Source organism: Jaculus jaculus, chromosome 9, assembly GCF_020740685.1.
Source record: "Jaculus jaculus isolate mJacJac1 chromosome 9, mJacJac1.mat.Y.cur, whole genome shotgun sequence".
Classification (NCBI taxonomy): Eukaryota; Metazoa; Chordata; class Mammalia; order Rodentia; family Dipodidae; genus Jaculus; species Jaculus jaculus.
The window spans coordinates 80,948,431-81,092,609 of NC_059110.1; the positions used below are offsets into that span (position 1 = coordinate 80,948,431).

Below are 144,179 nucleotides of genomic sequence, written 5' to 3' on the forward strand. Positions count from 1 at the left end.
CAGGGTGGGAGAGAGTGTGGGAGAGAGAGATCGTGTTTATATAGGTGTGCTGATAGCTCTTACTGCCTGAAAGAAACTCCAGATGCATGTGGCATTTTGTTTGTCTGGCCTTATGTGATTACTAAGGAGTCAAAGCCAGGCCAGCAGGCTTGGCAAGTAAGCACCTTTAACCACTGATCCTTTTCTCCCTCAAGGTGGTCCCTGTAGTCCATGAAAGGTGCACATGAATTCCTTCTTGTGGCCAAGGAGGTCCTTCCCACTTTTAAATCATGTAATTTATCGGAAACATTATCTGAGAAAAATCTGTGCCATACTCTTTGCTAATGATCATTGATATTAATGTTTAGTACATCAGTTCTCACACTGCACACTGATTGGAAGTTATATTGCAAATGTGGGACTGAATCAAACAAATAACCTTATAGGGCCAAAATCCTTAAGGTGTGTGTGCTCTATACCCTTAATCATGTCAGCTAGGAAGTTGAGATTTAGGTTCTGAAATGTGTTCCAAGTCAGCCTGGGTCTTTGTCAGACCCTGCCCCCCCAAATGACAGAAGAAAGAGACAAAGACCCTATGAATCTGAAAGCATCAAAGGCAACAATAATCAATCCCCAAATACAACTTGAGAATGGTAAAGCCAACCAAGAATATGTAACCCATAACCTGTGCTGACATATAAAGAAAGATAAGCACTTGTAGAGCAGGCCTATCTACCTGATTTTATGTCAGTAGGCCTCATTATGTAGTGGTGTGGCTTAAAATGTCACCCATGCTGAGTGCCCAGCTTGATACCTCCGTATTATGTTATGATTCTGATCAGCTGTGTTAATTCCCAACTTGGGTTCAGCCTGGAACCTAGCATTCAGAATACCTAAGTCTATGGGAACACCTGAATTGAATAAGCACATACTACCCTGGCCTGCATAAACTGACAACTATAGATTATGTCAAATGGAATGCATTGATCCAGCTTCAAAAGTCCCCATAGTTTTTAATCTATCCCAATAATTTTCAAACATCCCATATTCCAGGATGTGTTAACTGAGTAAAAATACCAAAAACAAAAAAACAAAAAAACAAACCGTAATTCCACAGAATAAATATACAGACTGCAAAAGATTACATGGGCAAAGCAAAGAAATATTCAACCAAATCACGATTTATGCAAGGCATACTCCAAACTATGTAGCTCCAAGTCCAACAACTCCAACTGGTCACAGATCGCTGGAATTCCAATTCTGCCCCTCCAGCTAGGCTACACACAGTCATGTAAAACTTCATCCAGTGCTGGCAGCTCTCCTTGCCAGCCATCACATAGTCCTAGCGTTCCATTTGGGTATCCACTGCAAGCCAGGATTCATCATCATCCCATGGCTCCAGATAGGTAATTCAACAAAGTTGCTTTACACTACCCATGGCCATTTCCAAAATACAAAACCATGTTGAAATTCAGTGAGCTCTGTTTCCTGCACTTGTTATACTCTCTAATACCAGGTGAGTGGCTAGTTTGTGAAACCACGGAGGAATAAAGTTGACTTTAAAGGACAGGACAGTCCCTTAGAGCATTTATGCCCCTGAAGGTGTCTGCATTCTACTTGTGCCAAAATGCAGGTCAGAGGCCTAATTTGTGATTTCTTTCTTTTTTTTTTTTAATGTAACAGCAAGCCAAGTAGCCAAGTCAGAAACCCGCCCATGGTGCTGTACAGGAGCCAAGGCAATGCCTGGCACTATGGGCAGGTTCCTGGCTGGAGGGATGGGTGGGTAGAACCAGATCATCTCACCTCTCAGGACTGACTTCCCTCTTTTGATTTCTTTATAGCAATGGCAGATTCTCAGGACATGGATGCTAACCTGAGATTGGAAACATCCCTGGGATTGCCAACTGGAAGCCAGACATTCTGCCTGCCACAAACAGCAGAACTTGCCAAATCCTGCACATTAGAGAGAATGTCATCATCTGAGTTTGGGGACATGTCCAAATCTCCGGTTCAAAGCCCTTCTTGCTTCCTGACCTTGCCTCCAGTACCACATGCTAAACAAGCAGACAATGCGAGTTTGGATGTTATTAAAACCAAGATCTCACAACCTCTGGATACCTACCAGATTTCAAAAGATGAGCAAGAAGATCCTCTACTCCTGTTACAAATGCCCAATATCTGTGTCATCAGCCCCCCACTGAACTGGTGAGCCAAGGGAACACTCCTGGTTCCCAAAATGGCAACTTGGGAGAGAACAGCCAAAGTCTCAAGGACCACTGGGCACTGGAGGGAGGGTTGGAAACTAGCAGAGGTTCTGGAGACCAGAGAATTTTAGGGGAAGATGTGTGGCTTCCCCAGTCCGTAAGCCCTCTGGCAGATACTGACTCTCTAGCACCAACTACCACCAAAATTATAGGAAGCACAGAGGTGAGTGAGGTGCAGAGAAGCACCACTGTCATGGAGGGCCTTCTAGGCCTAGTGAGAAAGGAAAAGGAGAAAGTGTCTGACTTAATGGACGAAGCTTCAAGGCCAAATTGCAGCACCAGGACCCAGAGGGCCAGGCAGAGGGAGAGGAGCAAGAGGTGCTTGTTGGCAGTGCTACAGCCAGTGACAGGGCTCCCGACATCACAGCCAAGCATTCCCTCCACAGAGCTCAGAAAGCCGCATCCAGCAGGCCCTAAAAAGTTCAGGTCCCAGGCCACGAAACGACCAGAAGGCCCAGAGCAAACAAGTCCAAGATATGTGAAGAGCAAAAGCAAGCAGGGGGCAAAGCAAAGGCAGCAGAAACACTGGCCATTCCCAGGGCCAAGAGGAGGAAGGGCCATCCACCTGAGCTCTGCCAAGAGTTTTGAAAAAGCCTCACAGCTCCCTGGGCATGCACATGCTGGATGGAGTCAGTGCAGGTCTTCCACATCCTGGGGAAGAAGAGAGAGCAGAAACATGGCTCTCTTCCTGCTGGGCTCTGGGCAATACACGCAGCACCAAAGAGCTCAAACCTACCCCAGCCCTACAATCAGGGTTACGGATCCCATGCCAGGAGACAGGGACTGAGCAAACCCAAGGCAAAGGCCAGAAACCAGAGGGCAGTGTTGGCACAGAGCGGCGTTCTCCCTCCCAGTGTGAGCTGCCCCCACCTGGGAAGGTCAAGTTAGTGCCTTTGCCCTTTCTTAGCATGGACAAGCCCCAAGCTCGCCTTGCTCCTAGGAGACCACACTCCCTGGCTTCACACAGGGCTCCGGCACCTGACCCTGCCAGGCCTCCATCGAACCCTGCTCAGCCGCCTGCAGTCAAGCCATCATAATCAGCTCCTGGCAACACAACTTTCACTGCTGGGCCAGTTTCCAGCAGTCTCCCCAGACCAGGCTTCAACCACCCTGCCCAGCGTGGGTTCTCTCTGTCTGCTGCCTGTAGGCCAGCACCCTACAAGGTCTCATCCTGCACTTCTCTGCACAAGGAGCCGTTTCCACCGCACCGACCAAGGTCCACTCACCTCCCAACGCAAGCATCCAGTATCTCCTGGAGGACCTCTGCCACCAGCCAATACCATGGAGGAAAGTGTATTATATGAAGACAAACTCAAATATCTATTTAACAGTTAAACATAATAAAATTTTCATAAAAGAGGGCAAGCCACATATCTGTACTATAATTATTAAGTATCCTGAAATTTTTCCTTTAATATATGATATCATACATAACAATACATGGTGGTTATATTTTGCCTGGAAAGATTTCTATGAGGTGAAAGGAACCAGGCTATATAGAGTCACACAAACAAAACAACAATAACACAAGAAACACAAACAAAATTGTGTTGTTTGCCAGTAAAAGGGAGCAAGCATTGATAATCAAGTTAAGTCTGTCTCAGAAGGAAAGATACCAAGTCTTGGCTCCTATTCAGTTGCCAGAATTTACATAGACACAGAAAGTTATATATGCATGCTTGATAAAAAGTCAGAGAGAAATTGTTCACGTAACAAATGGAAATTCACAGGAAGAAGACTGGAAAAGAGGGTTCATTGTAGGAGGGGATACAATCAATTTACCAAATATTCTTTTAAAAAAAATTTACTGATAAAACAATATTTTTTTTCCTTTTTTATTATATTTTACTTTTTTATTAATTAGTTGTGTACTCAGTGCATACAGGAAAGTTGGTACCATTGTTAGCCACCTCCGTGTCCTACCCTTTCCCTCTGGCCCCTCCTTGTTGAGCTATATAAGTATATATTGTGGAGTTAACCCTCATTTGAATGTGAGCAGGGAGGAGAGAAATGATGGTACCAACATATGATGTTTCCATACAAACTTTCTACTTAATAAAAAGTTTGAAATCTAAGTTACAAATAAAAAAGAGGGCTAGAGGGCTGGAGAAATGGCTTAGCGGTTAAGTGTTTACCTGTGAAGCCTAAGGACCCTGGTTCGAGGCTCGTTTCCCCAGGACCCACGTTAGCCAGATGCACAAGAGGGCGCACGTGTCTGGAGTTCGTTTGCAGTGGCTGGAAGCCCTGGCGCACCCATTCCCTCTCTATCCGTCTTTCTCTCCCTCTCTCTCTCTGTCACTTTCAAATAAATAAAAATGAACAAAAAAATTTAAAAAAAAAAGAGGGCTAGATAGATGGCTTAACAATTAAGGCACATGCCTATAAAACCAGCTCACACAGAAGTCTGTACATCTGCAGCTAGGATCCACATTCGAGAGAATTGTTTTCTGGGCCTGGGTTACCTCACTTGGTATAATCCTCTCCACATCCATCCATTTCCCTGAAAAATGCATTTTTCTCTACAACTGAATAGAACTGTACTGTGTAAATGTACCACATTTTTATTATCCAATCACCTGTTGACGTACATCTAGGCTGGTGCCATTTCCTAGCTATTGTGAAGAGAGTGGCAATAAACATGGTTTTGCAAGTATCTCTAAGGTAGTGAAAAGAGTCCTTAGAATATATGCCTAGGAATGCTGTAGCTGGATCAAGTATCCCAAGTTACGAAAGATAACAACTGTCAACCAAGATTACTTTGTCCTGCAAAACTATCTATCCAAATTGATGGAGAAATAAGGACATTCCACAACAAAAACAGGCTAGAGGAATTTATGACAATTAATCCAGCTCTACAGAAAATAATTCAAAGGATCCCTCATGCTGAAGAGAAAGCAAAACGAACACATGAGCAATTAGAAAAAAGGAAACCATACTCAAAATAGCAGCTAAAACAATTGAGTAAAGGGAAAACAGAAAGCACTCCAAAACAAGAAGAATGGAGAGAATAAATGCATATGTTTCAATAACTCTTAATTTCAATGGCCTCAATGAACCAACCAAAAGACACAGGCTTGCAGACTGTATTAAAAGGCGGGATCCTACCATTTGGTGCCCCCAAGAAACTCAGTTTTCAATAAAAGATAGAGTTAGGGTGAAAGGTTGGAAATCTGTATTTCAAGGAAATGGGCATAGGAAACAAGCAGGGGTTGCTATCCTAATACCTGACAGGATAGACTTCAAAACAACATTAGTGAGGAAAAATAAAGAAGATCATTTCATAATGATTAAAGGAACACTCCAACAAGAGGACATTATAATCCTAAACATATATGCACGTAACATGGGGGGTCTCCTAACATCATCAAACAAACACCGTTAGACTTAAGGTCACACATAACATCAAACACAATTGTAGTGGGAGACTTCAATACCCCACTGTCATCAGTTGACAGGTCATCCAGCAAAAAGTAAACAGACACCTGGATTAAATGATGTCATGGAACAAACAGACCTAACCGATATCTACAGAATATCACTATCCAAATGCTGCAGAATATACATTTTTCACAGCAGCACATGGAATATTCTCTAAAATAAACCACATATTATGATACAAAGCAAATCTCAACAAATACAGGAAAATTGAAATAATCCCTTCTACTCTTATCTGACCACAATGAGGTTAAACTGCAAATCAGCAACAAGAAAAACTACAGAGCATACAGATTGAATGATGAATGTGTCATGGAAGAAATCAAAGAAAGGAAATCAATAAATTCATAGAGTCAAATAATGATGAGAATACAACATACCAAAACCTTTGGGACACAATGAAGGCAATCCCAAGACAGAAACTTATAGTTCTAACTGCCTATATTAAGAAAGTAGAGAGATTTCCGGTCAAGATGGCATCTGCCACACCTCCCTAGAAAGGAAAGGAAAGGCATTAAGGGTTCACTGGGTCTTTTGGAGAGATCAATCTCTAGTAGATCAACAGTGGGAGGGCACTAAGGGGAAAAATGGAATTGGCTGATTCCCTCATTCTCGGGTAGCCCGCCAGTCCCCAAATCCCCAAGTAGCTTCCCAAGACATAGTCCCAGCCTCAGGATACTCCTGCACTTACTGCAGGAAAGGGGACCCAGGCCAGCATAGTCTCATTTGCCTCACTATGCAGGAGTGATCGCCCTGCTACCTCTACCCATGCATGACCTCGGGCCAGCTCCACCCACCAGCCCACATGAGCTCAGGCTTGATTGGTCCATCTGCCCACTGCACATGTGCACAAGCTTAGGCCCGTGCCACCCATAGGCCTGTGTGAGATTACCATGTTCTGCCCATATTCCCACTTGCTTCTCCAGTCACAGGTCCACACACAAGCTCAGGCCCATGCCACCTGCCCACATGTGAACTCAGGATCACTCTGCCTGTCTTCCTGCACCAGCTCAGACCCAAACCCCCATCTGCCCACTGCACACAAGCTCAGGTCGCACCAGACGCATGCCCATCTGCCTGCCATGTGCAAGGTCAGGCCACTCCTACCGCCCACCCATACAGAAGTTCAGGCCCATATCACCTACACACGTGTGACATCAGGCCAGCTCTACCCATCTGCCACACAAGATCAGGCCACCTTCTCCCATCCACCCCTGTGAGCTCAGGCCCAATTTCCCCCCCATTTGCCCATCACATGTGTTCAAGCTCAGGCTGATCCAACTAGCCATGCATGAGCTCAGGACCACTCTGCCCACCCACCATGTGTGTGCTTGGGATAGCTCTGCACATCTGCTTGCCCGCATGTGAGATCAGGCATGCTCCCCCAAGAGGCAACACTTCCCCTACCCATCAAGACCACAGTCCTACTCTCTGCCCATTCACTGTGATGGGCAGACCACAGCACAAAAGAAATAACATGAAAAATCAAATGCAAGTAAATCATTTTAAGATTTACCAGTCCTATAGTGAATGTCTAATCAAAACATAGAAGAGACATTAAGATCAGAACACAAAAATGAAGCTATGAGCAATGCAACCCTGACCAAACTACTGGTGGAACTTACAGAAAAGCAACAAAGGAACAATAATTGTGTGAATGTTGCCATCACTAGACTAGACCTAATAGATGAGAAAATGGAAGAAGTTCAAAGATAGTTAAGAAATAAGGAGAGGACCTCAAAAATCAGCTAGTGGTGCTAAATGAAGACATAAAGAAATGCAAGGATGAATTCCAAGAAGCATCAAGAAAATCAGAAAATGATGAGAAAAGGGAAGCTGACAGAGAGATGGAAACTATATATAGAAAAGTAGCAGAAAATGCAAACCTAGGTGAGCAAGCCTAAAATTCTTTAGAAGCTCTCAAGAATACAGTCAGCCATGTGGAGGATAGAAACTCAGATCTTGGAGACAAGACAGAAGAAACAGTTTGAGAGTTCAAATGTTTCAGTAAGTTCAGAATTTTCTGTGAACAGAACAAGAGGGAATTGTGGGATACCCTTAAATATCCTAACATCCATATCATGGGAATACCAGATGGGGAAGAAATTCAGACCAGAGGCATGGAGAACTTATTTAACAAAATTAAGAAAAAAAACTTTCCCACTCTTTCAAAAGAAAGGTCCATCAAGATACAAGAAGCTAACAGAACTCCAACAGATTGAACCAAAGGAGAAATTCTCCAAGACATACTGTCATTAAGATGCTAAATGTTGACACCAAAGAGAAAATCCTAAAACCAGCTAGTGAAAAAAACACATCACTTTAAAGGGAACCCCATCAAATTTACTTTAGACTTCTCAAGGGAAAACCTGAAAGCCAGAAGGGCCTGGAATGTAACACTGTAAAGTCTAAGAACATATGGCTTCCAACCCAAACTGCTTTACCAGCAAAAGTATCCCTCTTAATACATGGTGAAAGAAAAACTTTCCATGACAAAACTCACCTTTAAAATTATATGAACACAAAACCAAACCTACAGAGAATATTTCAGGAAATTTTCCACACAGAAGAATCCAATAATCAACCTCAAATGCCTAAAAGAAGCAGATCACAATAACAAAACTCAGAAGGCACAAAAGACTTGAAAGTACATGAAAACACCAAACTACATATACCAACACAATATGGCAGGGATCAAATCAAGCCTCACAGTCATTACCCTTAATATTAATGGCCTTAATTCACCCATCAAGAGACACAAGCTAACAGGGTGTTTCAGAAAGTTAGACCCCACAATCTGTTGTCTACAAGAAACCCACCTCACCACCAAAGACAGACACCTCCTCAGGGTGAAAGGATGGAAAACGATATTCCAAGAAAATGGGAAAAAGAAACAACCAGACATAGCTAGACTAATATCAGATAAACTACACTTCAAACCAAAAATAATCAAAGAAGGCCACTTCACATTATGAAGGGCTCAATCCATCAAAAGGATATCACAATCACAAATTTTTAAGCACTATACACAGGAGCACCACAGTTCATAAAACCTACTTGACAATAAAACAGAGATAACCACCAACACCATCATAGCTGGGGACTTCAATATACCATTATCAATAATAGATCATCCAAACAGAAACTCAACAAGGAAGTAAGAGAGCTCAACAAAACCATACAACACTAAGACCTAATGAACATCTACAGAATATTCCATCCCAAATTCACAAACTACACATTCTTCTCACCAGCCCATGGAACATTCTCTGAAATAGATCATATACAGGGTCACAAAGCCTGCCTCCATATATTTAGGAAGATTGACATAATTCCCTGCATGATATCAGATCACAATGCTATATTGCTAGAAATTAACAAAAGATCCATCAAGAATTCCATCAGCTCCTGGAAACAGATCAGCACACTTTTAAACAATAAATGGGTAGTGGATGAAATAAATAAAAATTGTAAACTTTCTAAAAATGAATAGCGATGAGAACACATCATACCAAAACTTATGAGACACAATGAAGGTGGTCCTTGGGAAAATTCATAGCACTAAATGTCTTCATAACAAAGAGAGATCCCAAATCAATAACCTAGCCATCCACCCAAAGGTACTGGAAAAGCATAAAGAATCCAATCCAAAAAACTCTAGAAGGAAAGATATAATTAAGACCAGAGCAGAATTAATAAATTGGAAACTAAGAAAACGATTAGGAAAATTGATGAAACAATGAGCTGGTTCTTTGAAAAAATAAACAAAATTGACAAACCCCTGGCAAATTTGATCAAGCAAAAAATAAAAGAAAGAAAGAAAAAGAGAGAGACGCTCCAAATTAACAAAATTAGAAACAAAAAGGGGGAGATCACAACAGACATAACTGAAATTGGGAGAATCATTATAACTTATTTCAAAAACCTCTACTCCACAAAACTGGATAATATGGAAGAAACGGATAAATTCCTGGACACATACCATCTACCAAAGCTAAACTCCGAGCAGATTAATCTGCTAAAAAAATCTCTCACACTTATTGAGATTCAAAAGTTAATAGAAAAAAAAAAAAAAAAAAAAACTCCCCCACAAAGAAAAGTCCCAGACCACATGGCTTCTCAGCTGAATTCAATCAAACCTTCATGGAAGAACTCAAACCAATTTTTCTCAAAATGTGCCACACTATTGGAAAACAAGGAAAACTCTCCACTCCTTTTATGAAGCTATTATCACACTAATTCCAAAACCAGACAGAGATGCCACAAAAAAATAAAACTACTAGCCTATTTCCCTGATGAACTTAGCTGCAAAGATCCTGAACAAAATCGTCTCAAACCAAATCCAACAACACATCAAAAGCACTATCCACCTTGATCAAGCCAGCTTGTAGTTTCATGGGTTAAAGGGAGTAAGGGGAAATACCCTTCCAGAACTTTTCACATCCCAGCCAAATGAGTTATGTGGGTCCACATATCTGGGCCACATGGAGGCCCCGAAATCCTGAAGGCAACCTGGAAGACTTCCCAAAAGGAGTCAGCCTCCCTCTAGAGGAGCTGAATCCCTTAACTTTCAGAAGAGCCCATAATCTACGAAATTGTGATTTCTTTTGCTGGAAGACAATATTAAAGTAAAGTAGGAAAAAGAGAAAAATAGCTTCCATCTGATGGAAGAAAGAGAAATAGGGGATTTTTGCCAACACCCAACAGGCTGTTGGGGTCCAGGCAGAGGACAGGTGGGCTTCAGTCAATACCAAAGAGTGGCCTTGACCAAGAGACTTCAGTTGTCAGTTCATCATGTCTGCTCCCACACGATGGTGGAAACTGAAAAGGAAGGAGGAGAAACAGAAACCTGCCAGCCCTCAAAAACGTGTAGACTAGGCCACATGGGCCAATATCTCCCAGTCCCTCTGGGAGAGCACTTACCTACCCTGTCAGTCTCATAATATCTCTGTTCAGGTGCCAGCTGTGGGTTCCTGTGTCCTCTGAGACCTGACAATGGTCCCCAAAGGTGCCCAGGCAAATAGGGTAGGTGAGTGCATGATGAGAGAAACAAGTCAGAACCAGATCCAAAAATGAGCCCACTCTCCATTATCAAGCTACCACCAATTGTGGGCTATAAGAGGGCCTACACCTATTAAATTCTCTGTAAAAAATAATGGTTATCCAATTTATCTGGTGCTAACTTTACTCTCTGTTGGAGAATCTGCTTCACTTTTTCAGATATATGCAGATCCTAAAAAGAGAACTACCCCATCAAACCTCAAAAGGGCCCCAGCTGAAACTAAGAATAATTGGCAAAACAAGCAAGGGTGCTGTTTTCTTGGTGAACCTGGTATCAGCACAAGGATGAAGGAGATTGACACAGAGAACAATCAACTCCTACCAAATCAGATATCCAGAAACACAGAGGCTCCCAAGACCTCATCACTGAAGCAGACCTAAAATGAACCCAACATGGCTCAGGGGAATTTGTGGAAGAGGGGGCAGTAATAATATAAGACATTACCTCCTACCCATAACTGAAGGCTAACCCCACAAATGCATGACCCATATACCCCAACAAGGATGGGTCAGGGTGTGGGGAAGGACAGGGAGGAGGCTAACAATGGTACCAACTTGACTATATTCACTGAGTACAAAACTAATTTAAAAAAAAAATTTAAGAAATTAGAGAGTTCACAAGTAAATAATTTGATGCTTCACTTGAAGGCCTTGGAAAAAGAACAACACCAAACCAAAAATCAGTAGATGGGAAGAAAATATAAGAAGTAGGGCAGAAAGAAATTTTAAAGATCCAAAGAATCAATTAAACAAAGAGTTGGTTCTTTGAAAAAATAAACAAGATTTATAATCCCTTAGGAAATCTACCAGAAGAGAGAAAAGACAAAAATTAATAAAATCTGAGATGAAAAATGCACCAAAATTAAATCAAGATGAGATAAACCATTTAAATAGACTATAATCAGTGCAGAGATCCAAGAAAGTATAAAAACTCTCTCAACTAAAAAAAAAAGAAAGAAAAAAAAAAAAAGAAATACATGCCCAGATGATGGATTCACTGGTGAAATTTACCAGACCTTCATGGAAGAACTAACACCACTGCTTCTCAAACTTTTCTATAAAATAGGAAAAGAAGGAAGGAATTCTACTGAACTGCTGTTATGAAGCCAGCATCACCCTCATAGCCAAACAAGAGAAAGAACAAATAAAAAAAAAAAATACGGACCAGTCTCACTCATGAACATAGATGCAAAAATTCTGAACAAAATACTGGCAAACAGAATACATCAGAAATATTATTCACCCTAACAAGGTTGGCTTTATCTCAGGGATGCAGGGAGGGTTCAACATACACAAATCAATAAATGTAATACATCATATAAATGGTCTGAATGAAAAAAATCACATGATCATCTCAATAGATGCATTCAACAAAATCCAACATCCCTTCATGATAAAAATATTACAGAAACAAGGGATAGAAGGAACATATCTCAATATAATAAAGGCTATAACAAACCTATAGCCAACATAATATTAAATGGGGAAAAATTTGAAGCTTTCCCACTAAATTCAGGAAGAAGACAAGGGTGTCCACTGTCCCCACTTTTATTTAATATAGCACTGGAAGTCTTAGCTATAGCAATAAAAGAGACACTCATAAAAATGATACAAATTGGAAAGGAAGAGATCAAATTATCATTATTTGCAGATGATATGATTCTATACATAAAAGACCCTAAAGACTACCAGCAAATTGTTAACACTGATAAACACTATTAGGAACATAGCAGGATACAAAATCAACACACAAAAGTCAGTGGCTTTCCTATATACTAACAGTAAACATGAAGAGGATGAAATCGGGGAATCTCTACCATTTACAATTGCCTCAAAAAAATAATAAAGTACCTCATAATAAACATAACTAAGAAAGTGAAGGATCTCTACAATGAGAATTTTAAAACACTCAAGTGAGAAATGGCAGAAGATACTAGGAAATGGAAAGACAACCCATGTTCTTGGATTGGAAGAATCAATATTGTGAAAATGTCAATCTTACCAAAAGCAATATATATATTTAATGCAATCCCCATTAAAATTTCAATGGCATTCTCCACAGAAATAGAAAAAAACAGTCCTAAAATTTATTTGGAAGCACAAACAACCTCAAATAGCCAAAACAATCTTGAGCAACAAAAATAAGGTTGATGATATCACCATACCCAATTTTAAGCTATATTACAAATCCATAGTTACAAAAACAGCATGGTATTGGCACACAGACAGACATGTAGATAAGTGGAACAGAATAGAGGACCCAGATGTTAATCCAGGCAGCAAGAGCCATCTCATTTTTGACAAAAAAAAAAAAATGCCAAAAATATTCATTGGAAAAGAGAGAGCCTCTTCAACAAGTGGTGCTGGAAAACTGGATATCAGGGACTTCCAGCCAAGATGGCAACCACCTAGCTGCACTTCAAATACCGGGGAAAGAAAAGCAAGACATTAAGGATTCACTGGGTCTTTTAGGGGAGAGCAATCTCACATAGATTGCCAATGGAAGGGCACAGAAGGGGGAAAAACAGGGAATTGTGGATCCCCTTGTGGGCAGGTAGCCCACCCCTCCCCCCAAGTAGCCATTGTATCCATGGTGCCGCCACATGCCAATCGATCCCTGCAGGTAGAAGCTTAGGCTGTTCCACCCACTCGCCCACTTGCTGCTCTGGCCACCACACGTGCAGCAGGTCCAGGCAAAAACAGGGAATCATTGATTCCCTCTGGGTAGCCCACCCCTCCCCCCAAGTAGCAACCTTATCCACAACGCCCCTTACACCAATCAATCCCTGCATGTGGAAGCTTAGACTGCTCTGGCCACTCACTCACTTACTGCTCCTGCCACTGCATGTTCAGCAAGTCCAGGCCCACAGCAACTGCCACACAAGCTCAGACTGTGTCTGTCACTTGCACCAGCTCAGGTGCCATCCTCTACCTGTCTGCCACACTGGCCGTTCACCATTGTCTTGTGGCAGGGGAGTGCAAGCTGTTTCTGGGTCACAATGCTCCCACACCAGAGTTTGGGCTGCTTCAGTGCTTAGTGCCTCAGTGTGCATCCTAGCTTGATCGCAGGCAGCTTTGGTGCATTGCTGCTTGAGAGATAGGCAACTTTGGCACCCCAGCCAGGCAGTAGATCAGGCAGCTTTGGCAAGGGAGAGCCAAAGCCCAGGCTACTTGGCAACTGCCCCAGGCTGCATCAATTCCCATTGTTCTTGAGCCCAGGCTGGTCCACCCAATTACATGCCCATACACTGTCATGGGCAGACCACAGCACAAAAGAAATAGCAGGAAAAATCAAATTCAAGAAAATCCAGTTATATCACCCAGTTCTAAAATGAACATATGTAATCAAAACATAAAAGAGTTATAAGGATCAGAACACCAAAATGAAGCTATGAGCAATGCAACCCTGACAAATCTATTGGTAGAACTTACAGAAAAGCAATAAAAGGACTGATAACTGTGTGGATGCTACCATCACTAATCCAGACCTAATAAATAAGAAAATGGAAGCAGTTCAAAGACAGTTAAAAGATTTAGGGAGAGTGAAAAAAAAGAAGACCTCAAAAACCAGCTCTTGGGCTGGAGAGATGGCTTAGCAGTTAAGCGCTTGCCTGTGAAGCCTAAGGACCCTGGTTCGAGGCTCGGTTCCCCAGGTCCCACGTTAGCCAGATGCACAAGGGGGTGCATGCATCTGGAGTTCGTTTGCAGAGGCTGGAAGCCCTGGCGCGCCCATTCTCTCTCCCTCTATCTGTCTTTCTCTCTGTGTCTGTCGCTCTCAAATAAATAAATTTTAAAAAATTTAAAAAAATAAAAAATAAAAATAAATTTTAAAAAACCAGCTCTCCATAATAAATGAAGACATAAAAAAATGCAAGGATGAATTCCAAGAATCATCAGCAAAATCAGAAAATGATGTGAAAAGGGAGCGTGACAGAGGGATGGAAATTATACATAGAAAAGTAGCAGAAAATGCAAACCTAATTGAACAAGTCCAAAACTCTCTAGAAGCTCTCAAGAATACAGTCAGCCATGTGGCGGATAGAAACTGTTATCTAGAAGAAAAGATGAAAGAAACAGTTTGAGAGTTCAAAAATTTCACTAAGTTCAAAAGTTTCTGTGAACGGAACATGAGGGAATTGTGGGATACACTTAAACATCCTAATGTCAGGATCACTGGAATACCAGAAGGAGAAGAAATTCAGACCAAAGGCATGGAGAACTTATTTAACAAAATAATTGAAGAAAACTTCCCCAGTCCCTTAAAAGAAAGGCCCATCAAGATACAAGAAGCTAACACAACTCCAAACAGACTGGACCAAAGGAGAAACTCTCCAAGACATATTGTCATTAAGACTCTAAACACTGACACCAAAGAGAAAATCCTAAAAGCAGCTAGGGAAAACAACACATCACTTTAAAGGTAACCCTATCAGATTTACTTTAGACTTCTCAAGAGAAAACCTGAAAGCCAGAAGGGCCTGGAATGGAACACTGCAAAGTCTAAGAACCTATGGCTTCCAACCCAAACTACTCTACCCAGCAAAACTATCCTGCATAATAGTGAAAGAAAAACTTTCCATGACAAAACTCAGCTATACTATTATATGAACAAAAAAACACAACTATAGAGAGTATTTCAGGAAATTCTCCACAGAGTAGAAACAAATAATCAAACTCAAATGCCTACAAAAATCAGATCACAATAACCAAACTCAGAGTAGGCACAAAAAACATCAAAGTCCACTAAAACACCAACCTACATATGCCATCACAATATGGCAGGGATCAAATCAAGCCTCACAGTCATTACCCTAAACATTAATGGCCTTAATTCACCCATCAAAAGACATAAGCTAACAGAATGGATCACAAAATTAGACACCTCAATCTGTTGCAAACCACAGACACCACCTCAGGGTGAAAGGGTGGAAAACAATATTCCAAGCAAATGGGAATAAGAAAAAAGTAGGTGTAGCTATATTGTTATTGGAAAAATAGTCATCAAACCAAAAATAATCAAAAAAGACAAAGAGGGTCACTTCCTACTTATCAAGGGAATGATCCATCAAGAGGATATTACAACCATAAATCTGTATGCATCAAACACAGGGGCACCACAGTTCATAAAACAAAACCTATCTGACAATGAAACAGAAATAACCACCAACACCATCATAGCTGGGGACTTCAATATACCATTATCACTAATAGATCATCCAAACAGAAACTCAACAGGGAAATAAGAGAGCTCAACAAAACCATAGATCACTTAGACCTAATGGACATCTACAGAACTTTCCATCCCAAATCCACAGACTACACATTCTTCTCAGCAGCCCATGGAACATTCTCTAAAATAGACCATATACTGGGTCACAAAGTCTGCCTCCACATATTTAGGATAATTGACATAATTCCCTACATGGTATCAGATCACAATGCTATATTGCTAGAAATCAACAACAAAAGTCCCACCAAGAATTCCAAGGGCACCTGGAAACTGAACAGCACACTTTTAAACAATAAATGGATAGTGGATGAAATAAAAAATGAAATTGTAAAATTTCTAGAATTGAATTACAGTGAGACCACATCATACCAAAACTTATGGGAAACAATGAAGGCAGTCCTCAGGGGAAAATTCATAGCACTCAATGCCTTCATAAAAAAGACAGAAAGAACCCAAATCAGTAGCCTAACCATCCATGCAAAGTCACTGGAAAAGCAAGAAAAATCCAACCCAAAGAGCTCTAGAAGGAAAGAAATAATTAAAATCAGAGCAGAAATTAATGAATTGGAAACCAAGGAAACAATTAAGACAATTGACAAAACAAAGAGCTGGTTCTCTGAAAAAAATAAACAACACTGACAAACCCCTGGCCAACTTGAACAAGAAAAAAAACAGACCCAGTTACAGTTACACCCTTACTGGGCATCTCCCCTAAAACCTTCAAACCACAGGCCAGAAAGATTTGTTCAACCATGTTTGTAGCAGTGCAATTTGTAATAGCTAACAGCTAGAAACAACCCAGATGTCCATCACCAGAAAAATGGATAACTAAGATGTGGTATATCTACACAATGTAATTCTATACAGCAATAAGAAAAAATGACACAAATAAACTTGAGGAAAAATGGTTGAACCTGGAACAAATCATTCTCAGTGAACTTACCCAATCACAGAAAGAAAATCACCACATAGTCTCACTCACCTACAGCACCTAACCTGAATCTACCCAAGATGCTTTACATACCCAGCAAGCATCTCGTGGACTAGAAAATTGGATGGGTGGAGAGGGAAGAGAGGGCACCAGAGGGGTAGGAAACACAAATCTAGACCCAAACAGCAATTCTACTTCCTAAAAGGCAGATCAAATGGCTGAACCTTCACCAGGCCCTTACAGAGAACACCTGAACCACAAGACACTGGAGAGGGTATGATGAAGACTACCCTTAATCTTCTAGGGCTTCCCCCTTCCCTCTCCCTCCCTTCCACTCCCTCCCCCCTCTCTCCTCTCTAACTCTTATATATTAGTTATCTTTTTCCTCCTTTTCTTAGTGGGCACTGACCTGTAACTCCCAGTACCAGCATGTGGCTATAGTCCACAATGAGCTTTTGATCAGAGAGACCTACAAAGTTTCCTAAAAGAAAGACAGATTTCTGTCAGAGTACTTGTTGAGCCACCAAAGGTTAGTGGTAAGACCCTACTGCTGAAGACACCTTATGTGGTCGGCATGTAAAATGGAATGGCATGGCTGGAAGCTGGAAGAGAGACAGTCCCCAGACCGTCAGCGTGTCTAGTGCCAGAAGGTGCTACATGGGCAACTGGGGGAAAATTACCAATATCTGTCCAAGCAACTCATGGTCTAACCTACTTAGCAGCAAATAACCTGTTGTGATGCCCACACAAGTGCAATAGTGGCATACAGCCATGGTAGGGAACCAACTGCTCTTGATTTAGCTAACTGATCCCCTCAGTGGTATGAGACCGATAGCTGGAGCTAGGAAACAAGTCAGAACCATATCCAAACATAAGTCCACTCTCCATTATCAAGCTACCATCAATTATGGGCTACAAGAGGGCCTAAACCTATTAAATTCTCTATGAAAAAAAGTAAGGGTTATCTCATTTGTCCTGGTGCTAACTTACTCTCTGTTGCAGAAGTTTCTTCTCTTTTCAGATAGATGTAGATCCTAAGGAGAGAGCCACCCCATCATACCTCAAAAGGGCCCCCGCTGAAATTAAGAAAAATTGGAGAAACAAGCAAGGGTGCTGTTTTCCTGGTGAACCAGGTACCAGCACAAGGGGAAAGGAGATCATCACAGAGAAAAATCAACTCCTACCAAATCAGAGAGCCAGAGACCCAGAGGCCCCCAACACCTCCTCATTTATGCAGACCAAAAATGAACCCAACATGGCTCAGGGAAATTTTACGGAAGAGGGGGCAGAAAGAATGTTAGAGCCATATGTTGGGTCATGGTATGCAGAGACATTTATCCTACCCCTAACTGTGGGCTAACTCCAAAATGCGTGACCCATATACGTCAACAAGGAGGGGCCAAGGGGAGGGGTATGTCACAGATGAGCCTAATAATGGTACCAAACTGACTGTATTTGCTGAATACAAAACTAATTAATAAAAAATTTTAAAAAATAGAAAAGAAAATGTTGACCATGGATCTGAAAAAAAAAGAAAAGAAAAGAAAAGAAAATTTGGATATCTATATATAGAAGTAGAGCCTTGTCTTTCTCCATACACAAGAATCAAGTCCAAGTGGACCAGGGACCTTAATATCAAACCTGAAACTCTTGAAATTTATCAAGGAAAAGGTAGGGGAAACCCATCAACATATTGGCATAGGCAATGACTTTCTGAATATAATAACCCCAGTTGCTCAGGAAATAAAACCACTAATCAACCCCTGGGATCTCATGAAATTACAAAGCTTTTGTACAGCAAAGGACACTGAGTAGAGCAAAGAAACAACCTACAGAATGGGAGAAAATCTGTGCCAGCTACACATCTGACAGAGGATTAATATCTTGAATATACAAAGAACTCAAAAAACAGAACAATAAGCTATCAAACAACCTAATTTAAAAAATGGACTATGGAACTAAAAAGAGAGCTCTCATCAAAAGAAATACAGATGGCATATAAACATCTAAAAAGGTGTTCTACATCCTTAGCCATTAGGAAAATGCAAATGAAATCTATTTTAAGATTTCATCTCCTTTCAGAATGGCTACCATCAAGAAAACAAATGACAATAAATGTTGGAGAGTATGTGGAAAAAGGGGAAAATTTCTAAACTGTTGGTGGGAATGGAATATGGAACAGCCATTGTGGAAATCATTGTGGATATTCTTGAGATAGCTAAAAATTGAACGTAGACTCTTTTGAAGGGGCCTGAAAGATCAAGGATTGTCCAGTTTTTCAAAGTCTGCTTTATTCTCCCTGGATTAACAAATTGGCACCTACTTGGTACTGTGGAGTATAAGTAATGCAGGAAAGAGGGGGTCATTGAGTTTTCAACATGGTCTTGTGTTTTGGAAATGACAATGGGCAGTGTGAAACAGGATTGCTAGATGACTGCATGGAGACCCAGTGGAGCCATGAGGATGAATTGTAGATTGCAGTGGAGTCCCAGTGGAGATGCATAGACCACCAGATGGCTGCTGAGGACAGCTACTGGCCCCAGATGAAGTTTTCCAGGATAATGAGTAGTCTAGCTGGAAGGGTGGAATTGGAACTACAGAGACTTATTGCTGGTTAGAATGACTGGACTTGGAGATTTGTCACTGGCTGGAGTTGGTCTTGGAACCACTGAGTTTGATGTTTCCTCTGTTTAAATCTTGTATTGGCTGAATATTTCTTTGCTAGGCCCAGTGCCACCTTTGCATTATGAGTGTTTATTCGGTGCCATTATAGGGTTTTTGATATTATGGCTCAGTTAAAAGACTTTGGGTTAACATCATTAGGATTGATAAAAACTATAGGGACTTTTAAAGTTGGACTGAATGCATTGCATTTTACAGCATGGATGGTTATCAGTTTATGGCAGCCAGGTAAAGAATGTGGTGGTTTGATTCAGGTGTCCCCCATAAACTTAGGTATTCTGAATGCTAGTCTTCCCAGCTGATGGCAATTGGAAATTACAGCCTCCTGGAGGCAGTGTGTTGTTGGGGGGCGGGTGTATGGGTGTTATAATCAGTTTTCCCTTGCCAATGTTTGGCACACTTTCCTGTTCTTGTTGTCCACCTTATGTTGGCCAGGAAGTGATGTGCACCCTCTGCTTATGTCATCATTTTCCTCTGTCATCATGGAGCTTCTCCTCGAATCTGTAAGCCACAGTAAACCCCCCCCCTTTTTTTTTTTTACCAAAAGCTGTTCTTGGTCAGGTGATTTCTGCCAGCAATGCTAACTTGACTGCAACATTTTGTTATCATGCATGCAATATTTTCAGAGTGAACATTGAAAATTCTATTGCATCTTAAGATGAATGAAAAGAGCACCCAAAACAAGACATTTTTGAATTAGAACTTTTTCTGTTCATCTAGGCAAAGTGACACATTTATTGAAACACAGCACTTGGTATGCTGATTGAAGATGATTGCCATGACTTTGAGACCAGCATGCTGTAATGAGTGCATTTCAGTCCATTCTGGATGTTTTTTTGAGGTAGGGTCTTGCTGTAGCCCAGGCTGACCTGGAATTCACTATGTAGTCTCAGACTGGCCTTGAACTCACAGGCATCCTCCTATCCAGGGTACTGTTATGTCGCTTAAGCTAGCTTCAAACTTGCAAATCTCCTATATCATCCCCCAAACATCTTTGGTTCATGGGAACACCTTCACACATAGCTTGACTTTGAACAAGTACCTGACCAGTGCACAAACCCAGCAAACAATATCAGGGTAACACAGCAAAATGCACTGAATGTGAACATACGGGTACCTGTAATTTGTACATAGAAATGTATTACAGAAACTGGTATGATGCAGGACCTGAAGCAGCAGCACTGGAAGTTCTGAAGGGGAGGATTGCTGGAGTCCAGGAGTTTGAGGCCAAACTCAGCCACATAGTGAGACCATCAGCAAACAAACCAACCAACCAGCAAGCATGCAAACAAAACCCAGCATGGTGCCTAGTGAAGAGTTCACTAGCATCAAGTTTTTCCATCATTGTGCTTGTTCATATTTCTCTGAACATTACCACCATGTAACAGATACTGACACTGCTAGGAGGGTATAATAACTGATTAATATCCAGATAATATTTCTGCACAAAGCCAACAGAAAGAACACTTACAGGAGATGGTGAAATTTTCACTCTCAAAATCTAGTTTGTCAACCCATGTCTACTCTACACTAAGGGAAACTGTCATCCCAAAGCCTTATTAAACCATTATCATTATAAGTTATCATTACAAGATATTTTTAAGTTTGCCTTTCTTTCTTTTTTTCTTTTCTTTCTTTCTTTCTTTCTTTCTTTTGAGCTGAGATTTGAACTCACCACTTGTATGTGTTAAGCCTGCAGTCTGCCACTGAGCTCCACCCAAGCCAGGTCAGAATATCTCTATGAAGAACTATATAAACTGGTTTTAGGTAAGAATTACTGACTGACTGAGTATGAACTCTGTAAGTATGTATTCTGCATGAGGAAGAAAACTATTGCAAAGACAAAAAATCAGCCTAGTCATGACTGGTACTTAACCTCAGTCAAAATGTTATGGCTGGAAAGGTCATAGGCCCTGTGAGGAGAACCTAATACTATGGCTAAATGGACATTATATTGAACTGCTTTCTAAATATTTAGCTGTATGCCTATACATTAGTGTGCTCTCAGGTTTAATCAAAGAAGCATCTTTTTGCAGTGGGCAAGGGTTAATACAGAGACTCATAACTAGCCAAAATACCAAGAATAAGTGACTGTTGAGTTCTCATTGCTAAATGGGACACCTGTATCACCCCCTCACATATGCAGAGAACACTGTGGAAGAGTGGGTGGAAGGAATGTAAGAGCCAGTGGGAGGGGGGAATTGCTTTCTTCTGAGCATGACAAGGACTTTGCACTTACAGCAGCCATGGTTACCTGCACAAGTTGTGGACAAGATTGGGCCTATCAACATTCCATCTTGGATGGGGGAGTGGCTCATGAGACCACACCCCTCCCTGAGGAGCTATTGTCAGTTAATGATTACTGGTGGAGGGAGAGTCACATTTGCCAGTGATGTAGCCATTGATAAGTTGTCCATTATCCAGTAAATAACTCCTTGTCCAACTCATGCCAGCAACCCAATTAATCTCAGTGGGTCACACACAAGAAAAGACATGAAAGTAGGAGGGGTACTTGTTGGGGAAAAGGAGTTTAGTATCAGTATGAGGGGAATAATAGAGGGTAATGGGATGTGAACATGTTCAAACTACCATATATGCATGTAGGAAATTGTCAAAGTGTGCAAACATGTATTAATGAATTAAAGTGAAAAGAGTAAACGATATTATGATTACATAAATCACATTACAGAAGCAATATATGTGATTGAAATGATATACTTTATAAACAAAAATTGTTGGTATTAAGCCAATCACATCCAAACCAAAAATTAGTCTAAATCTCAAAATTAATTTTCCTTATTTATACTCTACAAATTATTCAAATAAGGCACATTTCATTTATTTCAATATCAATCATTTCCTCACCATCCCTTGCTCTACAATACCCTTTTCATCTCTCATTTCTTCTTGCCCCATCCCTTTTTTTCCTTTATGCAGCCAGTGGAAATTTAAATACATTTAAATACATATATATTTTACTGACAACTTTTATACTTACAGACAACAAGCCATGGTATTTCCCTCCCCCACTTGAATTTTTGATATGAAGACACTTCACTGCTAAATAGTTCAGTATTCAGAAGTTCTAATGGAATTAAGCAGAGGTGAGAGGATAAACCTAAGTTGAAGGCCAGTCTGGAACTACAGAGTGAGTTCCAGGTCAGTCTGGCTTAGAGTGAAACTCTACATCCAAAAAAAAAAAAAAAAAAAAAAAATCTCTTGGTCTAGAGAGGTGGCTTAGCAGTTAAAGCACTTACATGCAAAACCTAAGGACCCAGGTTCCATTCCCTATGTAAACTAGATGCACATTGTGGTACATCCATCTAGAGTTTGTTTGCAGGAGCTAGAAACCTTGGTGCACTTATTATCTCTCTCTCTTTCTCTCCTTCTCTCTCTCCCTCTTCTTCTCCCTCTCTCTCTTAAATAAATAAGTAAATTTTTTTTTAAATCCCCAGTAAATGCACTCTTTAATATCTCATCTGGTAGAATGGAAGTCTGTAGATTGAGCAGAATATCCAATAAACATGAACACTCCTGGGGTTGTGGAGAAAGCTTAGTGAGTGAAATGTTTGCTGTGCAAGCAAGAGGACCTAAATTGAATCCCCAGAACCGTAACTGGGATTTCTGCCAACAACCTAAAGAACTACTCACTCAAGTTATCTTGAAGAGTAAAATGAGTCTGTTGAGGATTACTAATTGAGTTCTGAATGGCCATGGCTTACCAAGGTCCTAGTTTATATGGCTGTATCAGCAGCAGGATGATGCAAACACAGACTCTAAGTACTACCTGTTGTCACAGCAGTCCAAGTAACTACAGGCTTAGACAACAAAAGGCACAGACAAAATAAGGCTGAGGAAGTTATGCATAATCCATCTTTGTCTGAATCAGGGAGTCTGCTCATCGCATAAACACCATCTAACCATAGGATGAATGGTTTGGTTCACTACACTCTGCCACATATAACAGCTAAATGAACGTGTTGCAAATGGAGTTATCCCAGGAAGGATTTAGAGGACTAGGCTCATTAAACTACCTGTTATTCCTTCAGCTGTTCTACATATTGAAAAGTACTGAAATATTTCACTGTGGCAGAAAATTGGGTGGTTGGAATAAAGAGGTCTAGAATAATACTCAAATATCAATATGAGTATACAATCCAATAAATATATTTAATCCTGATTGTTACCATAATAGAAGATAATTTTCTTCTTGCAAAAGACTCTTGCCAGGGCTGCCTTCATGTCTCTGTTCCTCAGGCTATAGATGAAGGGGTTCAGCATGGGAGTCACCACTGTGTACATCATAGACATAACAGTCTCCTTCATTGTAGAATTAGTAGCTGATGGGCATAAGTAGAGACCAATAACTGTCCCATAGAACAGTGACACCACAGACAGGTGGGAACCACAAGTAGAGAAGGCTTTATGGATGCCATGAGCAGAAGGAACCTTGAGAATGGAGGAGACAATCTGAGCATAGGACACAATAATGAGAACAAATGGAATGACAAGAATAATGCCTCCCATGACAAATATCACCAATTTGTTAATGTGAGTATCAGAGCAGGACAGCTTGAGCAGGGCAGACATGTCACAGAAAAAGTGGGGAATCACATTGTCTGCACAGAAAGACAATCTGGCCATGAGCAGAGTGTGCAACATGGCATGAAATGTGGTTAACAGCCAAGATATCACCACCAGACACACACAGCGCTTGGGGCTCATGATGCTGGTGTAATGTAGGGGGAAGCAGATGGCCACATAGCGGTCATAGGCCATAGCCACAAGCAGGAAGCTCTCAAGGTCTGCAAAGAACAGGAAGAAGTACATTTGCATCAAGCATCCTGCATAGGAGATGGATGGTACTTGGCTCTGCATGTTCTGCAGAAGTTTGGGCATCGTGACAGAGGAAAAGCAAAGGTCAGAGAAGGACAAGTTGCTGAGGAGAGAATACATGGGCATGTGGAGACGGGAGTCCAGATGAATGAGGACGATGATGAGGAAGTTCCCCAGCATGGTGGTGAGGTACATGGTCAGGAATAGAACATAGAACAGGAGTTGGTGCTCTGGAGGGATGGGCAGGCCCAAGAGGAGGAACTGTGAGATGATGGTTTGATTCTGTCCTGTCATGCTCGGTCTCCAGGATCTTTAGGAGAAAATAATAGTGTCCCTGAAGTATAAAAACAAAAATGAACATATTTCTATGATCTATTATCTGTCACAGTTCTGCAATGATTTTATCTCAATTCATACTGGAAATTCAACAACCTGCAATCAGAAATATGGCCCAACTGAATCCTAGCCTTCTGTCTGACTTACTCTTTTTCACTTCTCATTAGATGTAACAGTGTTGACTCTTCCCTCCCATCCAAATCATGCTCTAAATTTCCTGGTACTTCAACTCTGCTGATGGTTTTATAGTCATTTGTCCTCAGCAACTACTATTTATTTATTTATTAACTGTATCTACCATGTCACTGTTTCCCGAGGCATTTTCCTAAACACTGTTCCATTATAAATCTATAGACACAGCCCTGATGGTGCTCCCATGGCATCAATTACCATCTAAACCTCATGAGCAACCCTCCCTGTCACCTGCAGTACCATCACTGACTGCTCACTGATCATCTCCCCATGAAAGTACCAGCACCATAGTCAACTCAGCTGGCGTGCATGAAACTCATGGCTCATGCTGCCTTTGTCCTAGTCCACTTCTCCAGTGCCTCATGTCAGGCTCAAGTCAGCTATCTGTTTTTTTCTCATAGTTGCTTCCTTCCCTTCAGCATCTCATCTTGGACCTCCTAAAGATCTACACTGTATTCTCTTTCTTATTCTCTTTCCTTATTCCTGTCTCTCCTCTTGCCTATTTCCTCTCTCCCTTTGTTTCTTTCTGTCTTCTTGTTTTATGGAGAGTAGCCCAAACTGGCGTCAAAGTCACCATCCTTCCGCTTCCACCTTCCGAGTGCTGTGTATGGCACCACGCTCACTTTACATTCTCTTTCTGATTGACCCATGCATACTTGCCCCAGTTTCCAAAATCTGAACTAGGTTGCTACTGTGTCTTGTCTAGACAGTTAGAATAGAAGAGCTTACCGTTTCACCTCCCTGATCCTATGCTCACCCTGCTGCAATCTCCTCATACTGCCTCCATGCTCTTCCTGGCTTCAGTCTCTTCTTTCTGTGGCTGTCTAGGATGAAATTCTGATCAACATTATCATGCTTCATGACTGCTCATTACTCTTAAAATTAATTTAAAATCTTTGAGGACAAGAAGGCAAAACATGCCTCATGAGCTGCATCTTGGCTCTCTCTACAATGCTATCTGACCCCCACAATGAGTCATGTCCTACACAGCAGTGTTTCATCGTCACAATTTCTTTACTCCCGCCTTCCACCTTGGCTGTTCCTCCTGCCTAGCCATATCTTCCCTCTTCTCCTGCTTCATATGATCTACCCTCAGTTAGCTTTCATGTATATTACATGTGACTTTCCCAGCTAAACCTTCTGTGTTTCCCTAGACCAGCTGAGACCTGCTGCTATGTTCTTCCAGGGTCCATCACACATCCCACAGCACTCAATACCCTTGATCAGTGGTTTATAACTTACCTCCCACTAGACTGGAAAGTGTTAAGGAAAACTCATGTGTGCCTTCATTCTGTAACAGGGTCAACACCTGGCATGGCACCTGGACAGGACCAGTGGCTCATGAGTATCTGTTTGCTGCCCCTCAGACTGAAACATAATTCTTTCAATTCTAAAGGCTGAAAACAACCATCTAAGAATCACAGCTATGAAATTTTCCCAGGACTCCCTAGTTTGAACCAAACTTTATTACACTTTGATTTATGACACTTTAGTATTGAATTTCTAAGTGCAACTTCAGGCCGCACCACTCTTTTTTCTAAATACACAACCAGAAAATCTGCAATATGTTGATATCATGCTGATATTTTTGTTTTTGTTTGTAGACATCCAGACATAGCATGCTGGAGTTACGATAAGGAAAAGCATCAGTGAAACTGTATAGACCCAAGACAGATCTTGAAGACCTCAGTGTGCTGCTTTCCTAAGAAATGAGTAAGACCATATGTGGCATCCAGATACTATTATGCATTACAGATTAATACCATGTTTCCCCAATACCTGCAGAGACTGACTGAGGTCTCTTGGTCTCCACAATGAACACCAATAACCTCACTGAAGACCCTCAGCAGAATTGGGGAGGGGCAGGGGTGTCAAGTGTGCAAATTTTTAATAAAAAGTCAATAAAATCTTTAAGAAGGATTCAGCTGCTACTGATCAAGGATATAAGTTTCAGCCATTCCTTCTCATCTTCCTCACTTGGTATATGTACAATTCTCAGTCTAGACTGCACATAAAATCATGAAGCACAGAGCTTTGGGCCTGAGATAAAGCTCAATGATAAGGTCCTTTCCTAGCATGGACAAGTACCTGGTTCCAATCCCCAGTACTAAATAAATGAAGAACAAATAAGTAGCTTCTAAAAATTAACATGTGAAGTACTTGATGACCCTGCTAAATCCTAACTTTGACTCAGGTAGTCTTGATGTAAGAAAAAAATTCTACATGTTGTTAAAAGTTCAAGTTTCACTTTCAGTGATACAAACTCTGCAGACCCACGGAGCACCCATAGAGTAGTGAGATGACACATACATTGTTAAGTAAACAAATCTGAGCCATCCACTAACAAAGGTGATACTAACTTCTTGGAGCCAGTCCACAGTATTTTTGAAGCTCCTTGATAAATTCAGTTATACAGTCAAGGGTTAAAACCCTCTGTATCAAATGTCTACTTCACAGAGATAATATCATGTTGAAATAATTTAATTTTGTGAGAATAAATTTTATGCTAATATTAGAGAATCCACTCATTAATAGAAAGATTGCAAATGGTAAAATTTAACCAGAAGATTTGTACATTATGAAAAGTCTGAGGAGAGAGAAATAGAAAAAGAAGAAAGATGTCATACCTGGGAAAATATCCTGAGTAACATTATGCAAGCTAGGAAAACACGACCCTCAGATATGAAGGACACTAAGACACCAGTACATTCATCCTTCTGCTAAGTTACTCAGGGGGTCTCAGGATAACTCCAACACCCTGATCCAAAGCCCTCTTCCCTTTATTAATTATAGACATAGACAGGAACAGTCTCTGTAGTCATCATCTGTGTCAGTACCACCCCTGCTTGCATTTTCATTCTATGCATTCCTAGGCTGAGGGGATCTGTGTCCCAGAGGAATGCAAATCCTGGAGGAACTTGTTAAGAACAAACAATTATTTAGGACCTGTCTGCAACCAACTCTCTCAGACACCTGGAGCTCTGACTAATGACAGTGTCTGATCTCACTTGACTACACTCCTGGTTATGGTGGGAGCTGAGGAATGCTGATACTTACACATTGCCTGTTTGCAAAATCACACATAGCCCTGTGTCAGTGGAGCTTGCATTGGTGGAGGTGATAAAGAATGGCTTGAGTCATAAAAGGCACCAAAACCAAAGTGTGAATGCTTTCAACTATTTTTAAATTTCTACAAGAGAGGTCATCAGCTGTTTTGAAGCAGAGTGCCACCATGAAAGACACATGCTTGAGAACATCCCATGATGCAGTCTCTGACTATAAACCACAGAATCAGGCCATGTAAGGATAAACATGCTGCTAATAAGAGTTGATCTTTTATGAATTTGTTCCATTCTTCCTCAAGTTGAGATAGAAAAGAAAATTCAGAATCCCACCCTATTGACTTACTTTCATCTCCTTACATCTCTAGGAAAGCCTAGCCAGCACACATCACCAACATCACAACCATTCTCTGAATCAGAATGTGCCTGAATATCCCCTAATGCCATGCTCTTCCTGTCTCTGCAAATTGATCACTTAGAAGTCATAGAAGACATCTTCCACTTCTTCCTCCAGGCTCCCCTGCAATAAAAATAAAAATAAAAATTCATTCCCTGGGAAGCTATTTCTTCATTTGTTTTTCAGTTATTTGGCTAGTATAATTTGCATTAATTTTTTTTTGTGGGGCTGGAGGGATGGCTTAGCAGTTAAGGAATTTGCCTGCAAAGCCTAAAGACTCAGGTGCAGTTCCCCAGTACCCACATAAAGCCATATGCACAAGGTGGCACATGTGTCTGGAGTTCATTTGTAGTGTATAGAGGCCCTGGCATGCCTATTCTCTCTCTCTCTCTCTCTCAATATCTCTATCTCTCTCTGTCTCTCTCTCTACATCTCTCTCTCCCCCTCTCATTCTAAAATGAATGAATGAATAAATGAAATATTTTAAAAAACACAAAATTTAGTTTTGCACATGAAAATATTAAGTGGTGCCCAAAGAATTCCCCAAGGAGTCAGACGCAGTGCTCCCTCCTCCTGCTGAGTACAGCAGCCCAGTTTCTCCCTGGATATCAGTCTCAAACCCCTCAGGCAGAATGACACCACTGTTCTTTGTGCATTACTTCACTAAGAACCAAAACCAGCTGTGTGGGAGGCTTAGCTTCCATTTCAGTGAAACCATTATTACATTCCCAGGGAGAATAATAGACCCATTAAGAGCTGCATATTTTTAGGACACCATTGTAGGTCCGACACACTCATTTCTTGCCACTGTGAACAAACTTCAGATGCATGTGTCACTTTTATGTATCTGGTTTCTGGAGAATTGAACCTGGGCCAGACTTTGTAGGAAAGCACCTTTAACCACTTATCCATCTCCCTAGACCCTGACAGACTCATTTCTTACTCCATCTATGGCTACAAGAGCCAGTTCTGCATTGATGCCAACTAGCCTTAATAGATGCAACTTGATAGTAGTTCACCTCAATCTTTCTGCACATGCTCCTTGATTTTTACTCTAGGACTTCTCTGACTTGACAAAAGATAATAATGAAAATCTCCTTAACACTCAAAGAAATATTAAAATCCATGGCCCACTTTACATTACTCACTTTGGACAGTGAGAGGGCTAGATCCGAGTTCCATTTTGGTTTGCTTTGCTGGAGAGGACGCAGACTATTGGGTTGTCTTTGCACTCTTCTCAAATAGCAATTGATGGCATAAGAGTCAATCTAGCCCAGCATGATAGCTCACACCTGTTACTCTAGTAGTCTGTAGGTAGAGTCAGGAGGATGGTAAGTTTGAGGCCAGTCTAGTCTAAAGAGTAAGACCCTATCTTTAAAGGGGAGGCTAGGGATAGAGGGAGGTAGTTCTATGGTTGAGTGCATTTCTAGTATGCATAAGTCTCTGAGTTGATCCACAGCACCATAAATATATTTCTATACTAAGATATTCTGTATTCTATGATACAAATTCTGTGTTTTTGCTAGTTTCCCACCTTCCTAATCATTGTCATACAATAGTAATCCTGAACCCCAGAGGACTTGACTCCTCCTACTTAGTTCTTCTCTTTCAAAACTGATTTTGATTTTGCCTTTTTTGGTCTTCACACATCATGTAATAGTCACATCAATTTGTACACAAAAGTTTGGGTTAGGGCTATGGTTGTAATCTTGTTGAATTTCAAGATTCTCTGAAGAGTCTGTACCAGAGTGAGACTCTACCTTGAAAATCCAATAGAAAAAAAAATTGTGGGTCATCACAATCCCCATGGGGATAACCTGCATCCCCAATGAGGAGGGGCCCTTTGGAGTGGGGCAGAGATGAGGGGAATGATGGTACCAACATGTGCCAGTTACATACTGAGTATGTCCATAACTAATAAAAATGTGGGTCATGATCAAGAGAATAGACATAAGAATACTCAGAACAGGGCTGGAGAGATGGCTTAGCAGTTAAGCGCTTGCCTGTGAAGCCTAAGGACCCTGGTTCGAGGCTCGGTTCCCCAGGTCCCACGTTAGCCAGATGCACAAGGGGGCGCAGGCGTCTGGAGTTCGTTTGCAGAGGCTGGAAGCCCTGGTGTGCCCATTCTCTCTCTCCCCCTCTATCTGTCTTTCTCTCTGTGTCTGTCGCTCTCAAATAAATAAATAAAAAATTTAAAAAAAAAGAATATTCAGAACAGAAGAAGGTGCTTATATAAGAAAGCATGATGTAAAAATCCCCAGTAAAGTTATGTATGTCCAAGTACAGGAGACATACATAACCCCAAAAGCACATGACCAGAAAAGAAGCTCTCCACATCACATTACACTTAAATGCCAAAAGCACAAGAGCAAATTATGTTGAAAGGAACAAATGAAATAGCTAACTCACTTAAAAAGGCAAACCCATCAAAATAATACTAAATATCTCATCAGAAAAACTAAAAGTAATTATATTATATTAATTTCAGTCCTGGAGTCAAAAATTAACAGCCATCATTACTACATCCAGACACTTTTTAAAAATATTTGTTAAATATTTTATTTATTTATTTGAAAGAGAGAGACAAAGAGACAGATACAAAGAGAGAGGGAATGGGTGCTCCAGGGCCTTCAGCCACTGCAAATGCACTCCAGATGCATGTGCCACCTTGTGCATCTGGCTTATGTGGGATCTGGGAAATCGAACCTGGATCCTTAGGCTTTGCAGGCAAATGCTTTAACCATTAAGCCATTCCTCCAGCCCAATATATCCAGCAAATTTAACACTTTAGGGCTGGAGAGATGGCTTAGTGGTTAAGCGCTGGCCTGTGAAGCCTAAGGACCCCGGTTCGAGGCTCGGTTCCCCAGGTCCCACGTTAGCCAGATGCACAAGGGGGCGCACGCGTCTGGAGTTCATTTGCAGTGGCTGGAGGCCCTGGCGCGCCCATTCTCTCTGTCTCCCTCTATCTGTCTTTCTCTCTGAGTCTGTCGCTCTCAAATAAATAAATAAATAAAAATTTAAAAAAATTTAACACTTTAAGATGAATATAAAATGAAGACCTTCTAATATAAGCACAGCTAGAACAATGCTTGAACACTATACCAGCTCTGCAGAAGATTCTTAAAGTAATTCTAAGAAGAAGCATTACAAACACAGGTTCTTAGGAAAGAATAGACTTCACAAGAAAAAAGGAATAAATAAGAATTAGGAAAAATTATGAGACAATCAAGCATCAAACCCTGGGAATTAGAAAAGTCCTCAAGTAGATAAAGAATATAGAAAAGAGCAAACACGGGCTGGAGAGATGGCTTAGCAGGTAAGTGCTTGCCTGTGAAGCCTAAGGACCCTGGTTCGAGGCTCGATTCCCCAGGACCCACATTAGCCAGATGCACAAGGGGGCACACACATCTGGAGTTCATTTGCAGTGGCTGGAGGCCCTGGTGCACCCATTCTATCTCTCTATCTGTCTCTTTCTCTCTCTGTCGCTCTCAAATAAATAAATAAAAATAAACAAAAAAAATTTTAAAGAGCAAACATGGAAATGGACACATTTATAGGAATCAGCAAATGCCTGTCAAAAATAACCATAGATAGCTGGGCATGGTAGCGCACGCCTTTATCCCAGCACTCGGGAGGCAGAGGTAGGAGGATTGCCGTGAGTTCGAGGCCACCCTGAGACTCCATGGTAAATTCCAGGTCAGCCTGGGCTAGAGTGAGACCCTACCTCGAAAAACCAAAATAAATAAATAAATAAGTAACCATAGATACAAATGATTATACCTCCTCAATTAAAACACACCAATAGAGCCGGGGATGGCAGAGGTAGAAGGATCACCATGAGTTTGAATACGTACATAACGAATCCCAGGTCAGCCCTGACTACAGTGAAACCCTACCCCAAGAAAGAACAACAATAAAAAAGAAACCAACAGGATGGTAAGATGGCTAGATGGTTCAGAAGTTAATCATGATTCCTGTACCAACAGACGGCCTGGGAGGCAGGGACCTGAGACTCTCAGAGGTCAAAATGGAAGAGAATATCCAACATTCCACTGTGGCCACTGCAGGTGACATTCTGGAAAACCACAAAGGCATATACATGCTCCTATGCCACACCACACACAAAGACACAGACTACCTGATCAGGTTATACGAGATCCAGTTATTTGTTGTCTGTAAAGTGCACACCTCAGAGACAAAGATATGCTAAGGCTAAAGAGGATGAAAGTGGCCTGCCAAGCAAATGGAACCCCTTAAGTAAGAAGCAGTATCTACAGTCTATCCAAAAGGCAGACACTAGTCAAAACTAGTCATAGCAGTAAAGAAAGTCCCTAAAATAAGTGGAAAATACCACAAAAAGATATAACTGTGAATATATGTGTGGACTGAGCATTGATGCACCTAATTCATATATACTACTGGGCATAAGGAAATAGTTCTAAGTACAATAATAGAGGGAGATTTCAATGCATTATATTTTATCTCTGGTGAGGGAGTAATGTACTACTTTCATCAACAGGTAAATCATACAGACTAAAACATCAACCAAGAAACGTCAGAGTTAAATGAAATTTATGTAATGGGCCTAACAAGTATTTATAGAAGACTTCATCCAACACCTGCAGGGTACATAGTTACATCATGTTACATAGAATTATGACCTTGTTGTTGTCTTCATTTGGAGAGTAAGCATGACATGTGGTTTGATGTCAACTTGACAAGGGGTGGACTTGTGAAGATTAAGTTTTGTTGTCAATTTAATCAGATTAGGAGTCAGATAAAAGGCAGACATGTTAGGCAGGTTTGTGAGATTTCCAGGAAGTATTAACTGAGAGACAAAATCCTTCTTCCAGAGTGAGTAGCCCTTTCAGTGGTGGACTATATTGGTTAGTCTTTAAAGATTTTTTTTCTTTTAATATTACTACACCATCATTAAATATGTATTGTGAAGAGATTAATAATGTATCAAAGACTTTACTCAAGTCCATTAAATAAACACTATTCAAGAACAAACTGCAAACCAAAAAAAGAAAAAGAAAAAAAAAATAGCTCCAAGAGAGTGCAGAGCCTTCTGCCTGGCTGCCCACTCTACTCATTAGTGTGCATCTCTCTGCCTCGTTGCCACTGTCTTTATACATTGAAAAACAGTTTTATTGGCCTTCCAACATGGACTGAAGACCAGAAGCTTTCTAGGAATCTTCCAGGCCTTCAATGTCAGATTGGGATTGCTAAAATACCCAGCCTCATAGACTGGGCAACTCCTGGGTTCTGACTCTCCAGCCTGCAACTATTGGACTTCCCAGTCTGTATCCTATAAGCTAATATCATAAATTCCCTTTACAATACATATTTATTCTATCAGTTATGTCCCTGTACAGAACCCGAACTAATACAACTGCCAACAAACCTGAAATGTGAAATGCAAAATTATCATAAAATACTTGCGGTAACCTCCCCTGAGACTATGTCTGTGAAAGAAGTTAAATTTGAAAATCACTGTCCTAAATAGTTTCTTACCCCCACACTTTCCAAAGATAAGAATACCTTGCTGTGAAATGTATCTGTTCTAGAACTTGTATGTTCCTTCTATGGTCTCCAGTTCCAGGTCTCCAAAGAATGGCTCATTTCTTTTTGTGATAAAAATGTACCTATAGATTTAAAAACTTACAAATTTTCCTTTAGTTAAATGAAAGTGAAAATACAATTTACAAAATCTGTAGAACAAAGAAAAAGAAGCTCTAAGAAGCTATGAGTGCCTACATCATGAGATCAGGAGGGCTGGAGGAATGGCTTAGTGGTTAAGGCATTTGCCTGTGAACCCAAAGGACCTAAGTTCTGGAAAATGGAATGTGAAAGGAATGGGATGCTCCCTCTGTGCAATGTAGGTGTTTACTGTTACCTAAGGAATGGGATGATCCCTCTGTGCAATGTACCATGACCTCCCTGTATCTCTTTGATTCTAAGTATCTTTGTGATTACATAGCATAGAATGTTTCTTGCCTCAGTTCCATGTATGTGACCTATGTAACCTTGCAGCTTCTTGTAATAGCCCCCACTTGTTTAACAGTATGCAACTTTTGTGGATTAACTCCCAATCCTGTTTTTACTATAAACATCATGTACTAGTTCCAATAAAAGCTGACACTCTGAACAGTTCAGGGATGCATCTTGAGATCCCAATCCTTTAATGCAGACGTTATGCACCGGCTTTCTTCTTTTCCTTTCTTTTTACCCAATAAAACTTTGCCTCACATCCATGAGTCGATGGTCTTACTTTGTGTGACACCAGACCCCATAATAGTTCAATTCCTCAGGACCCATATAAGCCATATGCTCAAGGTGGCACATGTGTTTGGAGTCCATATGCAGCAGAGGAAGGCCCTGGCATGCCCATTCTCTCTATCTGCCTCTCTCCTCCTCTCTCTCTTTCTCTCTCTCTCTCTCTCTCTCTCTCTCTCTCTCTCTCTCTCTCTCCCTCCATCCCTCCCTCCCTCCCTCCCTCCCTCTTCCTCTCCCTTTCCCTCTCAAATAAATAAAATAATAAAAGTTATTTTAAAAAAGATCAAGTGAATGTAAAAAAAAATAACAGTGATCCACCTCAAGGTCTCAGAAAGCAAGAATAAGTCAAATCCAAAATCAGTAATTGGAAAGAAATAATGGAGACCAGAGCTAAAATTAGTGGAATAGAAACAGAAAAATAACACAAAGACACATTCCAGCCAAAATAGCTACATGAAAACAAGTGACAAGAAATGCTGTTGAGGTATGGGGAAAGAGGAACCCTTATTCACTGTTGGTGGGAGTGTAAACTAGTGCAGCCCTTATGAAAATCAGTGTGTAATTTCCTCAAAAAGCTAAAACTAAAATTACCATATGACATAGTTATACCACTCCTGACCATGCACACCCTACTACAGAGATACTTGCTCAGCCATGTTTACTGCTAGTCTATTCACAATAACAAAGAAATAGAATCAGCCTAGAAGTTCATCAGTTAATGAATAAGTAATCAAAATGTGGTGTATATGCATGATGGAATTTTGTTCCATTGGCAAAAATTTTCTAATTCTCCTTGGAGAAAAATAAAATTATGAAAATTTCAGAAAATTCAATGGAAATGGAAAAGATGACTGAGGTAACACAGCCTCAAAAGGATAAACAACATATGTTCTCTGTCATATGTGTATCATAGCTTTGAATTTTTTGATTTGCATATTTAAGTCAGAGGGAATATCTGTAGAGACCAGAAAGCTAAAAAGAGGCCATAAAGGGGGGGGGGGGATAAAAACATAAGAATATTTCTTAACCAAAAGGAATGTGTGGTGATTTGAATAGAATAGATGGTTGTTTGTTTGTAGTTTGCAACTGCAGACACCTGGCTGGAGGCAGTATCACTGGGTGAATCTTATGGTGTGGTGGTGGGTTTCAGATTTCAATCTAAAGATATGCAAAGTGTGCCTATCTGGAGTTCCTGAAGTGTGCTGTGGCTTTTGGCTTTTTAGCTCTCTCTGTCTGCTTGGGCTTGTGAAGGCATGCCAGCTTCTTCTGCCATTATGGAATTTCCCCTGGATCTGTAAGCTTCAACAAATATCCCTTCCTCCATAACTGTACCTGGTCTGGAAGTTCATCTCAGTGAACCTGAAGCTCTCTGCTACAGAATGTCAAAATACTACTAACTATAGAAAGGGAAGGAGAAAACACATGAAACCAATAAAATAAAAAGTAAAGAAAAGAAAAATATTACCCAATAATGTAAAAATTTGTAAACAACATTAGGTGAATGTATAAATGGAAATGTTGCAGCCAGATTCACACTGCTAGCAGAAATCTGACCAAGAGTAGCTTGTGTGTGGGCGGGGGGGTGGTGAGGGGAATTTATTTTGGCTCACAGAGTCCAGGGGAAGCTTCATCAGGGCAGGGAGAAAGGATGGTATGAGCAGAGGGTGGACATCAACCTCCTGGCCAACAACAGATGGACCATAGCAATAGAAGAGTGTGCCAAACACTGTCACGGGAAAACTGGCTATAATTACTCATAAGCCCACCCCCAATAATACACTGCCTCCAAGAGGCATTTATTCCCAAATCTCCACCAGCTGGGAACCCGACATTTAGAACACCTAAGTAGGGGACACCTGAATCAAACCACCACAGGGAATAACAAATAAAAACATAATTTTTAAATATAATAAAGTAAAAACACTTTCAGTACTAAAAGAAAAAAGTAAGGAATCACAACCGTTGAAAAAGATGAAGCATTGGCACATCTGCATCCTGGAAAATTGGATACCGCACTGCATGGAGTTGGGGGAGTGTCCCTTCCACTTGTGCACTCTCGTCACATTAGAGTCTGGTGCCTGCTGTCTGAATTCACTCTGCCAGCTTTCCTTTTGTGTGTGCCAGGGACCTCTGCTGGCCACACTTAGCTTTGCAATCTGTATCCTGGACAGGTTTTCCATGTCTTCTGAGACCTTCCAGGTAAAGTAGACTGGGGCTACTAGTGTTTTAGCCAAAGCCTGCCTCCCAGGCACATTGGGAGTATGGGAAGCATCCGCACACTGAGATTGGCACAGAGGACCAGTTCATGTGCTTCAAGACCTCCTGAGTATAAATCACTCTGCTAGGGGGAGGCAGCTGTGGGTATCAAACACATTTATAGTTTCAGAGTTCTCCTGCATTACAGTGTGCACTGATAGTGGCTCCAGAGGTGAATGCATGCATTGTACATGGGCTCCAGGAATATTATCAGTTGTTGAGATCTGCTCCTGGCTGTCCAGGCCAGAGATGCCTTTCCCTAGGCACTTCCCTCCCCAAGGGAGCCTTTAGCCACATTTCTGTCCCACCATATGCCTGGGTCTCCCCTCACCCTGAGCTGTGGAAGGCCAGTGAGGCTCCCTGACCCATGGTTGCTACCTGATCTCAGGCCCTGGAGGAACCCCTGTCTCTCCAAAGTCTGCAAATACATCCGACGCTTATCAGGACTGTGTCCTTGTCCTAGTGTTTGGACCGCCCATCTGGCTTCCCTTTTGGATGTGGCTTCAGCTTGCCTTTTCCTACCCAGGAGCTGTGTAGCTCAGTCTGTTTGTCCTCTTTCTCTGTGTTACCCATTTCTTTCCTGTCTACTTTTCAGATACCCTTCCACTTCCTTTGTGGAGTTCTAAAGTTCTTATCTTTCTGTCCTTGGAATAGTCTATTTTTTCCTATTGTGACTGTCCACAGGCTTACATAGAAGCAACTTCTGCCCCACCACATTACCTCCTTCCTGTGTTCTTTAATTCACTTGCTAGTATTCTAATGAGACAGGTATCACCTCTGCCTTCCATGTCATTTTCCCTCTCCTCACTGTTTGACTCTGTGTTTGGGTCCCAGAAAGGACCTTTTTTGTTCAGTGGGACCTGAATTCCCTTCTCCTTTCAGCCCTCAATAGTAAATCACATGACACAATTTATTTCCTCTTTTTTGTTGTTTTTGAGGTAGGGTCTCACTCTAGCCCAGGCTGACCTGGAATTCACTATGTAGTCTCAAATGAAGCTTGAACTCAGCCATCCTCTTACCTACCCTCCCAGTTACTGCAATTAAAGGTGTGGGCCATCAATCCCTGGCAAAATGAGAGAGAATGAGCATACCATGACCTCTAGCTTCTGCAACTCAGATGCATGCACTACTTTGTGCATATAGCTTTCCATGGGTACTGGGGAATCAAACTCAGGTTGTTAGGCTTTGCAGTCAACCTCCTTAATTGCTGAGCAATCTCTCCATCCCTCATCTTTTTTTTTTTTTTGTTCATTTTTTATTTATTTATTTGAGAGCGACAGACACAGAGAGAAAGACAGAGGGAGAGGTAGAGAATGGGCACTCCAGGGCTTCCAGCCTCTGCAAACGAACTCCAGACACATGCGCCCCCTTGTGCATCTGGCTAACGTGGGACCTGGGGAACCGAGCCTTGAACCGGGGTCCTTAGGCTTCACAGGCAAGCGCTTATTTGCTAAGCCATCTCTCCAGCCCCCTCATCTTCTTTTTTACCTAACTTTTGCCAAGTCAGAGATTAACAAGGAAGACATTACTATGAGAGCATCACATGGCTTTTGGGTAATTTTGTTCTCCGAAGTTGCCCTACAACCCTAGCAAAAACAACTGGTATTTCAGAGTTCTCAGTTTATGAAGTTCCCAGCAGTGGGCAGAAGCAAGACCTGACAAGAACCATGTGGCCCTGAAGAAATCATTTCTCGGTGCCTCTCAATGCTGAATCCAAGCTGAATTTTGGGAAGGAAATGTACATAGGAGCAGTGCATGTCACTTCTAGGTTTGCTCCATAGAATTCTTGCATGTGATCCTCTCTCTACCTGCTGTTTCTCCAAGTGGATGTTAACATCTGAGGAGACTTCAGAAAACATGTGTGGAGGATGACAGTGCCTCCATCTGGCTGAGGATAGGAAACATACCTTCTGTGCACTCATGTCAGTTGTTTTAAAAAAAAAAAATCACAATATACCATGATCATGATCCCCTTCCACCACCCTCTCTTCCCCTTTCCCTGCCTCCCTCCACTGAACCCCTTCTTTCCAAATAACCTCTCTTCTATTTTGATGTCATCATTTTTCCATCCTGTTATGCAGGTCTTGTGTAGATAGCATTAGCCACTATGATGTGCCAATTGGTTTTTATATGGGTAGAAAAGACTATTGTACCATACCACTAAGATCCGAAGACTTATCTTCTATAGAAAATGTGTGATTTAAGCAACACATGGAAAACATAAAATGTCAGGAACTGAAATATTCAGTGATTAAATATTGCCCAAACAATAAATGCATTTTGAAAATCAAATACATACAAACACCCACAAACAGACATGCACATTGATAACTACACAGAAGATAATGAGAAGGAAGAAATGGAATGCAGAACAATACACAAGTGTAGACAAATAACAGAGTTCAATTTTGTGTTTCATAAGCATTTAGCAAAAATGTCTACTGAAAAATGAGGATAAAAATTGAAAAACTAAAGAATGTACTTCAGTAATACAGAGATCACTGCTATGAAGGAGAAGAATGAAATAAAAAAAATTTAGATGCAATCACTTAGATGGGATAAGGAAACAAATGGACCAAGGTAGAGAACATAGACAATGCATACATACACAGAGCCATAGGACAGATAACCTGTTTTATCTTTCTGTTTATTTTTGAGGGTGTGTGTGTGTGTGTGTGTGTGTACATGCATGCAGGTGTTTGTGTGCCCTGTGTGCATGCATGCAGAGGCCAGAGGAAGATGTCAAGTATGCTCCTCTATCATTCTTGCACGATATTTCTCTGAGACAGACTCTCAATGAACTTCAAGATCCTTGTTGTTCACTTAGCCTGACTGACCACAGTGCCCAATGAATCCTCCTGTCTCTCACCCCACATCAACACTGGGGCTACAGGCATGTGCAACCATGCCTAGCTTTTTACATGGGTGCTGGGGTCAAGTTATGATCCTGATGCTTGGGCAGCACTTTTATCCACCAAGCCATCTCCCCAGTACAAATGATACTCTTTAACATAACAATAGCATTTCCTTTTCATGAAATCATCACAAGTACAGACTGAGATTACAGGTATTAAACATATTATGGGAGGCTAGAGAGGTGGTTTCGTGGTTACGGCACTTGTCTACAAAGGCTAAGGATGCAGTTTTAATTCCCTAGAACCACCCACATAAGCCAGATACAAATGATGGTACATGCACCTTGAGTGCATTTGCGGTGGCTAGAGGCCCTGGTATACCATTCTCTCTCTCTCTATTTCTATCTCTATCCCTATCTCTCTCCCTTCTCCCTCTTTCACTATAATAATAAATTAAAAACTTAAAAACATTTTATGTTAAAACATTTGTTGAAAGTACACCACATAGTCAACATGGATGTGGATATGTAAAGTGAAATGTACTTTGAGGAATTCAAAGCTTTAATTCAAATTTGCTTTCCTGAAATATCTTTTTAAGGTTATTGATAAATTCTGAATTATCAATGAGGGCAAAGCGATCATTAAAGAGTGAGGTCAATCAGAAGAAACTGGCTTCCCCTTCCTTGGGCTCTAAAAGCTGTTTCCTCAAAGAAATATCTCCTAAGTCCAACAGAAATTGAACAACAACAGAAATATAAACCTTAAGAAAATATCACCTGAAAAAAAGACAGTGAAGACCTAAAAACAAGGACAAGGTAATAAAGAAAAAGAGGAAGAATGGCATGAACATTTTCTCAGAAAAAAATACAGAACTTTTACTCAACAATGAAAAGTCCAGTTTAAATAAGAAACAGGAGACAAATGCTTGGAACAAAGTATTTTCATGAATGAACACAGTGTATGTTTTTTAAAAATACTAACTATAAATTATTATTTCAATGGCGAAAGACAACTTTTAATTAAAAGATTTTTTATTGGTTTTTCGAGATAGGATTTCACTGTACTCCAGACTAACCTGAAATTCACTATGTAGTCTCAGGGTGGCCTTGGACTACCAACAATCCTCCTACCTCTTTTAATACATCCCAAGTGCTGGTATTAAAGGCGTATGCCACCACACCCAGCTTAAAAGATTTTTTTAATTAAAAGATTTCACATTATGCCTTCGTGTGTCACCTAAAATTAACATATTGAAAAACCCTACAGGCATATTACAAAACTCCTTCCTTTATCAGGTAGACATTTCTACTTCAACTGTCTTAGGTACTGGATATTATATGCTTCATTTGAACAAAAATTTCCCTAGTGAAAAACAAGGTCCATAATACTGTTGTTGCAGAGTGTGCAACAAGTCACAGAATGTAGTCAGCACCCAGGACAGAACCACCAGATACACAGCTTGGGGCTCATGCTGGTGTAGCGCAGGGGAAAGCATATGGCCATATAATGGCAATAGGCCATGGCCACCAGAACGAAGGTCTCAAGGTCTGCAAAAACCAAGAAGTACATTTGTGTCAGGCAGCCTGCATAGTGGATGGGTGGTACTTGTCTCCACATGGTCTGCAGTAGTTTGGGCATTGTGACAGGGCCAGAGAAGGACAAGTTGCTGAGGAGAGAATACATGGGTGTGTGGAGATGAGAGTCTAGTTGAATTAGGACAATGATGAGGTTTCCCAACACGGGGTTATGGTACATGGCCAGGAACAGGGCATAGAACAGGCGATGGTGCTCTGGTGGGATGGGAAAGCCCAGGAGGAGGAACTCTGAGATGACAGGTTCCCTTTTGTCATGCTCTGTCTTCAGCATCTTTAAGAGAAAATAATAGGGTCTCTTAAAGGTACAAATGAAAATGGACATATTTTCATGATATATTGTCTGCTATATTTTGCCTTACACACATTACCTGAAAAAATAAATCTTTTCAATAAAAGTATGCTACATGACCTAAATCTAAGCTACCTGTCAGACATTTTGACATCTCATTAGATATGGCAATATTGAATCTTGCTGTCTAAAACACATTTATTGGTTTAGCTATGGCATACCAGGTCTCCTGATGATCATTCCATAATCATTCACTCTACATAACTAGTTTTTTTTTTCTCTAAACATCTTTTATATCACTATTTCCTTGGTACTAAATACACCTCCCATAATTCCACAGACATAAACCTGAAAAAGTTTGCCTATTCCTGAGGCACTGATTGCCATCTAAACCTCATTGACAAACCTCTATGGCCTTCAGTATACTACATCAGCAGTTTACTGATTATCTCCCCACGGATATGTCAGGACCACCATCAACTAAAAAGATCCCAAATGGCATGCATGGCTCTTTTCCTAACCAGCTGATCCAGGTTATCATGTCAGTCAAAGGCATCCAGGCTCAGTAAGAAACTTGTTTTCACACTTCCATTCATTTCTCTCACCACCACCATCTAATCCAGCAAGTTCTATAGATTCTGCCACTTCATTTCTAATTCATTTACATCTACCCCACTGTCATAATATGAACCACTGGCTGTCTTACTGATGGATTGAAAAGTTTGTTAGTTCATTTCCCTGAAAACATGCTCACCCTGTTTCACCCTTTTCACATGGTGATGGTTTGAGCTGAAAAATCTGATCTGATCATCTTTCTTCTGCTAAAAGCTTCATGGGTACCCATTGTTCTCAGACAAAAACAAAATTCCATTTAAGGACACAAAAGAAAAAAGGATCTTCCACTTATCCTGCCCTACCTCCATAATCCCATCTGACCCAGAATCTCTTACATCCCACTCTCCAGCCACACTGGACTTAAAGGTCACATCTTGACTCCAGCCCTTAACATTTGCTGTTCCCTCAGCTCCCATTTTACCAGCCTTACCCTTTGGATACATCATATGTGGCTTGGCCACCTAAATAGTCCAATCCCCTCTAACTGATACTTGCTACCATGTTCCCACTGCATCCTGCACTCTTCCCATGACACTCTGTTATCTAGTCACTACTTTGTATCTGACTTGACACTAGATTGTACACTCCATGCTGCAAAGGCCAGATATGCCTTCACTTAGCAGTAGGGGGCAGCACCTGACATGGTGCCTGGACGTGACCAATGTCATGGATATTTATTGGCTGTGCTTCAGGCTGAGACAGATTCCTACCAAGTCCTGCCAAGACTTTCCAGCTTGACCCCATGTAGGTTTTGATACGGTGCTACTGAATCTCAGGTGAAACTTCAGACCCATGGGAAATACTATCCTGACCACCCACACAGCTATTGCAAATGGGCTACCAGAGAGTATGATGTTGTGAACACATTAACATTTTTTTTTCCTTCAGTTGCCATCCACATGTTACAGTGATACTGGGTAATTTAGGAAGAAAGGAATAAGTAAAAGTAATTTGTACTTCTGAGACTACTCCAATATGTCCCCACACATCCAGGTGCATCAGAAAAAACTAAGGAGGCTAAAGTGGGCTGTTAAGTTACATGGGGACTTCCTCCCCTAAAGAGATGTAATGGAATCCAATTTGGCAGTGCTATTTAATCTAGTCTCATTAATGGTTTTTATGCTTGGATATAATTGGCTACTGCTACAGTTAGAAACACCATCAGTCAAATTTCATACACCCAACATCTCAGAATATTGCTTCCCTGGGAAAAGATTGGGACACACCATTGGCATCAAGACTCTTATCAAAATCATGAAGCACGGGACATCACTTGTAGGCAGTGCCACTGATCAGCATAAGATTCAGTGGTCCATAATGGTGTCTCTTCTCTCCCTCATCCAGTACACATGGAATTCTCAGTCTGAACTGCACAGAGGAATGTCAAAAGACAGGACTTTTAAATTTTTAATTAGAAATTAAACACCTGGTTACTCAGCTGAATGCTGATTTTGATGAGTAAGGCTGTGTGAGCCTGGATCTGTACATTTTACAAGGTAAATGTCACATTTGGTGAGCTAACTGCTGCTCTGTGGAGCACACTTTGATGTGTATAATCACACAATTTGTTTTGTGAAGTACAGATTTCTGTGCTGTACCCCAATAAATGTGATTATAATCTCTTCAAGAGAATGTATCTAAAGTTTCCAAAGCTCCTTGGATAATTCAGTATACAGATAATAACCTTTGTATGAAATACCTACTTCACAGACATATTATGTTGAAATGGTACAGACTTGTGAAAATACATTGCATAGTAAGTGATAATTCTACCATTAATAAAATTAGCAAAGTTTAATCAGAATATATTTACGATGTGGGAAAGGCCTTAGGAGGCAGAGAAATGGAAAAGAGGAAAGCTGTATCTGAAAAATGTCCTGCAGAATATTATACAACTTGAGAGATCAGGATGGAGAATCAAGTTGAAAGGATACTAAGACACCATTATTAACCCTACTGCTAACTTGCCCAGAATATCTCATGATGGCTCCAGGGCCCTGGTCCAAGATGTTGCTCTCCTTTATTCATTACAGGTGTGCCTCTGTAGCTATCACCTGTCTCGGGACCAACCCTGCTCACATTTCTCAGTCTACAAATCACTGGCTCTAAGGAGACCTGCATCCCAGGAGAGTCTAGATCCTGGAGGAACTCGTTAAAGAAAAGGTAATTATTCAAAACCTCTCTAAGACAAATTATTTTGGAGTCCTGAAGTAGTGACTGATTATAGTCACTGATCACACTTGATTATTCTTTGGGAGGTGGGAGGGGGACTGTGGGGATAAAGAGAGACTCCTTGATAGATGCTTATCCGCTGCCTATCTCAGGAATCAGCAACAACCCTGTGTGGCTGGAGCCTTCATTTGGGGAGAGGAAAAAGAGTGGTTGAGAAACTATAAAAGTAAACAGAGAGAAAACTCTGAAGGATTTAAAATATTTTTGGAATGGAAAAGTTTAGGCTTTGTTCTGTGGAGAAGAAGCTATTAGTGAACGTTGAGTTGAATACCACCATGGAACAGACATGTTATGGAAATATTAATATTTTAACTCCTTCCTCCACACATACAATTATGTTCCTTTGTATCACTTCAACTACACTCAACCTTTCTTCCTTAGGAACCTGAATCTTCAATGACATTGCCTTTATTGGGTTGTTATAATTGTTCTCACTTAGCAACACCAAAAGCAAAGATAAACTCCACAGGAAACATGGTCTTTTCTTTCCTTGTTGTGTAAAGAAAGGCAATTTTCCATTTTCTACTGTTAACTCTGATTGAATTACCTCAGGTGTTATAGTAACCCCTTGTTTTCTGTTGGTTCAGTGGCATAAAGAACCCTAAGTTACTGACTGACAGTCTCAACTTACACTTCAAACATCCACTGAAATACTCTTCCAGAAATACATTTTTCCTTCTTTATTGATAATTTGTGCATATATAATGTATATTTTTAATTTTTATTATATATATCTGTATATACATAGACAAACAGGTTATACTCTTTATCTCCATGCCCAGCTCCCATCACCCTGGGGGCCATCCTCAGTGGAGTTACGGTACTCACTGTTGGGCATGAAAGACTCAGTTAATCTCTGTGGCATAGCAGAAGGAACCGTTTCTCATGTTATTCCCATCCACTCTGAGGCTCTTAGAATCTTTCCACCCCCTCTTTCAAAATGTTCCCTGAGCCATTGCAGGCCTGTTGGCATTCTGAATTTGTGTTGAGTTCTTTGTAGCCTCTGTATTTCTGCTTAGCTAGTTTTCTTTAAGTGTTTTATTGTTTTATAGACTTACTAGAGAAAGAGGCATATAAAGTGAGAACGGGTGTGCCAGGGCCTCTAGCCACTGCAAATGAACTCCAATTGCAGGTGCCACCTTGTGCGTCTGGTTTACATGGGTAATGGGGAATCAAACATGGGTCCTTTGGCTTCACAGGCAAGCACCTTAACCACTAAGCCATCTCGCTAGTCTTTTGACAGGTTTTGATCGATCACTGTGTCAGCCACCATCACCCTGGGGCTGGTTTTCAGACTATCAGTAAGAGCAGTATTCATGTCACGTCTTACTCTGCAATTTCTCCTGGGCCCTGGCAAATGAGGTGGAGGTGGCAAGTGTTGTGGTGGGCAGTTGGCTATCTTCTTATCAATGGTTCTTGGCTCTCCTCTGTTTTCTCTGCCACTTGTAAGTTGAAACAGATTCTCCAACTAAGTGAGAGCAACTTGGGTTAAAGGGAGTATGCAAAGTTGCTTGAGATATTTTTTGGTATTCAAGTCCACTGTTGTACTCCAGAACAGTGAGGGGCTTCTTTCTGAAGTCTGAGTTTCCTGACTTGATTTCCAGTGCCAGATATGAGCTCTCCCACTGAGTGGGCCTCCTGTCCAACCAGAGAACAGTTAGTTGCCTGCATAGTCTGTATGCCAAGCTTGCATGTGTGTACTTGTCCAGTTGATTGGTTTAGTAGTCTGCAGAGTCCCCTGATTATTCATGCTGTTGGTGACCATAGTCCTCCAGCAGCTCCCATAGGGCTCTGAAGTACTATGAGGGCTAGCTAGGGGGAGTGAGTATCCCTTTCAGTTCCAGCATGGTGTTCCAAAATCCTGTCACTGCAGTTTGTGGTGACTTCAGCAATAGGATCTTACCTTTTAGTTCTGACAGGTAATCAAGTGTTTTGGCAATGGTCTACATTGTTTTGAGGACCTTGCCTGTCTCCTTGGCCAATATCTCACTCTGGGGAGGAACCCAGTTCTGGGCTTAGGCTTTACCAGTGAGAGCCCGTGATTTCAAGGTTAATCTATTGCTACCTCCTGTCTGGGATGTTCCTCTTCTCATTTTTTTGGTGGTTATATCTTATAAAATGGTAGTCAGAATGAGGGTTTCTATGTAACTGATTCATGATGTCTTAAATTTTGTGTAATTCACTCCCCATCTTCCCTGCCCCCTCTCCTAACCTATCAAGTAACACCTCTCTCAATATTTCTTCTCTCTACTGGTCTAATTCTAGCTTTATGCCTATATTCCTGGTGCTTACTACCATTTGCACTCATGTTCAGTTAATCCCAGTTAGGACTTGTAGATGAGAGAATTAGTGTGGCATTTGTCTTCCTGAGCCTGTGTGACCTTGCTTAGCATGTATTTTTTTTCAAGCCCTTCATTTCCTGCAGACGTGATTAATTCACTTTTGCTTACTACTGAGAATTCCATTGTGTACATGAACCACATCTTCATTAACTATGCATTTGTTTATGGATATTCTGGCTGATTCCAGTTCCCAGCTATTGGGAAAACAGCAGCAACAAAAACGGTTGAGCAAATGTTTCTGTGGTAGAGTCTTTAGAGTATATGCCCAGAACAAGTGTAGCTCGATCTAGTGGTGGTTCTATTTTCAGCCTTTTGAGGAGTCCCCATGCTATTTTCCATAGTGGCTATACAAGTTTGCAATCCCACCAGCAGTAGAGGAGGGTCCCTTTTTCCCCACACCCCCACAGCATGTGCTATCATTTAATTTTTTTTCATCTTCTTTTTATTTTACAGAGAGAGAGACACACACAGCGGGAGAGAGAGAAAGAGAGAAATAATTGGCACACTAGGGTCTCAGCCACTGAAATCAAACTCCAGATGATTGTGCCACTTAGTGGGAAACCTTGCACTTGCCTCACCTTTGCAGTCTGGCTTGAAGGAGGGACCCTGAAGAGAGGTGTGAAAGGGAGCAGCAGGACTTCCAGCCAAGATGGCAAATGCCTAGCTGCACTGCAAATTCTGGGGAAAGAAAGGCAAGACATTAAGGGTTTTCTGGGTCTTCTTGTCAGTGGGAAGGCACGGGGTGGTGGAGACAGGGAATCGCGGAGGATCCCCTCAGGGGCCAGTAGAGCACCCCTCCCACCAAATATCAAATAGCTGCTGTGTCCCACTGCCGCAGCCGCCAGGCCCCGCTGCACCCCACCTCCATGGATGACACACTACGATTGCGCCCCAATCATGCACCGATCAAGCGCCGATCATCCCTGCATGCAGAAGCTTAAACTGCTCTGCACATTTGCCCACATTACTGCTCCTGCCGCTGCACATTCAGCGAGCCCAGTCCCACAGCAACTACCACACAAGCCCAGACTGTTTCTCTCACTGGTGCCAGCTCAGGTGCCATCCCCTACCTGCCTGCCATGCCAGCCATCCCCCATTCTCCTGTGGCGGGGGAGGACAGACTGTTTCCGGGTCCCAGTGTTCCCAGTCAGGGTTTGGGCTGCTTTGGGGCTTGGTACTCAGTCCCCCTCCAAGCTTGAACACAGGCAGCTTTGGCACATACCGCTTGAGAATTCAGGCAACACTGGCCCCCCTCTCAGGCAGAAGATAGGCAGCTTTGGCAAGTGGGAGCCAAAGCCCAGGCTGCTTGGCAACTGCCCCAGGCTGCCTCAGATTCCCATTGCGCTAGAGCCTAGGATGATCCACCCACCTACCTGCCCATATGCTGTCATGGGCAGACCACAGTACAAAACAAATAACATGAAAAATCAAATGCAAGAAAATCCAGTTAGATCACCCAGCCCTACAATGAATACATCCAACCAAAACAAAGGAGAGTCAATAGGATCAGAACATCAAATTGAAGCTGTTAGCAATGCAACCCTGTCCAACCTACTGGTAGAACTTGCAGGAAAGCAACGAAGGACCAATAATCGTGTGGATGTTACCATCACTAAGCTAGAATAAATTGGTAAGACATTGGAATGAGTTCAAAGAGAGTTAATAGTTTTGAGGGAGAGTGACAAAAAAAGAAGACCTTAAAAATCAGCTGGCCATACTAAATGAAGACATAAAGAAATGCAAGGATGAATTCAAAGAATCATCAAGAAAATCTGAAAATGATGTGTAAAAGAGCTTGCCAGAGCAATGGAAATGATACATAGAAAAGTAGTAGAAAATGCAAACTTAAATGAATAAGTCCAAAACTCTCTAGAGGCTCTCAAGAATAGAGTCAATGAAGTGGAGGATAGAAACTCTGCTCTGGAAGACAAGAGGAAGAAATAGTTTGAGAGTTCAAAAATTTCAGTAAGTACAAAAGTTCCTGTGAACAGAACATGAGGGAATTGTGGGATACACTTAAACATCCTAATATCAGAATCATTGGAATACCAGAAGAAGAAGAATTTCAGACCAAAGTCATGAAGAACTTATTTAACAAAATAATTGAAGAAAACTTCCCCAGTCTCTTTAAAGAAAGGCAGAGCAAGATACAAGATACCAACAGAACTCCAAACAGACTGGACCAAAGGAGAAACTCTCCAAGACATATTATCATTAAGACTCTAAACATTGACACCAAAGAGAAAATCCTAAAAGCAGCTGGGGAAAAACAGCACACCACTTTCAAAGGTACCCCATCAGAATTACCTAGGACTTCTCAATGGAAACCCTGAAAACTAGAAGGGCCTGGAATGAAACTCTCCAAAGTCTAAGAACCTATGGCTTCCAACCCAAACTACTCTACCCAGTAAAAGTATCCCTCATAATAGATGGTGAAAGAAAAACTTTCCATGACAAAACTCAGCTATACAATTATATGAACACAAAACCAAACCTACAGAGTATTTCAGGAAATTCTCCTCAGAAAAGAAACAAATAACCACACTCAAATGCCTACAAGAAGCAGAACAGAATAAGCAAAGTCAGAGTAGGCCCAAAATATTCGAAGCCCATGAAAACACCAACACACATCTACCATCACAATATGGCAGGGATCAAATCAAATCTCACAGTCATTACCCTAAATATTAATGGCCTTAATTCACCCATCAAGAGACACAAGCTAACAGGATGGACCAAAAATTAGAACCCTCAATCTGTTGTCTTCAAGAAACCCACCTCACCATAAAGACAGACACCTCCTCAGGGTGAAAGGGTGGAAAACAATATTCCAAGCAAATGGGAATAAGAAATAAGCAGGTATAGCTATGTTAATATCAGATAAAATAGACTTCAAACCAAAAATATTAAAAAAATACAAAGAAGGCTATTTCCAACTTATCAAGGGAATGATCCATCAAGAGGATATTACAATCATAAATCTGTATGCACCAAGCACAAGGGCACCACAGTTCATAAAACAAAACCTACTTGACAATAAAACAGAAATAACCACCCACACCATCATAGCTGGGGACTTCAACACACCATTATCAGTAATAGACAGATCAACCAAACAGAAACTCAACAGGGAAGTAAGAGAGCTCAACAAAACCATAAATCACTTAGACCTAACGGACCTCTACAGAACTTTCCATCCCAAACCCACAGACTACACATTCTTCTCAGCAGCCCATGGAACATTCTCTAAAATAGACCACATACTGGGTCACAAAGACTGCCTCCACAAATTTAGGAAAATTGACATAATTCCTTGTATGATATCAGATCACAATGTTGTATTGCTAGAAATCAACAACAAAAGTCCCACCAAGAATTCCAATGGCACCTGGAAACTGAACAGCACACTTTTAAACAATAAATGGATAGTGGATGAAATAAAAAATGAAATGGCAAAATTCCTGGAATTGAATGACAATGAGAGCACATCATACCAAATCTTATGGGACACAACGAAGGTGGTCCTAAGGAAAAATTCATAGCACTGAATGCCATCATAAAAAAAGACAGAAAGATCCCAAATCAACAACCAAACCATCCCCCTAAAGACACTGGAAAAACAAGAAAAATCCAACCCAAAGAGCTCCAGAAGGAAAGAAATAAGTAAAGTCAGGCAGAAATTAATGAATTGGAAACCAAGGAAACAATTAAGACAATTGACAAAACAAAGAGCTGGTTCTTTGAAAAAAAAAAAAAAAACAAGATTGACAAAGCCCTGGCCAATTTGATCAAGCAAAAAAAGGAGAGGCTCCAAGTTAAATAATTCAAAATGAAAAAGGAGAGATCACAACACACATAAGTGAAATTGGGAGAATCATTAGAGCTTATTTCAAAAACCTCTACTCTACAAAACTGGAAAATGTGGAGATGGATAAATTCCTGGACACATACCATCTATCAAAGCTAAACTCAGAGCAGATTAATCACCTCAATGAACCCATCACACTCATGGAGATTGAAAAAGTAATTTAAAAAAAATAACCTCCCCAAAAAGAAGAGTCCAGGACCAGATAGCTTCTCAGATGAATTATATCAAACCTTCATGGAAGAACTCAAACCAATCTTCCTTAAACTGTGCCACACAATTGAAGAACAGGGAAAGCTACCCAACTCCTTTTATGAAGCTAGTATCACCCTAATTCCAAAACGAGGCAGAGATGCCACAAGAAAAGAAAACTACCAGCCTATTTCCCTAATGAACTTAGATGCAAAGATCCTGAACAAAATCCTCACAAACCAAATCCAACAACACATCAAAAGCATCATCCACCTTGACCAAGTTGGATTCATCCCAGGAACACAAGGGTGGTTCAACATACGGAAATCTGTCAATGTAATACACCACATAAACAAGGTTAAACATAAAAAACACATGATCATTTCAATAGATGCAGAAAAGGCCTTTGACAAGATACAACATCACTTCATGATCAAATCATTGGAGAGAATTGGCATAGTTCGTACATATCTTAATATAATAAAGGCAATATACAAAGCTCCGAAGGCCCAAATAATACTTAATGGAGAGAGACTGGAGTAATTCCCATTAAGATCAGGAACAAGACAGGGTTGTCCTCTCTCACCTCTGCTTTTCAATATAGTACTGGAAGTACTAGCTCAAGCAATAAGACAGAAAAGGCCTTTGACAAGATACAACATCACTTCATAATCAAATCATTGCAGACAATTGACATAGTAGGTTCATATCTTAACATAAAAAGGCAATATACAAAGCTCCAAAGGCCCAAGTAATACTTAATGGAGAGAGACTGGAGGAATTCCCATTATGATCAGGAATAAGACAGGGTTGTCCTCTCTCATCTCTGCTTTTTAATATAGTACTGGAATTCCTAGCTCAAGCAATAAGACAGGAGAAGGAAATAAAAGGGATACAATTTGGAAAGGAAGAACTTAAGTTAGCTCTATTCGCTGATGACATGATTGTATATGTAAGAGACCCGAGAGACTCCATCCCAAAACTCCTGAAGGTGATTAACTCCTATAGCAAAGTAGCAGGATACAAAATCAATGCACAAAAATTGGTAGCATTTCTGTATGCAAATGACAAAGATACAGAGAAAGAAATAAGGGACATAGTCCCATTTTCAATATCAAAAAAGATAAAATAAAATACCTTGGGATAACATTAACCAAGGAAGCAAAAGATCAATACAACGAAAACATAAAAACACTCAAAAAAGAAATTGAGGAGGACTTGAGAAGATGGAAAGACCTCCCATGCTCCTGGATAGGCAGAATTAACATTGTGAAGATGACAATCCTACCAAAGGCAATATATAGATTTAATGCAATTCCAATTAAAATCCCTACAAGTGTTCTTCACAGAGATAGAAAAAATGATCTAAAATTTCATATGGAAAGGCAGAAAACCTCGCATATTCAAACATATCCTCAGCAAAAGAAATACCTCTGGTGACATCACCATACCTGATCTAAAGCTATATTACAAAGCCATAGTAATAAAAACAGCATGGTACTGACATAAAAACAGGAGTATAGACCAATGGAATAGACTTGAGGACCCGGACATTGGCTCAAGCAACTATAGCTGCTTGATATTTGACAAAGGCCCAAACAATATAGGCTGGAAAAAAGACAGAATCTTCAACAAATAGTGCTGGACAAACTGAAGAACCACATGCAGAAAACTGAAACTTGATCCACACATTTCACCATGCACTACACTCAAGTCCAAACGGATCAAGACCTCACTATTAGACCAGAAACTCGAATACTACTGGAAGAAAATTTAGGAAGTACTTTCCATGATATAGGAATGGAAAAAGGCTTCCTGAACAAAACCCCAGTAGCTCACAAACTTAAGCAGTCACTCAACCAATGGGATCACCTGAAGCTGAAGTGTTTCTTTACAGACAAGCATACAATAAGCAAAGCCAATAGAATACCCACAGAATGGGAGAAAATATTTGTGGTTTATCCAACTGATAGAGGCCTAATCTCTAGTATCTACAAAGAACTCAAAAATCTAAACAGTAAGAAGTCAAACTACAGCGACTTGATATTTGACAAAGATCTTAACAATATAGGCTGGTAAAAAGACATCTTCAACAAATGGGACTGGACAAACTGGATAACCATATGCAGGAATTGAAACTTGATCCACACATCTCTCCATGTACAATACTCAAGTCCAAATGGATCAAAGACCTCAATATAAGACCAGATACTTGGCTACTCCTCAAAGAAAATATAGGAGGAATTATCCATGATATAGGAATGGAAAAGATTTACTGATGAAAACCCCAGTAGCACAGGATCTTAAACAATCTCTCAACCAATGGAATCACATGAACCTGAAAAGTTTCTTCTCAGACAAACATACAATAAACAAAGCCAATAGATTACCCACAGAATGGGTGAAAATATTTGCTGAATATCCAACTGAAAGAGACCTAATCTCTAGCATCTACAAAGAACTCAAAAACTTAAACAATAAAAAGTTAAACAACCCACTCACAAAATGGGGCAAAGAACTGGACAGGCAGATCTTGGAGAAAGAAATACAAGTGGCAAACACGCTCTTAAAAAAAATGTTCATCATCCCTAACCATCAGGGAAATGTAAATTAAAACAACCATGAGATTCCACCTTACCCCAGTAACGATAGCAAATACTTGACAATCAAATGAAAATAAATGCTGGCAAGGATATGGATAAATAGGAACCCTCATCCACTGTTGGTGGGAATGTAACATGGTACAACCATTTTGGAAAGCAATGTGGAGACTCCTAAAAAAAGCTGACTATAGAGTTAGCAACAGATCCAGTATTTCCCTTACTGGGCACATACCCTAAAAGGTCCAGAGAGATTTGCTCAACCATGTTTATAGCAGCTCATTTCCTAATAATTAAGAGCTGGAATCAACCCAGATGTCCATCATTAGATGAATGGATTACTAAGATGTGGTATATCTACATAATTGAATTCTACACAGCAGTAAGGAAAAATGGCACAATGAAATTGGAAGAAAAAATGGTCAAACCTGGAACAGATCATGTTCAGTAAACTCACCCCATCTCAGAAAGATAATTGCCGCATAGTCTCACTTATCTACAGTTCCTAACCTGAATCTACCAAAGATGCTGACATACCTAGCAAGCATCTCAAGGACCAGACAAATTGGACCCAAATGGCAATGGTACCATAAAATTCTACATCCTAAAAGATAGACCAAATGGTTCAACCTTAACCAGGCCCTTAGAAGGAACAAATGAATCGCAAGGCCCTGGATAAGGTACGATGAAGACTGACCATAATCTTCTCCTGTTTCTGTCTCTCTCTCTCTCTCCCCCACCTCCTCTCTCTCATCTCCCTATCTCTTCCATAATACTTAGCTTTTTCTTCCCTCTCTTCTTGAGCACTGACCTGTAACTCCCAGTACCAGCAGGTGGCTACCATCCACAATAAGCTCTTGATCAGAGAGACCTACAATGTTTCCCAAAAGAAGATAGATTTCTTCCAGGGTACTTGATGACCCACCTAAGGCTATGGGTAAGATCCTACTGCTGAAGACATCATATGCTGTTGGCACATAACAAGAGTGACATGGCTGGAAGCTGGAAGAGTCAGTCCCCAGACAGTTAAGTCATCTAGTGCCAGAAGGTGCTACATGAGTGACTGAGGGAAAATGACCAATATCTGTCCAAGCAATGCATGGTCTAACCTACTTAGCAGCAAACAACTTGACGTGCTCACACAAGTGCAATAGTGGCACACAGCTAGGGTGGGCAACCAACTGCACTTTATCTAGCTAACTGATCTGGTCAGTGGATCAGAACCCATAGCTGGAGCTGGGAAACAAGACAGAACCATGTCCAAAAATGAGCCTGATCTCCATTATCAAACTTCCACCAATCATGGCCTAGAAGAGGGCCTGCACCTACTAAATTCTCTCTAAAAAATAATGGTTATCCCATTTATATTGTGCTAACTTTACTCTCTCTTGGAGAATCTCCTTCTCTTTTTCAGATACATGTAGATCCTAAGCATAGAACCACCCCACCATACCTCAAAAGGGCCCCAGCTGAAACTAAGAATAATTGGGGAAACAAGCAAGAGTGCTGTTTTCAAGCTGGAGAGATGGCTTAGTGATTAAGGCACTTGCCTGCAAAGCTAACAGACCTCGGTTTGATTCCCCAGGACCCACGTAAGCTAGATGCACAAGGTGGTGCATATGTCTGGAGTTCATTTGCAGTGGCTGTAGGCCCTGGTGTGCCCATTCTCTCTCTCTCTCTCTCGCTCTCGCTCTTGCTCTCACTCTGCCTCTTTTCCTCTCTCAAATAAATAAATAAAAATAAGAAAAACAACAACAACAACAAAACTATAAAAAAGAATGCTGTTTTCTTCATGAATCTGGTACAAGCACATGGGTGAAGGAGATACACACAGAGAACAATCAACTCCTACCAAACCAGATATCCAGAGATACAGAGGCTCCCAAGACCTCATCACTGAAGCAGACCTAAAATGAACCTAACATGGCTCAGGGACATTTGCAGAAGAGGGGGAAGAAAGAATGTTAGCGCCACATGTTGGGTCACAACACACAGAGACATTTCCTCCTACCCATAAATGATGGCTAACCCCAGAATGCATGACTTATATACCCCAACAAGAAAGGTCCCTGTGGAGTGAGAAGGACAGAGAAGAGGCTAACAATGGTACCCACTTGACTGTATTCACTGAGTACAAAACTAATAAAGAAAATTAAACAAGTAAATAAATTAATTAATTCAATGACTAAAAAAATTCATATTCTAAAAACATAAGAGTGATATTCATATAAATTTTGAAATAATCACAAATATACAAGCTACTCACTTATAACTGCAGAAAGTAACTATTTAATTTCTTCTTTTTTTCTTTGGTATGTGTTATTTCTTTAGTAGGAAGATGGATTAAGATAGTCCTTATCACAGATTTACAATTGCATGGCATATTTATATTATACCTATAAGTTATTATCATAATAGGTTATTTATGATGGAGAAAAGGAAATGGTAATTGTTCCTGTGGTGGTTTGAATAGATGGCCCCCAATATATTCAGTTGTTTATTTGTTTATAGTTTGCATTCTGCAGCCACCTGGCTGGAGGCAATGTCACTGGGTGGATCTTTAGGTGTGGTGGTGGGTTTCAGATTTCAATCTAAAGATATGCAAAGTGTGCCTTACTGGAGCTCCTGAAGTGTGCTGTGTGGCTTTTGGCTTGTACTTCTCTCTCTCTCTCTCTGCTTGGTCCTGTGAAGGCAGGCCAGCTTCTTCTGCCATTTATGGAACTTCCCCTGGATCTGTAGGCTTCAATAAATATCCCTTCCTCCATAACTGTGCTTGGTCTGGAAGTTCATCTCAGCGAACCTGAAGCTGTCTGCTGCAGTTCTCTCTTTTTTTTTTAATTATTTATTTATTTATTTATTTATTTGAGAGCGACAGACACAGAGAGAAAGACAGATAGAGGGAGAGAGAGGGAATGGGCGTGCCAGGGCTTCCAGCCTCTGCAAACGAACTCCAGACGCGTGCGCCCCCTTGTGCATCTGGCTAACGTGGGACCTGGGGAACCGAGCCTCGAACCGGAGTCCTTAGGCTTCACAGGCAAGCGCTTAATCACTAAGCCATCTCTCCAGCCCTGCTACAGTTCTCTTATCCACACATAGATGTATGTAGTCACTAGGTGCCTCATCCAAAGTCAAGCATCCCTCCCCCAGGTGCCCAAACTAAAGGCCAGTTCTTCCCTTAAACTTATTCAATTATTTCATGTTGCCCTTACAAAAATAAAAGATGAAAGCTAAAAGGAAGAAAATAAGAAGGAAAAACAAAACACGTGCTGAGAAGATGGCTCAGTGGCTAAAGGTACCAGCCAGAGTTAAAATCACCAGTACTACTAAGGCCAGAGTCCAAAGGTGTGTATGCTTCTGTGACGCCAACATACCTATGACAGTGACAAAGGGAGGCAGAGCCAGAAAATCCAAAGCTGGTGGGTCAGCTAGACTCATTTGTAGTCTCCTACTTCATTTGTTGCAGAAAGAGACCCTGTCTCAAAGAAGATGAGGCACAGACACTTCAAAGATGAACCATGGCCTACACATGCACACATGCAGCACTGTGTGCACCCTGGAGAAAAAATTTAAACACCCACAATACACTCCCTGGATTAACAGAATGACAGGTAAAGAATGGCATGCAGCTGGGCATGGTGACACATGCCTTTAATCCCAGCACTCAGGAGGCAGAGTTAGGAGGATTGCCATGAGCTTGAGGCCACGCTGATACTACATAGTTAATTCCAGGTCAACCTGGACCAGAGTAAGATCCTACCTCAAACAAACAGAAACAAAAAAAAAAAAAAAAAAGAATGGCATGCAGGCTGGGGAGATGGGTCAGGGATTAAATATGCTTGCTGCTTAGGCATGAGAGACTCTAAGGTCAGAGAACAAAATATTTTGCCTCCCCACAACCTATGTAAAATGGTGTGCCCAGCCACACAAGTCTGTGACCTCAGTCCATGGAGAATCCCTGGAGCTTGCTGAGGGACAGTGTCTCCTCATTGAGTGGGAGACCAGCCTCCAGGAAAGACACAGCTGGGCAGTAAGAAAACACAGGGCATTTTCATCAACTCTGCATGCATGTGCAGTGCTCATGTATGAAGATGATGCATCTTCATACATATGCGTAAATCACACAGTGAACGCAAACACACACACACACACACACACACACACACACACACACTGTGGCAGTTACATTCCCAAGGCTAAAACATAACACCAAACCATGTGGAAGGAAAGGGTTTATTTTTCCTTCAAAGTTTGAGGGGAAGCTTCATGATATCAGGGAAATGCAAATAGCCGGGCATCGCATCTTGACATGTCAGTTGAGAGAAAGCAGAAAGAATATCCTAGCTAGCACTAGCAATGGGATTGGATTATAAAATTCCAAAACCCACCCCCCAGACACACCTCCTCCATCAAGACTCCACTGGCTGGGCATCAATTATAGGGCTTAATCACTATTCTGTGGAAAGTTCCTTCAAATTGCAACATTGTGGGTGGGGGAGGAAGGAAGCCCAACTGACTCAGAAAGTCAACAAGTCTGGGAAAAGGACGCAAAGTGGGGAAAATGGTTTTGGTTTTGTTTTAGAAAAGTCATCCAGAGTCCTAACAATCATCTGGGAAGAGGAAGTGCTTCTTCCTGCAAGGAACATGTACCCATGGTTGCTACAATTAGCAAAGGTATGCGGCTGGCACCTGATAGGTAAGGCACCAGGCATCCAGCTTGAAGGACTCAGAAACCAGAGGGGTGCCATGACAGGCTTCAGAGTCACCAATAGGCCTAAGTTTCTGTTTCTAAGCAAGGTTTAAATAAGAATTTAACAGTTACTGAACAAAGATCACAAATTGCTTATGCCATACATTTCTATAGTCATAAGACAAGTTGCTTAAGTTCCTCAAACACACATAGCCAATCACAATAAAGACTACCTAATCTGCTTGAACTTCCCCTTGCCCCCTTCCCACCAGCTCTGCCCCCCAGCATCCTAAGCTTATCAGAAAAATACAAGTGCAGTTACTACTTAAATCTACCAATCATGTAACCATTCCCCTACTTCTTTGTTCAAATCCCTATAAAAAACCTGCCCCCCTGCTTCTCAGGGCTCTTGTATGGATCCACTGTATTGGTGAAGAGTCCAAGCTTAAGCCCAAAATAAAGCTTGCCTTTGCATATGTGTTTGGTTCCCCTTGGTGGTCACTGGGGGCGCCAAGAACTGGGCATAACACAGTTCACCATTCAACAATGCACAGAGGCCATGCAGCACTGACTCACCAAGCCCCAGAATCCTATGCCCAGTTTTTGTCCCCGTCCCCCGCCTGCCAGTAACCACCAAGGAGGACCAAGCACACAAGCAAAGGCAAGGAGCTTTATTTCGGGCTTAAGCTCGGACCCTTGACTTCACCAATTCAGTGGATCACTACAAGAGCCCAGCAGGGGGCAGTGTTTTTATAGGGATTTGAACAAAGAAATAGGGGAATGGTTACATGATTGGTTGATTTAAAAAGTAACTGCACTTCTATTTTTCTGATAGGCTTAGGATGCTGGTGGGCAGGGGGCTAGGGAAATTCCAAGCAGATTAGGTAACCTTTATTGTGATTGGCTATATGTATCTGAGGAATTTTAAGCAAACTTATTTTGAGCAAACTTAACTATGACCACAGGAAGGCATGGTACAGACAGTCCATTTCGTTATCAGGAAACTGACCTTGCTGGGAAGTAGAATGTTAGGCCTATTGATAATTCTGAGGCCTATCGTGGCCTCCTGAGTCCTTCAGTACCAGCCTACAGCCCTGAGCTCAGTGCAGGACAACTCCTGGAGACTGAACTCTGGGACCATCTGTGGGGATGTTATTGAGAGTGTATAGTGCTGGCCAAAAGCCATTTCAATCCATGCACGATGCTATGGCTTTATTGCCTAGAATATGTGTGTGCAGAGGGCCAATTGTTGCACTACCTTCACATTTCTGGGCAAATATCTGAGCAGAAGCAGTTTATGGGAGAAGGTTTTAATTTCAGGCTTACAGAACCAGGGGAAACACCATCCATGGAGGAAGAAGCTGGCTCACTTGCACACACGCATAGCAGAGGCAGCACCAAACAGCCAAGAAACCCAAAAATCCAGAGCTCAAAACTGCTGTGAACACACCTTCTGACTTGACTAAGCTCTGCCCCCAGCAACACCTGAAGGAGTTACCAGACAGACCCTAGAGCAATGCCAGCAGATGTGACTGGAGATGGCAGACTTACAGACAAGCTGGAGACACAGTCGGCCCTGAGATAACCAGCCCGCCCTCTTTTGTAGGCCACAAAAAACACTTGCTGACCTGCCATCCGGGAAAACTAAAATAACTACTGACAAGTTTCAGTTTAGATAGCTTGAAACCCCCATGTTCTCACTTCCCCCTTCCTCATTTTGCAGCCATAACATCCCTACCGTTAACCTCAAAGCTACTGAAAACTCTTAGCCACACAGTGCTGTCAACAGTGAACACTTGTTTCCAGGATCATAGTGCCTAGTGAACCTCAGGTATCAACCTCTCAAGCCACCCACCCAGAATAAAGACTGGTCTTTGCACTTGAGGCTCCTGGCAAGTTCTTTCTTCCTAAATCTGCATCCAAACTTCTTCCTTACAACATCCTCCAGCGGGCTGCTGGAGACTTAAGTTTCAAGCTTAATCAAAAACACCTCAGGCTATGGGTGACATACATACATACATACATACATACATACATACATACATACATACTAAGTGAGGTAACCCAGGCCCAGAAAGCCAAATGTAACATGTTCTCTCTAATATGTGGATCCCAGCTACAAGGGTTCAGTCTTGTGTGTGAGCTGGAACAAAAAAAGAAATTGGTAGCAGAGGCCAATAAGCTAGAAAGGGGCTATAAGGGAGGGTGGAGAGTGGAGGACTTAAGGGGATGGTACTGTTTAAATGTAAGTAAGACAGATTAGTAGCAGTGGAATGACCTAAGCATGGTCAGTGGAAAAATCTGAGTAAAATGGGGGGAGGGTTAATCAAAATTCAAGATATTGTGAATAAGTCATATGAAAACTTACTTTTTTGGATAAATGCACACCCAGAAGCCATAGACTGTTACTGGAAAATTTTCAGTGCCAGAGATGGGACACCATCCAGTGAGTTGTTGGCCAGGGAGGTTCCTGGTGCCCCCCAAACATTATATAGTCTATTGCCAAGGCTCTTGGTTTTCCACCAGAAATAGATGGGGACTACCCTATTGCTGAAGACTCCACATGCCTGGCTGGTAGTCACTGAGACATCAAGCTGGGGCTGAGCTGTAAACCTCTTCCCTATGGATCAGCTGACAGAAAGCTGGAAAAAATCTGCACTGCATGCAGCTGTATGAGAGACAGATGTCATCAGTGGTGAAAACAGTGGACATTACAAGCTTCAAGTTTGGCCAGCCAAACCAAATAACCAAACAGGTGCAATAGTGGCATGTCTGTTATGGGGGAAACCAACTGCTCTATAATTGGACTGGAGGCCAGCTCTATGGGAGGGAATGTGTGCCTCACATGGAAAACCTAATCAGAAGCCTGTGGTGGGGGAGGTCATGAGCCTTAGGTGAATAAAGCCTGCTCTTGTCTGGCAAAATGCATTTATTATGCTCATCAAACTGTCCTGTAAGCACTTTACTTAACGTTCATATCCATATATCAATGCTACTCTCACTTTTGGTTAGAGAAGCTTCTCTTTTCAGATGGCGGTGACCACTAGAATGGCCCAAAAGGCACCACAGTGCTGAGAAGAAGTAACAGGAAAGTTTGGCACTGAAAGATCTCTGTCATGCCCTCCAAGGCTCAGAGTCCATTGCAGTAGAGGCCTCAGAAAGAATGTAGGAGCCAAAGGAAAGGCAGGACTGCTCATAACGCAACCATTGTCTCCCACTTGTAGTATTCTTATTTCCTTCTTCATCGCTGTGCCAGAGCCAAGACTCAAAACTTTGTTGACTAGGAGGGAAAGGGGGCATGCTTGACCTGTTCCTACTCTGAGTGAGAACGAGCCAGGACCCAGCCCTGCACAAGCAGAAGCATCTGTGGCACCTTAAGCCAGTCAGTACTAACAAGCCAAAGCTGCCCATAGCTATGACCTCTTCTCTGCATGCTTCTTCCCCACACTATAAACCACATGAAAATGTACACTTCCCATGCTTAAGGAAAAAACAAGAATAGGTGGATGTGCTGTGCAAAGGTGCATGCTTCTAATCCCAGCACTTCGGAGACAGAGGTAGGTGTATCACTGTGCTTTGGAGGCCACTCTGAGACTACATAGTGAATTTCAGGTCAGCCTGAGCTAGAGCAAAACCCTACCTCACAACAAAAATAGGTTGGAGAGATGATTTAGAGGTCAAGGTACTTGTCTACGAAGCCTAAGCATCTAGATTCAACTCCCCAGAAACAACATAAGCCAGATGCACAAGGTGGCACATGGGTCTGGAGTTTGTTTGCAGTGACTAAAGGCCCTGGAGCACACATTCTGTATCTGCTTCCTCTACCACTGTCTCATGCTGTATCTCTCAAATAATTAATCAAATAAATAAAATAGTCAAATGATCATATGTGGGCAGCCAATGTGAAACACTAATTTTGTGCATAAAATATGAAGTTAATCATATATATTTACCTATTTATGCACTTTTATATGTTTAATGTAATATTAAAGAACGTAAGCCGGGCATGGTGGCACACATCTTTAATCCCAGCACTCGGGAGGCAGAGGTAGGAGGATCACTATGAGTTTGAGTCCACTCTGAGACTATAGAGTTAATTCCAGGTCAGCCTGGACCAGGGTGAGACCCTACCACAAAAAACAAAAAAAAAAAAGAATGCAAACAAGAAGTTGGAGAGATGACTCAACAGTTAAAGTGCTTGCTTGCAAAGCGTTACAACTGGGTTTGATTCCCCAGTAGCCATGTACAACCAGATGCACAAAGGGGTATATGGATCTGGACTTCATTTGTAGCGGCTGGAGGCCTTGACATGCCCATCGTCTCTCGTTCTTTCTCCTCTCTCAACATGAAAATAAAATAGAGAAATATATTTTTAAAAGGTTTCAAATGAATAAGGTTATAACTTAACAAAAAGTCATTGTATATGTACAGACACCCCATACACAACTAAAAAATACAATTTTTTGTTCATAGTAATTCCACTCTAGACTGTTAAGGAAATTTAGAAATAATATAAGGGGTTAAGAAAAGGGAAGAACACTCTTTTTTTAAATGATGGCATATCAGTGAAAATGTCTAAGCACTGTTAAGTGGTATCTTTGAGGATAGGGCGTATATCAGTGGGAGAACTGCTATCTCAACACATAGGAAACACTGAGTTTGATTCTCAGCAGTGACAACTCATGCCTTATAAAAAGTGGGAAAAGTGGAGGGAAGTGCTGAAGAGATAGCTGAGCAGTAAAGTGCTTGTCTTGAAATCATCAGCACCTGACCTCCATGTCCAGGATGTATATAAAAGGCCAAGTGAGAACCTTTATATCTGTAACACTAGTGCTGAGGGAATCCAACACAGGGGGATTCCTGGGGCACCTGGTTAGTTACTCTAACCTCAAAACAGCATTTTATAGGTCCAGTGACAGAGTCTGTCCAAAGAATTAAAGACAGGAACAAGAGAGAAGGACCTCCAACATCATCCCATACCTCTGGAGGCATGCACTCAGGATGCACAAGTCTTTACATGCACCTACAAACACAAAATTAGAAAAATAAACACTACATGTGAAAACAGTCCCATCTCTGCCACACTGTCTGCCACATGGGTCCCCTGTCAAAAAGTTCCCATAACTTCCAAAACTAGTGCCACAGGGACAAAGTGTTCAAATGGACGAGCCTGGGAGATATTTCACAATCAGATAGAATAACTAGTAAAAGCACAAAGTTGGAGGTCTCTGGATGAATCAATCTCAGAAACAAGATGGAGTGTAGTAGTTTAGCTGAAATAACTGGTCTTTTTGACCTGTGGTCTCCCTCTGTACAGCAGATTTTGAGGCCAGAACAGAGGCCATATTATATTTTCTCACAGACTCAAGACTATCTACTATGACTATTTAAGGATACATATAACTATAAAACAAAACAAAACATAAAAATTGTGAAGGCTGGAGATATGGTTCAGTGGTAAAAGGCACTTGCTTGGAAAACTTGATGATCTGAGTTTGATTCCCTAGCACCCATATAAAACAATATATGTAAAGTAACATGTGTCTGGAGTTTGTTTCCAGTAACAAAAGACCCTATCATGTCCATTTTCTTGTTGTCTCTTCCTCTTTCTTTCTCAAATAAGTAAACAAAAATATTAGTTAAAAAATGTGTAGTGAATAATCTTCAATGTCAACGTGGTTAGGTCTGGAATCATCATGGAAAGATACCTCTGGTTGAAATGAGGAGGGAAAATTCATCCTGAATGTGGGTGACATAGTTCTATGGGCTGTGACCTTCCCTGAGTAGAAAAAGGAAAGTGAGTTCTGAACATATATGCACTAAATACAGGTATACTTAATTTCATAAAACAAATTCTACTAGATGTAAAGTCAGAGATTAATATGAAACCCCAAAATACTGAGTGGCTTCTGTGCCTGACTCTAACCAATAGACATCTTATCTCAACAAAAGATAAACAGCAGCACACTGGAGTTAAATGACATCACAGACCAAATGTGCCTAACATATTTATGTAACCTTCTACCCAAACACTATAAAATACACATTCTTCTCAGCAGCCCATGGAACATTCTCAAAAGTACATCACAAATTAGGACATAGAACAAGTCTCAACAAATATAGGAAAATTCCTAGAGTTGAATGAAAATGAGAACACAACATCTCAAAACCTATGGGATATAATGAAGGCAGTTTTCAAAGGTAAGTTTATAGTTGTAAGTATCTACATTGAAAAATCAGAAAGAGGGACTAGTGAGGTGGCTCCATGGTTAAAGCACTTGACTGAAAGGCTTAAGGACCCAGGTTCAATTCCCCAGTAGCCACATAAACCCAGATGCACAAAGTGGCACATGCTTCTGGATTTTGCTTGCAGTGACACAACCATACATTTTTTTCTTCCTTCCTTCCTTCCTTCCTTCCTTCCTTCCTTTCATTCTTCTTTTCTCTCTCTTTCTTTATCTCTCTCTCTCTCCCTTGCAAATAAACATTTTTTTCAGTTCTCATTTTCAAAAATATTTTAATATTTTATGCATTTGAGAGATAGAGGTAGAAAGAGGAAGAGACAAAGAGAGAATGGATGCACCAGGGCCACTATCTACTGCAAACTCCAGACTCATGACCCAACTTGTGCATCTGGCTTACATGGGTCCTGACAAATTGAACCTGTTTAGGGTTTGCAGACAAATGCTTTAACACTAAGCCATGTCTCTAGCCCTCAATTATGACCTTGAATTAACTTGGTAGTCTCAGGGTGGCCTCGAACTCACAGTGATCCTCCGACCTCTGCCTCCTAAGTGCTGGGATTAAAGGCATGCACCAACACACCCAGCTGCAGCCTTCAATTCTTGCTTTCATTTTTATTTATTTATGAAACAGAGAGAGAGAGGCAGATAGAGAAACAATGAATATTTGTAAAATTAGTTTTTAAAAAATGGAAATATCTCAAATAAATACTTTTAGGTAAACAAAAATAAACCAATCTCCAAAACAATAGATGAGAAGAAATAGCTAAAATCAGGACAGAAATTAATGATAAAGTAACTACAACAAAAAATACAAAGAATCAATCAAATAAAAATCTAGTTATTAATAAAAATCAACATATCCTTAGCCAAACTAAGAAAATGTGATAAGACCCAAATTACTAAAACTAGAGATGAAAGGGCAACATTACAACAGATAACAAAAGATTTAAAAATAATAAGGACATACTTTTAAAACAAATATTCTATCAAATTGGGTTATCTAAAAGAAATGGATGAATTTCTGTATACACATGACCTACCAAAATTTAAACAAGATGAGATTAATAAGTTAAATTTATCTATAGCAGCAATAAGATTGAAGCAGTAATTTAAAAAAACTCCCAACTAAAGAAAGCCCTGGCTCAGATAAGCTTATTGAGGAACTATATCAGACATTAAGAAAGATTAAAGTCCATATTTCAATTATTCCATATCATAGAAATGGAAAGAATACTTCCAAACTGCATGTACTCTAGTGCTCTGATGCCAAAACAAGAAAGACACAACAAAAAAGAGAATTGTGAACCAGTCTCCCTCATAAACATAGACACAAAACTTCTCAATAAACAACTTACAAACCAAATTCAAGAACACATTAAGGACATCATACACCACAAGTCAGCAGGTTTCATTCCACAGATGCAGGAATGGTCAATACATAAACCAATAAATGTAATTCATTGCATAAATGAACTCAAGGATAGAAATTAGATGATGGTCTTAATTGCTACAGAAAAAGGCTTTGACAAATCCAACATTCCTTCATGATAAAAGTCCTGTAAAGGCATTGTGGTTTGATTCAGGTGTCCCTCATAAACTTGTATGCTCTGAATGCTAGGTCCCCAGCTGGTGGCAATTTGGGAACTGGAGCCTCCAGGAGGCAGTGTATTTTTGGTGGTGGGCTTATGGGTGTTACATCCAGCTTCACCTTGCCAGTGTTTGGCACACTCTCCTGCTGCTGTTGTCCACCTGATGTTGGCCAAGAGGTGATGTCTACCCTCAGCTCATGCCATCATTTCCTCCTACCATCATGGACATTCCTCTTGAGTATGTAAGCCAAAATCAACCCTTCCTGCCCATAAGCTGCTCTTGGCTGGGTGTTTTCTGCTAGCAACCTGAAGCTAACTACAACAAGAAGTTAGGGAGAGAAGGAACATCTCCACATAATAAAATCTATACGTGATAAAGCCAACATCATGCTAAATGGAAAACAACTTCAAGTATTTTCACCAATGTCAGGAGCAAGACTAGGGTGTCTACTTCTTCCATTCCTATTCAACATAATACTTGAAGTCTTAGCCAGAGCAACAAGACAAGAGAATGAAATAAAAGAGAAACAATAGAAAGGGATGAAGTTAAACTATTCTTATTTGCAGATGATATGAGTCTAGACATAAGAGACTAAAGTTCATACCAAAAAATTCTTAGAGCTAATAAACACATTAACTAGCAAAGTGGCAGGACACAAAATTAACATACAAGAATTATTACCTTTCTTATATACAATCAGCAAAGGTAAGAAGAAAAAAATAAGGGAAACAATCCCATTCACAATAGTCTCAGTAAAAGAAATACCTTGGATTAAAACTAACAAAGGGAGTGAAAGACCTCTACAATGAAAGCTTTAAAGGACTGAAGAAAATAACTGAGGGATGTACTACAAGAAGGAAAGACATCCCATGCTCACAGATCAGAGGAATTAGCATTGTGAAAATAGTCATCCTACCAAAATCATCTACAAATTCAGTGTCCTCAAAATTCCAGCACTATTCTTCACAGAAATAGAAAGTAATCAAGTCTAAAATTTATATGGAAGCACAAAAGATCCCAGATAGTCAAAATCGCCTGGAGAAACAAAACAGAGCCATACTAACAACAATATCATGGTACTGGCATAGAGCCAGACACATAGGTAAATGGAATAGAATGGAGGAGTCAGATATCAGCCCATGAAACTGCAGACACCCGATTTTTGACAAAAAAAAAAAAAAGCCTCACTGGAGAAAGAGAGCATCTTTAACAAATAGTGTTGTGAAAACTGGCTATGTACATGTAAAAGAATGAAGATAGACCTTCACCTCTGACTCTGAACAAAAATGACCTCCAAAGGGATCAAAGACCTAACATAAGAGCCAAGATTCAGAAACTACCAAAGGAAAAAGTAGGGAGTACACTAAGATATACAGGTATAGTTAAGGATTTTCTGGATAGGACTCCAGTCTCTCAGGAAATAAGATCAGCAACTGAGAAATGAGAACATATGAAATTAAAAATCTTTTGTACAGCACAGAAAATTTCAGTTGAGAGAAGAGGCAGCTTACAGAATGAGAGAATCTGCCAACTTTACATCTGATAGAAGACTACTATGTAGAATATGCAAAGAACTCAAAATATTAAACATCAAGAAAGAAAACAACCAAATCAAAAAAAATGAACAATAGAATTTAACAGAGAGTTTATTTTAAAAAAAGGAAAAGAAAAGAAAAAGAAAGAAAAAAGAAATTAAAATGACCAATAAATACTTTATAAAAATAAACATTATTAGCCATCAGGAAAATGTAAATTAAAACTACTTTGAGATTCCATTTTACTCTGGTCAAAATGACTAGTACCAAAATTAAATAACGACAAATGTTGGCAAATGTATGGGGAAAGTGGGACACTTACTCATTGTTGGTGGTTCTGCAAGCTGGCAGAGTTATTATGGAAAACAGTGTGGAGTTTTCTGAAGAAACTACAAATGACTCAGCTAGACCTTTTCTGAGCATATATTCTAAAGGCTCTCTATTTCAGAGATACTCACTCAGCTATGTTTATTGCTGTTCTACTCACAAGAACTAGGAAATGAAATCAGTCTAGATGGTCATCAACTGAAAATTGTATAATGACGATATAGCACATATGCATAATGGAGTTTTTCATCTGTAAAGAAAAAGGAAAGTGTGGAATTTGCAGGAAAATGAATGGAACAAGGTAATACATGTTCAGAAAGACAAATGGTGCATGTCTTCTATCATGTAAAGATCCTATCTTCAAATATCTACATGTGGCTATGAGTCAGATGTCCATAGAGGCCAAAAAGCTAGAAAGGTGGCATAGGAGAAAGGTTTTATGAGGGGTAGTAGATCACATGGGACATGAAAGCAGACGGGGGTTATAGTGGGAGGGAATGTTTAAGCAGGGATAAGAACAGGAAGGCAGAGGTAGGAGGATCACCATGAGGTCGAGGCCACCCTAAGACTACATAATGAATTCCAGGTCAGCCTAGACTAGAGCAAGACCCTACCTTGGGAATAAAAAAAAAAGAATGGAAGGATGAGTAGGAGAAGGAGGTGGCAGGATGATGAATCAAAGTTAAAGATATGTGAATTAACCATTTAAAATTCTACCAGTTAATCCAATTAAAATATAAATATTTTTAAATGTCTAAATGAAAGTCTTCTATGTGAAAAATAAAGCACTCCCAGATGTCATAAGCTATTAATTGTAAAATTCCAGTGCTAGGGATAATGTATCTCCCAATGATCATTCATTCAAGAAGTAACAGAAGTCCCTAAGCCAATATAGGGTATTTCCATCACTCTTGGTTGTCCACCACCACCAGATGCTAAGTCCCTATTGCTTAATATACCACAAGTTTTGGTTGCAGGATGATTAGAAACTAAGCAGGAACTCAGATGGAAGCTTACCCCCTACAAGCTAGCTTACTTCATACCAGAAGCAAGCTGCTGACAGAGAAAAGCCATCAATTCTCCTACCCAGCTATGGACCCTGCATATTCCACTACTGACCTGGCAAACAAGATGTTCCCACTGGACAATAGTGGCATCAATTCTATGAGAGTAACCAACTGCTTTCTGATTGGATTTGAGGCCTACTGTACAGCAGATGTATCATGCCTGGTACAATAAACCTTACCTAAAGCCTACAGCTAGAGACAGAAGTACTATTACTGTGGTTGTGCCAAATGAACAGCATGTCAAACTGCCATCTAATTGTCTGTATTTCTTCCTATAGATTATTGCTGCTTGAAGTCTTGATCACAGAAGTTTCTTACTACAGTGGCAGTGATTAATGTAGAGAAGCATAGCTGGAAAATTTCCAAGAATGAACAATGACAGTATATTCAGCCTCAAGCAGGACATCTAAACCACCCCTTCTAAGACTCAGTGGGAAGAAAGATTATATAAGCAGGTGGTTGCAAACCCTGTTATCTGTATATGACATGACTATTACACTCATGAATTCACAGCACCTGTGGTTTCTTGCAAAATATTGAGCCTGCCAACACTTCACCATCATGGGGGAAGGATACCTAAGGACCCATATCTTCCAGAGTAAATAGTAGCAGCTAAAGGAAGAGGTGAGCCAGGGTCATCAATGGTGTAGCTGCTATGAGCACACTAGCAGCCCTAATTTAACATAATGGGGCTTTCAAAAGGTATAAAAGATGGAAATTCAGGGGAAAGAATAAGGGTGTTAATGAGAGAGGAACATTATATTTTATATACTTTATACATGTATGAAAATGTCAAAAGGAGAAAATATACAAATAATTTTTGATCAATCAACAAATTTTAATGTCTGAAAAGAAAATTAGAAAAACATGTCTACAGTCCTGGTGTCTGAGTGATTCCTAGGGCCCAGCAAAGGGACCAAAAGGGACCAAGTCTCCAGAGCCCTGAAGACAAGGGGTAAAACACCAAAATATGGACTCATTTTCCACTCCACCTTCATCGGCCCAGCAGCCGCCAAGAACAAAGGACACATCTCTCCATACCTGGCAAACAAATGCAGTATTGCATCACTAATTGATTGCTTCTCTGAGGTGCCCACAAGTGTATTTGGGGAGAAACTTTGGGAACAAGTTGAGGAGCGGCTATCATTCTATGAGACTGGAGAGATTCCACGGAAGAATCTAGATGTCATGAAGGAAGCAGTGGTTCAGGCAGAGGAAGCGACTGCTGAGATCACCAGGAAACTGGAGAAACAGGAGAAGAAGCGCTTAAAGAAGGAAAAAAAGCGGCTGGCTGCACTGGCCCTGGCATCTTCAGAAAACAACAGTAGTACACCAGAAGAGTGTGAGGAGACATGTGAAAAACCTAAAAAGAAAAAGAAACAAAAGCCCCAGGAGGTTCCTCAGGAAAATGGAATGGAAGACTCACCGGTGGTTCTTCCTAAGCCCAAGAAAAAGAAAGCTTTTTCCAAGGAGGAGTTGGTTAGTGACCCTGAGGAGGAGGCTAGTGGCAGCACCAGTCTTCCCAAGAGGAAAAAGTCGTCTAAGGAGGAAATGGTAAATGAACCAGAAGACACAGGCGAAAAGTGTGTCTCCAAGAAGAGAAAATTCTCTTCCACGGAGGAACTGATTAGCAGTGGGCCTGAAGAGGCTTCTGGCAGCAAGAGCAGCGCCAAAAAAAAGAAAAAGTCACAGAAAGCATCCCAGGAGTAGACTGGACATTCCATGGGAGTAAGGGGCATGTCCCAAAGGTTATCTTGTACATCCCATGTCCTAACCCCAATAAAAACAAATTCACAAAAAAAAAGAAAGAAAAGAAAAAGAAAAACATGTATAAAATGGATGGGGTTGTAAAAAAAAAATAAAACAATTTTTTTTTCAAATCAGAGTTGATGTTTTCATACAACGTGTTCAGTTTCAAGATATTCCCAAATTAAAGTAATTTTGCCAAAATTAAAAATATCAAACTGAAAAAAAAAACCTTTGGAATTACTATATTCTGGTAAATCATGCCATAAATGAATCGCTTTAAGCTTTTCCACTTCTGTTTTGGTTCTTAGTATCTCTTCCTCTATCTGCTGCCTTCTTTTCAATCCGTCCCTCTTCTTTTGACCATATAACCCATATTTTGATTTTCTAAAATTATCTGGTTCTCATCTTTTAACATTTACAGGATCTAAAGGTCATACCCTAGCAGTGACCTAAAGTGTTCTCCACTCTCATGGAGAAAATACAATCTCTCCTTGGTGTATAAGATGGAGATGATGTCATTCTCATATCAACAGAAGACAGTTATGGTGACAAGGATCTTTCCATAACATGTACTCATTCATGTTCTTCTCTTTGCTCTACAGTATCACTGTGTTGAGGATTTAAAACCAATGGAAGAGGCAGTTGAGCGTCGTCTTCTTGCTTCACCTCCGCTGCAATGACCACAGGATGGCAATCCAACAATACCTGCAGGGAACTGGTGCCAGCGTGTTCAGCCTCATTCAAGTGTGCACTGTCTGCAGGGGATCTCGTGCATGTGCTTGAGAACAAAACTAAGCCCTGGGCTCGTCCCCATGCTTAACTTCCTTAGTGTTTCCCTTGGGAGGTGAAACATTTGAACTGCACACTGGCATCATGTTGGGACTGGTAGTACCCTGAAATAATTTTATATCTGGACTTGTTTTTGTAATCTCTTCATTCAGATGTGGATTACTTTTCTCTGGAGGTATGAATTTTGGTGTTTTGAAGGAATTCCCCTGCAACTTCTTCGTGCTGCAGATCTTCTCATCGTTAGCAGTGCTAAGAGGAAGAGGTTAAAGGATGCCTGAGCCTGGGCAGCACCACCCAGAGACTAAGTCTCCAGCCTCCACACAGCCAGTCGGGGCCCACCACCTAAGTTGTTTTTCTTTAATCAGGTGACTGTTGTTAAATTGGCTTTTTTACATCAGTACCATGATGTCTTGTTACTGTGGTTTTGTAGTATAATTTGAATTCCCCTGCAGTGATACTTTCAGCTGTTTTCTTGCTGAGGACAGGTTTTACTATTGGAGGTATTTTGTGATTCCATATGAACTTTAAGATTTTTTCTATTTCTATATATTTCTATAAAAATTTGTGCTAGTTACCATAACAGATAAATCTCCAAATTTAGTAGCCCAGTGCAATATAAGTTTAAATCCTGTTCATATAAAGTCCAGTGTATGGAATGTTAAGAATTCCTTTAGTCCACAATGAGACTTCAAGCCAAGATGGTGACCGCCGAGCTGCGCTGCAGATACCAGGCAAAGAAAGGCAAGAAATTAAGGGTTATCAGAGTCTTCTTGCCAGTGGAAGGGAACAGAGTGGGGAAAAACAGGGAATCACGGATCCCCTCTCAGGAGGATAGTCTACCCCCCCATACAGCCGCTGTGCCCCACGCCCCAACCGCGCCCTCCAGTCCACTACGCTGACTGCACAGGGACCTCCGCTGTTGTGCTCTGATCGCGTGCGCTGGCCCACCATGCTGTGCTCAGTTCGCACACCCATGGGGGCCACCTCTGCTGTGATTAGGTGGCAGCCAGACCCCCAGCTGCTGTGGTCCAATCGCTTGCCCACCAGCCAGCCTCTGCTGTGTCCTGATCCTGTGCCCTCATCAGCTGCCTCTGCACTACAATTGCACGTGCAGGAGTCCCAGTCCCACAGCAAGGGCCACACAAGCCCACACTGAGTCACTAGTGCCAGTTCAGGTACCATCCCCTACCTGTCCATTGCCACCCATCCCCCACTCCCCTGAGGTGGGAGAGCGCAGAATGTTTGCAGGTCCCAGGGTTCCCAGCCAGAGTTTGGGCAGCTTCAGAGCTTACTACCTCAGCACCCTTTCTTTCTTTTTTTTTTTCTCTAAATTAATTAATTAATTAATTTATTTATTTATTTATTTGAGAGAGACAGACACAGAGAGAAAGACAGATAGAGGGAGAGAGAGAATGGGCACGCCAGGGCTTCCAGCCTCTGCAAACGAACTCCAGACGCGTGCGCCCCCTTGTTCAGCCCCCTTTCAAGCAGGCAGCTTTGGTGCATTACTGGGTGAGAATTCAGGCAACTTTGGCGCCCCAGTCAGGCGGTAGATAGGCGGCTTTGGCAAGAGAGAGCAAAAACCCAGGCTGCTTGCAACTGCCCCAGGAGGGCTTGTATTCTCATTGAGCTAGAGCCCAGGCTGCTCCACCCACCTACCTGCCCATACACTGACATGGGTAGACCACAGCGCAAAAGAAATAGCATGAAATATAAAATGCAAGAAAATCCAAACAGATCAACCAGTCCAACAGGGATTACATCTAACCAAAACATAGAAGAGTGTTTAGGATCAGAACATCAAGTGGAAGCTATGAGCAATGCAACCCTGACCAACCTACTACTAGAACTGGCAGGAAAGCTACAAAGGACAGATAATCATGTGGATGCTACCATCACTAAGCTAGAGCAATATGATAAGACACTGGAAGGAATTCAAAGAGAGCTAAGAGAGTTGAGGGAGAGTGAAAAAAGAAGAGGACCTTAAAAATCAGCTGGCCACACTAAATGAAAACATAAAGAAATGCAAGGATGATTTCCAATAATCATCAAGAAAATCAGAAAATGAGGAGAAAAGGGAGCTGGACAGAGCAATGGAAGTGATACATAGGAAAGTAGTAGAAAATGCAAACTTAATTGAACAAGACCAAAACTCGCTAGAGGCTCTCAAGAAGAGAATCAGCAAAGCGGAGGATAGAAACTCTGATCTGGAAGAAAGATGGAAGAAACAGTTCGAGAGTCCAAAAATTTCAGTAAGTTCAAAAGTTCCTGTGAACAGAACATGAGGGAATTATGGGATACACTTAAACATCCTAATATCAGAATCATTGGAATACCAGAAGGAGAATTTCAGACCAAAGGCATGGAGAACTTATTTAACACAATAATTAAAGAAAACTTCCCCCATCTCTTAAAAGAAAGGCCCATCAAGATACAAGAAGCAAACAGAACTCCTAACTGACTAGACCAAAGGAGAAACTCCCCAAGACATATAATCATTAAGATTCTAAACATTGACACCAAAGAGAAAATCCTAAGAGCAGCTAGGCAAAAACAACACACCACTTTCAAAGGAAACCCCATCAGAATTACTTCAGACTTCTCAATGGAAACCCTGAAAGCTAGAAGGGCCTGGAATGAAACTCTCCAAACTCTAAGAAACTATGGCTTCCAACCCAAACTACTCTACCCAGCAAAAGTCTTCCTTATAATAGATGGTGAAAGGAAAACTTTCCATGACAAAACTCAGCTTTACAATTATATGAACACAAAACCAAACCTACAGAAAGTATTCCAGGAAATTCTCTGCACAGAAGAAACAAATGACCAAACACGAATGCCTACAAGAAACAGATCACAACAACCAAACCCAGAGTAGACACAAAAAAATTTAAAGCCCATGAAAACACCAACACACATCTACCATCACAATATGGCAGGGATCAAATCAAATCTCACAGTCATCACCCTAAATACTAATGGCCTTAATTCACCCATCAAGAGACACAAACTAACAGGGTGAATCAAAAAATTAGACACCTCAACCTGCTGCCTTCAAGAAACCCACCTTACCACTAAAGACAGAAACCTCCTCAGGGTGAAAGGGTGGAAAACAATATTCCAAGCAAATGGGAATAAGAAACAAGCAGGTGTAGCTATATTAATATCAGATAAAATAAACTTCAAACCAAAAACAATAAAAAAAGACAAATAAGGCTACTACCTACTTATAAAGGGAACAATCCATCAAGAGGATATTACAATCATAAATCTGTATGCACCAAGCACAAGGGCACCACAGTTCATAAAACAAAACCTACTTGACAATAAAACAGAAATAATCACCAATACCATCATAGCTTAGGACTTTAACACACCATTACCAATAATAGATAGATCATCCAAACAGAAACTCAACAGGGAAGTAAGAGAGGTCAACAAAACCATAGAACACGTAGACCTAATGGACATCTACAGAACTTTACATCCCAAATCCACAGAATACACATTCTTCTCAGCAGCCCATGGAACATTCTCTAAAATAGACCATATACTGGGTCACAAAGTCTGCCTGCACATATTTAGGAAAATCGACATAATTTCCTGCATGATATCAGATCATAATGCTATATTCCTAGAAATCAACAACAAAAAAACCACCAAGAATCCCAACGGCAACTGGAAACTGAATAGCACACTCTTAAACAATAAGTGGATAGTGGATGAAATAAAAAATGAAATTGCAAAATTTCTGGAATTGAATGACAATGAAAACACATCATACCAAAACCTATGGGACACAATGAAGGCAGTCCTCAGGGGAAAATTCATAGTGCTCAATGCCTTCATAAAAAAGACAGAAAGATCCCAAATCACTAGCCTAACCATCCACCTAAAGGCACTGGAAAAACAAGAAAAATCCAACCCAAAGAGCTCCAGAAGGAAAGAAATAATTAAAATCAGAGCAGAAATTAATGAATTGGAAACCAAGGAAACAATTAAGGCAATTGACAAAACAAAGAGCTGGTTCTTTGAAAAAATAAATAAGATTGACAAACCTCTGGCCAATTTGATCAAGCAAAAAAAGGAGACACTCCAAAGTAACAAAATTCAAAATGAAAAAGGAGAGATCACAACAGACATGAGTGAAATCGGCAGAATCATCAGGACTTATTTCAAAAACCTCTACTCCAAAAAACTGGAAAATGTGGAGGAGATGGATAAATTCCTGGATGCATATCATCTACCAAAGCTAAACTCAGAGAAGATTAATCACCTCAATGAACCCATCACACTCACAGAGATTGAAAAAGTAATAAAAAACCTCCCAAAAAAGAAGAGTCCAGGACCAGATGAATTCCCAGCCGAATTTTATCAAACCTTCATGGAAGAACTCAAACCATTCTTTCTAAAACTGTGCCACACAATTGAAGAACAGGGAAAGCTACCCAACTCCTTCTATGAAGCTAGTATCACCCTAATCCCAAAACCAGGCAGATATGCCACAAGAAAAGAAAACTACCAGCCTATTTCCTTAATGAACATAGATGCAAAGATCCTGAACAAAACACTCGCAAACCAAATCCAACAACACATCAAAAGCATTATCCACTTTGACCAAGTGGGATTTATCCCAGGAACACAAGGGTGGTTCAACATACGAAAATCTGTCAATGTAATTCACCACATAAACAAGCTTAAACATAAAAACCACATGATCATTTCATTAGATGCAGAAAAGGCCTTTGACAAGATACAACATCACTTCATGATCAAAACATTGGAGAGAATCGGCATGGCCGGTTCACATCTTAACATAATAAAGGCAATATACAAAGCTCCAAAGGCCCAAATAATACTTAATGGAGACAGACTGGAGGAATTCCCATTGAGATCAGGAACAAGACAGGGATGTCCTCTCTCACCTCTGCTTTTCAATATAGTTCTGGAAGTCCTAGCCCAAGCAATAAGGCAGGAGAAGGAAATAAAAGGGATACAATTTGGAAAGGAAGAAGTTAAGTTAGTTCTATTCACTGATGACATGATTGTATATGTAACAGACCCAAGAGAATCCATCCCAAAACTTCTGAACGTGATTAACTCCTATAGAAAAGTAGCAGGATACAAAATCAATGCACAAAAATTGGTAGCATTTCTGTATGCAAATGACAAAGACACAGAAAAAGAAATAAAGGACATAGTCCCATTTTCAATAGCAACAACAACAACAACAAAAAAAATACCTTGGAATAACATTAACCAAGGAAGTAAAAGATCTATTCAATGAAAATATAAAAACTCTCAAAAAAGAAATTGAGGAGGATTTGAAAAGATGGAAAGACCTCCCATGCTCCTGGATAGGCAGAATTAACATTGTGAAGATGACAATACTACCAAAGGCAATATATAGATTTAATGCAATTCCAATTAAAATCCCTACAGTGTTCTTCACAGAGATAGAAAAAAATGATCTCAAATTTCATATGGAAAGGCAGAAGGCCTCGCATATCCAAACATATAGTCAGAAGAAGAAATACCTCTGGGGGCATCACCATACCTGATATAAAGATATATTACAAAGCCATAGTAATAAAAACAGCATGGTACTGGCATAAAAACAGGAGTATAGACCAATGGAATAGAGTTGAGGACCCGGATTTTGGGTCAAGCAACTATAGCTACTTGATATTCGACAAAGGCCCAAACAATATAGACTGGAAAAAAGATAGCATCTTCAACAAATGGTGCTGGACAAACTGGATAACCACATGCAGGAAACTAAAACTTGATCCACACATTTCACCATGCACAACACTCAAATCCAAATGGATCAAAGACCTCAACATAAGACCAGAATCTCGAAAACTACTGGAAGAAAATTTAGGAAGTACTTTCCATGATATAGGAATGGAAAAAGACTTCCTGAACAAAACCCCAGTGGCTCAAGTTCTTAAACAGTCACTCAACCATTGGGATCATATGAAGCTGAAGAGTTTCTTTACAGACAAGCATACAATAAGCAAAGCCAATAGAATACCCACAGAATGGGAGAAAATATTTGCAAGTTATCCAACTGATTGAGGCCTTATCTCTAGAATTTACAAAGAACTCAAAAGTCTAAACAATAAGAAGACAAATACCCCACTCACAAAATGGGACACAGAGTTGAACAGGCAATTCACAGAGGAAGAGATACAAATGGCAAACACACACTTAATAAAATGTTCATCATCCCTAATCATCAGAGAAATGCAAATTAAAACAACTATGAGATTCTACCTTACCCCAATAAGGATAGCCAACATCAAAAAGTCAAATGAAAATAAATGCTGGCGAGGATGTGGAGAAGCAGGGACACTCATTCACTTTTGGTGGGAATGCAGGATACTACAACCACTTTGGAAAGCAATATGGAGACTCCTGAAAAAGCTGACTATAGAAATACCAACTGACCCAGTTATACCCTTACTGTGCATCTACCCTAAAACCTTCTAATCAAAGGCCAGAGAGATTTGCTCAATCATGTTTTTAGCAGCTCAATTCGTAATAGCTAAAAGCTGGAATCAACCCAGATGTCCATCATTAGAAGAATGGATAACAAAGATGTGGTATATCTACACAATGGAATTCTATACAGCAGTAAGAAAAAAAGACATAAAGAAATTTGAGGAAAAATGGTTGAACCTGGAACAGATCATTCTCAGTGAACTTACCCAATCACAGAAAAAAATTGACACATAGTCTCACTCATCTACAACACCTAACCTGAATCTACGCAAGATACCTTACATACCCAGCAAGCACCTCATGGACTAGACAATAGGATGGATGGGAGGGCGGGGAGGGCATCGAAGGGTGGAAAACAGTAATCCGGACCCAAACGGCAATGGTACAATAAAATTCTACTTCCTAAAAGACAGACCAAATGGCTGAACCTTCACTAGACCCTTACAGGAAACACCTGAACCACAAGACACTGGAGAGGGTAGGATCAAGACTAACCTAAACCTCCTACATCTTCCCTCCCTCCCTCTCCCCTTCTTCCCTCTATCTCTCTCCTCTCTTGTATATTAGTTATGTTCTTCCTCAATTTCCTAGTGGACACTGAACTGTAACCCCCACTTCCAGCTTGGGCCTACCATCCACAATGAGCTTTTGATCAGAGAAACCTACAAGGTTTCCCAAAACAGTGACAGACTTCTGTCAGAGTACTTGATGACCCACCAAAGGCCAGTGGTAAGACCCTATTGCTGAAGACTCCATATGCAGCTGATCCGTAAAATGGAATGGCATGGCTGGAAGCCAGGAGAGAGTCAGTCCCCAGACAGTCAGTGTGTCTAGTGCTAGTAGGTGCTACATGGGCGACTGGGGGAAATGACCAAGATCTGTCCAAGCAACTCATTGTTTAACCTAATTAGCAACAAATAACCTGAGGTGATGCCCACACAAGTGCAATAGTGGTACACAGCCATGGTGAGGAACCAATTGCTCTTGATTTGGCTAACTCATCCACTCAGTGGTACTAGACCCATAGCTGGATCTGGGAAACAAGTCAGAACCATACCCAAACATAAGCCCACTCTACAATAGCAAGCTACCATCAATCAAGGAGTATAAGAGGGCCTACACCTATCAAAGTGTCTATCAAAAAAGTAAGTGTTATCTCAATTTTCCGGGTGCTAACTTACTCTCTGTTGGAGAGTCTGCTTCTCTTTTTCAGATAGATGCAGATCCTAAGGAGAGAGCTACCCCAACATACCTCAAAAGGGGCCCAACTGAAACTAAGGACAATTGGCGAAACAAGCAAGGGTGATGTTTTCCTGTGAACCGGATACCAGCACAAAGGGGAAGGAGACCAACGCAGAGAAAAATCAAGTCCTACCAAATCAGAGAGCCAGAGCCTCAGAGGCCTCCAACACCTCAGTACTGAAGCAGACCAAAAATGAACTCAACATGGCTCAGGGAAATTTTGCGGGAGAGGGGGCGGAAAGAATGTCAGAGTCACATGTTGGGTCATGATTTGCAGAGACATTTATCATACCAATAACTGTGGGCTAACTCCACAATGCACGACCCATTTACATCAACAAGGATGGTCCAATGGGAGGGGGTAGATCACAGATGAGCCTAAACAATGGTACCAAACTGCCTGTATTTACTGAAAAGAAAACTAATAAATTAAATTTTTTAAAAAAAAAAGGATCAGATTGCATCAACTGGAGATGTATCTGTTGTGAGGAAGCAGTCTCAGTTCCTGAATTATAGAAGGTGTCACTGACTATTTCAGGCATGTTTTGAAGCCAGCATCACGGGATTACTGTGCAATTTCTGGGCTATTCTAATCAAATCATGGCACCTGTCCAGGCTCATACCAGAAGAGCCAAACCATTGAAGGAGGCAAGCTAGAGCTGTGCTAATGAGTAATAAAGTATTGGTTCTGAAATGAAAAAAAAATTAAAGGTATGAAAATCTAGAATATTTTACAAATATGAAAGAAGGAAAATAATTTCGAGTATGACAAAAAATGTTTATATACTTGGCTACATAAATCCTCTTATAATAAGCACCACTAGCATGAAAGAAAGGAAAGAAAAATATATGCAATACATATAACTTAGTGTTGACACTTGTGTTAATGTAAGAAAGAGAAAACCTAGCCTTATTCATCAAGAAGTACAGACTAGACCAAAAAGACCAACAGTGATTATCATACACTGTAAAGAGGTTGTAATGACTATATGAAATGATTGCCTAGGAATGGAAAAAAGTCTCCTCACACTGAGAAAATTCAAATGGTGCCATCTGTCTAACTTAAAATTCAGCAAACTCATAAATGTACTGTATATTCCTGGGAGTAGCTTGCAGAAGTCTGCCAAAGCTAGGTCATCATAGTGAAAAGCCAGAAACCAAATCAGTGTGGAGAGAGGGCATTGGTTAAGGGCATCACGATGCACCCATCACATGATGTCCTAGTCATTACACCTCTAAGACAGATGCATGTACTAACATGAAACTGAAGAAATAAAGCAGCTATGAGAAGAGAAGGAGAACAAGCATGGAGCAGAGAAGAAGGGGCAACACCAATAACCAGACAATAAGGGAGGGAACTGGAGCTCATGCTTGCAAGGGATTGGCTTATGCCCAGGTACCCTCTTTAATGTATTATTTTTATCTCAATATACTCAGTTAGCACATACCAATTATATAAAAATGGGTTTGTTCTTATATTTTCATATATGCAAATAACAAACACCTCTTCCCTCTGCATATAGCATCATAACACGGCTAATGAGTCTTGCTACAATTGCTTAAATCACCTTGGCTAATTGGCTTCCTTCACTTTCTAAGGTCCCAACTTCCTGCAGCTAAAGGCCAAAGAGAAAGTAAATCTTTGCTGGGTTTCCCTCCCCTCTGGCCTTATTAGCAGAGATGTAGAAGGCAATCACAATTACTGGGTCTTCCCTTGGCTCCTGGGCCGTGTTATCCTGAACCCCACCTCGGAGCTAATTAGAGGGTATGTTTGTAGAACTTATACAGACTTCATTCTCCAGTCCCAGACCTCGTTGTCTTCATTGGGACAGTTGCTACATGGATGCCTCCTAAGGCCTTGTGGGGCTGGGAAGTTAACAAAGTTTGTCAGTTAGTCTGTTCTCCTCTGGAGTTTGTGGACCCAAGAGATTAGTAAATCTCCCTTTGGTGTGTGTGTAAAACATAGCAGCTTCCAGAGGCCTGCACTCTCCACAAGTACATTCAAGGAAGTGAGGTCAAGAGTGGTACAAAGGCCAGAGCCATGACCAGGAGGAATGCAGTGATTATTTTCAGGGAGATTGAGTGGATAGATCTCTGCTGTGGCCTTCATTAGAGAAAGAGACCACAGACTCTAGATACACAGTAACTCCTTTAACTCAGAACTCAGTGGAACCTACACAGCCACATGACACCAAGCATCAGCTCACTCATTCTCTTACTCAAGTCACTGAACCCTCTGAATAATCACTTACAGAACATGCTAAGAGTCCCCCTTCATACAGAAGCAGACAGACTCACAGAGCTGCTGTGTTCCCTGTCACATGGCCAGGTGGTCTAGGGGTATGATTCTCACTTAGGCTGATATCTCATGGCTAACAGGGAGCAGTGTCCATCTAGAACCCAGTTCCCTCAACTCTTCATCTAACATTGACTTCACACTGACCTTTCCTTATATTCAATGGTGGCTAGCCACCTATAATTGCCAAATAAAAATCTGAACACTATGGACCTCTAATGGCTTTATTGCCCAACCCACCCCACCCTCAGGGCCCACAAAGAGACACTGAAAAAGCTGACTATCTTGTGACTGTTGTTCTGAAGATTCTTCCTGTGCCCACATGTTTCTGTTTCTGTTACTACTACCTATCAGGACTTCTTCACATCTCTCTCTGGTCAGTTAGCACCACCTCCAACTTGAATATATGGGTAGTTTATTGTGCCCAACAACTAGCCTCTACCCATTAGAGATCCACTGGCTGTAAATGGTCCTTGGGTCTATGTGCCTCTTCTTAGGCTCACTGCTTGTCCAGTTGATTGCCCATCATCACTTAGTTCCTCAGTGCTTTGGCCTCCCATGTGGACCTGAGTACTTCTCAAAAAGGAGGTGAATGAAACAGAAGTCTGAGAAACCAACTAACGCTGAAAGAGACCAAGAGAGCTAAAGTAGCAGGGACTAGAGTAGAATTGATGTCTTCATACACTGTGTGCAAGGCTTTCTTTATTGATCCTTGTGTCAGTATAAGTGTTACATTTGAATTCTTTTTTATAAATTTTATTTATTTATTTGCAAGCAGAAAGAAAAAGAGAGAGAGAGACAGAGAGAATGGGTACATCAGGGCCTCTAGCCACTGCAAATGAACTCCAGACACAGGAGCCATTTGTGCATCTGGCTTACATGGGTTCTGGGGAATTGAACCTGGGTCCTCTGACTTCTCAGGCAAATGCATTAACCATTAAGCCATCTTTCTAGCCCAAGTTTGAATTCTTTAGTGACTTAGTAGAGGCTGGGATGGAGACAGCTGGGCTAGGATCCAGTACTTGGTGGTTGCTACTTTTAATCCCCATAGTTTATAACAAACATTTAGCCTCTCTGTATATATTTTTTAATCTGTGGAGTAAGAGTAATAAATTCTTGCTTCCTTATCCCCTAATTGAGGCTCTAGTTAATAATGTGGGACATTAACCTGTGTGGTGACAAAATTCAAAGAGAATGGGTTTTAAAGAGCAAATGGCCTCCTGTTCTAGATCTCTCCTGGGTCTATGCAGCCTGTCTCTATGCATGACAAATGGTAAGTCTTGGATGTTGGATGGAAGGTGGTACTGTTGTGTGTGTGTGACAGCATCTCCAGGTGGACATATGTAGATACTCATGGAGAATAAAATTACATCAGCTGAACTTAATGGGTGAATCATGGATGTCCTCAAAAGTTCACAGGTATGTTGAGGACTGATGCCATAAGAATCATGTTTCTTTAAGTATGAGCTATCTGAATTTGGGTGGCTTAGAATATTACTAGTCTTGTCAGGAACTCATGAACCTATATTCACAAAGGCCTTGTATCCATCCCAACTGAGATTGGTTACTATTTGCAATGGAAATCCATAAAGTCAGAACCAGGCAATAGGGTAGAGTGATGAACAAAGATATGTGGATGGGGTTGCAGAATGGGGAGTAGTGTGGCACAGAGGTGAGCTTTCAATTACAGGGCCAGCAGAAGGGATCCACAGGGAGTCTTCCCTTCATGATAAGAACAGCCTGCTTTGTCTGATAACTGAAAAGAGCAGGGTCAGACCATATGACTGCTTCATGTTTCTTCCAGGCTTTGACTCCTGAGCAAGTGGACAGAGTGACCTTGGACTGGAAGGACAGTCCATTGTGTTTGTTTTCTCAAAGGTGAGGATGGTATCAGACAGGACAGCTGGAGGGTAACTCCTCCTCAGCCATCTTACATTGCTGCCCTCACTCCCCCCATGCATGCACTTTGACTACTGGCATTTAAATTTTTTTAATTATAGAACTCAATGGGAAGCTTCACATAATGTAAGAATGAGATAAAGATCAAAAGTCTTTCTCCATTTCCCACTGCCCTTCCCAATGTTATTTGTATCCACAAAAGAGGGAACCACCCTTTAGAGAATGGGGGTTATTTGTCACTAATACTTGGGTCATATTATTGTCACTTTATAAATTTAGCCAAATGCCTTGTAATCTCATCATGTCAGTACATGAAAGCCTTCTTTTAAAACAAAAAATATACTTTTTACTAAAATTATTCACTCCAAACACAAATGACTCATATTTGTACAACAGAGTTTGAGACTATTTACTTTAGACTGAGAATTAAAGAAATACTTTTGTATCACATGATTATTCACTACTATCCTGCCTCACTATTATAATTACTCATTATTTTCTTATCTCATTATTATGACCATTCATGTATTAATTTTCAATCTTTGTATATAAATACACACACACACACACACACACACACACATATATGACTTGTGTACTATAAACATGGTTTATCTAAAAGGAGGTCAACATTTGATTTATTAATATTTTAATTCTACATAATTTTATCAGTCATTAAACAAAAAGTACAAATTATTTCATGTCCCATTTTCTGGCCCATGGTATATCCCTAGCTTTAATGTACCTTCTGTCAACATCAATACTCTTTCACCTAAGCTTTACCTTTTCTTACCAATCCAAAGAAAATTCCAGTTCTGACCACTACTATCTATTTTTCTCCCACCATGAAAATTTCCTCAGTGGACCTTCATCATAAGAAGCCAGAGCAGTGTCTAGGAAGGACAGCCAACGGTGATGCTCCTGTCCCACCTTCTCACACTGGTGGCTTCCTTCCTGTCAGGATTCTCTTCAGTGCTCCCTGCACATCAGGGTTGTGGAGGCTGTAGATGACTGGATTCAGCACAGGGCTTAGGATAGTATTGAAAATCCCAATGTCCTTGTCCTTATCTGAGGCTGAGACAGAACCTAGATGCATGTAGCTGAAAAAGCCAGTCCCATAAAAGAGGCAGACCACAGTGAGGCGGGAGCCACATATGGAAAATGCCTTCTTCCTCCCCTCTGCTGAGCAAAGCCAAAGTACCGCAGCTGCAACATAGGCATAGGACACTGAGATAAGGATCATGGGAATCACTCCCATAAAGGTGGCCCCTGCAAAGAGCAGCTGTCCATTGAGGTGAACACTAGAGCAGGAGAGCTAGAACAGGGGTGGAAAGTCACAGTAGAAGTGGTTGACCACAGTAGGACCACAGAAGTCCAGCATGGACACAGCCACTGTGTGAGTCAGAGCATTAATGAAGGAGATGGTGAAGCAAATGCTCAACGTGGTGCCCTGGACTTTTAGACTCATACACGTGCTGCAGGTGAGTGGCTAACAGATAGCCAGCTAGCGGTCATAGGCCATGGCTGTCAAGAGGTGACAGTCCACACCAGCCAGAAGATGGATAAAGAAGAGCTGTGAGAAGCAGGCAGCAAAGGGAATTATGCACTGGTGACTCAGCAGACACACCAGCATTTGAGGAACAGTGACAGGGATGCACCCAATGTCCAGCAGAGAGAGGTTCCCCAGGAAATAGTACATCAGGGTATGGAGTTTAGGCTCAACAAAGATGGCCTCCAGGATGCTAATGTTACCTCCAACTGTTATTACTTAAGTAAAGAGAAAGACAACAAAAAGGATGTATTGCAGTCCTACATGCTCTGTTAGTCCCTGAGAGATGAATTCAGTGACAGTTGTCCTGTTCCCCCCACACCTGGCTCTATAGGCCACTGATGAGAGCTGGAGGAGGTGGAGACTCAGACCTGCCAAAACAGGGAGAATGAAACCTGAGCATCCACCTGTATTTGCAGGACACTGGTAAGGGATGGACTGGACCTGCCAATTAGGACAGACATTTACCTAGATTTGGTCCAGACTCCTGAAAGCTTCTAATAAACCAGATGTTAGCCCTTTAGCTGGTGGCTCAGGGGAGGACCAGAGATTTCCAAGGAGAGAGTTCAGGCAGAGTGACTCTTGACCAACATAGTGTGAAAGTACTTCAATATTGTTTACAATGATAACACTTTGTCAGTGTGTAGGAACTAAAAAGCATATGATACTGACTCAGTGAATATACAAGTTTCTGGATAGTAGTGAGGGTCCTAGTACAAGAGAAGTTGTTGTCTGGTGAAATCAAAATGTTTGAGGAAAAACAGGAGCAAGAAGCCAACCAAAGTTCAAAAGCACTGCGATAAAGTCTATGCCTAATGTCTTCCTTTAATTTTCAGAAAACCTCTTGCTACTAATGCTATTAATTATATAGGATTATAACATTCATGCTTTGAAAGATTAAGTAAGCACCCTTAGGTCCCAAAGCTCTTGAGAACACTGATCTTCAACTAAGGACCATCTGACACCAAGGCCACACTTTCACAATACATTACTTGGACATGTGTTGCCAGTGAAGCTCTATGAATGACATCATGTAGAATGAAAAGAATTAAGATATTCCCACAACTTTTGGTGTTAGCATCTTTACATTTTAAGTAAGTCAGGATCTCATTCACTTATATTTTCACCAATAGTTATTTATATAATGTCATCTGATTCTGGATATGTTCATGATAGGATTAACAGACTGAGCATGACAAATGAGACAAATAAGACAAATAAGGTACAAGGATGATTTAAGTTCTTAGGCTGAGCACATGGAAAAAGATAGTCTTTAGTAGATGTAATGGGATCATGATTTTTTGTATGTATGTGTGTATACTTTGAGAGATAGGTGATTTCCTAAGGCTAAGAGAGATTGAAGTCCTAGGGAACATTTAGCCAGCTTCCCCACTACCACATGCGGTGGCTGGTAAGCCCAAGGTGCCCAGATAATTGAGGGGTAACCTAAGAAATCCAAGGTCCTTTAACTGTGACTAGAGAAGATCACTCTGCAAAGGTACTTTAGGCTCCCCTTTTCTGGATTCTTCTGCTTTTACTTGTTTCTGTTAAAAACACTGACCCTTTTTCACAAATCCATCTCTGGAGGCACAATTTTAGGCCTTTGTTCAAGCAAAGTTTTCTTATGCAACCCAATCTTTAGTTGAAATTTCTCTCCTATAACATCACAGACAGTGAATAACTGAGTGATTCCTGCTCTTTCCTGTGGAGACAGAGACAGGAATATGAAGCATTCAGAGGAGTTGTTCAGAGTCATAGCATGGCCAACTGAAGCCATACTCCAGTGTGATGAAGCTCATGGACCACCACACGGGACTCTGCAGCACTGCCAACACCACAGTCCCCTCTACCCTGTGATTTTCTACAAAAACTGTGGGCTATCCCTTCTGATTGACAGGGGAAATGTGAAGCTCACAAAAATTCACTTGTTTAAAGTCATACATGCCAGAATTTGTTCTGGATAGAGTTGGTTCTTTTTCTGCCAATCCCTGCTGATGGCTTAGGCCTTGCCACACATATTCACACATACTCACACACATATGTGTTTGTTTTTCCTTCCCTTGGTGTCACTCAAGCTGGAAAAACTCATTATGATATGTCACTGCCATGTATGGGTTCCAGCATTACTCAGTACTTTAGTCACCTATGGAGGAGGGAAAGGTCACCAGAGGCTCCTGAATGGCTTTCTCCTGCCCTTACTTGGGAATGAAGTAAAGTAGGAAGTCTGGAGTGCCGGGACACTTACCTTCAGACAGCACTGTGGCCACCCTGCAGACTGGAGTGAATGTTAGGTTGGCTCAATATGGCCAGCTCCAGAAAGCTTACAAAGGTAGTGTTGGGGCTCAGGGATTATGTCTTGGTGCTCATTTGGGAGCTATTCCATACCCAGAAGCACTAGAAACAAGGTTCCCCAGGGATTACACAAGGAGGCAGAAGAAAACAAACCACCACAGTCCTTATGGGTTTCTCTCCTCTGCCTAAAGAAACATGAGATTCATACATCGTCCAGCCTCCTGGTGTCTCCAAAATGGAGGAGAATATGAAATGCAATCCTGCGTGCTTTGGTGACTTGCCATGGCCACCCAGTCAATTCACATTTGGAGTTCAGCTGGGGCTCCACATAATCACTGATTCTGAGACTTTCTGCATTCATTTTTCATTATTTAATGCATGGTTTTGTAAATGTGACTTAATTAAGGTAAAACCTTAACAATAGCTTTGTGTTTTGCATGAAGTATGCAGCCATGGATCCAGCATGGCCATCAACGTAGAGGACATTTGAAGGACTTTGAACTGTTCACTGGAGATCCTTTGTAGTCAATGCCCTTACCACACTATAGCCACAACAATGTCTTAAGACATCTGCCCCCATGGTTTCTCTTTTCCAGTGTTATGAATACAATCATGCACTGTACAGACTTTTTTTTTTAATTAATTTATTTATTTGAGAGCGACAGACACAGAGAGAAAGACAGATAGAGGGAGAGAGAGAGAATGGGCGCGCCAGGGCTTCCAGCCTCTGCAAATGAACTCCAGACACGTGCGCCCCCTTGTGCATCTGGCTAACATGGGACCTGGGGAACCGAGCCTCGAACTGGGGTCCTTAGGCTTCACAGGCAAGCACTTAACCGCTAAGCCATCTCTCCAGCCCCACTGTACAGACTTTTTGTAAGTGAATTCATCCAACCAGTATAACCCTTTAGATTCATGTGGGTTTGCTATACAGTGTCTTCCCTTATTTATGTATGATATAACCCTGAGTAGCTACCTGACACTGTGGATAGCATAAAAACCCTACATACAAAATACTTTTCCTATGCATACCTGTGATAAACTCTAATTTATAAATGAGAATAATAATAATAGCTATAATAAACAGAAAAAAATTTTGAGGCATGCACAACAGACTGACCTTTTTTATGCAGGAGAGAGAGTAAAATAGAGAGAGAGAGGAGAGAAATGATTGGCACACCAGGGCCTCCAGCCACTGTAATGAACTCAAGATGAGTATGCCATCGTGTGCATATGTGCATCACCTTGTATGTCTGTCTGGCTTACATGAGGTCTAAAGAGTCAAACATGGGTCCTTAGGCCTCACAGGCAAGTACCTTAACCACTAAGCCATTACTCCATCCCAAAGGGAACAATTTTAATAATGTACTTTAATGAAAGTTATTTAAGTCTTTTGAATCATTAATTTCTGGTATTTTCTATTTAGTTTTGTCAAATCATGTAGACCACAGTTAACTAATGTGAAACATCTAAAAACAACGTAGTAAAAGGAAGCTTCTGTACTAATGATCTAATTTCTTTTTACATGGAGTTGTTATTTTGTATGTGTTGTGATTTATCTCATTTTTGTTGATTGCATCTATTTTTTTCTAGATTTTAGCCAGTAAAAATAATGCTAGAGGGCTGAAGAAATGGCTCAGCAGAAAAGGCTCTTGCTTTTGAAACCCGACATTCTGGATTCAATTCCCCTGTGCCCAAATAAATCCAGATGCACACAGTAGCATATGCAGTTCTTTGAGTATCTATATATCTTCATTCTCTCTTGGAAAATGGCCCAATTACTTCATTTAATATAAGTGTATATTTAATTTTGTAAGAAACTGTCAAGCTGTTTCCCAAAGTGATTAATGCTTTTTTGATGCCTCCCCATAGAAAAATGAACAAAATTTTCAGTTGCTCCACTTAAAACTGTGTCTTTTAACCATTCTGTCAGTACTCTCTTGTGGTATTGTGGGTTCCCTGAGCAACAGTGTGCCAGCAGGCAGGCACAGACAGTGTGCAGGCAGGTGTAGGGGTCTGGAGTGAGTAGGCCAGACCCCTGTTTCAACACCTGCCTCTTCCCACCTCCCCAGTCTGGGTTCCCTGCACATGTCTATGCAGGCAGGCACAGCAGGCTGGAGTGAGTAGACCAGACCCCAGTTTCCTGGCTCCTCCCACCTCCCCAATCTGGGTTGCCTGCTCAAAACAGTTTCCTGGCGGGCTGGTATGATGGTCTGAAGTCAGTAGGCCAAACCCTTCCTTTCTTGCTCCACTTAGTCCCCTGGTCCTGTTAGGTCCCATAGTGCCCTACTTTCTTGGCCTGTAACTCCCAGTATCAGGATGTGGTTTACATCAACAATGAGCTATTGATCAAAGAGACTTACAAGGTTTCCCAAAAGAAGAAAGATTTCTGTCAGAGTACTTGATGACCCACCAAAGGTCAATGGTAAGACCCTACTGCTAAAGACACCATATGATGTTGGTACAGAACATGGAGACACCTGGCTGGAATATGGATGAGACAGTCCCCAGACAGAAGGTGCTACATGAGAAACTGGGGGAAAATTACCAACATCTGTCCAAGCAACTTGTGGTGTAAGCTACTCAGCAGCAAACAACCTAATGTGATGCTCAACAAGTGCAATAGTGGCACTCAGCCATGGTGGGTAGTCAGCTGCTCTTGAACTGGCTAATGGATCTGCTTAGTAGAGCAGAGTCCACTCTCCAATATCAAGCTCCCATAAATCTTGGGCCATAAGAGCACCATCACCTGTTAAATTCCCTCTAAAATAATAATTATTATCCCATTTATCTGGTGCTGACTTCACTCTCCATTGGAGAACCTGCTTCTCTTATGCAGATGGATGCAGAACTTGAGGAGATAATCCACCCATCACACCTCACCAGAGCCCAGCTGAAACCATAGAGTATTTGGGGAAATGAGCAAGAGTGCTGCTTTCTTGGTGAACCTGGTACCAGCGAAAGGGTGAAGGAGATATACACAGAGAACACTCAAAACCTACCAAACCAGATATCCAGAGACACAGAGATTCCTAAGACCTCATCATTGAAATAGACCTAAAATGATCCCAACATGGATCAGAGAAATTCACAGAAGAGCCACAACTTGGGATATTATGCACAAAGACATTGCCTCTCCCCAATGCCTGATGGCTACCCCCACAATGCATGACCCAAAATCCCCAATGAGGTGGGTCCCTTCATAAGGGAGAGGACAGGGAAGAGGCTAACAATGGTACCAACATGGCTGTTTAAACACTGAGTATGTACATAACTAAAAAAAAAACTGGATCCTTCTATCTGTTGTCTTCAAGAAACCCACCTCACCACCAAAGACAGACACCTACTTAGGGCAAAAGTTTGGAAAATGATATTCTAAGCAAATGGAAATAAAATCAAGCAGGTGTTGCTACATTGATATCTGATATAAAAAAAAAAAAAGACCTCAAACCAAAAAGGAATCAAAAAGGACAAAAAAGGCCACTTCTTACTCAAGGGAATGATCAAATATGAGCAAATCACAATCATAAATATATATCTGCCAAACACAGGTGAACCACAGTTTATAAAACAAAATTTACTCTACAAAGAAACATCAACATCATCATAGTCAGAGACTTCAATACTCCACTATCATCAAAAGACAGATCATCAAAGCAGAAAATCAACAGGGAAATAATAGAGCTCAACAACATCATAGATTAACTAGACCTAATGGATATCTACAGAACTTTCCACACCAACTCTACAGAATACACATTATTCTCAGAAGCCTACAGAACCTTGTCAAAAATTGACTATATATTAAACAATAAGGGGTGCCTTTGTAAAGTCAGGAAAATTGAAGTAACTTCCTGCATCATGTCAGATCACAGTGCTTTAAAGCTAGAAATTAACAACACAAACATCAAGAACTCCACCAGCTGCTGAAGACTAAACAACACACTTTTAAACAATGAATGGGTCATGGAAGAAATCAAAAAAGAAATTCTAAAATTTCTGGAATTGAATGATAATGAAAACACAACCTGCCAAAACTTATGAGAACCAATGAAGGCAGTCCTAAGGGGAAAATTCATAGCCCTAAATACTTTCATTACAAAAATAGAGATATCCCATATTAATAACCAGACTGTCCACCTAAAGGCACTTGGAAAAAAACAAGAATCTAACTCAAAACTCTCTACATGAAACCAAATAATCAAGATTAGAGCAGAAATTTGAGGAAAAATGATTGAACCTGGAACAGATCATTCTCAGTGAACTTACCCAATCACAGAAAAAAAATCACCACATAGTCTCACTCATCTACAGCACCTAACCTGAATCTACCCAAGATACCTTACATAACCAGCAAGCATTTCATAGACTAGACACTAGGAGGGATGGGGTGGGAGGGGAGGGCATCGAAGGGGTGGGAAACACTAATCTAGACCCAAACAGCAATGGTACCATAAAATTCTACTTCCTAAAAGGCAGACCAAATAGCTGAACCTTCACCAGGCCCTTACAGGAAACACCTGAACCACAAGACACTGGAGAGGGTAGGATCAAGTCTAACCTAAATCCTCTACATCTTCCCTCCCTCCCTCTCCCTCTCCCTCTTCCTCTCTCTGTCTAGCCTCTCTAACTCCTATATATTAGTTACCTTTTTTCCCTCATTTTCTCAGGGGGCACTGACCTGTAACTCCCAGTACCAGCATGGGGCTATCTCCCACAGTGAGATTTTGATCAGAGAAACCTACAAGGTTTTCTAAAAGAATGACAGATTTCAGTAAGAGTACTTGATGACCCACCAAAGGTCAGTGGTAAGACCCTATTGCTGAAGACACCATATGCAGCTGACACGTAAACTGGAACTGCATGGCTGGAAGCTGGAAGAGAGTCAGTTCCCAGACAGTCAGCACGTCTAGTGCCAGAAGGTGCTACATGGGCAACTGGGGGAAACGACCAATATCTGTCCACGCAACTCATTGTCCAACCTATGTAGCAGCAAATAACCTGTTGTGATGCCCACACAAGTGCAATAGTGGTTCACAGCCATGGTGGGGAACCAACTGCTCTTGATTTGGGTAACTGATCCCCTCAGTGGTACAAGACCCATAGCTGGAACTGGGAAACAAGTCAGAGCCATATCCAAACATAAGCCCACTCTCCAATATCAAGTTACCATCAATCACGGGGTACAAGAGGACCTACACCTATTAAACTCTCTATAAAAAAAGTAAGGGTTATCTCATTTGACCTGGTGCTATCTTACTCTCTGTTGGAGAATCTGCTTCTCTTTTTCAGATAGATGAAGATCCTAAGGAGAGAGCCACCCCATCATACCTCAAAAGGGCCCTGAGTGAAACTAAGGAAAATTGGAGAAACAAGCAACGGTGCTGTTTTCCTGATGAACTGGATACCAGTACAAGCGGAAAGGAGACCAACCCAGAGAAATATCAACTCCTACCAAATCAAAGAGCCAGAACCCCAGAGGCCCCCAACACCTCATCACTGAAGCAGACCAAAAATTAACCCAACATAGCTCAGGGAAATTTTGCCGGAAGAGTGGGTGGAAAGAATGTCAGAGCCACATGTTGGGTCATGATATACAGAGACATTTATCATACCAATAACTGTGGGCTAACCACACAATGCATGACCCATACTCCTCAACAAGGAGGGTCCAATGGGAGGGGGTAGGTCATGGATGTGCCTAATAATGGTACCAAACTGCCTGTACTTTCAGAATAGAAAAATAATTTTAAAAACTAATAAATGAAATGAAGAGCTGGTTTGTGGAAAAAATGAATAATATAGACACACCTCTGGCCAAATTGATCAAGCAACAAAAAGAGAAGTCTCAAATTAACAAAATAAAAAATAAAAAAAAAAAGGAGAGTTTACAACAGACATCAATGAAATTGGAAGAATCACAAGGGCATACTTTCAAAACCTCTGCTACACAAAATTAAATAATATTGAAGAAATAGATGAATTCCTAGACATATACTGAAAGACCCAGAAACTAAATGATGCCATGACATGCTTCAATAAAGCACTGCCCTGGCTAGGCCTAAGTTCCAAGTTTTAGCTTTAACAAAGACAGCTGCCCTGATATGTGGTCAGGAGAGATTTCCACTTAAGGGCCTGAATCAGCCCCCAGACATGCCCAGAACATGCCTGAGACTTGCCAAAGACATGTCCCCCCTGCTTCCCTGCCCCAACCAATAAAAACACATACAAATGTTATTGCTGCTTGTTTATCCAATCACAATGGAGGCTACCTAGTCCCTCTATCCCCCACCTGCCATCTTTGCCCACCAATGTCTTAAGCCAACCAGAAGGGCAAAAGTACAGTCAGTGTTTAAATCAAACAATCATGTACCCATCCCCTACTCCTTTGTTTGAATCCCTATATAAATCCCACCCTTCTCCTGCTCTGTGCTCTTGTATGGATCCACTGCATTGGTGAAGTCAAGAGACTGAGCTTAAGCTGGAAATAAAGCTCCTTGCCCTTGCATACATGTTTGGTTCTCATTGTGGTTGCTGGGGGGGGGGTGCCGAGAACTGGGCATAACATTTGGGGGCCCGTCCGGGATCCCCCTACCAGAGACCCTGTGGAACCCCAACATATGGAGCTCAGGTTGCCAGCTGGTAAGTGTGTCTTTGTGTTTTGTTTTCTCTGGATATCTGTTATCTGTCCTTCCTTTCATCAGAAAAATTGTGGTTGGACACATGCACCCCTGGAGGCCATTTCTTTGGACAGTGGATCCTGGCTGCCCCAGGCCCACCTGACGGGGATTCCAACCCTTTGGTGGATTTGCAGAGGTAATGCAAATGGCGAGAGGCCATTGTCTCAGTTTCAGTTTTGTAGTCGCTAGCCAGCTGAACTCTTTTGCTGTCTCTTTTTTCTGTTCTTTGTTGGAATTAATGTTTGTGTGATTGGACAGATGGCACAGACACAGACTACCCTGCTTTCTTTACTGATGGACCATTTTCAGGACATTAAAGTTAGAGCTCGTAAACTTAGCATAAAGAGAAATAAACTTATTACTCTTTGCAGGTCCACCTTTAACGTGGGCTGGACACTAGAGGGCACCTTTCACCTACTGATCATACAGCGAGTCCAGGAAAACATCTTCCAAGGACTTCCTGGCCATCCAGGCCAGATCCCTTATAGCCTGGTTTGGTGGGACCTGGTGGAAGACCCCCCTCTTGGGTTAAACCTTTTCTTCCCCCTCCACAGGAGACCACTACTGTTCTGATGGTGAAGAAGAAAAATAATAAATCCGATGACTCCCCTTCCTCTTCTCCCTCTGCTCTCTTATATCCTAGGCTTCCAAATTCCCAGGAAGAAGAATTAATATTCCCTCCTCTCTACCCTCCTCCACCTGCAGAACCACAATCTCAGGACCCACTACCAGTAGTCCAACCCACACCAATATTAAGCCCTCCCCACACTCATAGTAGGGCACCTCGGAGTCAAGCCCCAGACCCAGAAGCCACAATGTTTCCTCCCCGGGTTATGGGGCCCCCAGACCACAATGGAAACCAACCACATTATTACTGGCCATTCGCCACTAGTGACCTATATAATTGGAAAATGCAAACTCCTAAATTCTCTGAGAAACCTTAGGGACTTATTGATCTTTTAGATTCTATTATTTTTACCCACCTACCAACTTGGGATGATTGTCAAAAATTATTACAGATTATCTTCACTACAAATGAAAGAGAGAGAATCCAGACTGAAGCCTGAAAATTGGTTCTGAGTGCAGACGAGAATCCCACCAATAATCAAGCTATTATTGATACCTTCTTTCCTTTGGTTAGACCTGACTGGGATTTCAATATGGCAGTAGGTAAGGAGAAACTCCAGGTGTACCGCTGGACTCTAATGGGGAGTGTCAGGGCTGCCACTAGGCATCCCACTAATTTGGCTAAGGTTAGTGATGTGCAGCAAAGTAAAGATGAGACTCCTGCCGCTTTTCTGGAAAGACTTCTAGAAGCATATCAAACATATACCCCTATGGACCCAGAGCTTCCAGAAAATATGACAACAGTTATTCTTAGTTTTGTTAACCAGGCAGCCCCAGACATGAGGAGGAAGATTCAAAAGCTGGACAGGCTAGCAGATAAGTCTTCAGGACCTAGTGGCACTGGCAGAACGAGTGTATAATAACAGAGAGAGTCCTGAGGAATGCCAAGCCCAAGCCATTGCCTCAGCAAATGAAAGAAGTACCCGTAATTTGGCCAAGATTCTCCTGGCAGCCACTGCAGAGTCCCCTGACACCCAATGTCGGCAATACAAGAAACTTGCAGAAGAGCAAGGTAAGAGGGGACCTTCACGAGAGAGAACCAAACTTCTTTGTAACCAATGTGCTTACTGTAAAGAGATGGAACACTGGGTAAAAGAATGTCCTAAGAATCCTTCTCAGAAAATCAGCCACACAGAGCAAGTGCATGTCCTGAAATTAGAAGGACTTAATGACTGAGGGAGATGGGGTTCAGATCCCCTCCCCAAACCTAGAGTAACCTTAAGAGTGGAGGGGACACCTATACATTTGCTAGTGGATACTGGGACACAACATTTGGTGCTAACAAAGCCACAAGGGAAACTGTCAGATAAAAAGTCTTGGGTACAAGGGTCCACTGGTATGAACCAGTATTCATGGACTACCTAAAGAACAGTGGACCTTGGTATGGGCCAGGTATCCCACTCTTTCATGGTCATAACTGAATTCCTCTACCCCTTACTGGGAAGAGACTTACTAACCAAAATAGGAGCTCAAATTTCTTTTCACCTGGATGGGCATCATCTTACCAATAGAAATGGGCACCCAGTACAAATATTGACCATGCAATTAATTAGAAGATGAATATAGACTCCACCAACAACCAAGTCCCATGATGGACATTGCTGAGTGGTTGCAAAAGTTTCCTGAGGCTTGGACAGAAACAGGAGGGATGGGGTTGGCCTCCCATCAGCTGGCCATTTGGGTGTAATTGAAGCCCAAAGCAACTCCCATCAGGGTGAGGTAATATCCCTTGTTGAGAGAAGCCTGTATGGGAACCACACCCCATATTAGGTGACTCCAAGACCTTGGGGTGCTTTTCCCCTGACACTCTGCATGGAATATTACACTCCTACCAGTAAATAAGCCACATACCAGAGATTATAGGCCAGTCCAGGACCTAAGGGAAGTTAACAAATGGGTGATGGATATCCACCCAACAGTGCTAAACCCTTATACCCTCTTGAGCTCCTTGCCTCCCTCCAGAGTGTGGTATACTGTTTTGGACTTAAAAGATGCCTTCTTTAGTCTACTGCTGGCAGCACAGAGCCAGCCCCTATTTGCTTTTGAATGATATGACCCAGAACAAGGGTTTAATGGACAATTGACCTGGACACAGCTACCCCAAGGATTCAAAAACTCGCCTACCCTGTTTGATGAGGCTGTGCATGAGGATATGTGTGAGTACTGGCAACTGCACCCACATTTGACTTTATTGCAATATGTTGATGACATTCTGATAGCTGCAGATACAGCTCAGGCTTGCCAAGCAGGCACAGAAGATCTACTAACAATTTTAGGAAACTTGGGGTATCATGCTTCTGCCAAAAAGGCCCAAATTTGTTTAAGAGAAGTAACATATCTGGGATACATTCTTAAAGATGGACAGAGATGGCTATCCCAGGCCAGAAAAGAGACTGTGTTAAGTATACCAACTCCCACCACCTGCAGAGCAGTGCGTGAGTTCCTGAGATCTGCTAGGTTTTGCCATTTATAGATCCCTGGGTTTGCTGAGAAAGCCAGGCCCTTATATAAATTGACCAAAGAAGGAATTCCCTTCCAGGAATCCTTCTCAGAAAATCAGCTGCACAGAGCGACCAAAGGACTTCAGCCCAGGATCAGGCATTTAATGAAACAAAACAGGCCCTACTGACTGCACCTGCATTATTGTTGCCTGACATTAACAAGGCCTTCCACCTCTGTGTAGATGAAAGAAATGGAATAGCTAAAGGAGTGTTAACTCAGACATTGGGACCTTGGAATCAACCGGTTGCTTACTTGTCAAAGAAACGGGATCCTGTAGCAGCAGGATGGCCACCATGCCTACAAATAATAGCAACTACAATCCTTTTAGTAAAAGATGCCAACAAATTAATATTAGGGCAGGAATTGCAGGTTGTCACTCCCCACGCCATGGGAGTTCTCAAACAACCTCCCAACCGATGGATGAGTAATGCTCACATAACCCATTATCAAAGCCTACTTTTGAACCCACTTCAGATACAATTCTCTCCTAACACAGCCTTAAACCCTGCCACCATGCTGCTGGAGCTGGATCTGGATCTGGAGGGACCCCTCCATGATTGTACAGAGATCCTGAGTCAGGTTTACAGTATCAGAGAAGACCTACTGACCAGCCCCTGCCAGACACTAAAGTAACTTGGTATACTTCATGAAAAATGGACAAAGGTATGTGGGGGCTGTGTTAGTGAGTGAGACAGAGACTGTCTGGGCGGTGGCATTACCTAGAGGGACTTCTGCAAGAGGAACTTATTGCTCTGACAAAGGCTTTGCAACTAGGCAAAAGCAAGAAGCTGAATATGTATACAGACAGCCAATATGCCTTTGTGACTGCCCATGTGCATGGGGCTATCTATCAAGAGAGAGGCCTCCTCACAGCAGAAGGAAAGACAATCAAAAACAAAGAGAAAATTTTGGACTTGTTGGCTGCCTTATGGTTGCCCACTCACCCCATGAATTGGATTACAACTTCAGCAAACATGTGTCCTTTGGGGGTCCCAGATGCATCCAATTCATTCAGATTACTCAATCTCACTTTTAACTTTCTTAAGATCACTACCAACCTCACCAGAGAGGACTATTGGCATTGTTTAGATCCGAGGCCTCCATACTATATTGGTTGGGCAACAATCAGAAATTTGTCAACCCCCCCCCCAGAAAGCCTAGTGAGATGCTCCTGGGGAGAATCCCCAGTCCTTACCCTTCAAGCTATAACAAGGAAAGGACTTTGTGTAATAAGGAAAGGGGGAAATCTAAATAATTTCCCTTACCTCAAGCACCTTTGTGACCACACTATATTTACAAATAATAGTAATTCCTATCTAGTGCCTCCCAATGGAACCTGGTTTGCTTGCACCACAGGCTTAACCCCCTGTATACACCCACAAGTTCTTCAATACTCCAGTATGTGTGTTCTATTGACTCTATTCCCTCAAGTTTATTATTACCTTCCCTTCAGCTTGTATATGGAAACAGCCCTGGAACATCACAGACAAAAACAAGATTTTGGGGCTTCAGCAATCCTTCTTTCAATGTAAATTGGATCTGGCATAGCTGCAGGAATTGGCACTGGAATTACAGCATTAATTAGGGCAAATCAGAATTTTCAGGCCCTAAGTAATCTTATAGATTCAGATCTTGCTCAATTGGAAAAGTCTATTCGTCAATTAGAATGGTCAGTAGACTCATTAGCTGCAGTGGTACTTCAGAATAGAAGGGGGTTAAATCTACTCTTCCTACAACAAGGAGGACTATGCCAAGCTCTGGGAGAACAATGTTTTTATACCAACAACTCAGGAATTGTTAGAGATAGTTTAGTTATGGTCCACAAGAAACTGGAGGAAAGGGCCAAAGCTAGACAACAGAATCAAAATTGGTATGAATCTATGTTCAGTTGATACTTGTGGCTAACAACCCAGCTTTCATCCCTAGCTGGACCCCTGATTCTATTATTGTTGTTACTAACCCTTGGGCCCTATATAATCAATAGACTGATCTCCTTTGTCAGGGAATGAATTAATACAGTCCAGATCATGGTGCTAAGAACTAAGTACCATCCTCTACAACTTCTTCCCTAGCAAAGACCCAAGGTTGGGTCTCCTGAAGTTACAACTAGAGGGGGGAGTGAAAGACCCAGAAACTAAATGATGCCATGACAGGCTTCAGTAGAGCACTGCCCTAGCTAGGCCTAAGTTCCAAGTTTTAGCTTTAACAAAGACAGCTGCCCTGACATGTGGTCAGGAAATATTTCCACCTAAGGGCCTGAATCAGTCCCCAGACATGCCCAGAACATGCCTGAGACTTGCCAAAGATTTGTTCCCCCTGCTTCCCTGCCCCAACCAATAAAAACACATACAAATGTTATTGCTGCTTGTTTATCCAATCACAATGCAGGTTACCTAGTCCCTCTAGCCCCTGCCAGCCAACTTTGCCTGCCAATGTCCTAATCCAATCAGAAGGGCAAAAGTACAGTCACTGTTTAAATCAACCAATCATGTACCCATCCCCTACTCCTTTGTTTGAATCCCTATATAAACCCTACCCTCCTCCTACTCGGTGCTCTTGTATGGATCCACTGCATTGGTGAAGTTAAGAGACCGAGCTTAAGCCCGAAATAAAGTTCCTTGCCCTTGCATATGTGTTTGGTTCTCCTTGGTGGTCACTGGGGGCGCCGAGAACTGGGCATAACAATACCAACTAACAAAACTAAACTCAGAGCAGATTAATCAACTAAACAAACCTATCGAATCCATGGAGATTAAAAAGGTAATCAAACACCCCCTAAAAAGAAAAGTCCAGGATCAGATGGCTTCTCACCAGAATTCTATCAAACCTTCATAGAAGAACTGAAACCAATATTTCTCAAAGTGTTCTGCATAGTCAGAGATCAGAGAATCCTCCCTGACTCCTTTTATGAATCTAGCATCACCATAATACCAAAAAAAGACACAGATGCAATAAGAAAAGAAAACTATAGGTCTATATCCCTAATGAACTTAGATGAAAAGATCCTGAACAAAATCTTTAAAAGCCAAATTCAACAACATATCAAAAGCATTTTCCACATTGATCAAGTAGGCTTCATCCCAGGGAGGCAGGGATGGTTTAACATGCAGAAATTGGTCAGCATAATACACCACACAAATAAACTAAACCATAAGGACCACATGATCATCTCCATTGATGCAGAGTAGGCCTTTGGCAAAATACAACAACACTTCATTATCAAAACACTGGAAAGAAGAGACATGGAGGGTTTATAGCTCAACACAATAAAGGCTATATATAAATCTCCTAATGTCCAAATAATATTTAATGGGGAAAAAATCATCAAGGAGTTCCCACTGAGATTGGGAACAAGACAGTGGTGCCCACTGTCACCACTACTCTTCAATAAAGTACCAGATGTACTAGCCCAAGAAATATGACAGGAGAAAGAAATAAAAGGGATTCAAACTGGAAAAGAAGAAGTCAATTAACTCTAGTTTCAGATGACCAGATCCTATATATAAGTGACCCAAAAGTTTCCATCTCAATACTTTGAAGGGTGATAAATTCCTTCAGCAAAGTGGCAGGATATAAAATCAATGCACAAAAAATAGTAGTTTTTCTATATGCAAAGGACAAATATACAGAGCAAGAAATCAGTGTGGCTATCCAATTTTCAACAACAACTTGGATGACCATATGTAGAAAAATGAAATTAGACCCATTCATTTTGCCATACACAAATATCAAGTCCAAATGGATTAAAGACCTCAAAAATATGATCTGAAACTCTTCAACTACTGGAAGAAAAAAATAGGAGGCACCATCCATGATATATGACTGGGAAGACACTTCCTGAATAAAATCCCAGTAGCCCAGGTAACTAAACAGGACTCAACCTATGGGATCTCATGAAGTTAAAAAGCTTTGCCCAGACAACCATACCATAAGCACAGTCAATAGGTTACCCACTGAATGGGAGAAAATATTTGCCAGCCACACCACTGACAGAAGCCTAATATCTAGAGTCTACAAAGAACTCAAAAACTGAACAATAATAAATCAAACAACCCACTCCAAAGTGGGGAAAGAACTAAATAGGGGGTTTGCAGACGAAGAATTACAAATAGCTAACACACACATAACAAAATGTTCAACATCCATAGCCATTAGGGAAATGCAAATTAAAACATATATAAGATTCCACCTTACTCCAGTAAGGATAGAAAGCATTAAAAAACCAAATGAGGGCTGGAGAGATGGCTTAGTGGTTAAGTGCTTGCCTGTGAAGCCTAAGGACCCTGGTTCAAGGCTCGGTTCCCCAGGTCCCACGTTAGCCAGATGCACAAGGGGGCTCACGCATCTGGAGTTCATTTGCAGTGGCTGGAAGCCCTGGCGCACCCACTCTCTCTCTCTCCCTCCATCTGTCTTTCTCTCTATGTCTGTTGCTCTCAAATAAATAAGTAAAAAATGAACAACAACAACAAAAAAAACCAAATGAAAATAAATATTGGCAAGAATGTGGATAAATAGGAACCCTCATTAACTGTTGGTGGGAATGTAAGCCAATACAACCACTATGGAAACCAATATGGAGACACCTTAAAAGGATGAATAGAGAGTTACTGATGGAACCTGTTATTCACTTACTGCACATTTACCCGCCCCCCAAAACTCCACATCTCAGTCCAATCATGTTTACAGCTGCTTAATTTATAACAGCTAAGAACTGAAATCAACCCAGGTGCCCATCATTGGATGAATGGATAACCAGATGTGGTATATCCACATGACAGATATTCCACATATCTAGTGTGTGTGTGTGTGTGTGTGTGTGTGTGTGTGTGTGTGTGTGTCCTAATAATCTTTTTAAGATCTTTATTTGGCATATGGGGGAATCTTTGTTTAAGGCCTCTCCAGTGGTGTGGGTTAGTGAATGAAATTGGATAGCCTCTAAGACAGTGTGACAGTGAGCCACAGAGGCCAATTGATCAGCCAAGCTGTTTCCTTCTGACAGGAAACCTGGTAAATTTTGATGACCTCAAAGGTGTTGTATGAAGATAGGGTGGACTCTCTGTTTGAGTAGGGTGTGAGCCTGGATCATTAAGGGGGATATAGGGTTGTAATCAAGTCTAATGTGAGCTTCAATAAGATTGGGCAGTAGGTTTACCACATAGAGGCTGTCAGAAAATAAGTTGAACAGCTCTTGAATAGTATGTAGAGCCAGAACGACTGCAAAAAGCTCTTTCCTGAGAGATAGACTTGATGGGCTCAGGTTTAACCCCAAATTTGTACTGTGATGATCCCTCTATTTAAAAGGGTGATATACAACCAGGGAAGCCTCCAGGCGTCCCCTATCTGTAAAGGCAATGAGGAAGTCAGGGTTGGGTTGAGGTAGAAAGATCCTGGGGGTTCTCCACTCCAACCTGGAAAAAGAGCTCATCCACTTATGAGGGCCATAATGGCAGTTGACGGTACCCAGGAACCCTTCAAGTGCCATAGCAACCCTTACATTATTTCTTTGGAGCCAAGTGAAATCAGTTATCTTATATGGGGTAATAATGGAGTGAGGCTCGATATCAAAGAGTCTAATGGCAGTTTCCCTTCCTTTAATTATGCAATCAGAAAGGTGATGACAGATGGGTGGACTATAAGCCATGCCCTGAGGTAAGCGAGTCCACTCAAATCTCCTATCTGGGCCACAAAAATTAACAGTGGGTACAAAGAATGCAAATTTTTCCATGTCTCCTGGATAGAGAGGGATAGAGAAGAAGCAATCTCTAATGTCAATGATAGTAATATGGTATATATTGGGAATGGCTGGGATCCATGGGAGTCCCCTCTGGGGGGTTCTGAAGGGGATCATGCATTCATTGATCCAGGACCCATTAGGCTTTTTTATGACAAAGACAGGAGAGTTCCAGGGACTAGTGGACGGACGGATATGTCTGCCCTCCAACTGTTGATCAATAAGTATGTGGAGTTGGTGTAACTTAGAAGAAGGGAGAGGCCACTGCTCAATCCATATAGGATCCCCCAGTCTCCACTGGATTTTAAATGGGGGATCTGGGCAGTGGCCCTTAGAATTGTGGGTGTTCACTGAAGTACTTTTGTCTGTGTTGCTCAAAGTAAGGGTCATCTCTATAATTGGGATGGCATTCAATCCCTTCGTCAAACTGTTGATATTCTTCTTCATCTAACAAACCATTATAAAAGGCATTATGGTCAGTAGTGATGAAAGCCTTGGCATCTCCAAGGATGTCTTGCCCCAGTAAGTTAGCAGTGAGCCCAGTCACCATGAGAGGGTGGACTTCTCCCCTGCCCCCACCTGGGTCAGTCCAAGGGAGCCACATGGCAGTCTCCCAGGAGGTGGACTTCCCACCAACTACCAGTAGGGGAGGGCTGGGCACAAGCTGCCAGGAGGGGGGCACTTCCTCCTTTCTCAGGACAGTTTGGTCTGCTCCAGTGTCAATGAAAAGTTTGAATCTTATATTGCTAATATTTAAGATAATTTTGGGACTAAGGACAGGGACCAGAGGGATAGTCCAATGGGCTTTTATGGTGTCTTTCCCCTTATTTAATGGAGCTTGGGGGAGCCCTGGGAGGAGTTTAAAGGCTTTCCCTGTAGGTCAAACTTTGACGGACACTCCTTAGCCCAATGAAACCCCTTCTTGCATTTAGGGCAGCGGGTGCAAAGGGCGTTGGTTGTCCCCCACCATCCCCCACCAGAGGGCAAGGGAGGCTTTGTCTTGTTGAGGCACTCCGTTTTAAAATGGCCCTTGTCCCCACACCCAAAACGTGGATTTTTTAGGATTTAACTGTAATGCACAGATCGTAGTGGACAAATCTCTCTGTTTATTTTCCTGAAGGGTAACAGCCATGGCCCTAGCCTGATGGGAGATAGTGCCAATGTCCTTGGCAACTACAATCCATCTACTCATGGAGTTGTCCTTGAGACCCACACAGGCCAGGCAGTGATCACCCATCATCCCTTCCCAGACCAACATTTTAGTAAATTAATCCCATAATTCCCCTGGAGGAAATTTTCTTTGGAGACCTTTTTCCACCCTATCTATAAATGTAGCCAAGTCTTCAGATGGTTTTTGTGTAATACCCATAAGGAGGGGGGGGGGGGGTTCAGAGGGTCCCTCATCAAGCTTTCTCCATGTTGCCAAGCCCAGTGCCCTGACCTGGTACCTATACGGATCAGGTATAGCCACCTGTTGAGTGCCTGCAGCATATTGATCAGAGGAACCAGAGAAAATCCTAAAAGTTATGGGCACAGGGGGCTGTTGACTGGTTTCACTCTGCCTATGTATGGCACTCATCTTTTAAAAAGCCACCACTTAATGTATAGGGGACCCAACAAGACAGCCCTGAGTAGATTTTTCTAATCTTGGGTTGTACAAGGTTGATGGGCAAGTCCCTGTAACAGGGTCTCAGCCCAAGAAGAGTTAGGTCCATCCTCCAAGACTGCCTTTTTAAGCTCCTTAAGGTCCTGAGCTTCCCATGGATACCAGGCAGCAGGGCAATTGCCCCCAGGATTTAGATTGACAGGAAATAGAAAAGCAGTTTCATTTTCTGGAGACTGGGTGGTTGAATATGAAAGGGGGTGCTGGAGGGGTTCAGAAAGGATTAGTCAATGGAGGAGGTGGGGGAGGTCCCCCAGAAGGCCAAGGAGCACTCCCAAAGGGATCAAGTGAGGTGTATAAGTATCCACCCTTTTCAGGGGTTTTTAAAGCTGTATCTCCAGGAGGAATCGCCAGATCAGGCTATATACTGTCTTTTTCTTTTTCCTCTGCCTTTTGTTTTTGTTTTGTTGGCCTTGGAAGGAAGCAGCCCTTAAGGGCTGAGATCGTCAGGAGGACCCCTAAGGGGGTTATCTGACCCTTCTCCACATGTGCCAAATGAACAAGGGCCTCTACCCTATCCCAAGTGTCCCAATCAAAGAGATTTCCTTCCAGCAGCCATGTCGCCACCTTAAGAAGGCAATCCCAGGTCTGTCAAGCCTGATTATCAGTCAAATCAAGTGCTCTACTCTTAGGAGTGTCCTGAGAGATTCTAAGGCAGGACTGGATTTAGATGTACACTGTCCCATATTATAAAGTCGAGAGAGAAATGTCTATAAAATTAGGGCAATAGCAACCCACAGACACACGAGTACAACAAAAACACAAGGACACAAAAGATAGGTAAACATGCTGTAGAGTTAAGTTCAGATTTAGATCCGTGACGGCCAGATGAGTCTGTGTCCTTAGGGGATGGCTCAATGATACCAAACACAGTGCAGATGGGAGCAGCTCTCCCCAGCAGATTTGCTTCATCTTCTGGGATGGAGCCCTCACTCAAATGAGGGGGCAATATGCCTTGAGTCTCCTCCAGGTCTGCCCACATGGTGTGTCCACTAGAGATGTATGACCCGTTCAGAAATACAAAAGCCGCAGATGCAGTTTGCTGGTGAACCAAAAGTGAAAGGAAAGATAAAGGGAACAAAGAGATGTTGACAAGCAAGTACAGGTTATAGAAGTAAAGTTTAGCACATTAAATATGAAGACTGCCTCATAACTTATGAGGGTACACCCACCTGCACATCGATTGACCTCCTCAATAAGAATGCCTCACACAGGGCACCAGTTTTCCAGGTTCCTGTAGCCCCACATTGGGCGCCAGACTGCCAGGCTCCCCTAGCAGGTGGTGCTGAGGAAGGGCCAGGCCTGCTGGTTCCTCACAAAGGGTTAAGGAGGAGGAGGAGTGTTGACGGCCAGGAACACACTACCAAGCCGGGAGTCTTGTCGAAGCAGGAACTCACTTTATTGTTACAGGTGGTTGCCTATATAGTGTTGAGGATGAAGGTGGGGATTCTAGGAAGGAGGGAGAGGTAAGGGCCAATAGTATACTGTGACTTTTGAAATGATTGGTTCTAAGTGTGCGCACGGGAATTCCAACTCCTATGTGGAAGTAACAGGCCAGAGGCCCTTAGGCATCTTGCTGAGTCATAGCTGGCCAGAGGCAGATTGCCAAACTTGAGCTAGGCTCAGGAAGTTCCATTAGGCCTCGCATCCGGGCCTTTCAAGGCCCAACACACAAGTTGGGATATTTTGCACAGAGACATTGCTTCTCCCCCACCCATAATGCATGACCCACAATCCCCATGGGGTTGACATGCATCCCTAGTGAGGAAGGCTTTTTCAAAAAAGGGGTAGGTAGAAGGAAAAGGATGGTACCAGCATGTATTGTTTACATACTAAATATGTCCATATCTAATTTAAAAATAAAATTAATTAACTTTTAAAAATCTAAAAGAGTTATAATAAAAATAATTTCTTCAAAGGAATATAACATAAGCCAGCCACTACAATTTACAATTCAGTGTTAAATATATAACCTCAAGACATTCAACATGAAAGAAATATGAAAATGCAACTTATTCTCAAGAAAAAAAGAAAGCCAATCCATGTGTAGTGATGGCATACACCTTTAATCCTGACACTCAGAAGGCATAGTTAGGAGGATCACAGTGAGTTCAATGCCAGCCTGCAACTACATAGTGAATTCCAGGTAAGCCTGGGCTAGAGGGAGACCCTACCTCAAAAAAAACCAACAAGTCAAAACCAAAAAAGAAATCCAAGGAGACCTCATCAAAAAGGAGTAAAATTAAAAATTAAAAATGATCAAAATAAATGGACCTGTGGTCAACTACAAAAAGGTGACATATTAAATTGTCACAGTCACAGAACTCTTCTGCCTTCTATATGGACATTCTACATGTAACTTACTATGGCTATGATTTTAGAGCAGGGTAAAAAATATGTGAAAAGGGTAAAATAAAAGCTTCAGAAACTTGATACAGATGACATACTCACTAAAAAATATTGGCTTTGGCTTCAATAAGAGATGATATACCCTAGTTGGGCATGATGGTACATGCCTGTAATCCTAGCACTTGAAAGATTGAGGCAACTGAGAAAGACAGAGGAAAAGAAAAGGAGGAGAAGGAGGAAAAGGGGAAGAAGAGGATGTGGAAGGAGGAAGAGAGGAGATGGAGAAGGAAGCAAGAGGAGTAGTAGGAGAGGATATCGTATGCTAATATATTTCCATTGTACCATTGATTGTACCACTGTTAGCCCACTGGTCACATGAACCTCCACATATGCTGATTAAGGAGAAGATAATGCCATGTATTTTTTACCCATATGGGACTACCTTGTAGAAATTCATATCAGGATCTGTTCAATATAAGCCTCGCCTGCATTACTTTCTTCTAGGAAGCATGTTTAGTGGTAGCTCCAAAGCACCAAAGCATTCCAGTCAGTTCCCATGTAGGAGCAGTGACCAATTCCCTATGATTCTTCTAGTCCTGACTTCATTGACAAAGGGTTCAGGTTCAGAGATCAGAGAAGAAAACTGAGGTCTAGTCCTAGAGACCAACACTGGGCACCAGTTTCAGGGATCAGATACAAAATGGGGATAAATTTCAGAGCAACAATGTTTACAGCCATATAAAAATGTGATCAGTAAGAAAATAGAGGAGAAAGAGCAAACAGCAGAACCGCACTATCTGAGGATGAACTCCCCCTCTTTTTATTAGTTTACAGATAGATGCTGCCTAGAATGAACATCTAATTATTTTTTTTCAAATTTTTGTTGACAACTTCCATGATTTTAAAAAATATTCCAGGTATATTCCCTCCCCCCACTTTCCCCTCTGAAACTCCATTCTCCATCATATCCTCTCCCCCTTTCAATCAGTCTCTCTTTTATTTTGATGTCATGATCCTTTCCTCCTCGTATGATGGTCTTGTGTAGGTAGTTTCAGGCACTGTGAGGTCATGGATATACAGTCCATTTTGTGTCTGGGGGGAGCACGTTGTAAGGAGTCCTACCCTTCCTTTGGCTCTTACATTCTTTTCACCATCTCTTCCACATTAGACCCTGAGCATTGGAAGTTGTGATAGAGATATTACAGTACTGAGCACTCCCTTCACTTCTTTCCATCACCATGATACCTTCTGAGTCATACCAAGGTCACTGACATCTGAAAAGAGAAGATTCTATACCAAAAGTGAAAGTAGCATTAATATAAGGGTATGAACATTAAGAGAAGTGCTTAATGGGCAGTTAGATTGGTATCGTATGTACATTTAGCCAGACAGCACCAGATGTTACACCCCTAGGGCTCATTACTACCCCTGTTTTAAGTTTTCAGTATCAGAGATGTATTGCTTGCCATGGAGCAGGCCTCCAGTCCAATTAGAGGGCAGTTGGTTTCCACCATGACAGACGTGCCACTATTGTACCCGTTGGCTCATGTGGTCTGGTTGGCCAAATATAAGGCTTGCAGTGTTCACTGTTGAGTATCTTCACTGGTGATTTCTCTTTCTCCCAATGAACTGTATGCAGAAGGGCTTCTTCCAGATTTCTGTCAGCTGGTCTACATCGAGGAGGTTATCAGCTCACTTCCAGCAGGATTTCTCAGTGGTCTTGCAGCCCAAGTATGTGGAGTCTTCAGCAATAGGGTCTTACCATCTATTCCTGGTGGGAAACCAAGGGCCTTTGCAATGGCCTATAATGTTTTGGGGGCATCAGGGACCTCCCTGGCCAACAACTCACTCGAAGGTATCCCATCCCTGGCACTGAAAACTTTCTAGCTACAATCTATGGCTCCAGAGTGTTCCATTGTCCCAAAAAGTAGAATTCCATATGATTTATTTTTATCCCCTTCTATTTTGATTAGCCCTCCCTCCACCTTCCCTTTACTCAATCTCTTTCCCTGACCTCACTTTGGGCCTTTTCACCCCAATTAATATATTCTTCTACTATTATATATACAATACCATCCTATTAAATATCCCCCTCCCTTCCTTTCTCTTCCATTTATATTTCTTTTCTAGTTTACTGGCCTTTGCTACTGAGTTTTCGTCCTACTCACATGGAAGTTGGATCATCTGTAGCTAGGATACACATAGAGCATCTAATTATTAAATATCTAAGTGACCAGACATCAGAAGTGGAGTGAAGTCAGGTAGAAGATGGGCTTATCATGATGCTTACTTTGCAATGCATGTGCAATAACCCTTATTAGACTAGTGTATATAAAGCTTCTGGAACTTGGAGATATTAAGAAAGATAAAATCATTGAGTGCATGAAACATCTCAGAATGCCTTACTTAAAGTAGCTGAATTTCCCAATACACTGAAACAACAATGCTTATAGTGGCCCCTTTGTTCTAGTCTGGAGTTTAAGGAAATATTTCCAAATTTTTGCTGTTAACTTTGTTGTTCAGTTGTAGATTTCAAGCAGACACCTCATATTTTACTAAAGAACAACATAATAAGATTTTTTTCTAGTTTAATGTATTGCAAACAGTTATGACTCTATGAAATTTCATTGAAAACTATTTTAAGGGCTAGAGGGATGACTTCAGTGGTTAAGGCATTTGCCTACGAAGCCAAAGGACCCAGGTTCGACTCCCCAGGACCCATGTTAGCAAGATGCACAAGGGTGTCCACACATTTGGAGTTCATCTGCAGTGGCTGGAGGTCCTGTCACACCCATTCTCTCTCTTTCTCCTTCTTTCTCTGTAAAATAAATAAATAATAAAATATTGACTTTCTAGACCCTGGAAACATCTTCCAGATTTCAAGTATGTTAAATTCTGAAATTTGTTCTGACACTGACCATGACCAAGAAACAACTAAGTCATATTGCACTTTAAGATTGCATCAATATGGGCTGGAGAGATGGCTTAGCGGTTAAGCGCTTGCCTGTGAAGCCTAAGGACCCCAGTTCAAGGCTCGGTTCCCCAGGTCCCACGTTAGCCAGATGCACAAGGGTGCAGGGAGCGGCTACAGATGCCATTACAAGATGGCGCTGACTTCCTGCTGAGAGTTGTGACGAACAACTCCCTACTTGGTCATATCCTGGCGACAGTCTTGCTTGATGCTGCGCGTGCACATGATGTAATGCGTCCTGGGCCTATCCCGTGGCCCTGGGTGGTGGGTGAGCAGGTGGCGGCCAATCCGTAGGTGTCTTGTAGTATTACACCCTATAAAAGCAGCTACACTCCTGCGCCCCGGCCCCTTCGCCATCAACTTTCCTGTTAACCAAGAGGCTCTCCAATAAAGTGTGATCGAGAAGGATCTTTGTTTGCTGGTCGTTCTTCTCCTGCTGGTCAGGGAGTTTGCCGCAAAGTGGTGCCGAAAACCCGGGACGCTGGGTGCCTTGTAGGCATCGGGCGAGGGGCTGAAGAGGATCCAGAACTTGACACACGGAGAGGAAGACCACAGTAAGTTACCCCAGTCATGCTAGACCCGTATTTGATTCTTGCCATTTTTATTCCTGTGTGGTTCATTTTTCTTGTTGTCTGCTGCTCTTGGTGCCGTTGTGACAAACCTGGAAGGGAGTGCCGTTGTTTTGAAGAGGATTAGCCTCGCAGTACGAATCGAAAGTAAAAGACCTTGGTAGATAACAGGGTTTTTCGATCTGTCGCACGCTGCCTTGTCCTCTTCTTCTGGCCGGTAAATTCGCTGGTAGATAACAGTGTACGCCATGGGCAATTCCCAGAGCACGAACTTTGCATCCGATAGCTTTGTCCAACTAGTAAAGGAACTGCATAAACAGAGAGACATTAAGGTCTCGTCCGCGACAATTAAAAAGATTGTTAAAGACCTAGATGAGATCGCACTGTGGTTTGCGGTGTCAGGTGATCTTTCACTCCTTACGTGGGAAAAATTGGGTCTAGATTTGGAGCAGGCAAAGAAAGAAGATAGAATAGGCAAAGTCACATTGCCGTTCTGGCGCCTTATTCATTCTTGTTTGAGTAAAGGGAACCATATAGAGATCATTAAAAAAGGGCGGGAGGCTCTAGCAAAGCATCAGGATAGTCTTTCTGAGTCTGATTCAAATGGGGAGTCAAAAGTTAGGCCTAAGAAAAAGGGAGATATAAAGAAGGAGAAACATATACAAGATAAAGATAAAAGCCTGCAGGAGGAGCTTGAAGAGATGGGGGAAATGAGTCATCGCTTGCCTGAGAAAGGGACTAAAGGGACCTTTACCAGGCTGTATCCCCCTATTGAAGAGCTTGTACGTTTAAGTGTTTTTGAGACAGATGAGGAAATCACCTCCAACTCAGACCTAGAGGAGGAGGCGGAGGAAGAACCATTACAAAAGGGGGGGGAAGGAATCAAGGAAGTCACAAAAGGGCACTATTCATCTCTGCCTAGGCGCCCCCTACTAACGAAAAGAAAGCAGGCCCAAGGGGGTGGATCTCTGCAATTAATAGAGCCGTCTGCACCTCCCCCCTATAACTCTGCTGGAGACACATGCCGCTTCATAAAACCGAAAACATGGTCACGGCTAGTCTCAGTTTTCCCTGTATTTGAGGATCCAGTAACCCAGCAGAGGAGGCATGATCCAATTTCTTACAAACAATTAAAAGATCTAGTTCAAGCAGCAAAAGATTTTGGGCCGGCTGCAGATTATTCTATAGCACTGCTGCACAGGATTCTTACAGATCCTTTAACTCCTACAGATTGGACAGAATTGGGTAAAGCCTGCCTTTCAAAAGGCCAGTTTCTTGAGTGGAAGGCCCTGGTTACGGACAATGCTCAGGCACAGGCCAGGCAAAACATTCAGAGTGGCCATCCAGAATGGACGGTTGATATGCTCTTGGGGCTTGGCCCTCATATAGCTGACCAAGTAAACTTTCCTTTTGAAGTTTATCAACAAATTAATAATATTCACTATTGGGCCTGGAGAGAATAAAGGGGAAGTAGCTGGTAACCTGACAAAAATTATACAAGGTCCAACAGAACCCTTTGCAGATTTTGCCGCCAGACTAATGGAAGCTGCAGAGAAAACCATTGGAGCTGCAGATCATACTATGCCTTTTGTATTGCAATTAATTTATGAGCAGAGCACCAAAGAATGTCAGCGAGCTATAAACCCAGTCCGGAAACAGGGACTAGAAGCCTGGATTAAAGCCTGCCGGGAGATGGGGGGCCACTTTCTAATGCTGGGCTGGCTGCCACGGTCCTAGCGGCTACTAAGTCCCAACAGGCTCAGAAAAATAAAGGGTGCTTTAAATGTGGGCAGCTAGGACACTTTAGATGCCAATGCCCCAGAGCTGAACAATCCGCCCCGCCGGTAAAGGAGGGGTGGAAGCAGAGGCCGCCGGGTACTTGCCCGAGATGTAAGAAGGGTAAACACTGGGCAAATGAGTGCAGGTCAGTAAGAGATATTAATGGTCTACCTGTACCCCCCCTTCAATCTACTCAGGACCAAAAAAACGGGATGAAGGGCCCTCGTCCCCAGGGCCCACAAATTTATGGGGCACTGCAGACCCCGGCCCTGGCGCTGGGCCCGCCTCCGTCCTCTCATGCAGGAGAGCCACGTCAGGCTCCGCAGGGTTGGACCTCTGTGCCGCCTCCGGATTGGTCCTAACCCCTGAGATGGGGATCCAAGCCTTGGAGACCGACGTTTGTGGTCCTTTACATAAAGATACTGTGGGGCTTCTTCTGGGGCGGTCATCATCAACTTTAAAAGGGTTAATTGTTTTTCCTGGAGTCATTGACCCTGACTACACAGGCGTCATTAAAGTCCTCTGCCACTCCCCTTATGGGACGATCTCCATTGCACCGGGGGATCGCATTGCTCAGCTGTTGGCCTTGCCCTCTACTCATTCCCAATTTCCTGCTGAACAGAGGGAGAGGGGGGCCGGATGCCTTGGGTCCACAGGGGTGGACCTGGCCTGCTTGTCATTGGAACTGGATCAGAGACCTCTCTTACAGTTAATCATTGAAGGCAGGATGTTCTCAGGCTTAGTCGATACAGGTGCGGACAGGAGCATTATAAAGCTGGACTCCTGGCCAAAGTCTTGGCCCCTTCAAAGATCCTCTCAGACCCTTCAAAGTTTGGGGTATGCAGAGACACCCCAGATGAGTACAAAAGAACTAACATGGTATACTGATGAGGGACAAAAGGGAAGAATACAGCCTTTTGTATTAGCGGTCCCTATCAATTTGTGGGGAAGGGATGTTCAATCCCAGTTGCGCCTCCGCCTGACTAATGACTATTCGGAGGCTAGTAAAAATATGATGAAAATACAAGGCTTTGTCCCAGAACAGGGACTAGGAAAGTTCCTTCAGGGGCGCCCCGATCCAATCATTCCAAAAGAAAAGCTGGACCGCTGTGGATTGGGTTTTTCCTAGGGGTCGTTGAAAATGCCGCTTCCGAAAAAGTCCAGGTGCCCATTCCTTGGTTAACTAACAAAGCCGTTTGGGTTCCTCAATGGCCCCTATCACAAGAAAAATTGGAAGCAGCAAAACAACTGGTTCAGGAACAGATGGATCTAGGTCATCTGGAGCCCTCTGTTTCTCCTTGGAATACTCCAATATTTGTGATTAAAAAACAGTCAGGTAAATGGAGGCTGCTCCATGACCTGAGAGCAGTCAATGCCCAAATGCAGGTTTTAGGACCTGTTCAGAGAGGCCTGCCGGCACTTTCTGCCTTGCCCAAGGGCTGGCCAGTGATGGTCTTAGATATTAAGGATTGTTTCTTCTCCATACCGCTTTGTCCACAAGACAGGGAACGTTTTGCTTTCACTCTTCCCTCAGTCAATCATGAGAGGCCGGATGCTCGTTTCCAATGGCGTGTGCTGCCACAGGGAATGGCTAACAGCCCTACTATGTGTCAGCTATTTGTGGACACTGCCTTGGCCTCTGTCCGTCAAGAGTTCCCCTCTCTCCGTATGATTCATTATATGGATGATATTTTGTTAACAGCCCCTGAGTTGACTATTCTACATACCTCTTTCCAAAGAGTCGTTCAAGCATTGGAGAATCATGGCTTAATGGTAGCCCCTGAGAAGGTTCAACAGACAGACTCTGTTACTTTTCTGGGGACGGTCATTGGCCCTCGCTCTGTGGGACCACAGAAGATGTGCATCCACACCTCTCATTTGCATACACTTAATGATTTTCAAAAGTTGCTGGGAGATATTAATTGGCTGAGGGGTTTTCTCCATGTGCCTCGCTCGGAGTTGCTGCCACTCTTTTCTATTCTTGAAGGCAACCCCGATGTCCTGTCTCCTCGCACGCTCACGCAGCCTGCCCGTGAGGCGCTTAATAAGATTGAAGAGGCACTTACTAAAGCACAGCTTGATAGATTTGATCCGTCTAAACCATTACTTTTATGCATCCTAAAAACTAAGGATGTCCCTACAGGAGTGCTCTGGCAGGAGGGGCCTCTATTGTGGCTTCATGGGCACTCTTTAGGAGCTCACACTCTCCAATATTTCCCACAGCTGGTCGCTCGACAAGCTTGCTTGGGGCTTAAATATTGTTTAATACATTTTGCAAAGCTGCCTGACAGGCTTATCATTCCCTATACTAAGGAACAAGTAAAAGTTTTGTCTGGCACTGTGGATGATTGGAGCATTCTCATGTGTGCTTTCCCAAATGTCATAGATAATCATTACCCAAAGAGCTCTATTTTGTCTTTTGTTGAAAACAATCTGGTTTACTTTCCTAAAATCACTGTTCAGGAGCCTATTACATCAGCCCCTGCCATCTTTACTGATGGCTCAAAGTCTGGTCGTGGGGCCTACCTGGTACAGGGATCGGAGCCTATAGTAAGAATGTTCAGACCTGACTCTCCTCAGATTGTTGAATGCTTAATAGTCTTGGAGGTATTTCAGACATTCCCCACTTCCTTTAATTTGTTTACAGATTCCTTGTATGTGGCCAATGCAGTGGCTAATTTAGAGATCGCTGCTTCGGTTCGCTCTACTAGTCTAGTGTCTAATATTCTTTTACAACTTCAATCTTTAATTTTGCAGCGAACTTGCCCTTTTTATGTTTCTCATATTCGAGCTCATTCACTACTGCCTGGCCCCTTGTCACAGGCTAATGACCTTGTGGATTGGGCCGCTAGGCTAGCCCTGATCTCCTTGGATGATCCAAAGACTTCGGCAACAGAATTCCATAGACTATATCATGTCCCTGCAAATACTTTAAGACTAAAATTTCCTATTTCCAGAAATGAAGTGCGGGATATTGTAAAATCTTGCCAATCTTGTGTCACCTTTTTGCCTTCCCCACATGTGGGCGTTAATCCCCGAGGCCTACGTCCTAGAGACGTTTGGCTAATGGATGTGACACATCTTCCAGAGTTTGGAAGATTAAAATACCTACATGTCTCAGTGGACACTTATTCAGGCATTATTTTCGCCTCTCCATTGGCAGGTGAAAAGGTCTCTCATGTCAAGACTCATTGTTTGGAGGCCTGGGCTGCTTGGGGAAAGCCACGCCATTTAAAAGCTGATAATGGCCCAGCATACACATCTGCTGGTTTTCGAGCCTTTTGCGCACAAATGCAGGTAGCTCATGCCACTGGCCTTCCTTACAACCCACAGGGCCAAGGTATAGTAGAAAGAGCAAATAAAACCCTAAAAGCCCTCTTATTCAAACAAAAAAGGGGGATAGCAGAGGATGCAACCCCTAAGGAGAGAGTTTCTTTAGCCCTCTTCACTCTTAATTTTTTGATTTTGGATCCATATGGTAAAAGTACAGCGGAAAGACACAGTCAATCTAAGATTCCCATGCCCAGTGAAATGGTGATGTGGAAGGATGTCTTAGATAATAAATGGAAGGGACCGGATCTTGTGATGTTAAGATCCAGGGGAGCTGTTTGTGTTTTTCCACAGGACCAAGATTCTCCGCATTGGGTTCCAGCTCGCTTGGTGAAAACAATTATCCGACCCCAACAGGAGGCTCCTGGAGACGGAGATGCCTACCAGGATGGAGAGAAGGATGGAGAAAAGGAGAGCCTTATTGATGATCCTCATCCTGTGCCTGGAATGTAGTGGAGAACAGCGTTGGGGCATTATGTCTGCATTTCCCAAACCCATGCCAGTATATCACTCCGCTGTGGTTTTTCCCCGTTTCTTTACAACAGAGAAGGAACTGGGTCTTCCCATGGTGAAGAAAGACACCTTTTCCGTTTCTATCGGAGAACAGTGGAGTTTCCGGGCATCGGGGACATTGTGCTTTACGCTTGATCCAACTTATGAGGACTGTATGGTCTTAAAGAAACAAGCCTTTGCTTGGTTCCACAGGGACATGATTTGGGAAAGAAATGACCAACAGAGATGTAATGATTGGTATGGTCCAGAGAATAAGACTTCCCAATATAAATTTGGTAACTATACCTATACTGAATTGGCAATCTGGCTTAATGGAACATTTCTGGTTGGTGTAAACATATCAGACAAAGCATACCAACCATGACTTGCTCCTCATTGTTGGGGAAGTGATGAAGGGGAAACCTGGCCGTGGTCTGACTGTCAGTCTACCGGTGTTGGCTGGACGAGTAAGGGAAAACTCTTTAATTTCTCCCCGGACATGAGGGGTCCCCATCCCTATCCAGCCTTATGGACTGGGGGATTTTTCAGACAAGATAGAAGGTATAATCCATTTTCAAAGTGGATTTTGTATGGAACAAATGGAAGCTGTACTGATTTCACACCTTTTGTGTTATTACAGGGAGGACAAGTTGCTTGTAATAATGTGACTGCAGTCTTTAGTGAGAAGGAGCAGGTGGTGGAGGAAGCTGATGAGAACTGGGGTGCTTTATACAAAACTATCAACACCACAGGGGGAATTATGAGCATTGGACATGGGTGCCAAACTAATGCAAGAAATGCTACTTTCTCCCCGGCACCAGTTTGCGTTCACCCACCGTTTATGTTTGTCCTCAGTAATTCCTCCTTTAGTAGTTGCTCCAATACCTCCTGCCTCTTGTCCCAATGCTGGGATGCTCCAAAGTTTAAGAATGCTATGGTCCTTAGGGTCCCTAGCTGGGTCCCTGTGCCTGTGGAAGCTCCCAGCACACTGACTTTATTTAGGAATAAAAGGGATTTTGGCATCACAGCAGCAGTTATAGCAGCCGTGGCTGCGATAGCTGCTGCCACTACTGCGGCGGGTGTGGCCATAGCTTCCTCAGTACAGACGGCTGAAACTTTGAATAACTTGGCTACTTCTACCTCAGAGGCCTTAGACACTCAGACAGCTTTAAATTCTCACTTAAAGGGTGGTATCCAAATTTTAAACCAAAGAATAGATTTAGTCCAAGAACAGGTTGATATCCTTTGGCAGCTAGCTCAGCTGGGATGTGAATGGAAGTATAATGCATTGTGTGTTACTAGTGTCCCTTATGAAAACTTCACCAGAGCTGCTAATCTGTCTCGTAGTTTGTCGCTAGCCCTCTTGCAAAATTGGTCTAAGGAATTTGATAGGGAATTGGAGGAATTAAGACAAGCTATAGTACATATTAACTCCACACGAGTGGATCTTAGCTTGGCAAAAGGCTTTACTTCTTGGATATCATCTGCATTCTCCTATTTCAAGGAATGGGTAGGAACTGGAATGTTTCTGGTGTGCTGCCTAGGAGGGTGTGTGCTTTGCCTATGGTTGGTCTGTCGCCTGCGAACCCAAACTAGGAGAGATAAAATGGTCATTTCACAAGCGCTCGCTGCCTTAGAATGTGGCTCCTCTCCCCAAATATGGCTGGCAGCCTTAAAGGGAAAATAGCTCCCCTGGCCCTTGCACCCTCGGGGTCTCAGAGTACCCATTGCACGAGGATGGGCAGGAATATGGTAGCTTTCCTTTGACCGCCGCCTTTGCACTCTCAGGGGACCTGTCCCATTGCACTGAGGAAGGGGAGGTTGGACTTCTTCCCTTGATCGGTCAACACATCATGAGGTGCGGACCTGATCGGGAAGGCATGTTTTCTATTTACGCTTGGCCATTTTATTAAACAAAAAAGGGGGAGCTGCAGGGAGCGGCTACAGACGCCATTACAAGATGGCCCTGACTTCCTGCTGAGAGTTGTGACGAACAACTCCCTACTTGGTCATATCCTGGCGACAGTCTTGCTTGATGCTGCACGTGCACATGATGTAATGCGTCCTGGGCCTATCCCGTGGCCCTGGGTGGTGGGTGAGCAGGTGGCGGCCAATCCGTAGGTGTCTTGTAGTATTACACCCTATAAAAGCAGCTACACTCCTGCGCCCCGGCCCCTTCGCCATCAACTTTCCTGTTAACCAAGAGGCTCTCCAATAAAGTGTGATTGAGAAGGATCTTTGTTTGCTGGTCGTTCTTCTCCTGCTGGTCAGGGAGTTCACCGCACAAGGGGGCGCACGCATCTGGATTTCTTTTGCAGAGGCTGGAAGCCCTGGCGCACCCATTCTCTCTCTCTCCCTCTCTCTGTCTTTCTCTCTGTGTCTGTTGCTCTCAATTAAATAAATAAATAAAAATTTTTAAAAAAAAGATTACATCAATAAAATCAAGAAAAATAATTATACCTATACTGTAAACCAAACAGAGCTGTCTTGAAAATCAAATAAGATTCTAGAAAAGAAAATGTGCTTGTGAGTTGGGAAATACTACTCACATGCCTAGGATTGTTGTTACTGTATTTAGTAATAGTTGAAGTTGCTGCACTTCACGGTACTTTTGTGGTTTTCATGCTAGCCTCCAAGAGAGATGTTTATGCCTTTAACATTAATGCTGAAAGATATTTCAAATGAAAATGATTATACAATAATAGCTAATACTAATATAGCACACTGTCCCAGTAGACTGAATTATTTCAGGATAGAGACTGTTTCCTCTGTTCTATCTATCCTACTTCTGGACTGTTAGTAGAATATTAGTAGAATTTGTTAGATGGATGAATAAATTATAGATGATACATAGATAATTCAATAGATGATAGATATATATATAGAGAGAGAAAAGATAAATAACAGAGGATAGCTTGATAGGTAGATAAATAGATGATGATAGATAACTTATATGAGTGTTACAAGATGATCATGGTTTTCAATGTTGAAATTTTGCTTAGAAGAGCAAATGTTTAATCTCTGGAGCTTTATAGTAATGATGCCAATTCCATTATTGTAATTCATATATTTTATTATAATTTTCATTCCTGGAAGGCAAAGGTCATGAGTAGATACTGTAACCAATCCAATGAATCAACATTTTAGCAAAACCGCTTGTTAACAAAAGAAATGACTTAAACATAATTTTCTAGAATCAAGTTCTCATATAATATTCTACCATATTCTAACTTCAGTATATAATGAGTACTTTCTTAACCATAATTATGTCACAATATAAACAATCAAACAACTCTTATTGCTGTTTCATTTGGTTCATCGCTTTGTCCCTCCCCTGCATCAAGGATCACCTCACTGTTGAACAGTTAATCACCTTGCTGGTGATTTCCAGGCAGCACTGCAACATGTGGTTCTTCTTATCTTCAAGTAAATCTTTAAAAAAATCCAAGGCTCTGTTAACATTCTGTTTTCCACTGGCTACCTTTTTCCACTGGCTCTTTCTTTTTCATAGTCTTCTCCAAAGTCATCCACATCTTCAGCCTTCTCAGCTCCAGTTCCCCAGATCATCCCACCCCATCTGCCTCCTACTGCAAACTCCATTCCCTGGATAGACCCACCTCATCCACTTACTACTGTACACTCCCATTCTCCAGAGCACCACACCCCATCAACCCCTACTGCAGACTCCCATGCCCTGGATCACCCAACCCATCCTCCTCCTACTGCACACTCCATGCCCTGGATCATTCCACCACAACCATCTCCTACTGCACCAGACTTCCAAATGTCACCTGCTGCCTGAACTGACTTTTTCTAGCCATCAGGTGCCTATTCACCTGTAACAATAGCTCAGTCTCTATCTTCTCACTAAGATGTTACAAGCACATCTACATTTAAAATAAAAGTATCTTATAAAGATATGATATTTATATAAAATATTTTCTAATACTTAAGATATATACTTCATTTTATTTATGATTAATTTCTAATTAAGGGTGTAGTAAAGTTATAGCATTTGGCCTATCAATTAACAAAGATAAACTGATCACTGGAAATGTCAATTTGTTCAATCATTTCTGAGTGTCACTCTGTCCAAATGTTTTCAAGTGCCTTAGAGCTCATATCCTTTGACACAAGAACCCTACTCATGGGTTCCTATGTTCATCGACGGAAAGAGTGCGCACAAGATGAGTGTACAAGGATGCTCATTGCAGCATCCCACACAGCCCAGATTATCTGAACCAATACAACCTCCCCATGCAAAGTTATTAAATCCATTTCAATCCATCCACTCAATGGAACTCTATGCAATCACAAAAAAAGATGACAAAGATGTCTGTATTTTATGTCATGGAAAAATGTCCATCTACATTATTAAGTCCACCTACATGACTAAGGCTATAGAGCTTTAGGCATAGAACAATTCTAATTGGTGTAAATATCTATCTTGCATAAATTATTTTAGTAAATGTTTAGTACATGTTATATACTAAGTGTCCATAGTTACTATCTCCAAATGATGAACCTAAGGGTGAATTTTTTCTATTCATTTAGTATTGTCTAGATTTTTATAATCATGCATTTTATTGCACTATGGAAACAGCTATTTAAAGCTACAAATCGAAGTATCTTCCTCCTAATGGGGAAGGAGCAGCTGGTTTCATGTTCAATTCAGAGGTAATAAATATGTCATTCAGTCAGGAGGATTTTCTCAGATAAGTCAAAACTCTTTCTCTAATTAATTTCTTTTCTATTCTTCTTTTTTTTTTTTTTTTTTTGGCATTTCAAGATAGTGTTTCACTCTAGCCCAGGCTGACCTGGATTTCACTATGTAGTTCCCAGATGGCCTCTAACTCATGATGATCCTCCTACCTCTCCCTCCCAAGTTCTGGATTAAAGACATGTGCCTAATTTTGTCATATTTATTTTTGTTGTATGTGAACCAATCACAAAATTCTCTACCTTCATCTCTATGGTTTTATACTTTGTTTCTTTCCTCAGAATTAAGTTGTGAAGTCAGTTTTCAGGGTGTGAGGAATAAGGTCTCAATATGTAGCCCAGGCAGGCCTCAATCACTCAATGATCTTCCTATATTAGCCTCTCCAATACTGAGATTACAGATATGAGACACTGCATCTGGTTTAACTCTGTTTTCAGTGGATTCCTTCATAAAATTGATGCCTAGAAATTTCTCAGCCTGTACCATATGCTTTAGAAACAAATCAAATTTGTTAAGAAAAAAAATCTTCTGAATCTATGTTTCATTTATTCATATACTTTTTGTTATCACACTAATATTCTCTTTCTGATCTTTCATGTCCATTCCATGTCTTCATCTTCAGATTCGCTTCCTCCTTGAAACAATGTATTAGTCTTAAGAATAAATAGTGACAGATGTAGCTTGCCCCTATGTTCAAGTCCCACCTCTGACATTCATTAGCTCTGTGACCTTGAGCAACTTACTCAGCTTCTCTAAAGTTCAGTTTCCTAACAGACAATTTGCAAATCTGAATCTGTCTCTTATGGTTCAGAGAATTACATGAACTACTTGAGGCCAGTCACTTGGGAAAGTACCTAACATGAGGCAGTCATGATGTGATAGCTGTCATCAATTTCATGGTACTTGCCTTCCACAAGGTCCACAGAATGGGGCCCTAGTTTTTCCATAGCTACTCTCCTCTTGCATTTACCACAAAACATTTAGAAGCAGTAAGCAGAGCCATTACATTGGTTCAAGTCAGAGGAAAGGAGTGTCACTTGGAGACTACCTCCCATGAGCACACTCCGCAGGGCACCCTTCACATCACGGTTTCTGAGGCTGTAAATGAGAGTGTTCATCACAGGCTCATGGCAGTGTTGAAGATGCCAATGCCCTTGTCCTTGGCTGTGGAATCCACTGAACCCAGCCTTGCGTAGTAGAAGACACCTGTCCCATAGAAGATGCTCACTAATGTGAGGTGAGAGTCACATGTGGAGAAGGCCTTCTTCCTGCCCTCAACAGAGCAGATTCTCAGCACAGCAGCTACTTTGTGAATATTCAACACTGTGATGAGGACCAAGGCCTCAGAGCCCTGAAAGCTGCTGCTATAATAGCAGATGCTCGTTGAGTTGGGCCCTGGAGCAAGGGAGCTAGAACAGCTGGGGGAGGTCACAGCAGAAGTGACTGATCTCATTTGGACCACAGAAATGAAGAGTATACAAGGCAATAGTATGCATTGCTGAAGGGAAAGAAACATGACACGCCCTCCGAGGCTCTCCAGATTCCCCAGCTCATGAGGGTGCTGTAGGCAAGGGGCTGGCAGATGGCTAGATAGCAGTCACAGGCCATGACAGTCAGCAGGAAGAGTCTGCCCCAGCCAGGAATTGGAGAAAGACGAGCTGTGTGGTGCAGGCCTTGTAAGCAATGCTTCTGTCATGGATAGCAAATGCTTCAAAATGGCAGGGACAGTGACACTGATGCACCCAACATCCAGCATAGGCAAGTTTCCCAGGAAGAAGTGCTTGGAGATGTGGAGTTTACATTCAATGAGGATGGTGGCCAGAATGCTGAACTTGCCACCAATATAGCCACATAAGCAATCAAGAAGATGGCAGGGAGAACGGGCTGTAGAGCTGGTGTCCCGTTAGATGTAGCAGGACAAACCTGGTCACAAGTGAGTCATTTCCTCAGGCTCCAGATCCATGGCTCTCTTCCACCAGCAGTAGGCTTAAGAAAGTTCAAAGACATGAAAGGTGATGAAAGGAGAAATGGCACTGGTGATGAACACCAAGTGTAGCAATGTCCAGGAGCAGCCGGGTTGCAAGGGCACAGGCAAGTTAAGAGGAAGAAGTTACAGACTGAGATACAATAGGCAAATATGGGACAAATCTGACTCAATGAGAAAGAGCAATGGCACGGGTAGACTCAAATGGCGATGCATGCATTGGTATCAAAAGGGGAACAAATGTGATATTTGGAAGTTAGAAGCAAAGATTGCTTGCCTGAGGCCAAAGTTCCAGGAGGGAAACCACATTCTTCAGATGGTGGCCTGCCTGTAGAGATCTCAAAGGATGAAAGGGAAGGTTCAGGAGAAGATGCATGGTCCCCATCCTGTAATCCTCATGCACATGTCATCAAAAAGTTACCCTGCATGTCTTCGAGGGATTGGGTGTAGATCTCCTCAAATACCAAACTCCAAAGAAGCTCAAGTCCTATGTATACTGTAGTGCTAGTGCAGAAACTACAAACATCCTCCTGTGTATTTCAAGTTATTTATAGATGACTTACAATAACTAAGACAATGTTAATGCTATGCCAGTAATTCTTATCCTGTATTGATAATGGAATAAAGGCATAAAAAGCCTATACTTATCAGAACAATGAAATTTTCCACTTCTTAAGCTGTGGCTGGCTGAATCTATGCATGTGGGACTCAAATGTTTGAAGGCCAGTTGCAAGTGATGGCAGTAGTAAGATGCCTATGGCCCAGGCTATTAGAAAATTAATTTGTGAAGACTTGATGTGGACTTTTCAGAGAAGATTAAATGCCAGGAAAAACAAACTCAATGATGACACATAATTTAAGACATTTCCAGCTCCAGAGTTGGTGACAAGCCAGCCTTTTATATTTTCTAAGTCGTAAGATTGATTATATTGCATTTCCCATACTGAGTCTGAAAAAGTGGGTACTTAAGCGCTGACAATTTTCTAAGTAAGGAGAGAGGGAAAAGAGCCTGGAGTGAGGAGAAAATTTGAAGGCTTAAGCACCTGGGTGGACGGAGCACTATGCAGTAGAGCTGCTGCCTGGGTTTCCAGTGAACTTTCTCACACTACAGCCTTGAGCACCAGATACCCAGGTCTAGCATTCTACTTCCCGCCTCCCATCCCTCCTCAAAATGTTTTGTTTTCCATCTCCTGATTCTAATTAAGCATTATCTAACCAACACACTATCAGGGGCCTAGTGATCAGATGAGGCAACCATCTGCTATAGAACTGTGGTGGCCTGGTGGTCTGCTCCCGTAGATGCAGCTTCCTCAGCTAAGCCATCGCCCTAATCTAACATGGAGATCCACTTCACTGAACTGTAGATACTTGGAACTCACTTGCAGCCAGACTTACAAAGGAAAAGGCTGCAGTTACAAGGCCCCAACAGCAAAGGGTATGAGAAGAGAAAGGCATTTCCTGATGATCAGCACCTCCAGGTCCCCAGTGGGCCAACCACCATCGGAGGGTCTGGATTTTTCTGTCTGGACATGTTGTCACCATTATCTAAAGCCAAGTCTCTTCAAAGCTGAGCTATCCTCTTTCCTCCCCATTTATTGATTGAACTATTTTGAGAAGAGCCTAGCCATCCTCCCAGCTAGTGTGGCTCAGAACCTTATCTTTACTGCCTCCTGTATTTCTACCCTCCCACAGCCAAGCATCTGAGTCCCACTGGAACCGTCTGGGAGGACAGAGACACCACTCCAGTGTCCAGGAGTGAAATTCAATTGTATGGAAACCAAGTTGTGAGAATGCACTGAGGTGTCCTAGAGTGACACTCACCCAATGAAGGTGAGAAGTGCTTCTTGGGCAAACAGGATGCCATGTGGCCTCCATGGAGGGGCAAGCTTATAAAGGACAGAGAGGCAAAGAGATAACAACTAGGCTGACATCATTTCACAGCTGGATTTTACTTTTCCTCTGTTTCCCTTTCGAAGCTTCTGAAAATAACACCTTCCAAGGCAAATCAGAACCAGGTAAACACCTGCTGTCCCCAAAACAAAATAATTTCCAGCACTTTTAAAATGCTTTAGACTTTCTCTATGTGTTTATAAGTATATCCTTTATTCATGTAGCCAAATCACCCATTTATTTGACAAACGTGTTTTTAATCACTATTACTGGAATTTAGTAGTCAACATGACTTTCAGAAAGTTTCTTACAAAATGTATTCATTGTACATATTTATGGGGTTCAGCATTATGTTTCCATATCTGCGTATAGCATACACTGATACAATTCTATCTTTTATTCTCCATGTGCACACCCACAGTCTCAGACTTAAATAATCACTGTTCTGCCTCAGCGCAACATTTTTAAACTTCCACATGTGAAAGAGAACACACAGTGCTTGTCTTTCTGTGTTTGACTTATTTTGCTTAACGATATCCTCTGATTCTATCCATGTTTCTACACATGACAAAATTTCATTCTTCTTTTTGACTTAATAGTACTCCATCACGTATGTGTACATGATATTTTCTCAAAATCTTTGTAGTTTAGAAAGTCACAGTGTTGGGGGCAGTGCTGATATTTAGAGTTTCTGGTTTTGTCCAGCCCATCATCCTAGAGCAGAGAGGAGCAGTGACTTGAGACTGGTTGTCTGGCAAGAGGTAAGAACAAGGAAGACCCTGAGGCAAATTTTGGCCCTTGGATCACTGTCTCCTCTACAGATGTCCCTTCATATCACAACTCCTTGCCATGCTCTAACCAAGGCTATCTTCTAGTTTCAAACTGTGGCAGACAGATTCGGGTTCACTGCGATGAACTTCCAGACCAGGCACAGTTATGGAGGAAGGGATATTTATTGAAGCTTACAGATCCAAGGGAAGTTCCATAATGGCAGAAGAAGCTGGCCTGCTTTCACAGGACCAAGCAGAGAGTGGGAAGTACAAGCCAAAAGCCAAAATGCACAGTACACTTCAGGAACTCCAGCTAGGCACACTTTGCATATCTTTTGATTGAAATTGGAAACCCATCACCACAACTTAAGATCCACCCAGTGACATTGCCCCCAGCCAGGTAGCCAGCAGATGCAAACTACAAACAAACAACTGAATATATTGGAGGCCACCTATTCTATTCAAACCACCACACAAACTAACGTCTTCTTGCTTTCTGTGCTTCCATAGTTCCAGACCCTATAGCATCTTGACTTTAAATGTTTTCCAGCCTCATACCTCCAGCCTCAGGGAAGCAGATAAAATTTTAAAGCATTTTCTAGGCCAAGGCCATCCTACTTTCACTAACTTTTGACTGTTGTTTTAGGTATTAAATACCATTATTTTTAAACTTTTATTCATTTATTTACTTATTTGTGAGAGACCAAAAAGAAATAACGGGTAAATAATTAAACAATGACACTGCTATTGTTGGACAAATCATTGTGAACAAAGGAGGAGACTGGGCTCTGCTCAGATAAGGAACTGATTAACGTGCTGACATTTGCTTCTGTAATTCATGCTCACTTGCTCAACAGGACATTCCAGAAATACTTAGCTGTGGGGGCCAGAGTTGCAAAAGATAGGATCTACAAGCAGTCTGCTGACCAGAGATGAGCAACTAGAAATGTTCCTGGGGCTCTCTCCCACTCCCGCTGCATCGGTCTGTGTGGATTGAGTCCCTGCTTAAGCTTGACATTAAAAGAAACCTGTTGCTTTTACATTCGAGTGTCTTGGCTTCTGTGGCGGTCCTCTAGGTGACTCCTGGGTGACTGGGGGTCTTGGCTTCTGGTCAGGTGTCTTGGCACAACAATTTGAAAGAGAGAGAGAGAAAAAGAAAGAGAGATAATGGGCACGCCAGGGCCTCCAGCCACAGCAAACGAACTCCAGGAGTATGTGCCACCTTGCACATCTGGCTTACATGGGTCCTGGGAAATTGAACCTGAATCCTTTGGCTTTGCAGGCAAGCTCCTTAACCAATAAGCCATCACTCCAGGCCATCAAGTAACATTATTAACGGCTCCTTGTGTGTGTGTGTGTGTGTGTGTGTGTGATGGCATGTGCATGCATGCATTTGGAGGCCAGAGGACAACTCACGTGCTCATACACATATGCTCAATGCTTTAGCTTTCTTACAAGAAGACATGCTATTCACTAAGGTTTATATTTGGATGGAATGTTCTGTAAATGTCTGCTAGGTCTATTTAATCTATCATGTAATTTAATTCCATTGTTTCTCTGCTTAATTTCTGTCTAGATGACTTGTCTATTAGTGATAGTAGGAACCTGAAGTTGCCCACTACAATTATGTTGGGATTTTTGCCTGACTTTATATCTAGTAGAATTGGTTTCATAAAATTAGGTGTACCTGAGCTGGATATGTATATGTTTGAAACTGTAATGACTTTTTGAGAATTGTTCCATTGATCAGCATGAATTTCCTCTAAGTAGCTCTCACAATTGGGAGGGAACCTTATCTATGGGACTGACAATTATTTTATTTATTTATTTATTTTATTTATTTATTTATTTATGAGTGAATGAGAGATAAGGAGAATGGGTGGAGGGAATTGGAACATCTGGGCTATCTGCCAGTGCAAATGAACTCTAGACACATGTTCCATGTTGTGCATCTGGCTTTACATGGGTACTGGAAATAAAGCCCAGGGACAGCAGGTTTTATAAGCAAGTACCTTTTACTGCTAAGCCATCTCTACATCCTGGGATTGGTAACTCTTAGGGGAGACATATTGCCATGAATTTTCCTGTTACCCATTTTGTGTTGAGATTTACTGTTCTGGAGCTAGAGCATTGGTCAGGTGTTATTGGCACACCTGGGCTCAGTGAGTATTTGGAATGGTGCCTGATGTTTCTTTGTATCTGTGGCTTTTCTCTGCTTTGTGCCCCTGGGAGTTCAGTCATGGAGGGACTTGGTACTGCTTCATGGGTGGAGTGCCTGAGGTGATCTCAGTTTAGCTTCTGCTTGTCAAACACATGCACAGGACCCTGGCTCCAATGACAGAAACATTAGCCACTCAAGAAAGGGAGGGAAGAGGACATTAGGAGCAGGCACCTGCACCCAAACTCTAGTGCAGCACTAAATCTCCAATGTCTTAACTACTTTCTAAAATATTTTGTTTTTATTTATTTATTAGACACACACAGAGAATGGGTGTGCCAGGGCCTCCAGGCACTGCAAATGAACTCCAGACGCATGTGCCACCGTATGCATTGGACTTACATGGGTCCTAGGGAATCAAACCTGTGTCCTTAGGCTTCACAGGCAAGTGCCTTAACTGCCAAGCCATCTCTCCAGCCCGTCTTATCTATTTTTATTGGGTCCATGTTCTATTTCTCATTGGTTGTAGAAGTTTTTAATATGTTTTAGATGCTTCATAATAATTGTATAAGCTGAAAATCTCTTAATTTGTGGGTTGACTTTTCAAGCAGGTATCAGTCACATTATCATGAGTAGAGGCTTTAAATTTTACTATAGGCAGATGTCTCAGTCTTTCTTTAAATGATTAATGCTTCTTAGATTTCTTTATGAAATACTTATATCCTTAAAGAGCATAAAGATATTCTGCCCCGGCCAGCGGGGCTTCAACAGGAGCACGGACCCTAGAGAACCTGAAATGGAAGAGATAAGAGACACAAAGAACCGACAGCAAGACAGGAATCTGATCAAGCTGCAATTTTTATTTTTCTCAGGATGCCTTTTATACAGCAGAACAGGGGAGTTTGTCAGTAGTTTAGGTATTGCTACAATTTTTGACAGGATAAGGTCGTAGGCTCAAGGCCACACGATTAACAACTTTAACAAACAGCTGCAACTTTGTGACTTTCCAGACCAGACAACTTATCACAAAATGGAGTCATTACTCAAAATAGGGGCACTTTTGGTTGCCTAGTGCCCAGAAGCCTGACCATAAACTGGCCTTTTGCAAAAGATAAGATTCTGTAAACAGTCTGGTGACCAACATTCCAGAAGTACCTAACAGAAAGCTGGATGGACCAGCTTTCTAAATAATAAGTCAACTTACAAGCAGGCCCAGGCAAAATGGAGAGGCTTTTGCTCTATGGCTCCCGACATCTCTTCCCTTCTTTTATACAAAAAGAGGGGGAGGCCTGCTGGGGGAGTAGGGACCCGACTCCTCCCATGGGGTGTCTTTTTCCCCACAGTCTTTGGCTCTTGGTACCTTTTGGGGAGGGGAGGTAGGGCCTATGTGGCCAGGGAGTGAGGCATGGCCTTAGTGATAACAGCTATGGTACCAACCTCCATGCTAGCCAGGTATACCTCTCAGGGAATCCAGAAGTGGTCAGATAAGGACATTCCCTTGCGGTGTTATGCCTCGCACCCATGTTGGTGCCCACATTGTACTCACACACTTGTGAATCAATATGCAGAGGTCTGACTCCTATGCAGTTCCTGTCGGAGGGGAGTCACTCAGATCATTTTCAGTTTAGACAAGTGCCAATGAGGGAGGAGATATGGGGTACACCCGCAAACTAGGGCGAAGGTTCAGCACCTAGGCCAGGGGGCAGTCACAGTTGGCGGTCACAAGGTAGGTCTTGGTCTTCAAGAGCCAGGCGATGGTAGTACACTTGAATTGGTTGTGCTGTGGCTGAATCAATCTGTTCCTTAATAAAGGATGTTAGCTTTTTAAACAACCATGGGCCAAAACTTAGTAAGAGGGGTAGGCCAACCAAGTGGCCTAAGATAGAGGGGAGGATCGAGGACAGCCAAGGATGAGAAAAGAACCAACCAAATGTTTCTGTTATACCTCTATTATTTTTTCTTTTCTGCAGGGATTCTCTGGCCTTAGCCATACTGTCCCTTGTGACACGTGTATGATCAGTGTAAAAGCAGCATTCTTCCCATAAGGCAGCACATAGTCCCCCCTCCTTCAAAAGAGGGAGGTCAAGGCCCCAGCGATTTTGAAGTACCACCTCAGATAAAGAGACTAAGGACTTTTCTAAAGCAGTAATTCCCTTTTCTAGGTTTTGAATGTCCTTATCCAGTTGGGAATGCAGGATTTCATATTGGGCATTTCCCTGTACAAGAGCAGCAATACCTGTGCCGGCTCCTGCAGCACCAACACCCAGAAGCAAGGCAAGCGAAATAGCAGCTCCAGGAATAGGCTCAAGTTTGGTCCTATGTGAATAGGGGAGAGATGAAGCAAGGGAAGCATCAAAGTCTGGAGTAGGACAATAGGAAATGCAAGGGAAGAGTTGGACAGGGACACAGAACTGAGGAGAAGTGAGCAGGCGGTCCACGGAAGCACAAGCTGTTAGGCTGTCGTGGCAGGCCCACCAATAGCCCTGGGGGAGGAGATAATAGGAACCGTTAAGGGAGGAATTAACAGAGACAGAATTCTCACAAAGGGTAGAAGGCATGGAAGAATTGGAGAGGTTTGGGGTATGGAGACAGGTTCCAGAGCCAAGGACATAGCGGATGGGGGGGGGAATGTTAGGACGTTGAGACCAGGGGCAGTGAGTATAATCAGTAGTTGCATTGAAAGGAAGTGGGAGGGATTGAGCCACACCGTCATAAAGAGAGAGTGAGGAATGGACACAAAGCCAGCAAGATTGAATAAGATTGGGAGAAGAAGAATTGAGTACATTAAAAGTACCCTCAACCAGGTTAAGAACCAGGTCAGTGGTTGTCAGGAGTGGAGAAGGAGGAGGCGGGAATGTAACCAGAACCGGTATGGGAGAGGAGGAGGATATAGGAGATAGAGGAATGGGGGGTAACAGGGGGTCGGCACGCAAGGAGTGGAAAGTGGTAGGGGCTGAAAAAGTGGTGACAGGGAGGGTCTTCTGTAGCTTAATGGTAAAAAGGACCCCAACATAAGAGCTACCATAGGCACGGAGGGCCCATTGAATGCCCCGGGACCAGACATCATATGACTGTAGTTTGCCAGGGTCTATAAAGGTAATTATTAGGGGGTGGCACCACCCAAAGGATGGAGAGGATACCTTGCAAGCCTGTTTTGGATTATTTTCATAGTGGGCAGCTCCCTGGGGATGGGTATGGTTAGCTTTTAAGGTGATATAGTCCCAGGAAGATGAGGGATTCCAGTAAGTGTCCCCAGTAGTTTCGCATCCCCAGCTTGCACTAAAATAAGAGTCTATTCCTCCACATTTCCACGTAAGTGAACGGGGGTGGTGACAGCCAGGGGCAACATAGAGGGAGAAAGATTGTAAGTAAGACCTCTGGTAAGAATTATAACATCCCCTTCACCATAAGAGTGGTGAAGATCAATTTCAGGAGCAGTATGTTGTGTGAAAATGGTGCTGAGTCCCCAAGCATTTGGACTGCCGAGGGCCATTTTGCAGAGGTCTGGAGATAGGGTCGGCCAAGGGAAGGTCTGGGAAACCATAGAGTGGGTCCAGATCACATCACCGACTTCACTGAGCACAGTCCAGATGTGATTCACGGGTCGATGGTCAGTGGTGAGCAATCCAGATGCCAGGTGCAAGAGGCCAACGAAGGCAGGGACAGCCATAGTCCTGAAAAAGAAAGGACAAAACCTCAGGGGGACAGGGAGCCCTCCCTGGGAGAGGGTGAATTTTCAAGGGGCGAGGGTGGTATCCATTGACGAATTAGACATTCTGGGAGCCAACCAAGCCCATCATTTTGTTGATCATAAACGCAAGCAGAGCCGCATCCCCAAATGAGGATGGGATCAGGGCCGTGCCACTGGGAAGTGAGGGGATCATACCACCTAAAAAGGGCATGAGTGGAGGCAGTAGTGGGATGCCAAAGGCGATCAGCGGCTGATTTGCCAGAACTGTTAAGGCTTAAGAAATTAAGAACAGGGCTGGAGAGATGGCTTAGCGGTTAAGCGCTTGCCTGTGAAGCCTAAGGACCCCGGTTCAAGGCTCGGTTCCCCAGGTCCCACGTTAGCCAGATGCACAAGGGGGCGCACGCGTCTGGAGTTCGGTTGCAGTGGCTGGAAGCCCTGGCGCGCCCATTCTCTCTCTCTCCCTCTACCTGTCTTTCTCTCTCTGTCTGTCACTCTCAAATAAATAAATAAAAATATTTTAAAAAAGAAATTAAGAACAAACAAAGCATGGGCCAAAATGTTTCATGGGGTATTTTTTATACCATAAAAGGGCTGAATTTTTAGTTTATTAAGTGTAGCCTTAAGGGTTTGATTAGCCCTTTCCACAATGCCCTGTCCCTGAGGGTTATAGGAAATGCCAGTGACATGTTTTATTCAAAGCATGGAGCAAAAATTTTCAAAGGTATGGCTAGTGTATCCAGGACCATTGTCTGTCTTAATGATTTTTGGAGTTCCCAATGTAGAGACACATTGAAGAACATGAGAGATGACATTTTTTGAAGCTTCACCAGCATGGAGAGAGGTGAAAATGAAGCCACTAAAGGTATCAATTGTAACATGAACATATTTAAGTTTGCCAAAATCTGAGAAGTGAGTTACATCCATTTGCCTATCTCATTGGGAAGAAGACTACGTGGGTTGACTCCCAAATGGGGAACTGGTAAAGAGACGGTACAAGCAGGACAGGACTTACCTATTTCCCTAGCTTGAGCACAGGTAATCTCAAAGGCAAGGTGGAGAGTTTGAGAATTTAAATGATGCATATTGTGAGCCTGTTGTGCCAAGGAGAGAGGGTCAGTTAGGGCTACAAGAGCAAGGCGGGTAGCAGCATCCGCATCGGCATTGCCCTGCGTCAGAGGGCCTGGCAGAGAAGTATGAGTGTGTAGGTGGCCTATATAGAAGGGGTGAGACCGAGCGCAAATGAGATCCCAAAGGGTGTGGAACAAAGCAGAGGCATTAGTGGAAGGCTTGATACAGGGTGTTGTTTCCAGTAGAGGAACTGACTTAGCAACATAAACACTGTCAGTAAAGAGGTTGAAGGGCTGTGAAGGGAATTGTTTGAAAACTTCAAGGACAGCACAAAGCTCCACTAATTGGGCAAAGGAGTATTGGGTATGAAGAGAAATCGGTTGTCCATTTATCACGTAAGCAGCTGTACCGTTAGCAGATCCATCAGTGAATATACAAGGAGCATCCTTGATAGGGTCATGAGAAGTATTAAGGGGAAAAACAAAAGAGTGAATGTTGGCAAACTGTATAACGGGGTCAGAAGGATAGTGATTGTCAATAATGCCCATAAAGGCAGAAAGCACATAGGCCAATCATCATTAGTCTGGAGAAGTTAGTTGAGTTGGTCAGGACCATAGGGGAGGAGGATTGTATCTGGATCTTTGCCAAAATGATGGCGGGAGAGCTTGCAAGCCTTTATGATGAGCTGAGCAATCAAAAAGGGACAAGTGGCTATGACTTTAGTAGGAGAAGAAGAGAGGCTGGGCTGGAGAAATGGCTTAGTGTTTAAGCGCTTGCCTGTGAAGCCTGAGGACCCCGGTTTGAGGCTCGATTCCCCAGGACCCATGTTAGCCAGATGCACAAGGGGGCGCACACGTCTGGAGTTCGTTTGCAGTGGCTGGAGGCCCTGGCACTCCCATTGTCTCTCTTTCTGTCTATTTGCCTCTCTCTCTCTCTCTCTCTCTCTCTCTGTCACTCTCAAATAAATAAATAAAAATGAACAAAAAAATTAAAAAAAAAAAAAAGAAGAGAGGTAAACCCAAAGCTGGGGAGAGTAGTGATTGTGGTAAGGATGCTTTTGCCAAAATACACCAGTAGGTGTATGGGTAGTAGAGCAAACAATGAAAACCAGGGAAGGGCATAATCTATTTGTTGGGCAGTCTGGAGGTAAATAGCCTTGTTTATTTCTTTCAAGGCAGCAAGGGCCTGAGGGGTAAGTTGTCTAGTAGAGGTAGGGCTGGGATCTCCAGTTAAGATGTCATTGAGGGGTAGAAGAGTAGCAGTAGGAAACTTTAAATAGGGTCTAAGCCATTAAATGTCCCCAAGCAATTTCTGAAAGTCATTGAGAGTAGAGAGATGAGAGGTGCGGAGTTGAATTTGGGAAGTTAGTACCTGTTGATTTTTGAGCTCATAGCCCAAATACAGGTAAGGGTTGGCAGTTTGAACTTTGTCAGGGGTGACTTGAAGCCCATAGGTTTGTAAATTGGATAGTAGGCCCTGGAGGCATTGAGGAAAGCAGGTTTTGGTTACAGGCAGCTAAAAGAATATCATCCATGTAATGAAGAATGTAGACAGAGGGGAAAGTCTTCCTGAGAGGGTCAACGGCCATGGCCATGAACTTTTAACAGAGGGTGGGACTATTAGACATATCTTGGGGTAAAACCTTCCACTGAAAGTGAGGCATAGGGCCACAGAAATTTACTTGTGGGATGCTGGAGGTAAAGCAGGGCCTATCCTCAGGGTGTAGAGGGATGGTAAAAAAGCAATCCTTTAGATCAATAACCATGTTGAAGGAACCATAAGGGATGGCCACCGGGGAAGGGAGTCCTGGTTGGAGTGCCCCCATAGGGACCATGGCTTTATTAACAGTTCTTAGATCCTGTAGTAGGTGCCATTTGCCAGAATTTTTCTGAATAACAAAAATAGGGGAGTTCCAGGGGGAGGTAGAAGGCTCAATATGGCCAGTGGCAAGTTGTTCCTGCACTAACAGCATTGCAGCCTCTGGTTTCTCGTGTGAAAGCGGCCATTGGTCAACCCATATAGGGCTTTAGGTTTTCCAAGTAATTTTATCAGCATGGGGTGCAGGGATGGCAACGACCACTAGGGAAAAGAAGACTCAGGGGCATACCCAAGGCCAGAGCGATCGAGTTTTTGGGAGGAGAAATGGGCTCTGTTATGCCTTGTAAATTTTTTCCGAGTCCTTTCCCTGGAACATAAACCCTGACTAAGCATTTGGGAAGTGACAACACTATTGGGGCTACAGAGGACCATATTCATCTGCGAAAGAGTGTCTCTTCCCCACAAGTTGACAGGCAGGCCTGGGAGAACAAAGGGGGTGACTTGTCCTGAGTTACCCTCCTCGTCAGGCCAAGTAAGGATGCGAGAGCTCTGTTGAGGGTTATTGGATTGTCCAATGCCCTGTAGATGGGTATGAGAGGTAGTCAGGGGCCAGGACTTAGGCCAATGTTTGAGGGAGATTATGGTGGCATCAGCGCCAGTATCCACAATTCCATCAAAGGGCTTGCCATCAAGAAGCAACCTTAAAGTGGGGCAATCCAGCATAACAGAGTGCACCCGATAAGCATCAGAGGAGCCAGGTTGATTGTTGTCGCAACTTGGGGACATATAATTATTGTTAAGAAAAGTGAGGGGCAACAGGACAAGTTGGGCCACTCGATCCCCAGGCAAGATTATATGAGTTCCTTTTTGGGAGGTGACTAAAACTTAGATATTGTAGCAGGGCGTGGTGGTGCACGCCTTTAATCCCAGCACTCGGGAGGCAGAGGTAGGAGTATTGCCATGAGTTCAAGGCCACCCTGAGATGACAGAGTTAATTCCAGGTCAGCCTGGACCAGAGTGAGACCCTACCTTGAAAAACCAAAAAAAAAAAAAAAAACTTGGATATTGCCAACGAAATCATTATAACTCCAGGGATGACTTGAATGCCCTTGAGAGAAACGCCAGCCCTGCCTAGGAGAAGGCCAAACATGTTGGGGGGCATAGGGCTGAACACATTTGTTGTAATTACTTGAGGGCAAGTCTCAGGAGTTAATACTGTGTGGGAGTGGCACAGAGGTCCAGTCCTGCGCTGCCTGCTGTGGCGCGCCAGAGGGTGGACACTGATTCTCCGGTGGGTTGGAGGGAGGAACAAACCTGACCGCCCCAAGGTTTGTCCGTGGGAGGCCGACAGAGGACGGCCATGAATGTCAGGCCTGGAGCGACATTCAGAGGCCCAATGTTTGCCCTTTTGGCAGCAAGGACAGGGTGTAGCAGGGGGAGGGCCAAGAGAAGCAGAAAGTTGTTTAGGAGCGGTGCATTCACGAGAGAAGTGACCAGGTTGTTTACAATTATAACATGTTTTTGTACCCTGAGCGAGGCCAGCAGAACGGAGAGCAGCTCCAGTTGATAAACCCATGGCATTGAAGGAGCCTACGCCTGCATATAATTTGATATAATCAGATATGGTCTCCCGCTTGTGAAAATGGAGAATAGACTGACAAGCAGGATTAGCATTTTCAAAGGCCAGGTGTTTGATAAAGGGGCTGTTGGTTTCCCCAATGCCAAAAAGGTGTTCAGTAGTTTCATTAAGTCGGCTAACAAAGACACTGAAAGGCTCTTCTGGACCTTGTGTAATGCTGGCCAGGGAGGCGGTGGCGGCCCCTTTAGGAGGGAGGCGACGGCAGGCGGCGAGGCCTGCCTGTTGTATTTGGGCTAAAAGACCAGGGGGGTAGCGTGCTTGCCGTTAGTTAGAATCATAGGGGTGTTCCCCCAATAATTTTTGTTTTGTCCAATTTCTAGAAACAGCCTTTTGTAAATTATGGCGAGCAAGGTCAGAGCAGTTTTCATTAAATTCAGTGCGCCATAGAACAAAATCTCCGCCGGAGAGAACCGCGCAAGCAAGGCAATACCAGTCATTAGGCATAAGCCATTTATCCGTATAACTTTGCAGAAGAGTGAGAGTAAAGGGAGCCGTGGGCCCATAATTGGAGACAGCTGCCTTCAGAGGCTCAAAAAATTTTAAATTCAGACTTCTACATTTAGGTTTGGAGATAGGCTCCACGGGCGCCAGGGCAGGTTCATCTTCAGACTCAGAGGAGGCAGCATCCCCACCAGCCGGCGCAGCTGAGTCTGCATCGGACAAAGCGCGGGAGGGAGCAGAAGCGGGATCAGAGCGAGCCTGTTTGCGAGTGACAGGAAAGGCAAGAAGGCCAGTAGTGCGGGTGTGTGAGTCTGTTTTTGTTTTGTGCCTACGGTTGTTAGAGAAAGGATTAGAAAAAGCAGAAAGTTCTTTTGTGACAGAAGCAAGTTCCTGGAGAAGCTGTAGCTAAAGTCTTTTATCTTGAAGTGCCCTACGGAGGTCAGAGACAGAAGCTAATATGGCAGATTGTAATTCTATGGCGGGTAAGTCAGCGGAGGTTCAGCAGGCGCGGAAGGAGACCTACCGGCGGCAGAGCAGTCGAGGACGGGAGCGCAAAGTGGCGGACAATAGGGAGGAGGTGATTTTAGAGGAGCTTCACTTGTTGGGCCTACATTAAGTAACGGGGGAGGGGGGGGCCAGCCTCAACATCCATTAGGGAGGGATAAAGGTGACAGGAAGGCTTTTCAGAGGCAAGAGATTTAGGTCTCTCTAGAGTTTCATCTTCAACAATAACAGAGGTGCAAGCAGAAGGGGGCTTAGAAGAGCATTTAAGAGCAGCCTCTCCCTCATTGACAAGGACCCGTACAGCCATAGAATGATTGTGAACCTTAAGAATATCATTTATAAGATTCCAATAAGAGTAGGCAGAAACAGGGACTTTCTCAGGGCCAAATGTATCATAGTAATCATGCAAGCAGTCTCCAACTCTCAACCAAGTTTTTTCATTAATAGTTCCTTCCCTCGGGAACCAAGGACAGAGATCACCAATATAATCCAGGAATATTTTTTAAGTCTTTTCTTTTAACCCTAGTTCCTAGTACATTGAGAGCTTGTTTTAGCCCAGTCACAAAAGAGTCTTCTTTTGTAAATGCTTGTCCCATGGTAAAGAAAAAAAACCTTACCTCACCATCTGAGTGTTTCAGCAGATCTGTCTCATGGGCGGGTATTTCCGTGGTGATCACCAGTGGGCCAGTGTCTAACCCTTCTCCAGGTCATGGCAGCCTCGGTGTGGGATCCCAATGGGCAGGTAGCAGACCGTGTTTCAGGCGATCCTGGGTTCGAGCTCCACATTGGGAGTCAATTGCCCTGGCCAGCAGGGCTTCAATGGGAGCATGGACCCTAGAGAACCTGAAATGGAAGGGACAAGAGACACAAGGAACTGACAGCAAGACAGGAATCTGATCAAGCTGCAATTTTTATTTTTCTCAGGATGCCTTTTATACAGCAGAACAGGGGAGTTTGTCAGTAGTTTAGGTATTGCTACAATTCTGTTTTGACAGGATAAGGTGGTAGGCCCAAGGCCACAAGATTAACAACTTTAATAAACAGCTGCAACTTTGTGACTTTCCAGACCAGACAACTTATCACAAAATGGAGTCATTACTCAAAATAGGGGCACTTTTGGTTGCCTAGTGCCCAGAAGCCTGACCATAAACTGGCCTTTTGCAAAAGATAAGATTCTGTAAACAGTCTGGTGACCGACATTCCAGAAGTACCTAACAGAAAGCTGGATGGGCCCCTTTGTAAATAATGAGTCAACTTACAAACAGCGTCAGGCAAAATGGAGAGGCTTTTGCTGTATGGCTCCCGACAATATTCTATGGAATATACTTAAGGTTTTGCAGTTTTATTTCTCAATACAAGTATCTCATTATCTGGAAATGATTTGTGCATTGAGAAAGACATGGAGTGTTATTGTTTTACTCTGTGGATTCCTGATTGTGTCATCACTGCTTACTGAAAAGCGGTATTCAAGTAGCTGGTTCCTGACACACAGTTGAGAGCCAGGTTCCACATGCATGGCATGCTCCTTAAGGTAAGCCCAAAATTTGTCTCTGGACTGTAGTTTCAGCTCAAAGTTGACTCCAACCACACTCTAACTCAGTAACTATGACTACTTCCTGTTTCTTGCCTTCTACTCCATAGGTACCCATGGCATACATCAAATTTCCACAGCTGATTTCAAGGCCCTCTAGTTTGCTGTTTGTAAGGAAGGTGAAGGAGAAAGGACACTGGACTTGATCTCAACAGACAGAGACTGTTTATTGAAGCACAGCCTTCCTATGGATGGAGGCTGAAACCCTGAGTGGGATACCAGGTCAAGTAGTGAAATGACTGCAAACCTCTTCTTGGGCTTGAGGCTGCAGTGGCATGATTGCAGCTGAGCAGACTTTTCTACAAAATCTTTTATACAAAATGAGGGGTGAGAAGAAAGAAAGAAAGCAAGGAAGTAAGTTGGGGAAAACATGACAGGAACAAGGCAATTTCCATTGCTGACAAGACAGTTACACCATTTAAGATTAAACTGCACTGTCTCCAGGATATGAATGTGTTGTTGGGTAGAGCAGCACCTTTCACTGAACAGGTGTTTGTTTCATTTTCAGGCGTAAGGTCTGGGAAAGTGTTATTACCAAGGAATGTGACCTTCATTCCCAAGCCTGCTTTAGGGCCAGCTTGCCTTAGCAACTTTAGAACTTTATTAAACCTTAAAACAATGTTAGGGCTTCATTAACCCTTCACAGTGTTTTAGTTCATGTTTCTAATTTTTATCAAATATAACATGTTTGCTTTTAAGATTTGTTATTGTAGCTAGGGGCTGTCAAATAAACAAGAAGTTCTTTGAGGGTAAGGCAGCTTTGAGCTGGAATTCGACTACAGAGCTTACTGCTGGGTTCAACAGAATAAGCATGCCCTGCATGTGGAACCCACGCTCCCCACCAGACACCAAATACTTGGGGAATTCTAATGGCAAACACTTGGAAATGAATGTCATTATTTTCCATTACTAATATCCTGTGAATGGAGCCACATAGAACTGCACCATGAAAGACCTGAAGAGAGCCACACCAAGCAGTCTTAAAAACAGAGATGAGGAGGTCATTGGGTCAGCCAGCTCTTCCAATTTCTAGATGCATAATATCAGGCAAGATGCCAAATTTCTCTGAGCCTCAATTTCTTTCTCTGTAAAGATAGGCAAATACTATAGCTTGACTGAAAAGCCAAAAGACCTAGGTTCAATTCCCCAGGACCCACATAAGCCAGATGTACAAGGTGCAACATGCTTCTGGAATTTGTTTGCAGCAGTTGAAGACCCTGAAATGCTATTCTCTCTCTCCCTCTCAAATAAATAAGATTTGTAAAAGTCTTCTTAAAGTGTCAGAAGATTAAGTAAGATAATGCAGATATAGTTAAGCAAACATTAGAGATTGTTATTTATTTGAAGTAGTATTTGTTGATCTTATAACAAGTACCCTATATTTATTTAATTTCATACCAACTTTGGATGATTGAAAAAATTCTGGGGCTGCCAGATGGCTTAGTGGTTAAGGCACTTGCCTGCCAAGCCTAAGGACCCACGTTCTACACTCCAGATGCCACATTAACCAGACTCACAAAGGTGAGCAAGCACAAGGTTGCACATGCCCACTAGGTGGCACAAGCGTCTAGAGTTCCATTACAGTAGCTGAAGCCCTGGCACACCAATTCTCTCTCCTCTTTCTCTGGCTCTCTCTAGCACTCACTCACCCTCAAAATAATAAAAACATAAAAAGAAAATATTCTGTTTTCACAGATGAGCTTGGCATCTGGTTTTAAGTCACACCATTAGTAACTGGGAAAGTGGATTTACCTGTACACCACCTCAGTGTTTTTCATACTACATCAAGCTGCCCTAGAAAAGTATGAAAAGAGAAGTGGGGTGCTAGAGCTAAGAAAGGCAAGTTCCCCATCATGGTGGGAAATTCTTGTTTAAGTGTGAGTAGGCACTGAGGAAGGGCTGTACATTGGTTCTGCATCCTCTGTCTATTAACATCATTAGGACCTTCTCCATATAAGGTCCTGGAAAATCATAGTATAGGGTAACATCCCTGGGTTGCCCCCTTCTAACTCAGCTCAGCTCTTCTACTGTTACTCCAGTTTGGAGTCCCTGCATGGCATCTTAGTGCTCCACTAACAAGGGGCTGAATGGGAAAGTCATTGTATTCCTCATTAAGAAACTTTGGATAAATTGCCTTCCTTTTACCTGTTTCTCATGCCTCCTTCTCACCTCCATCTCACTTTCAAAGCAAGCTGAAGGTTTGCTTCTCTCTGCTCAGCCAGTGGTCTCATGAGGACAAGAGATTTTATGGAATATAGCATTCAGTCTGGAGACCCTGGTTTGGATTCAGCTGAACTATTAGCTCCATGGTAGCCTTGGAAAGAGAAATAAATAGGATTTCATTGTCCTCGTGTGATTAATGGGATTGCTAACCTCCAGGTTACCCTGATGGAACCAATATAAGGGGCAGAGTAATGAGTGGGGTGAAAGGTCTTTGAGAAAAAAATCAAAAGCCTAACAAAGTCACATTATTGGGTTCATTAAGAAGGTTTGGGTTGTTCATTGGTTTTCTGCTTCCCAAACCTCCATGCTTCCTGGGAGAGCTAGTTTCTGAAGCCCCCAGGGGATGACTGTGCAATGGAGAGAGTCCCGTGACAGGATGATCTCATCTTTCTTCATTCCCTTTCTTATATTTGGATCTCCCTTGGTCTGTGTGGCCCTGCCCAGTGCCTCACCCTCTACATTTCTTACCCAAGAAACCTTTGTGGCCTTGGTGCTTGTGACACGGTGAGTACATCCAGGAACTCTCGTCTCCTTGAGAAAGCACTTGAGTTGTTACCAAGTGGGCCAAATATCTGATTTAAGAGAATTAAGCAGGGAAAAGGTTCTACTCAGATAACATATATGGTGTGAGAAAGAACTACGACCTCCTATATCCTGGGTGAAGTCCTGGCATGAAACCTGCTTTCTGTTTCTACTGAGGGATGAGGTCATTCAGAGAACTCAACCTTTCTGTCTGTACTCATTCTGCCAGCAGTTAACTTGAACCAGAACCCTTCATCAGAAGTCTGACTGAGATGTCTTCATCAGACACATAGAGTTTACTTGGAAAGTCAGAGCAGGAAGCTATGAAGGCTTAGCTGAGGTAGCCTGAGTCTCATGCTGGACGCCTGAAAGAGGTACTGCAGGAACATGCCTTCACCATAAACTGTTTGAGACAGTCTTCTGGAATGCATAGACCTCTGCTCATCCTAGAATCCTAGAATCTTGGCAAGCAAATGTCAATCATACATATTAAGGATCACTGGGCTCCTTTCTGAGACTCGACTCTTTGCTGTTTGCCCCAGCCAGCGGGGAGTTGAACAAGGACTCGAGGAGAAGCTAACCTGGGTGGGAAAAGGCAAACAGACACAAGAAGGAGACCATGCTAGGTGTTTGTCAAGGCCTCAAGATTTTATTTTTTCCACATATGTTTATATGTTGTAGGGGGAAGGGGACATGGTCAGGGCAAGGAGTTATAGGGGGAACGGGACGTAGTTAGGGCAAAGATCACAGAGTTACTGGTTAAACTGCAATGCCTTTGTTTCTTCATCAGCTACCGGCAGGATGGGGGAGTGTTTAGCCAGGTGCACGATCCCATTGTTTCTGGTAGTTGAATATTAGGAGAGGAAGTAGGAACTTAACTTGCAATATGGCAGTCTCTGTTAACATGGCCAAGGTTTGGTTCATAGCTCCTAACAGTTTTTTGTTGTTGTTGTTGTTGTTGTTGTTGTTGTTGTTTGGCCTAGTCCTGCTCATTCAGAGCCTGTGAGCCCAGAGGGTCAGCTACTGACTAAAGCAGGGAGAATGGCAGGAAAGTCTCCTTTCTCCATGGAGTGCATCCATGGAGAAACTTCAAAGAGAACTGCAGAAAGAGGTAGAAAGTGTGCTAGAGTAATTTTTTTAATATTTTATTTTTATTTATTTATTTGAGAGAGAATTGATGTGCCAGGGCCTCCAGCCACTGCAAATGAACTCCAGACATATGCACCACCTCATGCATCTGGCTTACATGGGTCCTGGAGAATCAAACCTGGGTCCTTTGGCTTTGCAGGCAAATGCCTTAACTGCTAAGCCATCTCTCCTAGGGTAATTTTTAGTTGAAGGCATTTCTGAATTATGTATAAATAGGCATCATGTTAATAGTCAATATTTGTCTTTCTAAAAGGGGCATTTTCTTACTAGATGTCATTAAGCTTGCTCTCTGTCATTTACACTGTCAAGAATATACAATTATGCCCTGGAAAAGACTTCAAAATTGATTAGGTTCACTGCCTCATTCCATAGTGACTCAACAACCTTGAGATTAAAGAGAACAGTTCTGTAATGATAGAATATATACTAGGACTCAAGGACTTTGATTCTAACACCAAACTTCTCATCTTCCATCTCCAGCAACCCTTCACAAGAAAAATTTCCAACTTAGTTTTCAATAGTAATCTTTGATTTATATAATATGAATAATTGGGTATTTAATGCTCTGACATCTTAGCTGATATTGGTTTCTGTGAAGGGAATCTTTGTCACACATCTTTGTTGGCCATGTGCACATCTCCTTTTGAAAACTGTTCATATCATTTTCCTATTTTTAATTTTTTTATAAAATTTTTTGTTTATTTATTTATTTGAGAGCATCAGACAGAGAGAGAAAGAGGCAGATAGAGAAAGACAGAGATTGGGCACACTAGGGCCTACAACTGCTGCAAACAAACTCCAGATGCATGTGCCCCCTTGTGTATCTGGCTAACGTGAGTACTGGGGAATCGAGCCTTGAACTGGGGTTCTTAGGCTTCACAGGCAAGTGCTAAACCACTAAGCCATCTCTCCAGCCCTGGACTTTTTTTTATTTGGGAAATTTCTTGGATTTCCATACTTGTAATAGGTCTATTTAATTGGTTTATCTCATCTTGATTTAATTTTGGTAGGTTGTATGAATCAAGGAAATCATCCGTTTCTTTCAGATTTGCAAACTTAGAGGCATATATATTCTTAAAATTTGTCCTTATGATATTCTGAATTTCTTTGGTATCTTTTGTAATGGTGCCTGTTTCATCTATAATTTTATTAACTTTTGTCTCATCTCCTTTTCTTCTGGTCAGACTTGCTAAGGGTTTATCAATTTTGTTTATCCTTCCCAAGAGCCAACACATTATTTCATTGATTCTTTGGATTTTTTTTTTTGTTTCTATATCATTAATTTCTGCCTTAATCTTTAAAAAAAATTTTATTTATTTATCTGACAGAGAGAAAGAGGGAGAAAAAGAGAGAGAGAGAGAGAGAGAGGATGGGCACATCAAGGCTCCAGCCACTGCATTGGAATCCTAGACATGTTCACCCCATGTGAATCTGGGTCCTGGGGAATCAAACCTGGGTCCTTTGGATTTGTAGACAAATGCCTTAACTGCTAAGCCATCCCTCCATCCCTCTGCCCTAATCTTTATTATTTCTTCCCATCTACTGATTTTGGTTTTCCTTATTCTTTTTCCAAAGCCTTCAGGTAAAGCATTAATTTATTTATTTGTGAACTCTATTTTTTTTTTCTTTTGGTTTTTCAAGGTAGGGTCTCACTCTAGTCCAGGCTGACCTGGAATTCATTATGGAGTCTCAGGGTGGCCTTGAACTCTCGGTGATCCTCCTACCTCTGTCTCCCGAGTGCTGAAATTAAAGGTGTGTGCCACCATGCCCAGCTCTACTTTTTTAATATAGGCACTTAGAGCTTTAGATTTCCCTCTAAAGGATACCTTCATTTTATCCCAAAGGTTTTATACGGTGTTCACATCATCAAATTCTATGAATTTATTGATTTCCTTTTTGATTACCTAAATGATCTATTCATCATCCAACAGTGTACATGTTAGTCTCCATGAATTTCTGTACACTCTGTAGTTTATCATGTTGCTGATTTGTAGTTTAATCCCATCATGGTCAGATAGA

At 42.1% G+C, this 144,179-nt stretch overlaps 1 protein-coding gene and 2 pseudogenes across 1 annotated transcript; all 3 read right to left on the reverse strand.

The window, feature by feature from the left end:
• Positions 1–23,752: 23,752 nt before the first annotated feature.
• On the reverse strand, positions 23,753–24,712 carry LOC101595284 (olfactory receptor 1468). Its single transcript, XM_004667779.2, has one exon. It carries the CDS (start codon positions 24,710–24,712, stop codon positions 23,753–23,755), a length of 960 nt encoding a protein of 319 aa, XP_004667836.2.
• A 46,159-nt stretch (positions 24,713–70,871) lies between these two features.
• LOC101595581 lies at positions 70,872–84,216 on the reverse strand (annotated as a pseudogene).
• Positions 84,217–84,392: 176 nt separating this feature from the next.
• On the reverse strand, positions 84,393–110,641 carry LOC101595879 (annotated as a pseudogene).
• Positions 110,642–144,179: the final 33,538 nt, after the last annotated feature.

Bases quoted from the DNA above. Each gene is read 5' to 3' on its own strand.
- LOC101595284 (XM_004667779.2), bottom strand. From the start codon at position 24,712: ATGACAGGACAGAATCAAACCATCATCTCACAGTTCCTCCTCTTGGGC.